Raw genomic sequence first — 127,949 nt, forward strand, 5'->3', positions numbered from 1 at the left:
ATTGGTCCGGGTAAAAGAGAACTTCTGGTAACCCTAAAAGACTTGCGTAGCTGCACCGGTTACAGCGAGCCCACATGTGTTTTTCACTCAGGGTGCACACCCCCGACACTAGTGGAGTCACCTGCTGCTACGTCACTTCACTTCCGTCAGGGATCTTCTCCTGAGAGGTCAGCTGTACGCTACAGTGAAGGCTGAGTGAAGGTCACATGCTAGCAGAAAGAGGAGGGGAGAGTGCAATGGATTTGAGTGCTGATTCGGGGCTAATTCCGTTGCGTCGCGTTCAATCTCGCGTGATGTTCTGTAGTGTTTTGGTGGCTTTCATTCGCTATGTTTGAGTGAGTTTGGCAGGATTGATGTTCGAAAACAAATTGATGAAGGACATAGGCTGTCAATTACAAGACACAATGAATTTGTCCGAAAAAATAGGCATATATTAAATAGAATTATCGATTGCTTAAAATTCTGTGGTCGACATGAACTTCCTCTAGGAGGACATAATGAAAAAGAACAATCTTTAAACAGAGGCATCTTCCCAGATTTATTATCCCTTCATAGAAGAGGGAAAACTAAAGAGGGAACTTCGTGTTCTTTATTGTAGTGAAGAGTTGAAAAACATAAACTCTAGCAGTAGATTGCATTCATTTTTTATTTAAAATTATTTAGAGGGTACCTTTTCAGAAACAGTGAAAATGACAAACTATGGTTGCGTTCCGAAAGTCTTAACGAAACGAACGCATTCAACGAAAATAACTGGGCTCGTGAATCTGGTGAAACCAGTTATTTTACGGACTTATGGGACACTCTAGGCGATAGCGCAGGCGCAGCGTTTTGTTTAGAGAAAGTTTCCGCATGGCGTCAGCGGAAGGAATGTCCTTATGGCAAAAATAAACTCTATTATGGCCACTGTTACTCATTTTAATCACATTCTAAGAACGGTCAAGGCATACTTATCTTGTGCATGTTGCTTCATATCGCTATCTGTTAAAATTATAATACATTTTCCGAACTAAAGTAAGAATCACGAACCTTCCGACCCTCTGTAAACAACCGTCTCACTTCAAGTAACGTATCACTCCGCGCCAGCTGTTCGTGAATGGTGCTCACTCGCAACCTTTAATTTTACGTAACATGGAAGAACGTATTCTTATTTTAACTGATAATCTACACATTGAAGTATAATAAATTTTCTACAAGTGATTAAATACGTGTTCTTTTTCAAGAATGAACATATTTTTCTACGCCAAAAGTTCAATTTATCTGACACTGGGTTAACAGATCCCCCTTCCCCCCTCCTCTCTCAGTAAGACAGCGTCAAAGTTATACAAGAGAGAGAGAGATTCGTTTCAGTAAATTCAAGCCTTTTGGTTTTATTGCTTCCTCTTCCACCAAATTATTGCACAACATTGTTGACATGTAGAGTATTGTTTTCTCCTTTGTGCAACAAATATACCGCCAGTTTGAGCAGAAGCTAAACAAAGATAAGCCGGGGAATAAAAAAACATTGTTTATCTTTCTTTCGGTTTCTCGTGCAGTAGAAAACAAGACGACGATAATAAGCACATTATTTACGCACGTCTCATGCAAGTAATGTATTTTCTTACCTTGATTCAGCAGTTCCTTTTTGAACTTGAGGCATTTTCGGTGCTAGACATCATCCTGTCAGACTACGGTCTGTCAAATTTACTTCCCAAAAAGGAACTCAACGTGGCACAAAAGGCGATTTAACGTCGACTGCTAAAATTGGGGAGATCGTCATCAATCATCACTATCAACATCTTCCCCACAGTGGACAGGACGGTTCACTGATTGAAAGAATACGAAAGCACCTCGCGTTGTATTGAGCTTATCTCAAAATCGGTGTACTTGTTTATACGAGCAACAACGTGTTGTTTTTCGCGGGACTCGCAACTTGACCGGTCGTTTTACTTTCATTCACCACACCGAAAACACAAAGACGGAGACACACAATTACACTTGGACACCAACTTCACTGCTTGCTCAGGATAGCACCGACACAACCTGCTTCTTGCCACTTTTCAAACGGCTGTATTTCCGAACGACTCTGAAAACACGGGAGACCTTCCTGCTCGCATGGAAGTCGTCATGTTCGAAACTGGCGCTATTTTCTCCCTGTTCACGTGATCGATTGTAATTTATACAATAACCATGTATTATTATCATAAACAGAAACCTTTAATGAAAATATATTTTAAAATGTATAATCCAATGTAATTTACACGCTTTTCTTCCATTAGCGTACTTTCATAGAACGGACTACATGATGCGGAAGAAATCCGTTATTAGGCTGTTGCCAACCTCAATACTTCTCACTAAGTCAAGTACAGAAACGGAAGTGGTATGTCGAATGTGGCATATGACAGTGTGATTTCACGTTGTCAGTGACGATCCTCCGGAGATGGGGGAGGGGGTGGAACGCAGGAGTCGATCTATAATCCAGAGGTGTTCATTATCCGGATGGTGACATCCTCACACTCCGGAATACTTTTGCGGGTGAAGGAGGGCAGGCCGTAGGGTGAGGGAGGTTGATTTAAAATGAACACCTCTCCACAAGAGAGAAGAAAAATGTGACAATATTTAAAAAATCAGACCCAAATATGCATTTTATTTTATATGTAGCGTACAATAAAATGTGACTGCCTCAAAATATTTCTGTATTCTACAGCCTTCTTTCCCCACTTTTATGCTTCTCTAAGTTGCCGTGTTAGTTTCCCTTGGTGTCTTTGCTGCATAATCCAGCATTTTTGAACGGGATGAAAAGGACATACGAGTGTGTTTTTGGATGAAGTAACTTTAGAGATGATGAAGTACACTCTGGAAGGTACTGGAATGTGTGACATTGAGGTGTAGATCGACCACGTTGTGACACACACATTTGTCATTAGTTGGGAGACGATGAGGGATAGGTGATATTTGAATTCCAAATTAGTTAGCCGCCCCGGTGACGGAGTGGTTAGCACATCACGATACGACGCCAGGGGTCCCGGATTCGAATCGTGGCCTAGGCATGGATGTTTGTGAATGTCCATTCATCGATTTCATCATATCATCATCATTCATCCCCATCTTCGCAAATTAGCCATAAGTTTCACAAGAGGGGAAGTAAAATAAAGCATATCAATCAAACGAAATGAGTTATTTCCATTATTTTTATCTAATTAATAATTATTAATTTAGTCAATCAAATCATGTGTATTAGCTTACTTTCATTATCTATAATAATAGATCATAACACTTTCAAACATCAAATATATTTAATGAAGAAACCCCGGTTTCAAAACTTAATTTATCTCAATGTGTCACATTTTTCTAGCAAGTTTTTTTTTTTTAGTAAAAGATGAGAGAAAATTAATCCTTTGGTACGAACCGTCTTACTCCTGGGGGGTAAAATGTAAATTTTGTATTTGATTTTTTTAATTAGCGTTGCTTTTCTTCCACTTTTGGCTAATCCCGACGATGAGAATGAGCGATCGCCAGATGAAATTGATGAAGGGACACTCACAAATAACACCCATGCCGGGATTCGAGCCAGGGAACTTCGGTGATGAGTCTGAAAGTCGGCCACCAAGCAAGATGTACATTTTTTTTTTTGCATACATTCAATAACTTTCAACACGTCATCAGTGATACGCTGCTTATTCCGCATCTGTTGACAAATGGAATGTTTTTACACCTTGTAGGCTATGTGGATGATTTTTTTTTCATAAGTTTGCAACACTGTTAGGGTACACGTGCTTTTGTTTACAGAAGGTCTTAACTCTTAAGTTCTATGATTCTCACTTTAGTGCAGTTTGAATCCATCAGCACGCGCTTTGTCTGCAAGGAGCAAAGAGAATGGCAAGGAGCAGACGATTTTCACGGAACAAACCAGCATTCTGGTCCGTGCGTTTGGTGAATCTCGTTCTTGCACGAAACGCACGGAATGCGACTTTGGGGACAGCATAATGAAACTCACGAAACGCACGGAAGCACTTATGGAACGGTCAGTTACCATAACTCGACTTTCGGAACGGGCCCATAGCATAGAGGAGTCCCCCATAGTTTTAATAACTCCAGTGGCAACAGCTGAATCTGAACGATGTTTCAGCACATTGAAACGTATTAAAACCTGCTTAAGAAATGCAATGGGACAAGACAGACCAAATGCCTTGGCACTTGCTTACAATAGAGATAGAATACATTTCAAACACAGGGCTTCAACGAAAAAGAAATAACAAAATTTGCTGAGTAGAACAGGAGTCAACGTTCGTAGAAAGGTATGTTTCACAACAATACCTGTTTCTTTTGTAATCATGTGAATTGTCATTATATTTTAAATTCTTAAAAAAAATAAGTCCAGTTTTGTAGTTTAGAAGAAGATAAATACCCGTTTTTTTTTGTAATTCATGTAATTTGTCATTACATTTTAAATTCTTTCAAAAAAGTAAGTCCAGTTTTGTAGTCTAGAAGAAAGAAATACCTATTTTTTGTAATTCATGTGAATTGTCATTGTATTTTAAATTCTTTAAAAAATAAACCCCGGCCACCTGATGCGGGTCAATATGCTACACCCGTCATGTGTTGAGTAGAGTTGTGTCAAATATTCCATGATTGAGCCTTAGTTTCACTTTCTGCTAGACATCTGGTTCGATTTTACGCATACGATTAATTCGATTGAGTTTGTTATGTGTGTTTTGGTACGAAAATAATAATAAAAAAAATGTTTGATAGCCTCCGGGATAGAATTCAAACTGTACAAGAAGGAATAACTGCAAGGTGAGTAACGTGAAGGTAATTGACATTAAAAGTGGATTTTGTTTAGTAACTACGCAGAGTAGTTTATTGGCTTAGCCGTGGTATTTCCATTTTTGAGAAATCTTGGAAGACCTCTTATATAAAATCTACGTATGTAAGCGTTAATACTAAAGGCCCCAGTACTTTTTTATGTCTTTTTAGTGGACTTAAAACAGCAAGTCAATCAATCAAAACAATCAAAAAACTATCTGCCGCACCCCCCTCCCAGGCTAAAAGTTGCAACAAAAATGCAAGAGTGGTGGTACAGAAATCAAGAGAAATTCCTCTTGGCCATTCTTCAGATATCACTGTGATTACTCCCTATAAAAAATTCTGGAAGTGCATCATTTGCAAGAACTTTTGTGTAAAAATAACTAGTAAATTGACAGCTTGGTTATCATGTAGCACAAACCAATCTCATGTCACTGACTAATGGCATTAGTTGAGAAATCGAACCAATATATCCTGTTTGTTCATTTCATGTATCCTCTGGTCTTATAGTGTTAACTTTTTCCCACATTTACCAATAAAACATAAAATTGCTGACCAAGGGAAAATTTGTTGCATAAAAGAATCTAACCTAACCCTCTAACATGGTCTTCTTCAGACGATGATTCCCAGTAAAATAGAAAAATAAATTTATTGTGAATCTTTGTCTGAAGAGGCAAGATGTTATTTATTTTTATTCCATAACATTCAATAACTTTCAACAGGTCATCAGTGATATACTGCTTATTCCGCATTGGTTGACAAATGGAATGTTTTTACACCTTGTAGGCTATGTGGATTATTTTTTTTCATAAGTTTGCAACACTGTTAGGGTACACGTGCTTTTGTTTACAGAAGGTCTTATGTTCTATGATTCTCACTTTAGTTGGTGATTGAAGATGCCAAGTGCATTAAATTGAAAAGGTGTGTTTGTTCGCAACTTTCACATTACAAACTTTAGATTTTCTGTTCAAATTAGTCTAGAACGAGGTCTAGAGCTTTCTATGTTTCTGAATTGTTAAAAGTTGAATTTTGTACCCCCTCCAAAACTTTGAGTCATATTAACAGTAATTGTGCAGGAATTTCATATCAAAAAAGTAGGTTACAGAAGTTGTTGCACTCATGAATTTGAACTGCATTTTTGGTTTATGAGATGAACAATTTATGTAGGATAAGGTGGGGTAAGTGGATCACTCACATTGTATTTTCCCCAAATGTTTCATTGTGAAATGTGGCATGCTACATCTACATTATGGTACTATTTTAATTGTCAGAAGTTGCAACAGATTTTTTTTTAACAAATCTGAAAAAAGTAATAGGAGCATAATTCATTCTTTGACATTAATTTTTTTTACAGAAATCAATGTCTAGTACTCAAAAATGGTTTACATATTTATAAAGAACATACTGCAGAGCATGTATTAAGAAGGTCATGAAATCTGTGATGTTAGTAATGTTTGATAGGAGACGGGATGGTCCTCTTGCCCCAGGAATGGGGCAAGAGTAACTAAGAGTCTATGGTGATGTAGACATTGAAATTGTATTTGGTTTGTTTTGCTAGTTATAGGCTAATAATTTAATTTTTTATATTACATAGAGTGACATTTTTTTTCTAGTTTTAAAATGCTACATTTAGTCCATTTTTATCATAAACATTAGTTGCTTGTTATATTTACTTTATGTTTCTCCATTTGGCATATTGCCGACTGAATACTATTTTGTCATCTTGTCCATCTGCACTAACTAACTCTTCAAGAGAGCTGATGAAGTTCGACTTATGTTGATATGGAATACATTACATGATTTACGCAAACATTTTATTATTCCCACCACACACATATATTTTAAAATTTTCATCCCTGTACTTCGAATAGTAATTCCATATATTCTCATATCCAAACCTACACACCTATACACTATTCCTTTCTTCTAAATTTGTATAACTCTCAAACTTTCTTTATTTCATTGCTACTATACAACACTCATGTAAATTCATCACATTTTCCTTAGATGTAGCTTTTTTATATTTTTTACTACATAGGGCATCAAGTCATTATTTGTATTAATATTGTTCAAAATGAAATGTTATATGGCTTAATTGTAACCCTATTGAGATAATAAATAATAATAATAATAATTCATACCACATTATATTCATTCATTCATTCCTTTATTTGGAACCTAACAGCTTTTATGCCATTTTTTTGTCCATAACAATACACATATAAAATGTACACAATTGTTTCACATTAAAATTATCAGGTCCTTCCCCCCTATTTTACAGATATTAGATTTTTTTTTCTTTTTAAAAAAAGAACACTTTGCCTTTTACAATTGTATGTTACACTTCCTTAAAAATGATAACAAACTAACCAATCCGCACATCTGGATTAACAACTAAACTTAACAAATTTGTTGGAAACTGAACCTTTAGATTATTTAAAGTTTTATACAAGATATTTCTCTCTCTATTATATTTTGAGCATTCCAGTATTATATGTTGTGCATCTGCACTTTCCCAGCCACATTCACATTTCTTATTGTTCGTTATTCCAATTTTGGATAAATGTTGCCTAGTACACAAATGGCCTGTTCTCTATTAATTAATACAATTACATTTCTTGTAGCACTTACATGATGAAACCATGGTTTTTTTCTGTTTTGAATTCAGCAAATGTTCTGTATGATTCTCCAACTGTTGTAAGTTCATTTCGACACCAATCAAACCATCCATTCAAAATTTTCTTCTTTACTCTAGGGAGAAGATCCGAATAGTATAATGATAAGTTCGTAATATTTGGAAGACGCACTGCTTTCTTTGCACATTCATCTACATGAGAATTTCCTGTAATATTGCTATGAGCTTTAACCCAAGAAAACTCAATGGTTTTTCCAGATTTTTGTATTGATTGAACTAATTGTATGCAATTTATAATATAAGGGGATAATTTGTAAAGACTCTTGTAAGAAGATTTAAGAGCCTGTAATACATTTTGCGAGTCAGTAAGTATTAAGAACTTTCGTAAATTTAATTTTTGGACATATATTAAAGCTTGGTAATTTTCGTAAGATTCTGCTGTAAATATTGAACAGTCTTGTGGAAGCCGAAATAATAGATCTGTTTTATGTTGTGGATCGTACACTGCACATCCAACTCCTGACTCACTTTTAGATCCATCTGTGTATATGAAATAAAAACTTGGCCATTGAGTAAAATATTCCGATATGTGCGAATAACGAGGGAAATGAATATTATCCAGACTGTTGAGGATAATCTAATGAAAAAACAGGCCGTGAACGCATCTGTAGAACATCCTGGTATTCTTGACAAAACGAATTATACAATTCTATCCACATAGCAGCTTTTCTGTTTGTTATTTTTCTTGTTTCATGTGAGTGTATCATATTTGTTAGTACATTGTTGAAAGGGTGCTCACAATATGATTTCACTTTGAAGAGCATATTTGCTGCTAACATCTTCTGTCTACATCAAATGGAACATTCACCCACTTCCATGTATACTACTACATTTGGAGTGCTGTTCATAACGCCTAAACATCGTCTCAAGAATTTCCTTTGTATGACATCAATGGAATTCAATTTTCCTTCTGTCAAGTTACACATTGCCAATAGAGAATAATCTATCATAAGCCGAAAATAATTCTTGTAAAATAAAAGCATAACTCGAGGATGACATCCCCACTGAGTATTTGCTATTGCTTTGAACAATTTAAACACTTTTTCTGATTTGACTTGCTTTAATTTGGTCCTTCCAAGTTAGTTTTTCATCCAAGATGAGACCTAAATATTTTACTCTTGATGTAATGGGAATTCTTGTTTTTCGAGACATTGAGTGAACTATTGGAGGTGTTCCCTTTTTACTAAAAATTGTAATATTAGATTTTTCCATTGAAGTCGAGAGTTTTTTACTTCCAAGCCACTTTTGCACTTCCAATATTTGTTCCTCTAAAACAGGAAAATCCGTATGAATTTGTGTCGTGGACATATAGATACAGATATCATCTGCATGTTGAAGATAATTGACTGTTGGAATTAATTTCCTTTTCATCCCAATCATATATATGTTGAATAACAAAGGACTTAAAGGATTTCCTTGAGGTAACCCTTTGCAGGCTGAATACGGTCCTCTACTTTCACTGAAAAAGTGGAACTATACAGATCTCTTACTCAGTAACTTCCATAATATCAAAACATAGTTGTGAGGTATTTTTAGCTGTTGTATTGTTTGGATTAGGATATTAATATCTACATTATCATAAGCTGCACTTACATCTAAGAATGCAGCTAATACAATTCTGTTTCTTTTCAGTGAGTCAAAAATATACGAGGAAAGAGTGATTAATCCGTCTTGGCATCCTAATCCCTTTCGAAATCCTATTTGTTCGAACTGAAATATGTTTTGGCTTTCTAAAAACCTTTCTATTTTTTTTTGTATCAGTTTCTCAAATATCTTTCCTATAACTGACATCAAAGCTATAGGTCTATATGATTTACCTACTTCAGGGTCCTTGCCTGTTTTTAAAATTGGAATACTCAACTGTTTGGACCAATCTTCTGGTACTTTTCCATTATTTAAGAATTTATTAAAAATTCTGCACATCGCCGTTAACGCTACATCTGGATTAATCTGATTAATCACCTATTAAGTAATTCCATCCATCCTTGGAGCAGATTCTTTACTGTTGCATTTGATTTCATAGATTTCCTCTTTTGAAATTGGAGTTGCAAAACCTTTCGCCGAACGTAGTTTTGATGTGTAACTACATAATTCATTTGGTATTTCAATTACTCCGTCTGGCACTGTAGGTATGAGTTTCTGAATAAATTCAGTCTTCCAATGTGATTTCAAAGGGACTACATTTGCTGCACGAGGATTTTTGAGCGACCTAAACTTTTTCCACACATATACTAATTTCATGCCTGGGTGTAAATTTTCACAAAATAATTTCCATGATTTTCTTTTTGCATTTATGCATAATCTCTTTGATTTGGCCACAGAGCGTCTAAATGCTATCCAGTTCTCCGGATTTGGTTGACGTGAGTATATTCTTGCTAATTCGACTCTATGTAGTTTTGCTTCAGCACACTCTTCTGTCCACCAGTATATCTTTGGGAAGTGTTGCTGACTACTTTTTATCACCCTGGGACAGCTCAAGTCCATCGCAGCTGAAATGATTTTTACAAACTCCTCATATGTAATATTATCAGGTTTTAATCCATCATTCTCTGAGAAATAAATATTTAAAAGTTTAGTATAATTAGACCAATTAGCTTACTCTACTTACTTTACGAATAGTTAATATTCTTTCGTTTTTTGCATGGCAATAAGCCAGATAAAAATAACATGGATAATGATCGCTTGTTCTCAAGTCCATATCGGCCTCCCATGTAAAGTCTGCACAATACTTTTCTGAATTAATGTTAAGTCTATAGATGATGGATTACTTCCAGTTCTAGGCATATGAGTAGGTGAACCATCATTTATTATAGTTAACTGCTCTGCCTCTATCCATTCAACAACAGTTCGACCCAACTTATCTGCTGCCTGTCGACCCCACAGTGGGTAGTGGCAATTGAAATCTCCAGTTATGATTAATGGAGTCTTGAATAAACTAATCATAGACCTTAAATGCTTCACTGCAATTTTTTGCGATGTATAGGAAAATGGTATATAGATCGAGATAACGGTAAATATTTTATTCAAAATTTGCACTTGTATTCCCACTACTTCCACCCGATATTCTCGAAGAATCACTAAATTGGGATTAAATGATACGGGTTTGAATGCCAGACTTTCATGTACAAATATACCCACTCCTTTTCCGCCTTTTTGATTATTAAGTACTGCGTGATAATTTTTTATTTCACTTGAAACTCTTCCATCCCCCCATACGTCACACACACATAATGAGAGGATGATGCTCTTCTATCAGTTTCATGAGTTCAAGTTTTCTTGAAGGAAACAAGCATACATTCCATTGCACAAACAAAAACATATTTTGCATGTGATAACTTACTGATTATTATATTTAATGTTGAGCATCTTCATATGATTCAAGCTCTTCAATTACTGTGAAGTAATATTTGCACAATCAACTAGAATATTTTTAATTCTCTGAAGATTATCATTCACAGTTATGTTCGACGTTAGTTTCGCCATAACTTGTAATAAACTAATCATTATTTGCTTTTGAGATTCATATTGTGGGATGCTAGTCCGTAATTTTCGTTTTTCCGTTGTTGTCACTGACGTTGGAGTGCTTTGGGAATTTAGTGAAATATAATCTGGTCTTTCTTGTTCGTTTTGGGTTTGTCACACGACTTTAGATTTTGCATACCTTTATTTATCATAACTTCTTTACTTTTAAATATCTTCCCAAGTCTTCGATCAGCATAATTATTGTTCATGTTGTAAAGTTGAGGTTGAGAAGATTTCCAAGAATATAAGTTCTTGATGTCCCTGATTCCTCATCTCTTAGAGTGGCCTGTACCTCATATCTGTTACCTGTTGTAATTGCTGAATTTGGAGCTTGTACAAAGAAAGACTCTGCTTTAGTTGATTTTAACACTGGGAAATCTTGTAGTATGTTTGCATAAGAATAATCGTCTCTTTTGGTCATAAATGAACTACTAGAACTAACTTTTCTCTTTGCTTCTTGATATGAACAACCCTCATATGCTATCACCTTCTGAATTTCTCTCTCCTCTTCCCACTTACTGCACGACCTCTCAGTTGCAATATGATTTCCTGAGCAATTTATGCATTTAGATGCTGCAGCACATATATCATCATGTTCATAATCACCGCACCTTGGACATATCGCTTTGAACTTACAAACATCCTTTGTATGAGAGAAACTGAAACAATTCCTGCACTGCATCACAGATTTTATTTTAGGTTGTACCTGAAATATGTTACTGAGTAGCTTTACATGCGAGGGCAACCTTTGTGATTGAAACGTTAAGCGGATCAATTTGGTCGGTTTAAACACAAATTCCCCATTTTCTTGATAAATCTTCTTCTTCATTCTTTCCATTTTGATTATTGGAATATTTCTCTCAGCCTCTGCTTCATCTTGTACTTCTTCTGAATTTATATGTAATGGTAACCCATATATTAATCCCACTCTTCGGGATTTTGACATTTACCTTATACCTCTTCTGAAACTCTTTGTTCAAGTAAAAGTCATTTGCATCATTGGATGTTAAAAAGTAAACCTTTGCACGATTAGGACCCGATGCCTTAACATAATTTACCTTAATTCTAGCTTCTCTTGAGTGACTACCTAACATAATAGCACTAAAGCTACCAACATTGTGTTCCACGCCTTCAACAAGAACAATGTATGGGCCATCGTGCCCAGGATAGTATAAGTTATTTTTATTTATATTATCCTTTGATTGCATTGTACGCTCTAATACGTTTGCTTTGAAAATTTTTGGTGTGTTCTGACTTTTTGGTTGCTTAGCAACCGATTCAACATCCGTATTTTCTCCGTCTTTATTTGAAGACTTATCCTTTTTTACTTCCACTATTTCATTCATCTCCATTTGGACGTCCTCTCTGTTTTGATTAATAATTTCCTCGCTAGACATTTCCCTCACTTGACTGAAATTTGTTGAATTTCTTACAATCAGGAAACTTTATCTGGATGGCCCAGAGCCTTCCATGCTATCTAGATTTTAACACTGATTTATCTTCTAAATCACAAGATTATTTAATATTAACTTACGTTTCAATAAATTTACTGTCTTGTAATGACACAGAACACTTTTACAATAAAAACGATGATTAAATCCACAATTTAAGCTTGAATTTGTCTGTAACTATATATTATGCAACTAGCTAATATTTCACTACAGACTATTCTCCTACCACATGATATTCAGATACATGGCTTCAGAATGTGGCACATTGACATGTGCAGAACATGATAATGTCATTAACTTATTTCAGATGTAAAGTGGAGATATGGCAAAGCAGCATTTAGCCAGTTATATACTTGACATAACATTGATATGATCCATATTTTTGTGCCGTCACAACTTTAAAATATGTCACTAATATATGAAAGAAAGCTTAATTTTTGTGTTATTAGGATTGCACCTTGTTTGTAATGTATATATTTTGTTTAATATTTATTGTACTTTATGCTCTATTATGAGTAGTTCAATGTATCTTTATATTTGCGAGAGTGCACTATGTGAATTTGTATGTCTAAACATGTGTAGATGTCAGTTTTGTTGGTAGCATCTTTTTGTAGATAGTAAGTGATTCATCTGTATTTGAATCTGTGTTCTTGAAATAGTATGAAAACGAGGTATCGCTTAAGAAATAACACACATTCGCCACAGACCGTGGAAGATTTTTAACTTAAAAATAACTCCTCGGTGTTGTGTATACATCTTGGTATGTAGTTCAGGCCGCAAGCTAAGCCTATGTGACCATAGGTATGCCGATGGCCATGCATTGATGCTATGCACAATACTCCAATCATTCAACGTTAAGAAATAAAGCTAGCCTAAGGATTAATTTGGAATAAAAGGCTAAAGAGCAAACATTGGCTCAGTTATTATTGCATATCTCTTGGTGTGGTAGTTCGGGATGCAAGCTAAACCTATGTGACCATAGGCATGCCGATAGCCACGCATTGGGTTTATGCATTTTAGTTGAGTCAAGTCATCGTCAAAGCAAAATTCTCCCCTTTGTACTAATCCTGTTTGCATTATAATCGCAATAAATAAAGAATAAATCCTTTCGTTTTGTCTACTGCAATAATGAGGTTTTAATCCTCTGTGCTGTGAAGCATCCTCTTTGCCTAACACTATCCCTGTACCTGAGAGCAGTTTGTGTATTTTGCCGAGTTTCATCGTACAGAATTGCACAAGCTGCATTTTAAACAAAGGGCTGAATTATTTGTAAAAAGTGACTGGCAACAGTGTGATCAGATTATGCCTGCACAGTATCATCAACTGGTCTATTGGCGATCCAGCAATCATATTTTCTATAGTCATACACAATACCGCCAGTTGAGAAGTACAGTCTGTGATTTGATTTCATAATGCAAAGGTCACAATACAGTCGGAAATCACTGAGAATTTTGTGAAGTGTGTGGTCCGAGTGGAATGTGTGGAGGAAGAGTACAGAGTCATGCGTTCACATCCAGCAAAAGCAAGAAAGTTCAAGCAAATGGAATTTGCTTGAAAAGACATGGCAGTTGTTTCCTGGGACCAACAAGGTGTGCTTTTGATTGATTTGATGGAGCCGGAAAAAAACAATCACATCACAGACGTGCCGTACAAAACAGACGACGTGGAACATGGAGCTCAGGAACTGTTCTTATCCATGACCTGGACCACACACTGTTGCCCTCACCGTCCTGGTGATTCAGAGGTTTGGATGGGAACTTTTTGATCACTCCTTGTATAGTCTAGACTTTGCACCTAGACACTATTGGCTTGCATCTCAAGGATTTGAAGAAACTGGGTGTTGAAAATGGCAGTGCTGAATTGACCGAACTCCAACGTGGTTAACTTCTATGCAGAGGGTGTAAAGAAGCATGTTCCACATTAGCAAAAGTGCAAAAGTGATATGATGTACATGTTTGTAACCAATAATAGAGTGTTGCTACACTTCTTTTCTGGTTCGATATAATTGATTGGCCTCTTTTTTTTTTTTTTTTTTTTAAAGCATCTTGTATTATGGTCACTAATATTTCATCTGTATTTGTACCATGCTGTCATTTAAATATCCTTCATATCTTTTTTCATATTTTTAGTAATGGCATTATTTTGTGTTTAGTTTTAGGGGCTTATCGGTCAATGATGTTCCAAGACGCTCCAGATTTCAGAGTGGCAAAGTGAATTATAATGCTGGAGCAGACTTGTTGCACAAATTCCAATCAGAATGGAAAGAACTCCATCAGCTTGCTGAAGAAAATGCAAATAAAGCAGAGGCAAGTGTTGTTAATGTAATTGTTAGTGTATGGAATCTTAGTACCTGTATTTACTGCTTCGTGTGTCCTACCAAGATATTGAGCTCCCACAGAGCCTAATTGTTACCACTAGGGTGTGTTTGAGATATTTTTTTTTGGTCAAGAAGGGAATATTTTTACATTCTGATTTTCGGAATGGGAAAAAAATGGCAATTTCCCAACCAAATAAGAATTTTTTTGAAACTGGAAATGTTCAAAATTTCCTGACGCTGTGAAAATCTCAAATTCTACATGCCTTTTTTTTTTTTTTTAATTCATTTCTGGAATAAACACTAACACTTTCTGAGAGGTTTCAGACGTTTACAATGCAGAAAACATCGAGAATTAACCACTTTTAAACATAACCATTTGGAATTTCCCGACTGTTCAGGATCGCACCATGCCTTGTTAGCACTCTCACCTTTGATGTGAGTGGTCTCTGGTTCTATTTCTGGTGGCAGCTCTAAATTTTCAGTGTTGACCTAGCATTGTGAGGACAACTGGGGAGCTATTTGAACATAACAGTAGTGGACCCTGAGTCCTGGTCTGGGCATAAATGTCCTGCACATAGTCTTCATTAGACATGGTGCATGCATATGACAAACTATGAACAAGGTTCACACACACCTGTAAAATGCAAAGAACCTGGAAATCTAAGGGAACTTGATAAAATTTAAAATATCTGGTAAAATAGTCTTATTTGATCACGGAGTCCGAATGAAGCACATGCGGACACTAGAATATGCTCCTGCTTCCTTGGAATAATTATTACATCTAATAAGTACTATTAATTACAACTTCAAATACTTTTTTTGCCTTTCAGATTGATTTTATGTGTCCATTAGTAAACTTCTGTTTGTCAAATTAGTTCTATATATATATATATGATGTGTCCAGAAGTTTATTTTGTGCAGTGTAATACAGTTTGAATACCCACACAAGATCCTGTAATCTTAGTCCTTAAGTATTTGCACGATGATGTCATTTTTATTCTTCAATTGGTTTTGTTTTTGGTATCAGAAAGTGACCTGATATGCATTTTTTGCTAATACCAATAAATTACTGATCAAAAGTTTACTGATACAAATAACCGATGTTCCACTAATCCATTATAAAACTGGGAGTGTTCCTTGGGAGACATGAATGGTTCTCTCACATCCTTAATTAATGTATGTGACCAGGTGATTGTAATGCTTTTGAAAAATATACAGGGGATGCCAAAAAAATGTGTACATACTTTGAATTACTATGTTAAGATACAGTTCGTTTTCAAAATTTAAAAAAAACCTACAGACATGAATAATTTCCCCTTGTCAATATCTGTTTTCAAACTGATGACCGTTCTGTTCCAGGCACTGCTGGAAACGCAAAGAAATGGAATCGCCAACATCAAGAATTATTTCGTTCGGAATTTTTACGTTTTCTCGTTTAATCGCTGCCTTCAATTGGTCATCTTTTGTCTGTTTTCAGAGGCAGAGAGTATTCTTCTGCAGCCCTTCCTCCAATCCATCCATCTGTGTGGCATATCTTGCCAAGTATCACTCACAAAACAGCACATTCAAAGTTTAGTTTGAGCTCACCAATTATTTCAAATTGATTAAACATAAAATGGTCAGAGAATTATGTAAGTTATCAACTTTTAAAGTGTGTATATATTTTTTTGGCACCCCCGTATACTGTGTATTTAGACATTTACTTTATAAAAACCATGACGCATGAATTAATTGTAGTGGAGACTGGCCTCCAAAGCTGGAGAGCAGCGATGATGGAATTCAGTTTGCTGACCTCAGGTCACCCAATGGAAAGCTCCTTGGCATGCCCAGAACCCTAGAGGGCTGTCAGAGTTTAATATATCTACTGTACTTTGTATTATAAAACATATATTGTACTGATGAATAAGTGGTACTACTTTACTATAGGGGTGACACCTATAAATCATTTATTTTGCACTTTTTTACATTGCTAACATACTATTCTGCATTGCAGAAAATTTCTTTAGGTGAAATAATGAATTTCTAACGAAAATAATGTCTATTTCTTACATTTACGAGTACTTACTGTTGATGGTTATTTCGATTCTGTAACACACATTATGGCGATAGCGTACTGGTTCATCATGCATTGTGTGAGTGTTTTGTCGATTTATGCAGTGTTGCAACCTTGTTCACCAGAAAATACCTACTTTCGTGCCCAGATTTGAAATTATGCTAATACCTAGCAAATCATTGATGTTAGCCCTACAAACCATTCACGTTAGCCCCACAAAACATTTTCCGTAAGGTTAGGTTAGGTTAGATAAGCATAGTTAATAAAATGTAAAAAAAAATTAAAAATACTCGACATGTGATGTTATAGTGAAAACACTGCGAGTTTGAAACACTGTCTGCGGGGTTTACGTCATCTAACACACAGAACATTGTGCTCTCGTGCAGAAAGCAAATGGCGGCAGCAGAAACAGCGTGTCGGACAGAGATTTTCGCAGAAAACAACATTAAAATGGATCAAAACTACATTCACGAACTTCCACAACGCTACAGAAAATGATTTGCGTAAGTACTTTCTCCTGTAAAAAGTAAGAAATCCGTCACCCCTATAGTAAAGTGTTACCGAATAAGTTTTGAATTTTATGTGACCATGTTTTAGGAATATTTCATGTCATTTTGGGTGTCTCATGGTGTGATCTGCTAAAATGTACTTTGACATGCTCTTTTCTGTGGTCTCAAATTTTGTGCATTTAATAGGAAGTGGACGATAGGATAGGACACCTACACCAAAGTTTTGAAAAGCAGTGGAGAGATATTGGTAATATATGCCAGTCCCTCGCATCCGTTCCTCAGCTGTTGGCAAGTGTGCAAGAGCTGATGGAGGAAATTGGTAAGCAGATAATTGAGTGTGTGCAGAAACATACTCTGTATGTAATTTATAGTAAAGTATGGTGTGGGGCAATAGGTATAACTCTACGAGATTCTCACTACTCACATGGATGTTATTGCCGAAGCGCTCATGCCTTCTGCTTCACCACAGAAGTTCTTTCCACATTGCAAAAATTCTTCACACGGTACTTTATTTACTTTTGAACGTTAACCACCGTGTTCGTCTTCCATGCTGAAAAACTCCTGCAAGCGGTACACACCCTAACACAACAACAGACAAACCTTCCATGCATTTAATTTTGAACCACATTAACGCAGTGTTGTTAGCATCTGGAAAACAGGGAAATGTCAGGGTATTTGGCTTGTCAGGGAAAAATCAGGGAATTTGGAGATTGTGTGGAATTTACATGCATTTTGGAGTCTGCATGAGAAAAAGTTGCAAAATGAACAAGCGGTTCATTTCCACTTCTCGATTCAGTTGTTGTGATTCCACTCCCAAAAAAGATTCAGTTCAGAAACTTGTTCCTTTCATTCTTATGATTATCAATCTTGTGCAAAATTATGTTGTTGAGTTGGTGTTTTAAGTCCACTTTGTGCACAGTAAGGCTAATTGGGACTGGACCTACAGTTTAAGTTTATAGTGGGATCCAAACCACTATGTTCCTCCACCGGGTATCGAACTTGTGCAAAACTATGGCTCCTTCAAATATCGGTAATAAATTTTTACTTTTATACTAGATTTTAGAAAGAATTTCGAAGTAAAACTTGTAGTCCAGATATGTGATTGATAACTAAAGTACATTGAAAATGTGATCATAATTTCGGAATGGTTGGTGAAAAAGAGTTTATCATCGTTTATTATTTTATGGATCTTAGTCTTGTTGGCATTTCCTATAGAATTCCTATATGCAACAAAAATTTCTACTAATGCTGTGTACTCATAAATGTAAACAAAAAGCAGCATTTACTACGACACTATAAATCTGCTGGAACTCTTTCTGTTGTTTTTAGATCCTGGAAATGTTATGGTGAAATAATGTACCTCTGTTACCTTAGCCTGAAGGCTAGATGCAAGTGATTATAGCCCCCAACACATTTGATGCCGATGGTAATTTTACATTATTTTTGAATTTTCAGGTGTTTTTGTGCATGTAGAAAGAAATTTGCTTTAAAAGAAGTTGTGAAAATGAATATTCATAATAATGAATGGATTTATATATTTACTTGAAAAACACAAGGTTCAAAAGCAAAAATCATGATGATTAACATGTCTGGAAAAATTCATTTTTGAACTGGAAAACCTGGAAATGTCAGGGAATTTCATAATCAAAAAATCGTAGCAACCCTGCATAAGATATAAAGGCCATTGACCCTTTCAACAGGGGTGCTACGAGCTTTGGTAACAGAGGTGACTGGCTCGCTGACGTGATTGGTTTCCGCTGACCACAGTCCCTACTGTCACCCGCTTTCTTGGCAGGATGCTCGTACAGTGACACCTTTCACCCCATAGTGTATGCTGCATTCTAATCAGATGAAGTTCGTAGAAGATGAACAGGTATTTGGCAATATGGCTCCAACATTAGTGTTTGTGTTCCATGTGTCGTGACTTGTGAGTGGCGATATTTGTGTGGTGTGGTGGTATGTCAGAAATAATTGTGTGTAACAAGGAGTTATGATAATTGGGTGGTTATATTAATTGATTGAATGTGGTTTATTTTACAAGAACTTGAGACTATATTTTATGTCATCTTTTTTCAATAATATTTTTTTCTTGTATGTATGCATTGCTAAAAATAAATGTCTGATGAAGGGAGCGTGTGTTCTCCTGAAACGTCACAACGAAAAACTGTGTTTTTATGCTTGTAATAACCGTAGACTACAAGAGAAATATTTTTTTGAATAAACCTGTACATGAAAATATCCATTGTGAATTGTGAAAAATAAATACTATAGGCATGCTCCCTATTCCAGTGGAAGAGGTATCTGTTGATTGGGGGAATTGGTGTGTTACAGCTCCCCAGAAGTAGTTGTTAAATACGTTGTTTGGTTGTTGGTATTGGATGCTATATTAACTTGCTACATATATACATATTATAAAGGGTGTTTCATAATGTGCGCAGTTTTTAAATCGCTTGTAATTTTTTTTGTTTTAAGGTTGGCAACACTGTTTTTATCATTTTCGTAATCTCTGATCACTCCGATTATTACTTGAGCAATTTGTTGGCATTTGTTCAGTTCAGTTGCCATGGAGCGGTTCACTATCGAGCAACGCGTTGTTATCTTGAAAACACATTACAGAAACGGGGAGGTGCACAGACAGTTCGTAATCTTCGCGCGATCTTCGGATGTAACAATGCCCACCTGCAACAACAGTTAGGAGGTTGGTGAAGAAATTCGAGATATCCGGGTTAGTTGCAACCATAAATTCTCCTGGGCGAAAACGTAGTCGTCGCACAGATGAAAACATTGCAGTAGTGCAAGACAGTGTGAATGTTAGCCCTGCGAAGTCAACTGAACCTTGAGGGTGCATATGAAGGTCTTCTTTCATTATTTGTTGCACTGAGGATACCGATATTCCAATGGGTAATTAGTTCAATCAACAGAGACGTCTGCACAAGAATCATGGTGAACTTCACAGATCGAGTTACTGCCTGCTTACAAAACAGAGGTGGACATATGCCAGACATCATTTTTCACTTTTAAATCGCATACGGGCAAATGCCGGACACTTTTCACTTTTCAATTATTAAATCGTAGTGAATGTGTAAAATAATAAAAATAAAAATGTCAACTTTCATGCAATTTTGGCTGAGTTATTGCATTTTTAAGAACTGCGCACTTTATGAAACACCCTTTACAATTACAACATGTTTCAGAAATGTTGCTCTGTCGGTCTGGCTCTGGGGCTGCACATGTTAAGTGGTTAACTTCAGATCTTGCCACCAAAGTTTCCAATTTCAAGTACTGTTGTGATCATGGGTGTTCTTGGTGAGTGCCCAGTCCGTTCATTGGGCCCTTCCCGAAGGTGCAGTGGTAGCATTGTCACCTTGTAATCAAGGGGTCCTGGGTTCGATACCTGGTGGAGTCACATAGTGGTTCGGATTCCACTTTAAACTATAGGTCCAGTCCCGATTAGCCTTACTGTGCATAAAGTGGACTTAAAACACCAAATCAATCAATCCAGTCTGTTCATCATATCATCACTCATCCTCATCCTCACAATAAAAAGATAGGCTATTTTAATGTTTTTTTAAAAAAATAAGAATGTGTCTGTGAGCTCATTCCAGTAATTATTTATTTTCTTATGGAAACTGCCGCAGTGTTAAATTTCAATTAATAACTTTCGTTGTAGGCAAATTGGAAGAGCTATTTGATGATGTAGAAATAGCACTAGTCAATCTGGAAGACCTGATCGAAACACAAGAGCTTCAGGAGAGACAGTTGGATCATCGTTTCCAGCTAGCGTTGTACAAGGAGAAGAAATTAGGAGAATTAGAGCATGTTAGAGGTGAGATTCAATATTTTTTTTTGTATTCTATCTTTCTGTAATAAGAAAATACTACAAATGCGGTTGTTCAGTCATTAGGGTGTCTTGACTACCATGCGAGAAACCTGGGTTCGATCCCCGGTCGGGGAGAACCAGGATTTTTTCCACCTGTTTGAGCATGGTAGAATGTGGATACCTGGAGGAAACTCTGGGGAGGGGGTGTAAAGGCAGCCATGAGCGTGGTGCTGATCACATAACCTTCACCTTCGACCGTGATCAAGAAAGTGTGGGGCCCTAACTTCACACCCCCTGTACACCTTCATGGCATGGTTAGGGTTACCAGACGTCCGGATTTTCCCGGACATGTCCTACATTTTAGCCTTATGTCCGGCGTCCGGGAGGAATTTAAACAATATCATAAATGTCCTACATTTTGAGCGTCACATAATATTAATTAGGAAAATACGTAACAGAAAAAAGTCATGCAAATTACAAGTCTATGGACTGCGCTTCCAAACTAAATAGTGACATTTATTTTGATTCAGTCATTGCACAAAAAGAATAAAGTTTGTCCTGCTATTAAAGAAACGGGAAAATGGAAGCAATTAATGAACAAAGTCTTGGGACCACTTTCTGATAACATAGCTGTTCAATGCCTGAGAAGGATTTCGTGCCTTAGGGTTTATACTGATGGAACAAGGTGTTGCCCATTCTTATTCAATATGCAATATAATTTAATTGTAAAGCAGGAGTATAGAGAACAAAGTTATTCAGGGTGTCTGCCAGTCAAGAAAGTCATGGAATCAAGAAAAAGTAAAAATCAACAAGTAGGTCAAGAAGTCATTAAAGAGGCAATAAATTATTCTTGTGGTCAAGAAATTTTTGCTACTGATTGGTTGATTTAGTTTATTTTACTTCACTTCTTTCTGTCCCATTGGCTAATCGCGAAGATGTGGATGAATGATGGTAAGATAAGATGGATGAATGGATAGTCATAAACATATAAGGACAACCGACACAAACCCCACATAAGATTATACTGGTTGTGAGTCCAGGCGCCAAAGCCTCGCTTGTCTGTCAAACACAGTTCAGGATGCATTAATACAAAATAGCAGATCTAATTCTCTTCTTAAATTCAGCTTCAGTTTTCATCTTAACTGGCCCTTTGGTAGGGATTTTCATTAAATAAATATTTATTTTCTTAATTATTAATTTCCAACTTTACCTAAGTAGGATCTAGAAAAGTCCAGAAAAAGTCAAGATTTCTGGATGTATTATTTTGGTAGACACCCTGTTATTGAACTAAAAACTACCCAAGATGAAACCATTTTAAATTACAGTAATTGCTGAATATTTGTTTGCCATTACAGGTCATAATTCAAATGTTGAGAGAGTACTTTCAGCACAACAGACTCACGAGAGAATTATTTTTTCATAAAGTCTGAAAAATGTTTGGTTTTGATCCCTATAATTTCAACGAGTTTGACTGTCCACTCTAACATCAATATATAGTTTGACTAAACCTGAAAATTGTCTCCTCTGAGAAGTACCACTTAAATCAAGTAGGAAGAGGTACATTGATTAGTATGATTGCAAGTTTTGAAATTTTGCATTTAAACATTCGTTGGGAAATATTTTTTTACTGAAAAGTGTCATTTTTCAACTACTTCCTAACGTGTTATATAGAAATATGTATTATTTATTTAGAATGTGTTGTGTCCTACATTTTGACGTAATGTCCTACATTTTGGGACAGCATGTCCTACATTTCCCTTACAGCCATCTGGTAACCCTAGGCATGGTGCAATACACAGGGGAGCACTTTACTTTACATTTTTTTACTACATTAACAGGGTAAAGACATTAATCCTCTGTTAGGCGCATGGGGTACAGGTGTCCCCCATCGATATTCACTGCGAGATTGCAAGACTGTGAACTATATTGCACATGGGTTAATGTTATGCAGCTAAATGTTATTTCTATATCTTTGTTCTAAGCTCAACTTTGTTGTTATGTTGCACTTCTAAGCCACGTACTATTATAAAATTAACGTCAGTCTTAGGGGACTAAACGCATAACAAGAAAAATATCAAAGCGAGAAAAATAGAGCATACAGCAGATACGGATATTGTATGGAAGTGGGTTAGTGAGGAAGGGTAGGACACGTGGGTATGTGTTACTAACAAAAGTGACCACGTGACCGAAAGTGAAGATGACACTACTTCAGTTGTTACATATTTAGGTCCGTGGAAGATGAATGACTTTAACTTATTAATAAATATGTAATTTGGAAATTGCAGCTGATCTCAGAAATAAGACGAAGGAATAATGTTCGGCATGGATGCACAGTATAATTCAAGATGTGTTTCATACCTTAAATATAGTTAAAGGGTTGGGAGACAGGTTTACACCACGCACCTATGCAAGTTGCAGAAAATGACGTCCCTAAAGCAGGTTAATTGCCCCAATGATTTGGTATGGAAAATTAGGAATTTTTCTGATTAAACACACAAGGATGTGTTCATATTCATTTTCAAAGGTACTCTCATAACACTATCTCTTCCTTACGGTGTACCTGGGCTTCCACGATGGTGCAGTGGTAGCGTCGCCGCCTTGTAATCAAGGGGTCCCGGGTTCGATACCCGGTGGAGGCACAAGTGGTTCGGATCCCACTTTAAACTGCAGGTCCAGTTCCGATTAGCCTTACTGTGCATAAAGTGGACTTAAAACACCAACTCAACTCAACCTTACGGTGTACCCTGGAGTTAGACGAGTAAATTGTCCGTCATCATTTTCCAATTGCTTTGTGTTTTCAGGAATTGAGATGTACTCACGCTGATGTAGAAGTTTACTGATTAGCGGATGTTTTTGTTTCAATTCGTGAGCATCACACTTGTGTGATTGTTTATTGTCTCTAACTTGTCGGGTTTCATTTTTATAGCCCCAATGTATCCAAGTTCATTTTAAAAATACTTCTGTTGCAGAGGCGAAGCATCCGGTCATCAGCAGATGCAGCGATGACTTAGCAAAATAATAAAAATACTGCATTTTAAATATTTTAGAGAAGTAGTAAAAAATAAGTCAGAATATTCTCATATTTGTGCAAAATAAGCCCAGCGACACCATAAAATGGCTAGAAATATGCAAGAGATTCGCTAAGGTTAGCGCATCGGAATGAGAGCCCGTGTCCAACACTCGCACTACGGTTCCTATTGAAGGCAATGGTGTTTGCTGGCCCAAGTCATCGCAAAAGATGTGTGAATCTCTCCCACCTGCTCGGAAGACACCCGATGACCATTTGAAATTCTGGTCATAAAAGGCTGATATGTTTACGGCAGGGTTTCTCTGACGTCATCAGGATTAAAATTTTTCCGAGTGCTATTTCCATCATTGTAACGTGATCTAATACACGCAATTAGTGATATCGTGAGTGAATTTTTTTAAATAAACTGAAAAATCATACTTTCTTTCAATTATGTTAGACGAACCATCTAATGTTAACAGTAGGTCTCAATTGTTAACTGTCTTAAGATCTGTGCATAAGGTGGAGGGTTTATTGATTTTACTGATGTGAGTGCCGATTGTATATCTGACGGGTTATTTGTTCATGTAAAAATTGTCAATAAGTAGAAACTGGAGGATAAATGTATTATTGTTCAAACTTATGATGGGTCGGCAGTTATGTCGGGGCATTTAGCAGATTTGCAAAACAAGGTCCAGGATGAGTACCCGAAGGCGTTAGTTATGCATTGCTACGCTCAAGTATAGATTTAGTGCTGTCCTAGGAAATTAATGAAATACCATGTATTCTTATCCACTTTGCCACACAAGAAAGTTAAAATGTCATTGCCTTGTAACCAAGGGGTCCCAGGTTTGATACCCGGTGGAGGCACAAGTGGTTCGGGTCCCACTTTAAACTGTAGGTCCAGTCCCGATTAGCCTTACTGTGCATAAAGTGGACTTAAAACACCAACTCAAACCAATCAAACCAAGAAAGTTAAAAGAAAACCATCCCATCCTCCTATAAACCCAGGTGGTGTTATAAATCACGGTTACAACACAGTTGAACAGTACAGGGAGCTAATAATTGAATTTTTTCTAATATTTGATGACATCTGAAATGGACCGGGCAGATGTGGCACAGCGTATGGATTTGTGCACTTTTTTGCAATGCTTTCAAACAATAATTTTGCTGAAGACATTTTCTCCTTTGATGAAAAGTTTCTGTCGGGTTATCCACCAGGTGAAGATTCCAAGCTTTCGAGAGCTAACATCACTCTCATCTTCAGGGTAGAAGTGAGAGCGACTTTAGCTAGCGAAAGCTTGGAATATTTTTGGCGTTTACCGAGGAGAAATATTGTGCCCCCTTCCTTTCCAGGTTGGAAAGATCGACCCTGAAGTTTGACAAGTCTTGTGATGACTACGTAAAAATGTCATGCTTTGCACTCTTGTGTTGGTATTGCACTTTTTCCTTGCAATGATAATTCAAACTTTAGTAAACCTTGAACTCAACTAAAAAAAATATATATTTTATTAATTTATTGGTGTACTAAAATATGAATATGACATGCTGTTATATATTTTTGTGAAATCCTTATTGTTTTGTTAAGATTGTTGTGAAATTTCAAAGAAACTGAATATTTTAAAAGGAAGTTAGAATTTTTTTTCTAAGACAGTCCAGCTTACACATGGAGGCTTTAGGAATGGAAGAAAAGCAGAATCACTGAAAGTTTGAGGGGCTATAAAAATTAAACCAAACAAGTTAGAGACAAAGACATTTATGTGGTTTCTGGTCACCATGGAAGGATTTAATGTGGCAAGTTTTATCAAAATTTGAGGTGATGGATACCCAAACCCCTTTTTTTGGTTGAACTGTCATGGAATGACCCAAAATTATTATGTCGAATTAATATGGATAAGAGTCATGGACACTTTACTATCAGTGAAATTATGATGCATGTAGTAATTATTGAAAATGGCAAAAGAAAAAAATCAGGCTGAGCTAATACCGATGTTAATGTATCGGTATCGACTGATATCAGTGGTATCAAGATCAGAAAGTATAGGAATTTATGAAAGCTCTTGTAAATTGGTGCATATAATTGAAGAGGAATATTCACTCAGTAATATATTTTTGAACAACTTTTAATTGTACAATTTTCAAGCATTGGAATTGGTAAGAATCAGTGAGAGTATCTTCATCGGGACGGGTATTGGTTCAAAGTAGTATCAGTTCGGTCCTGAAAAAAATTATTGTAGGTAAATAAATTTGTTTAATAATATATTGAAGTGTGACTCGATGAACAGCTTGGGAATCATTTGAGTCACAAGGGAACCTAGCAAATTACGTAAAGCGAGAGGTTTTCATTGTATAACTTAATTGGCCTACTCTGTCAAGAAGAGGGATGCCAGAGCGAAGCTCTCTCCACACTTAACCGTAACCCGATCATGATGATGCTCCTTGTCCTGGTTTCGAGGTGCAACTTACTGAGGCATCTCGCGCCTTAAGTTATACACCTCCTCGAACTGCCATGCCGTAGTGCCCACTACACGCAATGAATTCTGATTCAAAACTGAGAGCATGTTTTACTTTTCTTACGATCCCCTGCCCCTGACCCCTCATCGAGAGGTTAAAGCCTTTAACCTTCACGGAAAGTCCCCAGCGGATGTGAGGCCAGGATTACGTACTCAGCGGTATGCAGCTTTGTCGTTGAATGGTCGTTGGTCAGCGTGAAGAGGTGGAAAAGTAGAGCTTTTCCAGAATTCGCTCGGTATCACTCTTCAATATATACAAGTCTTGAAGCCTTGTCATTTAGTAGATTTTTAGGATGATCTTTGGGGCCACGGGAATCTATCCCAAGACCCATGAATTGTCTTGTGGACATGTAATGTCTTGAAATTATCCATGTACACTGCAGTTCACATAAAGTGGCACAGTTTATAAGTTTAATCGGTTGAAATATGTGCCACTTTATATGAACGGAAGGGTACAAAGAAAATTATCCTGCAAACTATTTTAATCTGTAAGTGATAATCTAAACAGAAGAGTGTCACCCACAAGTAAACTTTATGGCTTTTTAAATAACTTGATACTAATCACGTGATTAAATCTGAAGCATTGTTGGTATGTTATGAGTTGATATCCACAGGAGACTCCACACAGGTAAAAACAGTGAAAGCGATAAATAGAACTGGCTCTGTAGATTGGTTGATAGAGGAATGGAGTGGGATACATTGCTGACGTTTTGGCAATAAATAATTTGCATTATGCATTTTTATCAAGAGACTCATGTCATTTGAAAGGCTCTGGAGTAAAACATGGTGACATTTTCGTCATATCAAAAAGAGCCATTCTTCAATCCTCACTTGTAAATGTCATGCAATATGAATTGGACCCTTCCAAAATTAGTTAACACAACAGCAAAACAATTTATCTGCAATATAGCTTCTAATAACCTTTCAACTTAAGAAAGTCAATAATGACCAAAATGTCACTTACCATGTTTTACTTCTGAGCCCTTCATTTATTTAAGGAACCAGTGAATGAATCAAACCAGTGAGTATGCGTTCCCTATAAAATTCCTTTGTGAATGAATTGACTGGCTATAATCACACCGCATCTCTTGTGTGCATGTGTTGTAACCACCTCTTTCATATTTCAACTGCTAGGTGCCACTTTTTCTTTGTTGCTGAAGTTTACTTGTACTTGTGTTGCACTTTTGTTTATACTCCTGAGAATAGCATTTAATAATTTATATCCACATTGTGGAGATTTGTTAAGATGATTCCACTTCAGATTTTACCGTTAGTGATGATTACAATCCGAATAAAAAGTTTTTTATGTTTTATGAATTTTTTTTATTTACTTTCAGAAAATTGTTACAGAAAAAATCATAAATGTGAGAAATTGTTTATAAAATGTAACACATTACATATCTGTGGAAAGAGGAAGTGTTGTAAATTTTTAGAAAGAAATGTTTAACAGTAACACACTTAACATATTTTTTATGATTTTTGGGGGGGGGGGAAACCTGGAGAAAACTCGATATTCTAAGTCCCATCTGAAAAGGTTAAAAAAAAAGCAACAAAGTGGATTCTACCAGGTTTCTCAATAGATAACTTTGGATTATTGTAATACAATATATAAAAATTCATCATTTGTTGCTAATGCAGTTCTAAGGCTTGTACATTATAATAAGATATTATATAGCAAAGTTGTGATTACACATCCATTATTCTAGTAATTTATATTTACAGAACATTTAGCTTCTAGTCATGCAGAGAAAGTCCGTGAGCATGAATTAAGGCAACAGCAATTGCTTAAGGAAAGGCAGGAGACGTTCAGCAAGGCATTTGAAGAAGAAATGGAGCAATACAAGTCTTCTGGCAAAATTTCAAGTGAGTATTGAACTATAATAGATGATAAGGTTTGTCCTGTCCAAAAATTGGTCACATGCTGGTCTCAGTGGCGGAGTGATTAGGATAGTGTACTACAATGCCAGGGGTCTCAGGTTTACATCCCAGCCTGGGCATGGTTTGCTTTAGGAAGATTTCAGACCGAAGTAATAAGCGGCACGCAACTGAGAATTGCTTGGGAATGAACCTATCAACAGCAATATTTCGCACTGTAGTGGCATGACAGCTTTACACAAGCCTGCGTTTGATTGGTTAAATCCTCAAGCAACATGTGTCGCTTAAATGTGAAATCTCCCTTAGACTGAAAGGAACCAATGTCACTCGTTGCTTGCACCTTCAGTGTGAAAGCTCCCTTTACTGTATGTCCAGTCCCTATAACCTGTGTGTGGGCCTCCTCGATGGCACAGTGGTAGCATCGTCACCGTGTAATCAAGGGGTCCTAGGTTCGATACCCCGTGGAGGCACATAGTGGCTCGGATCCCACTTTAAACTGTAGGCCCAGTCCCGATTAGTCTTATTGTGCACAAAGTGGACTTAAAAACAAACTCAAACAAACTGAGGAATACATTCATGATGGATGCGGTAAACGTGGTTTAAAATTACTTACGTGAAATTTTGAAACTTTGTATTTCCATGTTGCACAATTTAATGGTTAAAGCCTATTAATTTCATTCACTAACGGTACGGCATCTGGAGCGAAGATGGTACTGCGTCACTGCTTTGTTTGTTCCTGGGCGATGGTAGTTGCAATTTCTCCCGTTCTCCTCCAGCCACGTGGGGAACAGGAACTGCACCGCACTGAGCAGCACGACCCAGCCCCCTACCACCAAGTGACAACAGGAAGCAGACGACGCAAACCAGGATACACACGCCAGTGCCGCCGAACGGGAGAAATTGCAACTACCGCTGCCCAGGAACAAACAAAGCAGTGACGTGGTACCATCTCTGCTCCAGATGCTGTACCCTTATGCCCGTTTGCACCAACGTCAATTTACTCGCAAGTAAGAGTAAACTCCGAGTTAACCCACGAATCGGCTAATTATCTGTTGCACCAACAGAAACGCCGGGTAATCTGGGAGTAAAAAGAGAGTCAACTTTACCCTTCGAGATCAGCGAGTAAAAGTGGAGTTAACCCACGTGCAGCAGAGTAATGACTGCCATCTGCAACCAGCAATGTATCACTTCTGAATTTCAAAACTAAATAAATGTTAAATAGGAAGTAATAGAATCAATCTGTGTATCTTAAAAGCAAGAATTATATAGTATGTTAATATGTATATACTTTGGGAGATGTTTACATATTCTGCAGTACATAGTTTGCAAAATTGCACGTGCAATACAAGCATACACATACATGCAGTAACCAGTAGCAATGTAACCATTAGCTGTAAAAAAACGATCGTGAATGCTACGTTGAGATAGATACATATATATAAAAATCTACTACAAATATAAATTTAACACTACTTACTATGATTGAAAGCTGCACTAATATATCAAAATTTATTCACGTAAATATGTTTTTCCCCATCTTTATTTCGTGCTTGAAATTTTCTCATGCTCGTTGTTTGTCACTGTTTTGGGTACCAATGTCCAGGTACTGTTACTTACATTTTTTGCTTGTTTCCTATGACACCACGTGTAGAACCTGAACCCCGCCAACCACGCCTTCTCGAAAGGAGTAGCCAATCACACACTTCCATTTGTATGACGTTTAGGCACTTGCTTTGAGGCTAGCTACCCTCCTACGGTTAATCCAGAGTTTCGCGACTCGCTATGTTCATCGCACCTTACACGTTGGTGCAACAGAAGATGATCGTTACTCGAGGATTACCCTGACCCACGGATCTTTTTACTCGCGAGTTAGTACAACGTTGATGCAAACGGGCATAAGTGAAAAAAGACAGAGGGTCTTCAAAATGAATATAATTTAATCATTAAATTGTGCAATGCGGAAATACGAAGTTTCAAAATTTGACGTAAGTAATTATGAATACATATTAAAATATTAATAATCTGAGCAGTGGCAGCGATTGGGTTCCAAAATTGGGAGGGCAAAGACAGTTTATTTCCCTTTGTAGATAAGGTTTAGCATAGTGCGGGGGCAAAAGTGGCGAAAAGTGAGGGGGGAGGTCATGTGCCCCCTAATCGCCACCACTGATTCTTAGCAGAAACTTGATTGCTACAAAGTTGAAGTGTTGATATCAGTGTGTCTTATATCAGTATTGAATCAACCCTAGTTTTTATGTCTAATTACTAGGGTTAAGCCGATACCACTTTGAACCGATATATATATATATGAAGTGAAAGAGGAGAGAGGAAACACTCACCGGACAAAGAAAAAATTCGAATTTTCGTGATGGTATATCACATCTTCAGGAGTAGAGAGACGTTGTATAATTAAGTGACTAGAGGGAAGAGTAAGCATGACCTGCAGTGTTGCCAGGTCCCGAAGGGGAAAAAAAAGTGTTGACAGTACCACAAAAATTTTTTTTTAGTTCTTTCGCCTGGCTTGTCGAAAACTGTGAGTTGTGGGGGGTTGGTTGGGAAAAGGTGGTGGTGAGGGTGAGGATAGGGGATGAGGGGCGTTACTGGGTGGCCTTGTTCAGGCCTGGAGGTGTGGTTGCATTCATGGTCGATATGTAGGCCCTCTCCCATCTTCTACGTATTGAGGTGTTGGTGGATTGCGGAACTCTTTTTCCTGGAGACCCAATCTCTCAAACCTCTCCTCTGGCTACGTTTCATCGATGACATCTTCATGCTTTGGACACATGGAGAACCTTCCTAGACAAACTTAACCACTTCAGCTCCATCAATTTCACCTGGACTCACTCCACCAACCAAATCACCTTCCTGGATGTGGATGTACACGTGAAGGAAGGACATTTGGAAACCTCCATCCACATCAAACCTACCAACCATATGCAATACCTACACTTCTCCAGCTCCCATCCGTTCCACACCAAGAAAGCCATCCCATTCTCCCTGGCCCTAAGAGATCAATGCCTCAACACCTCAGACCTCCCGACAGAACTATAACCTCCGCTTACACCAAGTCTTGACCAACCGTGGATATCCTTCCACCCTGGTCACCAAACAAATATCCCGAGCTGCTTCATACACTCCCACCAAGAAACCTGCCACCAATCCCCCTGCACTTGTCACCCAATATCACCCCCACCTCAACAAAACACACACACTCTACGTTCCCTCCTTCCCATCCTGCACAGTGATCCTGACACCAAAAATATCTTCCCCGACAAGCCCAGAGTTGTCTTCAAACGCCCTCCCAATCTCCAAAACATCCTGGTCCACCACAATCCACCTACTCACAACCAACTCGCACCTGCCCACAAATGCAACCGCCCAAGGTGCAAAACCTGCCCCATATTTGTCACTTCCCGCACCCTCCAGATCCACACTGCCACCGGCAAATTCACCATCTACCCCAAAGGAACCTGCAACAGCTCTAACCTAATTTATATCCTCACGTGCAACATCTGCGGGAGCTTCTACCTGGGGGAAACATTCACAGCCCTGAACCTCCGCATCAACAACCACCGCTCCTCTATCCAAACCCTGGACTTTGCTGTTGCCATTCACACCAATCACCACAATATTCCTTTTAATGACTGCTTCCAGGTAGCGATCGTCCACTCCTTGCCCCAATCCAACAACACCTCAATACGTAGAAGATGGGAGAGGGCCTACATATCGACCATGAATGCAACCACACCTCCAGGCCTGAACAAGGCCACCCAGTAATGCCCCTCATCCCCTATCCTCACCCTCACCACCACCTTTTCCCAACCAACCCCCCCACCACTCACAGTTTTCGACAAGCCAGGCGAAAGAACTAAAATCAACCCACCAATCGATGCTCTGTTGCAATGATGCATCTCAACTTTACATTTATTTCTTTTTAAGTGACAATCAATTAGATGTTTAAAATATGTGAGAATATTAAGTGATGGTAATAGCAAGGCAATCATGTGGTCGTCGTCCTCATCTCCCCCAATGTTGAAGAATGAGATCATGCCTCTTCAACCTCCTCTAAAACTAAAGGATCACTCTTCCCAAACTAACATTAAATCATCCTTGACACACAAGAATAATTTGCGTTTTACCAGCCCTGGACATGACGTCTAAAGCTAACGGTAAATCTGTAATGTGAAACCAATCTCATCTCTTTGTCCTTTAACAAAGAGAATAATAATTAGTAAACGAATTGTAAGGGGAGAATGAAAACTTACCAGTCTCTTGCTTTGATATCAGGCAATTGACTTCAGTACAATGACATTCCGAAGTGACTTTGCTTTCGATATACTTTCGGCAAATGATTTCTAAGAAAAATTAAATGCATGGTTCTATCGCTTGGCGTGGGAGGAAATCCAAACCCATCACTACATTTTCCAGAAACTAACTGCCGTCATCTGTCATTCAAAGAAAATTATTCCCCTGCCGCGTTCCTTGTGCTGAAACATGCCTGCTGAAACAGTCGGGACAAACAAAAGTCTAAAGTTGGAAAGGAAAAGGGGGATTAACCCAGGTATTTGAAATTCCAGGAGAATGCTATGTACTATTTCTGAGACACATTCACCACTTTCATGGGCAATGACCTCTTTGACTGCGGGAGGTCACTAAAGAGAGGGATGTCCGCAAATACCAAAGAAAATGAATGGATTACCAACCAACAGGTGCATCGTTGGCTTTCTGGACCTCATTGGGGTTATTGTTACATGAGACCGAATCTTTACGAACAAAGCCAGGTAGACTTCGAAGAGAACTAAACAGAAGCAGCGAACTTCTATGGGGATAATTTCACGTTACGCTTGATTTGCAAGATACTTGACTGCAAGACTTATCTGCGTACAGATGTTTGTGTCAAGCACTTGCTGTTCCTGAAAACTTGAGTACAGGTTCATTTAACAAATGCACAACTATTTCATTTTTTCAAAATCAAAGGTTAGTTGGAAAATGTGAACAAAACTTTGAAATGGAAAAAGACAATTGGTTTTGGCCGCGGCTCTAGAGACTCAAAAACAATGGTATCAGCTAGTATCGGTGCAAAAATATCAACCGATACTTACCGATATGGAACCCCTCGGTATCGGCTCAGCCCTACTAATTACAGTGTAAGTTGTATTTAAAATTGAAAAAAAGAATGTATATTGTATTAGAGGGAGAAATGAAATCTGCGTAACAAACAATGTGAGGACATCGAGAAATTTTGTGGAAAAAAAATCCCAACAAAAAGAAACATAGAAAACTTTTTTTTCAACTAAAAAACTAGTTTTTCCAGACTTGCAATTCTAATGACCACATACATTTTTGTAAAATGTGATTGGAGAGATGTGCTGTGATATTCATGTATTCAAGTATTGCTTGGCAAATTGTCCATGTCTGTTTTCTAATTTTTCTCTTACATCCTACATGTTTTTTAAGAAATAGAGTTGTATGTATGCTGGATCGAATGTTGTCAGCAGCTTGTTTGTCATTTTATTTCAACTCTTGAAGCTCTCATTGGGTAAAATAAAGTGCGTGAACAGGGTGCTTGGTAATACTTGTGCATCCTACTGTACATTTTCAAGATTTCATTGTGACTGGTCTCCATGGGCATCGTGAGGAGGGGTTGAACAGGTCCGTCGACAAAAATATTAGAAATTTTTATTGTCCATAACATAAATAAAGTTCCCTTAATTAGTACTCGAGCTGAAGAACAAAAGTTAAAACTGCATTAGATAAAAAAAAAAAAAGTAGTGTAAAATGCAGGAACCAGTGTAGATTTTCATTTTCTTTCATTTAATCCAGAGAATAAATGGTTCCACAGTTCCTACAATTCCAAAACATATAGTTTTGTGTTGGAGATCACGCAACATAAACTTTATGAATAAAATTTCCCCTAACTTTCAAACTCTCTTTTTAACAAGGTGTGTTAAGTTAATAACAAAGTACAATAACTATGAATTTCATTACAGTAACTGTATGAAATATAAAAAATAATGGAATACAGTTGTGCTGAAAATTCATGAGGCTGAGTAGTAAAGACTTCCCATTTAGATAATAATAATAATAATAATGATAAATTTGGAACATAATCGGTGAATTTTATTATTTTGTAATAGTTATTATTGTAAAAGAACAATCAAAACTGTGGTAATTGTTATTATTGTTATTAGTAGTAGTAATAGTAGTTGTAGTATTTCTACTAATCAAGTTTTGAATCCCCTACAAAAATTTCTGCTGATGCCCATGCTGGTCTAACCTTTTTGAAGTTCCGGAAAATCAACATCAGCATGTGTTATCTCATTTTTGGTGTTTGTACCAAATCATAATTTGCATGCACCTATTAATGTAATTAATACTTTTCCCCTTATTCCTCAGAGGTATCCAAAAAGAAGCTAGAGTCCGGACCATCATTGGAAGAGGTGACATTGGATGAAGATCCTTCTGTTTTGGATGACTTTCTGAAGGATACTTCAGTGGATGAACAAAGTGGAAGCAACAAGAAAGGCGATACTTCAATGCAGGATGTATCTTTAGATAACAGTGGCAAGAGTGGTGACGATTCATACACTTCTGTATCGTTACAAGCACAAGACACATGATCAACATATTAACTGCATATTAATTATATTTGTAAATAGTGTACTGTACTGGTTCCTATCAAATATGGACTTAATCATTTTATTTGAGTGATTTGCATAAAATGAAGTATATGAGGTTCAAATTAATTTTTGTATATATGTTTATACATATGTGGTCATATGAAGTTCATATGCATTTGCTAGTCTGAAGCATATAAGTGTAAAATGTTTATCTTCTGTTAACTTGAACATACAATGAAACAAAAAATTCAGAGTAAAAGCATGATTATGCTTGTTCCAATATGATTTATTTCAAATAACAAATGCATAATAACACTTACCTAGTGTTTCTGGAATATAACCTTTTCTTTTTGCACAATATTTTTGCACTCATTCATGATTTGGGAATGAGAATGTAGTTAATTGTACTCATATACTCCAAAGTAATATTTACTTTTCTACAAAACTCATTCTTGACATTCTACCAGCTTAGTGTCTGATCGTGTCAAGAGGTCGGATTTTGATATGGCCACTTAAGCTCTCAGGTTGAAGTCCCAGCCTGGGCAGGCATGTTGTTTGTGAGTGTCCCTTAGCCTGGTCCAAAATTACAAAAATTCCCTTTGTATAGAAGGTAAAGCTCTCACCACGAAAACAGTCCAGTCAAGGTCGGAGCTTCCCCTTGCCTCCTCCACACCCCTGGCCCTCCAGGGTTGCCACACTTCTTTTAAGCTGCTCAGTCGACACTTTGCACGTTGTAGCGGTTGATTTCGTTGGTTGAAATTGTTGCTTCTTTGCAACACTGTAGGTGGGTGGTGTGAGCTTAACTGGACAATTTTTGTGGCGAAAGCTCTAGTGGGTGGCAATGGGCCTAGATACACCCCACATGAAGTTTGCGACCTGAAAAAATTTTGTGGTCTCGCTGCATGCATTTTATTTTTCTCCATAAGGATTACTTGCCTGCTACGTGAGCTCAAAGGTATGCACAGCCTCTCCGATTGCAAAGTGGTCACGTTGTTGCCTTGTAATCAAGGGATCCCAGGTTTGATATCTGGTGGAGGCAAATAGTGGTTCGGATCTAACCTTGAACAATAGGTCCATTCCCGATTAGCCTAACTGTGCATAAAGTGGACTCAAAAACAACAAGCCAATCAATCAAAGGTATGCAGAAGGCTATGAAAAGGTTACATATTCACTTCAGAAACAGATTTGAAAGCAGTGACTAAGTTTTTATATGTTCTTCTTAAAGGTTCGCATAACCACTTTTTATAGATGGAAAATAATCTTCCAGTTATTTTTAGTGGTTATTATTTTATTTTTATCAAGTGCAAGTCTCTATGGCAGACTGTAAAGGAAGCCCCGCGAGGTCATGTAACACTGTACGAATATAAACAATTGTTCCTCGAAGAAACGAATGTAAACGTTTTGAATGCCAACAATTGAAAGTCAAGTGGGGGGGATATTAACCTAACCGTTGAAAACAACATCCTTGTTTCTCAGTTTGCGGGCAGTGTGGCTACTGTAATGTAATGTCGGTTTCTTTTCCTTTGATGGGTATGTGGTATTAGTGTTGCGTGGCATAATGCAAGTGGCACTTATCAAGGAAAAGTGAAAAAATAATCGTTGTTTTAAGTCCACTTTATGCAATACTTTCGAGTATTTATGTAACATAAATATATACTCTATCCACTTGCTTACCTGTGATTTTAGTTTTGGGGAGGCTGAACCTGAAGACTACAGGGTGGCCCAAAAGTCCTAAGTTATTTTGGAAAGGTTCGTAAAATTTTCAGGTATATTGCATACATACACAAGCCTACCTGATAATTTGGCGGCTCAATCTAATGCCTTGTAAACAAGTTGTCCCAGGTTGGATCCCTACTGAAATAGTGTAGTCATTTTCATGATACATTTATTCTTACAAATTTCCCACAATTCTTTTCTCAATGTGTTTGCTTATGCAGAGGTTTTGGAGACGGCAGCCTCCCTTTGGTATGCCCTTGACTTTATTAACATTGGCAGATATCAGCTTATTAGTGTTTCTGTACCGATCTGATATTTAGTGTAAAATTTTGCCATTTTGTTGTTATTTTTATGAATATAAAGGTATAATTAGGTTTCCCCGATAACGTCATCACCTTGTAATCAAGGGTTTCCGAGTTCGATACCCGGAGGAGGCACATAGTGGTTCAGATTCCACTTTAAACTGTAGGTCCAGTCCCGATTAACCTGTCTGTGCATAAAGTGGACTTAAAACAAACTCAATAAAGGTATAATTAATATTCCTTGGTTTTTGTAAAAGTCTATATATGCAGTTTGATTTCAAAGCAAAACTCATTTGGAGTCACCTGCTGTCGTATGGAAATTAAAGAGGTGAGTAACCCATTCATATTCTTCGTGGAACATTTCCAAATTTATATCAGATTAGTATAATATTGATATTAACAAAAAATTCATATCGATCCATCCCTAATGTGCAATATTTCTTCTGTTTCAAAATCCTTCATTGGGTGTCTATCAACTGTGGGACAACAAACTTCCTGTCTTGGTTACCATGCACATTGTATTCTTGATTCACAGTCTTGCCGAAGACGGTTCCAGGTTCAAATCCTGGCATGGGCATGATTATTCCTTTGCAAGTATCCCTTCATCAAATATCATGTATCCCCATTGTCAGGATTAACCTAAAGAGCTTGAAGAGTGTTGTAAAGCAGGAAGAAAAATAAAAGAAGCATCTGACAGCATTATTGTTACATGATGTGGCGTGAAACAAAATATTGTGTTAAAAGAAATGTTATACCTGTCAGAAAAAAAAAAAAAAAAAATTCAGTCTCTCACTTGACTTGTAATTAATCCTGAATACAACACAGATAGATAAAATCTTAGATTTTTCTTGAGTCTATTTATCTTTCAGAAGATATACATATATATACACATAACAAATCTATATATAGTGGTAGTATTAAGAGATCACTTCTGCATTTCTTAATGTAAGACTTGCCATTCTAAATTAGAGGTATGTACATATTCAAAAATGCATTATAGGTAATAAATGTTGAGAATTGATGGGTCAGGGGAAAATAACAGGTACGTAAGTTGCTGTCGTAGTGAGGTAGTGATGTCATTTCCTCCCATGTTGATGCTGCGCTGAACTTTACAACATGCTCTCTTCCGTTTTATACATTTTACACTTCCATTTCGCAAAGCATGTGGTTTTTTGTACCTTTTCATTTACATGTCCAATTTTGCAATTGAAATTTAATTAGACAAGCATTGCCTTACCTGTTTTTTTGTGTTTTTTTTCCCCTGACCCTTCAATTGTAGCTAGACATTCCTTGGATTTTAATGTATATTGACTTGTAGATAGAAGAATGTGAGCATAATACTCGTACATATGTTTGAAGCCAATGAACAAGCACACTTAAGTTTAGTTCTGACACAACCTAATCGATAATGGTGGTTATGGGTTTGCTCCTGGTGAGGATCTAGATATTTGTAGTAGATGCAGCATTTTGAGGAAAACGGGAAACTAATTTGAAGGGGGAGGTAATGGGTTCTAGTCTGTAAAGTAAGGTGATTTCAAGGGTGGGGGGGTAATGGGTTCTAGTATGTAAAGTAAGGTGAGTGTATGGTCAGGGGTTAAAGCGCAGACCATACATCTCTAGTAGATCTTTTTACTCAAGGGACCTTGATATTTCAATATTCTTACCCTTATCTTCACTTTTTAAAACATTTTCTGTGAAAAAAAGATTAACGCTTTTGAACATAACAGATCGGACCATACCCTTTCCCCTAATTTTCCAAAATGTTTTCGTAATTTTACTTAGAGTGATTCGTGACTGAAAAGTTCAGCACCAAGATATGATACCATTACATAAGACACACGCATATTTAGTTTTTAACGGAAGAAACACGAAATAATGCATTGTAATGTTTATTTTTTCATGTGTGTGAAAGATGTGAGGTGCATTTTCCTACCATGTTTTGTCATGAAATGTGAAATAAACTCTTAAACACGAAATTAATAGTTTATGTACTAACACGGCACTTTCTGAAGTCTGAATTATCCTGTGAGTTATGGAAATCACGGAAAATTGATTAATTCTGTAAATATTTGAGAACCAGAAATGGACTCCTTTACACAGAAATAAATTTAATACTCTGACAACTACATAAATGTGCCATTAGATGGAAAAGTTTTTTTTTTTTTGTAATAAGTATAGTTTCAAAGTCATATTTAGGGTTATATTCACTATTTTAAAACTGAAATGCCATTTTATATTACTGATTTTGATCCTGAAATATGCCTAGTGATTTTTGTAATCTTGATCTTTATTCAGCAAATATATGCGGGTCTACCAATATATATACATAGTATATATAATCCCTACTGAAGTAAGCCCGACCCTGTGGCCGAGTGGTTAGCACATCGTGCTGCGACGCCAAGGGTCCCAGGTTCGAATCCTGGTCGGGCTTGGTTGTTTGTGAATGTCCATTCATCGATTTCATCATTTTATCACTCATCCCCATCTTCGCAAATTAGCCAAGAGGCACAAAACGCAAAGTAAAATAAACTAAATCAATCAATCAACCCTACTGAAGTAAAGGGTGTATTCTATATTTTAAATATAGATAAGTCCACCAAGACATAAGTTGGCAAAATTACATATCTCATACTTTGGTGGTTCCTGTTCATGAATACCTAAATAACGGAAAGTAAGTCTTAAAGAATGGCATCCTGAAAAATTAAAGTTGGCAATTTGATTAATCTCATAGACACATTTCTTTTTTTCCATGGGCTTCCTCGATGGCATAGTGCTAATGTTGTCGCCTTGTAATCAAGGGGTTTCAGGTTTGATACCCGATGGATGCACATGGTTTGGATCCTACTTTAAACTATATGTCCAGTCCCAATTAGTCTATCTGTGCATAAAGTAGACTTAAAAACAACAAATCAATCAATCTTTCTTTCCATATTTTGAACACTGAAAAAAAAATAGGGTCTGTATTTTTGTTTTCATGATGAAAACAAGAAAAAATGAGGATTTTTAATTTATGTAAATGAAGATTTTTAATTTATGTAAATGAAGATATTTTTTGTATATCTCATGATATTCTGAAAATGTTTATATTTTGTGTGTATTTTTGTCTCAATTTTACCCTATTTCTTTTTTTTTGTATAGTTTTGGTTGCAGATTCATCGAAGAGACAACTCGAATTCTTAACAATTGTCTTCCTATGGGTGCAAATCATTCATCACAATTTTCATTTACACATTACAAATATGGTTTTGTGTCGTCCTCCGTGGCCGTGTGGTCTACAGTGCTGTGCTTTGGACCGACTGCGAGACTGCATGCATTCAGTCTGGATTTACGGCCTGTGTATAGGACTAGTGGCAACCCACCATTGTGAGGAAATTGGGGAGCTATGAGTGAGTAGCATAACCCAGTCTGGGAAATCTCCTGTAACGGCTGAGGTTTCGATGTGCTGACCGTACATCTCCACACCTCTAGGTAGGTTTGTGGGAGGGAGACTGGCAGTTGGGAGATAGGCCAGCATTTATTGTTAATTTGCAGCTTGCAAATGTAACTGTTGAGTACTTATTTGCTTAATCAAGAGTTACTGGCAATGCATTTCGTTCTTTATATAACTCTTGAAAAAAACACATGAGAAATGGGTCAAATCAAAAGAAAATCTGTTTTTTATTAATTATTTATACTTAAATCTAGACTCATTTTCAATATTCTAAATGCCATTAATCATGTAAGAAAATTTATTACATAATCAGAACTTGGAATTTATTTTGAAACCTTGCATTCCACAATTCAAATTGAATGAATTGAGTGATAACACAGTTCGGGTACACATACATTTGACTTTGACAGTACCTTCCGACAACAATGTGCACATTGTTAAAACAAATAGGATTTCAGTTTAAACTTGTGCTACGGCATATCCATGATGGTTTCTATATATGTATTCTGCTCCTTAAATGTGCAATGTGATAAAATTCATCACAAATCTATAGAAATCTAGAAATCATGTATTGTGCTTCATTCATATTATTTCACAATTTCATAAGGGGAAACATGATTGAAATGTGTCATTGCACATATATAAAAACTTCCTTGCAGCAAGTATATTTTTACATTAATTGTGTTTGTGAAAAATCAAGGTCCTTAATTGTTATTAGTTTTATTAATTACTTCTTCAGTAACTGACCACAGATTCATAAATTACACTCATATTTTTAATATAACACCAAGAAGCTCGTAACCTATAATGTGAAAATAAAATGACAAATGAACCTGTCTGTTTGTACATTGGATGTATAAAGGTTCAATGTAAATATAGAATTGGTAGAAACAAATTTATTTGTATTGTACAAAGTATGCTTTGCTAAACAAATATTACAAATAAAATATCAAAATTTACTGGAAACAGTGTCTAATTCTTGCCAAGAACTGTTTTTTTTTCAAATGGCTATGATAACTTAATAAATGCACTACTAATCTTTATGATAAATAATGACATGCATACAAATACTAACTACAAGGTAACCATAAAAGTTCTTGCCATTCTAGAGCAGTGATAAACAAAGAGCAATACAGTGGACGGTACGTACCTTTAGGTTTCGAAGTAATCTCCATCAGCATCCAACACCTTTTGCCAACGTTCCTGCAGCTGCACAATACCCTGGTGATAAAACTCAGCGGGATTAGATGCAAAGAAGTCCGTGAGTGCGTTCCGCAGGCCTCCCTCATTTGCGAAGGATCTCCCACGGAGGTGGTTGTCGAGGGAATGAAACAGGTGGTAATCTGTTGGTGCAAGGTCTAGTGAATATGGTGGATGGCACAGTGTCTCCCAGCCAATTTGCTGAAGGGCCTCCCGGGCCCTCTTTGCCACATGTGGCTTGGCATTGTCGTGCAGGAACAGCACACCCTTGCGATTCACCACCCTTGCGTAGGTGTAACTCGGAGTTCAACATGGGGGTGCCCAATTGAAATATCAGTGAGAATGCATTGCATGGGTGTGCGTGCACTTGCCTGTCTGAAGGTGTAGTTATAAATACAGATGCAATATGACTTAAATAAATTATGACACTGCCAGCGAAGCGAGCAAGAAAATTTTTAGAACTATTTCTTTGCAAACTGATTATGCATATTATTAGTTAAACATAGCGACAGTATCCCATGATGTTTACTCTTTACAATCTTGCTTTGCTCGTTCGTTGAAGACTTCAATATGAAATTCCTTGACCGATTTCGTTCAAAAGCAATATCAGGTATCAAACGTGCATCCCAACTTCCCACTATATTTTAACGTCTTCATGGCCATGCTCTAAATATATCGAGTTTCATTACTTTATTTCAGTTTGTGAATTATCGTTTAAACAGAGATTTGAAAACACCAGCAGAATTTGGAACTCACTCGCTACATAGAACTATTAAAATTATACATGCATATTTTCTAACTGTTAGAACAGGAGGGGGCAGGGGGCATGTGGTGAGGTAAAGAGGACGCCAAACGAGCAAAGCGAGATTGTAAAGAGTAAACATCATGGGATACTGTCGCTATGTTTAATTAATAATATGCATATGCATCATACCCTTACAAAACTTTGTAAAATACGCTTGGTGCTTTTGAGAGTTTATCTTTCAAATACTAAATGAGAAACTCTAGGGAATTAGGAGTCACGTGCCTCTTTGCCTTAAAAGAAAACGAAACAACATGTGCAAATAAACGCATGTCATGTTAACTGCAAAAGGAAGGCAAGGAATTTTCACTTCTAAATTGAGACAATGCTTTATTTTCAATTATGTAAAAATTGAATAGCATTTATTTCACTATCCAACACAAAGAGGACAATGAACCAACCACCAGCAGGCAGTGGCAAGCGCCGTCGTGTCCTCACTGGTGCGCCTATGGTCAGATATAAATTTGGGACTTGCCCGTAGCCAGGAATTCTTTGTAGGGGGGAGGGGCAGTCAAGCCTAGAGGGGGCAAATTTTTAATATATTGTGTCGCATTGGCAGATATAGCAGGGTACACAGAGGCACTTGACACCTCCCCCAAAAGAGACAAGTAACAGAAGAGGGATGATATCTTGAAACTGCAATGGACAAAAAAAATAAAATGAAATAAAAAAACAACTTCGAGCAACATCAAATGGCATTTTGTCGATAATGACCTTTCCAGATTGCCAAAGAATATAAAGTTTAACATAAATAGGCTAATAGGGACTGTATCTACTTGATATTTACAGGTTGATAATGTTAATAGACGATTAATGGGCCTCTCTGCAGAACTGATTAAGGGAGCCCTTTATAAATCAAACTTCATAATGATTCCCTCTAGTTTCCAGTATGCAAGATTTTTCCGCACAAAGGAATCTAACGAGAATCCAACAACACCATTGTGTTGTGTTATGCAAGAAAAATCGAATTAATTAAATAATAATGGTTACATATTATCTACACTTTGATGAATTGTGTAAAAATTTGTAATACATTTTCTTGTACTTGCTAAAACATGGGTCCCTTAGTCCACCACGGACTCTATTTCCTCCAAAAGGGAGACTCTTGCATCGCTACAGACGATGTTTGCCTACTGGTTACGTTAACCATTTCGCAAAATATTGTGTGAATTGTATTATATTATGTTGAAATACACGTTTTGACACTTGACAAATAAATAGGAACACCTTGATTGATCAATGACTTCTTGGATTACAGTGTCGTCATTAATATTTCATATTAAGTTTCATAGAAAGAAATTGTTTTAATAGGGCGCAAATACTTTTACGGGGCGCCATGGCATTTTCTTTAACATTTTTTTTTTTCATATAGATCGTTTGACTCCCAGAGCCGACTCCCACCGCCCCATGGCTCTGAACTTTGACTATAAGAACAGAAGAAACTGCGAGCTAAGGGATCAAGAAAATTTTACGAAATGTATTCTTATTTGTATAAAATTTGAAATCGAGAGGGGGGCAATTGCCCCTTGCAAGTGCCCTTGGCCGTCTCGAAGAAAAATACAAGGAACTCGTAAAAACTAATTCCATCATGAGTATCCAATTGTCCTGTTATTCTTAGATTCTCCTAGTGTTGTTTTTTTTTTTTACTTCAATGTTTGCTTCCCTTAGAATGGACTTCCGTCAAAGGTCGGGAGGGTGGGTGGGATGATGCCCCCTGCCGCCCTGTGGTTGCGGCACTGCTTATGAGTGTCTCTTCATCAATTTCACGTCATCATTCATTGTTGCCATTAGCTATAAGTGGCAGAAAAGCAACGCTAAGTAACAAAAATCAAATATCCACTCCCTCTCTCTACCACATGAATCACTATTACCAAAAAGGGAATTCCTCCCCCCCCCCCCAATCCTGATACGACATTATACTGAATCCCACACACCTTGATAAATCACAAAATCAGTAAGTGTCTTTGTTATGTTGCTAGAGTAATTGTAAAGATTAGTGAGAATTCCAGGTGTTTTGTATTTTTCACAGGGGGGGCAAAGCAGGCTCTCAGGGGGGCAGATGCCCCCTGCCCCCCTCTAGCTACGAGCCGCTTACACTTCCTTTGCTTCCTCTGAAAAGTTGAATAAAATTAAACATATCATTATGTCAGGGAACCAACTAGATACAAAGAGAAAGACAATTTTTACTAAAGCTATATCTTTGTAAACTGACAATAACTTTAATTTAATAGGGTGCCAGTAATTTCACAGGGCACCACGACGTTAACGCTTTTCTATTTTTATCTGTTTTGCTTGTTCGGCACCCCATTTGACTTAGCGCCCAGGCAAGCACCCCAAGTGGACCCTCTCCCTTTTACAACTCTCTTTCTAATAGTATATAATTTATTTTACAAAGGTAAGAACTCTTGGAGCCACAAAAATGGTCATCAACTATAGACGTTAATGAATCACTTAGGTTCTTCATGAAATACTTCAAATACTTGCCATTTTATATCGAATACTTGGTCAGTAAGTTTCATATTGGTACTTTATGAATATCGGTTGGAAGAAATTATACCTACATATAGCGTCACTGATTTTCTACTCACCACTTTCGGTTTCTTTCTGTCTGGTTTCTCATTTTCTCTATCTTCTTCAGACAGTTTTGCAGTCAAGTTTCAGACATTGTTATACACTAAACAGAACGGCAACACACGAACGGAGATGCTACACTGAGACTGACCTAAGGCATTTGACTGTTCTTTTCTCTACCACTCCAAAATCATTCATCTCGCCAAGTTACATAAAATTGTGTTGCTAACCATAGTAACATTATTCACTACAAGGAGTCAAACCTGTATCTTTGAATTTCTTCCCTTACTCTTATCGTACATTTTTCACATGAAAGAATCGAAAGGAAAATGCAAGAAAATGTAAATTTCATTGACTCAGGGGTTGAATAATTGAATTTACGAATCTGTAACGTATTTAAAAAATATAAGGTATTCAAACACTGAACTGTCAACACTGTGCGCGGAATGTGCTCCCTGGAAGAAGGCGAGAGGTCAGTTTGACATTTTCCAGATGGCAGTATCCCTTCCCTAGAACTGACCGAAGCCTTGTCAAGTGAGCTAGTGTTTCCAGGAAATGGCCATGCTGCACATTCCACCCTCCTTCCTTGACACTTTGGTTTTAGTTGATCGAAAGGTCCATTGGACTACGCTTCTTCAGCTACAAATGATTCCTTTCTGTTAATGTTGAAGTATTGTCATTCTATTGTTCATATAAACATCCATATTTACACCCCCCCCCCCATAGGGGGGTGTTTCACTTTTCTGCTTGGGGGGGGGTGTTCACCAAAATTTGGGAGGGTGTTGGGGGGTGTGGATAAATCACTGATCCGCAGCATGAAAAGCAAACTGAAACAAGATACAAATATAGAAAATCTCACCCATGAGGCAGAGTAATGAAAACAAGTATGTGAAATAAATTTTGTTTGTGTGTGTGTGTTTACTGTTTACACATATAGTATGTATACACACACACACAGACTCGTATTTGTATTTTTCTTATTTTGTGCCGCTTTTCTTCAAATTTTAAGTAATCGCGACGATGAGGATGATGCGTGATCATATAGATGAAGGGACACTCGTAAAGAATATCCTTGCCCAGACCGGGACTAGAACCCGGGAACTTCTGTGGCAAGATCAAATGTCGATTACTTCAGAATCTTGGCCATCTTACTAAAGTGCAAGCTATCTTGACAGTGACGTCAGCTGGGACCGCACTACAGGTTGATGCGAAACCATTGTATCACTCCGCGCAAAGCATGAAAGATTCTCTCCGTCACAGTTGTATCTCAGAGTCCGCAGAGAAAACACACAGGAGGAACGGAACCACAGTTTTTGTGTACAGCTGATCGAGGGTTGGGTCGGGTGGGAGGTGGGGGTTAGTAAACTGCTCGACTTCTGACACCCTTTCAGTATTGCCAAACTTACATGGACGAAAGGTCATAGAGTTCGAGTGCGTCTGTTGTGTATGTTGTTTGTACCAAAATGAAGGGCAAAACCGTACATAGTGAGAGCCGAGAGGTGATTTCCAATGTTGTTAATTTTTTTGACAACGAAGCAAGAGAAGGATGTTACACGTTTCCGGTCAATCAAGCTACAAAGCGTGCGGCGGCTGCAGTTCAAATGTCAGACACTTTCACTAAGAAAATTAGAAAGGAAGGAAATTCCAGGGGGAAATTTACGACACCAGGTAATCACAGGTCTGCCGAAAAGAGTAGAATTGTTGTAGACGACTTTGACAAGTGTTTGATTAGAAGAACTATTGGTAATTTTTATATGGTTGAACATGAAGTGCTTTCGAAATTAAAGAAAGAAATTAATTTTCGGGGTAGTCGTGAAACTCTTCGCAACATTATTTGCAATGACTTAGGATTATATATATATATATATATATATATATATATATATATATATATATATATATATATATATATATATATATTATATCAGCTAATCAAACCCAACAAAAAGCCCCCCAAATATCGGGTCGACACTCTTGCAGCAGAAAACGGCCACACCGTACTTCGTCTTCCACCTTATCATTGCGATCTAAACCCTACCCAGATAGCATGTAAGTTAACTGCAAGTTATATCTAATGTCGATTTAACTTGCAGTTAACTTACGTGCTATCTGGGTATTGAGTATGTTTGGGGTATCATAAAGGGTCGTATTGCATCACAAAATGTGGATCGTAATTTAGGCAGAGTACTGCAAGTTGCAAGAGAAGAATTTCAGAACTTTCCCAAATAAGACTGGAATCACAACCATGACAATAGATTTTATTGTCATTAATTATTTAAATCGGGAATCGTCACGAACGCTTTACATACTTATTCAACCACTGACCGCGCCACCCTGAACGTCGCGTTTTGCGACAAGTCCACCAGAATTTCATCTGTCAGAGAACAGCTGTGAGGCATCGTGGCAACAGCGTGCCATTTGAGAGCAAAGAAAAAGAAAAATTTCCCCCATATTCTCGTCTGCTGCCGTTCACCGCGACAGAAACAGGTGGGGGTGGATTTTAGTTCGCATATTTTCCGGGTGTTTTCTCTTCTTTGCTGAGCAGTATATATAATTTTAACTTTGACTTGTAACAAAATAATCGTGCCGAATACTCTACATTTCAACAAGTTTTTAAGTATCTAATATTTTTAACACATTTATATGCTCTGTATACGCTGTAACGTGTTTTCATTAAGGAACTATATTTTTGTGCTCAAGCCTCGCGAACTTTCCGTTCAAAGACGCGTTGCCATCTCGTAGTCATTATCCGATTCCGTTCATTTTCTTGTATTTATACATCGTGCTCGTTTTAATTGCTCTTTATTTTACATGATTCCATTCTAAAAGAAACCTCGCATTGCGACATGTTGGACTTCCTTCCCTTGTTTGTCTTTTTTCTTAGTGCATACAGTGAAAGTATCAACGATGGAAGTTTGCAATGCTGTTACTACGTCACTGTCAAGATAGGTTGCACCAGAGTTATAGTCGGCTACACGCACACACATACACAAAAATGCAATATTAATCTTCAAGGACAGAGGCTGATATGTTCCATTGTGTTAGTTTATTTAAATACATGCATCTGGTTCAACACCTCCTGCCCCCTTCAGGCATGTGTTTCGAGAAAAAGAAGCTTGACGACTCTTCTCAGTGAGCGTGCGCTCATGAGTCGACTCTCACAAATGAACGGCTTGAACCCATCACTAGTTGAAAAGAATGAAGAAATTAACATTTACAGAAAATTGTATTTTTCCCTAAATATTTACTCCCTGCACCTTTGGCAGGGACTCCCAAAAAGTGTAGATGAAAGGATGATTAACATAGGTTAATCGCGACAAAAGAAAATCACTTCCCAGGGTTCTTCAGGAAATTTCTCAACAATCTAATTGTGAGAAATCAAATTTTCTCATAAATTGTAAATTACATGCACAATCTATCTTCAATTATTTCAACTTATATATTTCCTTCCTTTAAGATGTAATAATACTAAAATTTCATAGCGAAAAGTTTGTTGATTAGGACAACAAAATATAAATATGCCAAGATTATCTTTATGCTGCCATCTATTGTCAAAATTTACATTCTAATATATTGCCTGCTATATCTTGCCTTTTCAAAATATATACATGTTTTTTTAATTTTTATAGTGTTCAAATACAATAATGAATTGATCAAAGAACATGATGGAACCTAATAGTCATGGCAGAAATTTCGGATAGTTACTTTTTACTTATAGCACAGCTTATAGTGTTGCTCATAGATGGCAGCACACATAATACATGTTGAATTGAATTTCCCCCCAGAAGAGTTATTAACCATGAATTGAAAAATAATGGGAAATAACTAAGTATAGTATTAATAAATTCACTATAATCATTAAGGTGTAAATGATTTGTAGAAGCAGACTTCTAATAACCTTGAGCAGACCGACATAACATTATAGAATATGATAATATAACGATATAATCTGTGAAATGCTGATCGAGTAAGAAAAGAAGGAAGTGATATGTTTGTGATGAAGTTTGGCAGCTGTAAGATTGTAAACAAATATCGGAATAAGAACTATGTGTATGAAAGTGACGTGTAAGAATGTTTGTTACATTTTACCCATTTTATTACTATAAAATTAATATGATCATTAATTGGACTGTTTGTATGAGATCGATTGGAGCAAATGTACAATACCTATCGGGCACAACTTTACTATACCGGAGACACCTATCGATGATTTATTTCTCAATTTTTTATATTGCTAACGTACTATTCTGCATTCTGAAACATTTCTTTAGGTGAAATAATGAATTTCTAACGAAATTAATTTCTATTTCTTACATTAACGAGTACTTACTGTTGTTCCTTATTTCCCACAAACCATCCACGGGTAGCCCCAAAAACCATTGACATTAGCCCAAAAATTCACGATAGCCCTACGAACCATCACGGGGACGAGGTATGCCTACCAGGTTAGGTTAGGCCTGTTAGGTTAGCGGTAACACTTTACTATCCCGGAGACGGATTTTTTCAAATTTACAGGAGAAAGTACTTACGCAAATCATTTTCCCGCGAAGCAGATACGTAAGTACGAATGTCAAAAATTGACGAAATGAAAAAATTAGAGGTGTCCGAAGGATAGTTTGGTACCAGTTTCATAGATTAGACACACATTAAAATCAGATATTTTGTGTTTCGCATGGTTCGTGCTTACCAATTGTGTATTGCGGAACATAGTTCAAGGTGCCATTATGCTTTTTACATGAAAACAAACACTTTTTCTACTAAAATAAAGTATTTTTCTAAGTGCTACCGAACGCACGTAACAGTGCGATATTGCTTGCTTTGCAAATGATATTGCTTCTTTTGTTTTCTAATATCAGTGTTTCCAACCTTCTTCACCGAAAAATACCTACTATCGTGTTCGTCACGTGTGCAAATTGTACATTATGCACATGTAGCTGAAGGATAGCCTCTCGAACCATTCCGATAAGGTTAGGTTAGGCAAGCATAGTTTAAAAAACAAAAATGGGTTTGGAAAAAGCTGACATGATTTCCCGGTCAAATAGATACCACGATGAAAGAAAATACCTCGACTAACATTGGAAACCTTAGAGAAACTCATTTCCGTAAGTAGTTTCTTCTGTAAAAATGAAGAAATGTGTCTCCGATGTATGAAACTGTTACCGGATATTTATGTACTATCAAATGGGAAAACATGTCGTTCCACCTCTCACAAATGTACAAGTAACTCTAAGTGTGTGCTTGTATGCTTGGAGGATCTCTTCAACAACTTGTCACATCATAACATGGTAAAAATGCCAGAGAATAAGTGTAACAACACAATAAATGAAATCACTTGTTCTACTTATACACCGTCAAGAGGCTAAATTCATGAATTTCTCGCCAGGAACTCTAATGAAATTGAGTCCCGACAAAGTAATATGTATGTACACCATAATTACTATGGATTATACACTGAAACTGCTGTCGGGTTCCAAAGATCGTAAGGTATTTCAGAAAAGTTTTTCAAGGATGCGGAGGAAAATGAAAACCCTGCCTTGTAGCCTAATTTTAGAAGACAACAAAAGTCACAAAAATTCAAGACTTAATAAGAATTCTAATAAAATTATTTTGTATCTTACATAATAGATTAATGCAAAGGAATGGAATTAATAAATAACGAAAGTTAACTGAAATTCGGCACTGCAAACATAAGGAAGTAAAAGTAGCATTATCACTAATTATTGTCGGCAAGTACATTGAAAGAATGCCATCGTGAAGTTGAAGATCCCTGCAGCACATTCTTGTGTATTGTTTTGTAAAATGAGCATTTTAAAATTATGTGCACATATTTATATAAGAATAATATGAAAGTACCTAGCCTTATTAATTTTTTCTTTCCAACCCGATTCCGGGACATTAGTACATCCCAAAGAAACTTTTTAGGACACCAGAAGAAGTATGCCATTCCGGGACTGTCCCTGAAAATCTAGGACATATAACACTTATTTTTATAGAAATTCGTGTAAATTAAGACAAGGCAGAATAACCCTGCATTCAATATATTAACCCTGGGAGAACATGCACAGTGACATTATGTGAGGAGTCGGGTGCAGTCAAAAGGACCATGCTTGAAAATTTAGATCTATTGGTTTTGTTTCCCATTTTTCAAAGTTAGTTTTCTTGTATTTTTTTGTTTGCTTCTTTCTTTTGCATTTTTTAATATTTTTAATACAATAAATAAAACTGGTGAGAGTTTTCAAAAGTTCAACACACTTTTTAAAGAAAATATTTTGTTTACTATTTTTGTAAGAATATAAAAAGAAACACGATTTTACAAAAGTTTAATAGGTAATTGTTCTTGTTCTTGTTCATTTTTATTATTGTAAGAATACAGTGTAATTATGAAAAAACATAAGTTTGATGCAAAGGTTTTAGACAGAACAAAATTATGATACTAAGAGGTATTTACAATTGTAGTATATTTTCTACGTTTACTACTCCAGTTTTTTAAAAATGTATCTATTTCATCTCTTTACTCCACATCTACTACATCGCCATCAAGATTTCCATTTGCACAATCCACACATTAAAAAAAAACTATGTGTTCACGGCAGACATAGATTGAACAGTGGATGCATTTTCTTTCTTTTTTCTGATTTACATTCTTCATCGCCAAAGAGGTGTCATTTTACTCTCTCAAATTGCCTTCCAAGCTCTTTAACACGTTGTTCCTTCTTCTTGAAGCCTATGAATTGGATCCTCTTTTCCAGGGTTCATAATTATAGGGGAAAATCCAATAAGAATCTACTGTTAAATCTATAGCACGAGAAAGCGCACGTGGTCTAAAGCACTGCAGATGAAACTGAACTGTGCCTTTTAAATGGTAGAAGGCCACTGGGCATGTGGTGTAAGTTGTGCCTTATTTAAAATAATGAAAAAAAGTTTAGAAGTTTTTCTTAACACACTTCAAGAAAATTATGATGAACAGAAATGCAGTTTCATCGAAAGTGTAAAGGACTTATGGTGACTATCATAAATATGTAATATGCTTGGACTAAATTTTAAAATATTTTATTATTATAATTTACCCAGTTAATTGCTATAAGGTGGGAGAAAATGGAATAGAGATGTTAGCTGTAAATAAAACTTCAGCCCATGGAAAGATCCTGACATAATTTCTTGATGGTGAGTGTTGGATACAGGTGAAAGCATTGTGTAAATAAATAAAGGGCTCGGGTGTAAAACATGGTAACTGACATTTTGGTCATTTCTAAGTTTATTAAGAAAGAGGTTATTAGAAGCTATCCTGTAGATAAATTGTTTTCGTGTTGTGTTTACCAATTTCAGAAGGCTTCACTGAGTCCAGTGCAAATTCTATGACATGGCAATTTCACTCGAAAATTGAAGGGTGGCACATTTTGGTTTGTAATTAAAGAAATATCAAAATGTCACTTACCATGTTTTACACCCGAGCCCTTCAAATAATATGTGCCAGATGAATAGATAGAATATAGTAAGTCTTTATATATTCATTTTAATAATAATGTCGAGGCAAGGAATAAACTTTGTAATATTAATTATTTGTTTGTATTTTGTAGAACCTCGTATAAAATCACATAATGGAAGATGACACTCCTGTTATATATGGACTGGAATTCCAGGTATGTTAATGTGCTGTTTAGAGACATGTAGACTTTAGGTTATGTACAGCACAAACACCCCCCCCCCACCCAAAGTAAGTTTTACGCACATCTGATTTATGATTGTTCAAGTATTAAATTTTTCAATATAGCTACCCATTTCTCCCAAACTGAAAACCTCCGACTTAACAGACTTTGGAAAGTTAATTTGCTAAAAAACAAATGCAATATCAATTAATCATTCTTGAAATGTGACTTGTTCATAATTACCTTTAATGTAAAAAAGTAACTTAAAGTGTGCACCTGCATGCTATGGACTGTTGTTATCTTTCACTGAGGCTAATCTAAAATGAATATTAATTTATTATAACAGAATGGCATAGTGCTTAGCACATCGTGGTTAGCACCAGTGGGTGGATTAAGCTTTTTGCTTTGGGCCGCTCAGTGGTGTATTCTTGATTTCTTTTTGTGGGGTAGGTTTTTGGGGGAATGTACAGGGTGTTCATAAAGTCCCGGTACCATCACAATGTACATCACATTTGTAATGGTACCGGGACTTTTTGAACACCCTGTATATTTGTATATGCTACCTGTCAGTGAAGTAAACTATTGCCTTTCAGTTCAAAGTGCCTTAGAACAGTGCTTCTAACCTAGGACATTAAATCTATATTGTATCGTAAGATATCCATTTGGTGGTTATGTGGAGAGAAGTAATTCCCTCTAATAAGTTCAATGTTCATTTTTCCACGCAGAAAAATGAACCATGAACTTATTAGAGGGAATTAAGTCTATAACAATTGCCCGTAATTTAAAACCAGTATATTTACATTCTAAGGAAATGCAAACTCATACACAGAACAGTTATAAAACTAGTAACACTGAGAAAACGTGACCAAACGTCTTTGCCCGTTCAACTCACTGGCGGTGTACGGTGAGAAATGCAATCTACCTCCAACGGATAAAGCTGACTAAATCAACTTGACTTGCCATGGCAGCAGATTTTCACAGTTTATTTAACAATGGATAGAGCAACGGTGCTAGTCTGAAACCTCTGATGTGAAGTAGGATGCAATTGTTTTAAATGTTAAATAACTGTTTTCAGTAGTGTTTTTTTTTTTTTTGTTGTTAAGAAGATTATGCTTTAATTCCATATGCCTTGAGGCAGGGTATAAACATCCCTGGCAGGGATTAAAAAAAAAATTATTCTGCGTGGGTCAAAAAAAAAAATTCTGGGGAGGAAATCATCAGCATCTACTGATGTGTTATAGAATTGCAAATGCTCCTTGAAAACATTCACCTTCTGTAATGGTCGGATTGATCATTACTGGTTTTGTATTATTGTATTAATTAATTGCTGGCCAGCTACAAGGTGTAGGCTTAAGTAATATGTTTTCATGTGTGTACTTTTCTGTTAGTATTGCATGTAAGTGTATGTACTTAACGAATTGTGATTTTTGCTGGATATTAGATTCCTCTGTTTTTTAGCTTCCTGGTTTGGGGGAGCTAGCTGTCTTTCAAAAGACTGTTGCAGTGGAATTTTCCGCTGCTACAGGGTACATGTTCACGGACGTTTACCTCGACTATAAAAAAGGCCAGTAGGGCTTTAGGCAAAAACAGTTTTTTACTACCTTCACAACGACGAAGACCCTTTGAAATTCTTGTCCGCTCAGGGTGGCTAGACTGAAAGATTGAGAAGTAAATGTAATACTTGGCAACTGAACATCTTCGAGAGTCTTGTCCACTTATGTTGTCTAGACTGATGTCTGAAAATAATGTATCATTTGGCCAAGGAACCCTCTTCGAAAGAGTTGTCCACTTATGGTGGCTAAAATAATGATGGAAAAGCCAACCCCTGTTTGAAATCCCCAAGTTTCCCAATTAGCAAAAGATTTGCATTTGTACGATATTGCCGAGTTGCATCATAATGCCTTGCGGGCTGAGTGAGGATGCTGCGTATGGAAACGCAAGACTAGTCGGAATATCAAGTAAGTCGAGGGTAGGCCGCAGAGATAGTTAGGCTAACTCTGTGTTAATGAAAGTACCAATGGTTAGGCCATAGGCAAGCCTTTGCTTGAATTAAGGAAATTGGTTGATTATGTAAATGCACATATGGAAACACTTTGTAAATATGTAAATAATAGCAACATATAATAAACCCATATAATCCTACTAGAAATGTTATGATTTGTTGAATTAACTCCAGAACTACGGTAATGTCCATTTGAAACCAAATATTTATTCACTTTCTGTACATGTGTAATGAACCAGGGACTAAAAATATAAATGGTATGTGAAAACACCCCTTTTATAATTCCAGCGTTAATCTAAATCTGCTCGCTTGGCACCCAGGGTGAGGTGGAAGGAGAGATTGAAAGGATAATGCAAGGGTAATAATCCAGAGGGCCGGAGTTAAACCAGGGAGTTGGGGGCCGCACCTTTCACACTTCTTAATTGATGTACGTAACAAGTGATTCCAATGTGTTTTAAATGGTATCTACTCACTGGGAATACTGGGAATTCTCTGTGAAGGGGAGAAAAATTTCCACTTTTATTATTCCAAATCCAATTGAATTTGTACATATTTATTAATGCCCTGAGGCAAGTTTTTGTATTTTTGTCAAGGAAAGAAAAGAAAGATTCATGGAAAATAAAGCAATTCTTTCAATCCGTTTACTTTGTTAGTGTTAATTGCAAAACAATCTGTCTGACAGACGGAAGATTATTGCAAGATAAGATATCTTGACGTTGTTTAGTTAAATTTTAGTTTGAAATTCTTAGACAATTAACAATTTTTCGTAGATTAGTATATCCCATAACATTTGTGACTTGTGTTTGTAGATGTATTTCGAGTCTGAGTATGTGAAATGGCAAAGTTATGCTCCGCACCTTAAATTAAATATTTTAAATATGTACCTTTTAATTAAATTGAATTAGAATTTTTGGATACATTGGTATCACACGGACCCTTTATATCGCTAATGTATGTGCGTAGGTGGTGAGAGACTGTAACATGGAAGGTTGAAATAGAGAAAACACCTGCTTAATCTGTATTATCTAAAATTGTCTATTCGATATATTTATAATTATCTTACAGTTTAGTGCAATATTTTGTCATTTTGTTATATTTTTTTGTTTATATAAACATAATCTCCAGTCTGTACTTTTTTAAAATGCTTAAATATACAGCTTTTTTTGTATTACAAAAACTTGGTTTGTCTGTAATTAACTCTGATACACTTACTATTCATTTTTCCGCGTAAGTTATTTTCAGCAATCGATTTCGCCACTCGTCTGGTGGCTTCGTCAGGTGTTCACGCGTTCACCAGATGAGTGGCAAAATCAATCGCTGAAAAAACTTACACGGAAAAATGAATAGTAAGTGTATCAGAGTTAATTACCTATCTCCGTGTAATCGCCAAACTGATATCTTTAGAAACAATTGGTTCATCTGGTAACATACATTCATCAAAGAGGTCAGTGAACCATTTAGAATGTTATATCGGATTGGTAGAATATCGATAACAGCAAATTTTATATCGGTGTTGGCCAAAATTTCACATCAGCCCATACCTAATTTCTGGCAAAACATAATTTTGTTGTTCTTGTAATTTCAGGCCAGAGCCCTCTGTTCCCAGGCTGCCGAGACAGATGCAATTCGCTTCTTTGTGGGGACCCAGTCGCTGAAGTTTGACAACCAGATTCACCAGGTGGAGTTTGATGAGGAGACAGGGGCAATCCACAAGAATGTCTTCCTTCACAAGGAAGGTGAAATATGGCACTTGGCAACCTCCCCTACGGACCTTCACATCATCTCCACATGCTATAACAAGGTTGAAGGTATGAAATATTCTTGAAACAGACCCAGGTCACTTCAGTGTCCGAGTACATTGGGTGATCAACTCCTTCTCTCATCACCATACAGTGTCCCAGGTTAGGGTTCCCAGATTTCTAAAAAAAAAAAAAAAAAAAAAAAACAGGACATACAGATTATATAGACATGGATATAGTTAAATTTATTTTTTATAACATTTTTAAACATTACAAAATCAATTGGGGTTTAAAGCATTGTTAATCCCTAATTTTTAACGTTTTGACAAAATATATTAATATTTGAGTGAACTGGAGGTGTCCTTTAACACATTCGGGTCTGGCCTCATAATACAGCATTTTTACCTCTGGACTGCAGTTTTTCGTTGTTTTTCAAAAAATCATAGAAAAAATATTTTTAATTTGTTTTTATCTAACACTAATTTTGTTAAATCTACAAAACTTCCTCTTTTCAATGAACAAAAATTTGTTAAATTTTATTTTCATTTTCAGGCATTTTTGAATATTTTTTTCAGCAATGTTTTGTGAAGAAAAAAAAGTACAACATTGTATCAAATGTTAATATAGAGATATTTTAAGTTCATAATCTGGAAATTTCAATAATTAACTACATAAACTATCAATACATCTTTTGAATCTTGCATAAGAATACTTCTTATGTGCACATAACAAAAAATAATTACAAATTACAGGTAATTATCTTTTGTATGAAAAAGTGGCTGCAAGACAGGACCAGATGATGTATCAGTTGGTTCTGCATCATCTGTAAAAATTAAACAAATAAATAAACTAAATAAATAAAATAAAGTTTCATTTGACATACACTATGCAAAATAATAAATGGAAAAAACTAAAAATAGATCAGTGCATGTAAGAGTATCAAGCAAGAGCCAAGATGAATAGACCCAAAAAAACTTACCTCTTCTCACTTCATTCATAAAATACTAGAGTTTGCAACACTGTTTATATTGTCAACAATTAATTATTACGAATATAACCTACCTTCCAAATCTTCAAATTCATCTGCATCATCAAAATCGTCGCTAACTTCAAACTCTGAGGCGGAATTTCCGCTATGCAGTCTGGATCTAACGATGCCATTCTAAACAATGCAACATACATCAACCCGAACACAAACAGTCCCAGGTGCAAGATAAAAATAGCACATGAGTCACCTAGCAGTCAGAATTTCAACAGAGCGGCTTGAATGAACATGCACATGAGACGAAGTACGAACATAGCCCGTAGTTAATCGGCAAAGCGATTGCATACTGCAGGACAAGCTATGCCCGTCGTGAGACCCCAATGCGTTAAGAGGACCTTTGTTTAGAATAATCACTACTATAAAGACACTTTCTTTTTGGCATGATGAAATAAAAGAAAACTTTTTACAGCACCTAAGCCCTGAATATTATCCACTCCACTCTGATTCCGTTGACCAACAAAGGAAACAAGTGATAGCTGCATTAGAACCAATGATTAGAACCAGAACTGCCTTTGCCAGTCGTGAGTCTCTTTTTATTGGACATACCGACTATCGACAATGAGCAGTTCTACGTCAATGTTAATATGAGGATTGAGTGGTAAATGGTAATTGGTATCCAATTAGGTTAGTTATAAATTGTTATTAGTTTCTTGTTGTATAAAATGATTTTGAAATTTGAATTCGTTATTTCTTTAGCTAAATACGGGATAAATGGGCATCCCGAGAACATTTTCCGGGATACCGGGACATTTCTTTAAAAAAAAGGGGACAATCCGGTATATACGTGTATATATATAGGATGTCTAGCAACCCTATCCCAGGTTCATATTCTGGCTTGAGTATGGGTGTTTCTTTGTGTGTACCTTCATCAATTTAATCTAATTATCGTTCATTCTCAGTGTCTTGATTAGACCAAATTGACACAAAAGCGACGCCAAATAGCAAAAATGCCATACAACAAGAAAAAAGCTTAAAACAGGGTGTCTGCCAGTCAAGAAATCAGCGGGTAGGTCAAGAAAGTCAAGAAATTATGCTTGTGGTCAAGAATTTTTTATTTTTTTTCTCAGTATAGTGAATTTACATTGTTTTACATGGTGGGTCACCTAAAATTACCACCGGAAATATTTCGTGAACAATAAATATTGAAAAACTGCTCTCACAGATATAAAGGTATGAGAGGGGCTCATGAAATTAGTGGATGCAATACGTTCAACTACGTAAGGAAGTACGGTTTTCAACACAAATGGAAACCCCATTTTATTTTTATCTCATTTGAGGTACTGAAAAAATCATTAAGAATGGTGTTTGTTACATTGTAATACGTCAAGTAGTAATTGTAACATTAAATTGACGCTTGAAACAAACATTCTCACAAGTTGATTCATGTGTCGTAACATGCATATCCCCCTTTTTACGCCATTCGTGCATTATAACAAACATGTTATTATTCTGCCTACTATGCATTGTGCTTAGGAAAGATGTTAAGTTCCAACAACTGCAGATTACAATAAAATGTGTAGTTTATACATAAGTAGGATTTGACAAATTATCTAAAAGTTTCTGATACATCTCTCTTGAGTTAACAAATATTTGCACAGTAAAAAAAGGAAGTATAAATTTTCAACATTCTGCCATCAGTTACATACATAAAGGTTAGTACATTAACATCGTTCTAATTTTTAATTGGCGTTCATTCATTTACGTCATAATTTTTAAAGAAACACTAAGTTGCTGACCAAGGCAGTTTATTAAGATATAAAAATAGGGTTGAAACGCTACATGTTAAGTGTTTTTATATCTTAATAAACTGCCTTGGTCAGCAACTTAGTGTTTTTTAATATGAAAACAAGGCTTAATTATATTACATAATTTTTAGTACATCGGAACAATCAACTCTTCTACATGACAAAATCTTTAAGTTTTCAACTTTTAAACTTTGCACCTTATACATTTTTTCTTTCAAATTGTTTTATACAGCAAGGGTGTAACAAAGTACACTGATTAACCAGACATTAGTGATAGTGTACTCACGTGAGAATTGTTGCTGAGAAAATAGTATTTTCGAACTGAAAAGGCTGAGATGATACTCATTATGTCGAGTGTAGAAAAAATGCGCTCGGCTCTGCCGACTGCCATAGTGGGGGATGCACCTTCACGCTCAGCTTCACGTTACAATTGAGAACTACTTGACGTATTACAATGTAACAAACACCATCCTTAATGATTTTTTCCATACTTTCAAGTGAGATAAAAATAAAAGGGGGTTTCCATAAAAAAAAACTGAGTTTGTGTTGAAAATCTTACTTCCTTACGTATTGTGTCCAGATTTTATGAGCCCCTCTCATACCTTTATATCTGCAAAAGCAGTTTTTCAATATTTATTGTTGTTCACGAAATATTTCAGGTGATAATTATAGGTGACTCATGCTTTATACCTGTGTTGGGATTTAACCCATTTTTCGCTAACTTTGCAGATCTGCAACACCCAAAAAAATATTTTTAAAATTGGATTTAAAATGGTACCTTTTTCTGAAGTCTGTGTTATTAACATTAAAGAAGTCCCATTCTTCATTAATTTACTTAAAACAGTATAATAAGTGTTCATGTGCTGGTATTATTACATTACAGATACACTAGACTCTTGCTAATCCGGCCATTCCTTGCACATATGGGTGCCGGAGTCGCGGAAGTCCGAATTATTGACAGGGTCGTAAATTATATACTACTATGTAGTTTAAACACATAAGGACTATACAGGCTGTACTTTACGTGTTTCCTTTTAGAAGCCATAGTATGTACTGAACTTTACTGTAAGAAAGTCACAATTTCAAATACTTTACAGGCCTCCCCGATGGCGCAGTGGTAGCGTCGTCACCTTGTAATCAAGGGGTCCTGGGTTCGATTCCTGTTGGAGGCACATAGTGGTTTGGATCCCAGTTTAAACTGTAGGTCCAGTCCCAATTAGCCTTACTGTGCATAAAGTGGACTTAAAACAACAAATCAATCAAATACTGTACGTATGTATAGCATTGTTTAACATTTTTAACTAACTACATTGTTGAACACGATAATTCATTGTTGTGCCCATCATTTCTACTTGAGTGACTACAGGCCAGATGTGGGCCGGACTACTGAGAGGGTGGACTATTGAGGGCCGGATTAGCGAGAGTCTAGTGTAGTAGTATTTTTTTCTGATGGTGTCATGTTTTCTGTAATTTGTTTACCTGGCAACACTGTCATATGTGAAACCGTGTTTTTCATGTGATTGTGTTCGTCACATATCCTGATAGAAACCACGCTGCAAGGAATTCACCTGTGGTTTGATTTGTTGGAGTAATTATGATATATTTATTAGTGTACCAAATATGCAACGTCAGAGTAAAAGGCTATAAAAAATTATTTACAACTTTCTATCTAGGAATCTGTCATAACACATTCATGTTGCGTTTCAGATATAAGTAACTACGATACACAACAACTATGCATGCTGAAAAGTTGATCACACTTGATGAATCGTTAGCCGACATCCATGATGAAGTGGTTAGCACAGCATGATATGATGCCAGGAGTCCTGGGTTCGAATCCTGGCCTGGCCATGTGTGCTTGATTGATTTATTGCTTTATTTTACTTCACCCTCTGTGTCACTTTTGGCTAATTTGCGAAGATAGGGATGAGTGATGATATGATGAAATTGATGAATGGACACTCACAAACATCCGTGCCCAGGCCAGATTCGAACCCGGGGGCTTGGGCATGTGTGTTATTTGTGAGTGTCTCTTCATCGATGCCCCAAAAACCAAACCAACCACTCAAGCATTACAGATGCTTGCAAATTCATCCCATGTGGAAGCTAATATGTATTGGCGTTCTTCCTCTAGAGACAGCAGAAGTTTACAGATAAAGAAGAAATCCGATTTAGCTAGGTCCATGTAAGAATCACGTTAACACAAAAAGTAACAGTAACAACACACCTGGGTTCTGGGGACCCAATGTTAGTTGATTTTGTCACATTTAGTACCTTCACAACATTAACCACTCAAAAAGAACACTAGGAGACTACTGTGTCAGTCACATCATTGTGGCCAACCATTTCTTAGTGCAAGGCAAAACAAAATCTGTTGGGTCCCCAAGTCCCAGGAGTGTCGGTTAAGTGATAAGTTTTCACTTACTTGTATTCTGTAGGCAAACAGCATATCAATAATACATATGATCCGAAGAAGACTGTTTACACAGTTGAAGTATTGTGTAAAGAATGGAATATGTGCCAAAACCAAGAATAAAAGTAAGTGAAACACTGGATTCCTAAACTTTATTTGCTCAATGTTTTGATGTACTTCACACGTCCAAACAACTAAGAATGCAATGAAAGTTAATTGCAAAGTTGCTCTGTCAATCTGGAGAAATTAGTCTTATTATCATTGTTATGTGCAATTAACCCTTCGATTGTTGTACTAATTATTATTATTTTTAGCTGAAAGTATGTGCTCGATGCAGAGTGCTTTGTGGAGAATTCCTGACTGGATGAACGATTCATCCATGAATGAAGATGCAAGTTCATCGCTTTCGTCGGTTGAGTTGTTGTGCAAGTTTGATACAGAGGATTATGGGCAGGATATAAAAAGCACCGTGTTCCACCCAACGGAAGGAAATAAGGTTGTAACTATTGTTGATAATCACTTCTTGCTCTGGGATATTACTGAGAGTTCTACAGTATGCAAGGTATGTATGGGATTGTTCTCTTTCATTTTGGTAGTCTCTCTGCTTTGGAGGACATGAGTTAGTTTTTTTGCTCTGGAAGCATATATCAAGCCTTTTGTTTACTTTCATTTCCTGCCACTGTCTAATTGTCACAGCGGGGATGAGTATTGATTAGATGCAATTGATGAAGACACACTCACATAGAAAACCCATAACCAGGCTGGGCTTGAACCCAAGACCTTTGCTGATGATATTAAAGATCAACTGCTGTGTGTGTATGGTCTTCAAAGTGGCTCTGTCTCTTGTGATCAGGAGCGTATATTCTAGGCTAGCTAAGCTATCTGCGAAGCCTGAAGTCTAGAGAATAAAATACAGGAGAAAAATCGATCAGAAATTGTAAATAATATTATTCATATCAGTGAGATGATGATGCTGATTTTGGAGTTGGCAACCTGATTTCTTATGAGTTGGCAACCTGATTTCTTATGGGTTGGCAACCTGATTTCTCATGAGTTTGCAACCTGATTTCCTACGAGTTGGCAATCTGATTTGCTACGAGTTGGCAACCTGATTTCCTACGAGTTGGCAACCTGATTTCTTACGAGTTGACAACCTGATTTCTTATGAGTTGGCAACCTGATTTCTTATGAGTTGGCAACCTGATTTCCTATGAGTTGGCAACCTGATTTCTTATGAGTTGGCAACCTGATTTCTTATGAGTTGGCAACTTGATTTCTTAGGAGTTGGTAAACATATTTCTATTCATAGCCTACGACCACGTGACATTGTGAGATAGCCCAGATCTTGGACTCAGTACACGCCACTGCTTGTGATCTTCCGGGGTGTAAGGGATAACCTTCCACGTAGTACACCTAATTGTAAACCTCATTTCCACATAGTACATCCTGGACTGCATTTTGCAGACGAACGAACCTCTGGCGACGCACTATGGCCAGTATAAATTTGTGTGTGTTGTCCTGTTTTTTGTCCTTGTGTGTGCTGAGTGCCCCTTAATGAAAGTCAGAATATTTTAATATTTTAGTAACACGACATTGAAATTATGCTATTTTAGTTATGATAAGGGGCTGGACCCCGTATAATGTGATGGGTGCAAAATAGCCTAAGTGCTGATGAACCCAAAATTTAAAATTCAAATTCATATTCATGAGATCTTCCCAAGTGTACTCCTTAGGAATGTCATCTCCATTGCCTGCATCCTGCTTACAGCCCTCTCCTTTGTAGTGTGAGATTCTGGTTCATACATACGTGTGGGTACAGCTCACCGCTCAGGAGATGATCCCAAACGGAAGTGCAGTGAAATAGCAACAGGCAACTCCACTATTAGGGTTGGGGGAGTGCACCCTGAATGAGAAAAACATGTGGGCTCGCTGAATCAGTGCAGCGATGCAAGTCTTCTATGGTTACCAGATGTCCCCTTATACCCAGACAAAATCTCTTTTTCGGTTCCTACAAATGGTCCGAGCAGGTTTTTAGGAAAATTTGGAAATATCCTCTTTTCGGGGATAAAGACAACTGCTTAACTTCAAGATTAGTGACAAAATGTTATTTGTAAATAATTGTTAATATTGTTTCCGTTTTCAATTTCATAGTAAAGAAATACAACACTCTCAGTTGCAAGCGCAAAGACAAGAAATTTTTCTTCCAACAAAGAAAAGTTGTTGAACTTTTGCGTCTCTTCTGTTGTCGACACTCGCAGTGTGAGGTTTTGATTTCAAAGCATTTACGATATCTACCGTGGCTTGTGGTGAGCACTAGTTTCTAACAATAGGTAAGAATTTGCGATACGCCGTGGCTTACTTTGATTTGAGTTTCATAACAGAATTCAGAAATAAACAGTAATTTTTAACTGCTGTACTCTTGGTTGTTACATGGTAGTAGTGAAGTGAAGATCAGCGATCTGAACCATTCCAAAATTCAAACGTGTGTTTTTAGTGACAACTTACAAAAATGGTTTCCTGACTTTAGGCCTGGAAGAAAAACTCCGAGGCATAATGCCAATTTATGTTACTCATTTAAAGTAGGAGACCAAGTTTCACAACCATATTATATTACGGGAACAGTGAATAAATATTAAAATATTCAAACATTTGCCTATAATGAGGCCTGTTATTAGTTATACGAAAACAGTGTAAAATTGTGTTACAGGGGTGTGTGATCTGTAAGCTCACCAAAACACCAGAAAGCACAAAACATGTGTTCGAAGTGCTGCATCTTCATTAAAAGTTAATTTTTTGCAATCTAATAATGTCCTCTTTTGTAAAGTTTGTCATCTGGTAAACCTAAAGTCGTTGCCGTATATGATTTTTTAAATTCTTTGTACACAGGATGAGAAATACAAAAGAGCAGCAACCTGTTGCCGCAGACACATGCTCTGTGTGATTGACACAAATCAACTCCCACGCACTTCCAAAAGGACACTAAACCGCAGCGGAAACTTTCTCCTACCCCTAAAATGTGCAAATGGACCGGTCCTTGCCTTTGCACCCCGTCTCCCCTCGTTTTGGGATCTTCTCGTGAGCTGACTGCTGTAAACTTTTCTTGACAGGTTTGAATCCTGGTCTGTGCAGTATTCTTTGCAAGTGTCCATTTATCAATTTCATTACTCATCCTCATCTTCGCAATGAGCCAAATGTGGCAGAAAAGTGAAGTAAAATAAACCAAGTCATTATTTTCTTGAATTTGATATGACCTTGTTCCAAATCAATCTCCTCACACTTTGCCACTTTGCCAGAATCCATTTGCCTTTGCTGTTAATCTCTTCCTCTATTCGCCGGACCCTGTGCCTGAGTGGTTAGCACATTGTGCTGCGATGCCAGGTGTCCCGGGCTCTAATCCCGCTCGGTCTTGGTTGTTTGTGAATGTCCATTCATCAATTTCATCACTCATCCCCATCTTCGCAAATTAGCCAAGAGGCACAAAATGTGAAGTAATATAAAATAAAATCAATCAATCAAATCTTCCTCTATTCCTTTGTTGTGTGTGTGTCACATATTTATATTGTTTTCATGTATTTTTGTTCATCTATAAACATTTAATTTGTGTCATTAAAGTATGTATTGTTGCTTTTAGGGATGGGACCGATTAATCGGTACTCTATCGGTATCGGCCGATATAGGCATATCGGTGTATCGGTTTATCGGTAAAATTACCGATTATTTTACCGATCCGATTTATCGATTATTATCTGATAATTTAGTGCAAAATTCTGCCATTTTGTTGTAATTTTTATGGATAATATCCATGCCCTACTTTCTAAAAAAGTAAATGTCTAAATATGCAATTTATCTTGCACTGCAGTCACCTTGAAACACACATTTATTAAAGAGGTCAGTGAACCTTTCAGGTTCTTCAAGGGCCATTTCTAATTTTATATCGGATCGGTAGAATATCGGTTATCGGTATCGGTAAATTTTATATCGGTACTTTATCGGTATCACCCAAAATTTCATATCGACCCATCCCTAGTTGCTTTGTTTTCAATTGTCCACAATTCAAAAGTTTGTCAAAGTCCACTTTATGCTTACGGAGGCAAATCAAAAAGTCTTTGCGCCTATCTATTTATTGCCAGATTACAAAGCATAAAAGAAAAACAAGATATACACAATCTTCTATGTACTTTTTGCTATTTTTCCACATAATCACCACACCTGTTGAGGCACTTGTCCCACCGTACCACAAGTTTCGATATGCCCATTGCATAGAAGATGGCCGGCTGATCACGGAACCAACGATGAACAACGTTCTGCACTTCAGTGTCGTTCGTGAACCTCTGTCCTGCCAGGAACTTCTTCAATGGACTAAAAAAAAGATGGTAATCACTGGGGGCTAGTCTGGGCTGTGTGGGGGATGCTCCATAATCTCCTACCCCCATGACTGAAATTTGGCGATTGTTTTTTTCGCCACGTGTGGTTTCGCGTTGTCATGGAGGTAGAACACATTGCTCACTTCACGAATACCCTGATGCTTTTTCCTAATGGCTGCTCACAGATGGGAGAGTGTGCAACAGTAGCTTTTACCCATACACTGGCACCATTTCTCTGTGGATATCTGTGGCTGTTTGTCCTTTGCACCATAAAAACTAACAACACTTTGCTGCTCATATGGCGTGGACTATCTTTGCCGTGCCATGGAAGAAATCAGAAGTTACAATAGGGCCGTTCCAAGAAAAGCCTACTGCACCGTTCGTATATCTTCTTTTTGTAATAACACTTATAACAAGCTAGGAAAAAGTTAGGTGCAAAGACTTTTCGATTTGCCCTTGTAGATAGACTGGATCTACAGTTTAAAGTGAGTTCTGAGCCATTGTGTAATGTGCCTCCACCAAGATGACATTGCTTGAATTGGAAGTGAGGATGATACGATTCCCCCAATTAAAAAAAAAATAGCAAAGTAACATAAACCCAGCTAGGTTAATTTGCATAAGAAACTCCCCCCTCCTCCCTACTGCATTTTTTCCATGTTCATCCCTACAAGCTATCCCCTCAGCTAAGAATTTCCACTTGGAATACTAATGACATTGTTACCACTATGCCATTGGGGAGTCGCATTGTCCACAAGTAAGTGGTTGAGTAGACCAAGATTGAAAATCACTGTAGGAAATACGAAGATTTCTTTTAAAATTTTGATTTGCTTTATTTTAGTTTGCTGTTTGTGCCACTTTTGGTTAATTTGTGAAGATGGGGATGAGTGATGATATAATGAAATTGATGAATGGACACTCGCAAACATCCATGCCCAGGCCAGGATTCGAACCCAGGACCCTGGCATCGTAGCACAATGTGCTAACCACTCTGCCACAGGGGCTGGTGCAAATACGAAGACTATTCTATTTTGTTCTAAATATGAATGTTGTTAAATTCTAGTAGGAAATATAATATCTTTACATAGGTATTATTTCATTCTAACATTCATAACTGTTTTTGAACAAATTTAAATTGTTACAATGTTCATGTATCTGTGTTGGTTCAAACTGGTGGCACCTCATCCATAATTTATGATTTATAGATGTAACGAAGTGACAGAATTATGGAAGTTAGACAGAATATTATAGAAATATTGGATCAGTAAAATTTCAGGAAGATTTACCAAACATGACATTAAATGCTGATTAGGATGTCTGTCCACAAAAAAAGGTTCTAAGTAGTTTTTTTTAAAGATTCGTTTTGTAATAAAGATGCACACTGATGATTCCAGATGGTGTCTTCTGGTGTATTAGAAGGAAAAGGACAACCAAAATTCACAACTGGCAAATGGAATCCACATCAAAACTGTACGCAGTTTGTTACAGCCAATGACACGCATGTGCGAAGCTGGGATCTACGGACATCACGACAGGCATGGTGTATAGAGGGAGCACATTGCCAACTAGTCAGGTGAATGTTGCATACATATATGTATTTGGTAATACTTTCACAGTGTATTTTTATAATCAGGCTAATCATTGAAGTACAAGGTAAGATCCTGTTTTCTGTTTTTTTGTATACAGCAGTGGTTTCCAAAGTGTGCACCGTGGTGCCTTGGGGTGCCACGAAATGTTCCAATATTTTCACTGAAATGACACTTACTTGTTAGTCTGCGCATGGTTTTAGATACGATTGTTCCAAACATGTGCTTATTTAGTACTTTTTACATATAAAATGTTTCTGAATTTGAGACATGTTTATTTTTTAACAGGCAAGTGACCTAACCACACTAACTGAGGATTGCAAGTGTTGAATAGGTCTACATTCTGTCTTAGGCACCGTAGAAAAATATTTGAACACTAAAGGCACCGTGAAATGAAAAAAGTTTGGGAAACTCTGATATACAGTCTTTAAATATTCACAGCATATAGTAGTTGAGATTTCATTTATAAAAATATTACATTAAATTCCATAATGGTTCCTGTTTTTAACTTCCGTGAAATCAAATTTTTCACAAGTGATGCAGTATGTAACATTTAATCACACAAGCAATGAAGCTATACCGTATAAGTCTTAGAACTATCAATATTATGAAAATATTATACTCCTAGTGATGTTAAAGTTCCTTCAACATAAATTGTAGGATATACGAACTCCAGAAGAGTATTTTTGCCAATGTGAGAGATGAAATTTGAAAGAACTGATATCAAAGTATATCATTATACAGAAGGTTGTTTCACGTTGATGGTAACGATTTCGATCACAAGGGAGCAGCACGTAGGCACAGCACAGAGCAGCCAGAGCCAGTAGGATGAAAGTACTGTGTGTTGACTTGCAAAGACGATGGTTGGTGTGTGAGTGTTTATATGGCACCAAAAATTCCAGTCTTTTGGGAGGGGTACATCTGTGCCCTTTCCAACGTTGGTTATAGTTATAAAGGTAAAGAGTAAAGTGTTCCCCTGTGCATAGCACCACGCCATGAAGGCGTATAGGGGTGTGGGGTTAACGCCCCACACTTTCTTGATCCGGTCGTGAGTGGGGGTGATGTGATCAGCATCACGCCCCTGACCACCTTTACCCCCCAGGGTTTCCCCCAGGTACCCATGTTATTCGACGCTGGGTGGGCGCCGGGGCCGCTTCCACCGTTAGAAAAGTTCCCGGATTTGAACCGGCCGGGGATCGAACCCGGGACCTTGAGCATGGTAGTCAGACGCGTTACCGACTGAGCCTGCGCGGCCACAGGTTATAGTTATAGCCAGATAATTAAACAGTGCCACATGAAAGCATTCCATGTGTCAAAGAAGGGCATCAATGCAGTGTTGAATCGCCATAGAGCTTGCACTGTACCTGTTGCTGGAACCAGTCAAAGTGAGCCTCGGACATATCGGAAGCCCAAGCGTTCCTGCAATGTTGTGCGGAAAGTGAGATCCTTGGTGCGATGTGCAACACAAAGCCTGATTGCACAGGCAGTGCAGTGTTTCCCTGCAACTGTGAATCGCATCATAGCCCAAGATTTATAACTTGTGCGGAAGCACAAGGCTCAAGTTCATAAGTTACGTGCCTCACATGTCCAGGAGAGGAAGACCAACAGTCGGAAGCTCTACGAACGCCATCTGGCAGGAGACCGCTGGAAGTATTAAGATGGTCCAGAACCCAATTAATGTCTCCGTAATCAGAGGTGAGGGCCACCTGCACCAATCACGTCATGAGAGCATCCAAACAATCCTCTCAACACCAAAATTACAGCAACTTCAAATTTATGTTTCAGATAGCTCCCACGAATCTTACCTAGTAATGCCGGCAGCGCTGATTTGTTATATACTGTGGAGGACAACTGACCTCGAAAGGGATTCCTTTTATGTGAACAATATAAGTTTACTCAATAAGATCAATATTCAAATAAGAGTATGCCCGTCAGCCACCATATAACTCAGTCTTGGATATCAAATTCAGAGCTAGTACAAATGTATGTGATGCAGTTTACATGTTTTATCCAGCCTACTTCCATACCGTTCAAACCTGTCTAACGGAATACCAAATTTTGTAGTAACCCAACAACCTGACCTTTCCCTAGCTGATTGCCATACCAATTACAAGCATGAAATAATATGAGTTACTTTGGCAAGACACACAAAGTTCTTCCCTCTGAAAGAAAACACACACTATTAAAATATGTTAACATGCAATTATCACATACCGATTTTTGTAAGCATATATAGAATGAAATAGAAGTTTCGAAATAATTAAACATTTATTCACATGAGAAATTACACCTCTCCCTGATCATTAACAGGAGCTGTTTATATATTCACTTGCACTCAGCTCGTAACTTAATTTAGTACGAACAACTGAATTAGAATTAAATATCTTCACCGTGTGTCTGATTTGGCAACATTGCCTCATTCATGGTTATAATTCGTCAAGTTTATATAATTAACTCAGATAATTATACACAGACAATTCCATGCGATTGCACATCTCTTACTAACCATGCAAAATTTTCACTAATTCGTCTTTCTGCCGACGACATGCCTGCATTACGACATGTGACCTTCAAAAATTAAGATGCTATAAAATACTTTTTGTCTCTGATTATTACCCAGATTTAAAATTATAAGGATAAGCACTTATTCAAGGTTCTCTGGATGTATTGTATCAGATCATGTTCAAATTATTGGAGAAAACTCCATTTTTACATGTAACGGCATCGCCCGCCATTAGCTGTCAACCACGAGATACGGAACGCTAAATTTTCGATTTATTTTCCACACTAGATACACACGCTAGCATGCTTTATTTGAAACGTACTTTAGGTAGATCTACCTTTGAAGTATATAAACATGAGCTCATTAAAGTGATTAAACTGCTGCAGCTTACCTCCTGAAACGGTGGGTCACGTGATCCTTTTCACACCCTACCTTTGTCATGGAACTGCCTAATCGCATCACCTTACTTCCATCAATTACTCGATCCAACGGCCGATCTCCTGTTGTACAAAGTGCAGTACATTCCTTCACTGTCGGACACTTATCTTCCGTAAGTTAATCAGTGAGGATTCCTTCCCACATGGTTCCGTTATTTCTCTCCTTCCTTCATCGTTCCATTCTCCCGTCCCTCTCTTTTCCTTTATACATCACGTTTTCCGCGTGACACAAGAAGTTTTACTGAACATAATATTAAGTACAAATATTCATATATGTATGTATTAATAATCTTAATGTAATAAAGACTTAATTGATTATAGTTATTTTATTCAAGCACAATAATGGAGAATATTACGCTGTAAATTTTATAGGTTTTCGCCATCACTGCAAATTGTCCTTGCGTGCAGCCGCCGACACATCAAAATGTCCTTGTGCATAGCGAAAGCAAACTGTTTTTGGCGGTAAATTTTATGATAATCAGATCTTCAACAACCAGAAATTAAAACTTGTTATAAAGGCACTTGCAATACCATGACTTTGAATTTAACTTCGAAATAACATTTACGTACAATGTGATTTAAGAATTTTGCAATTTATAATGAATTACAAATAGTGCCATCTAGCGTTATTATCTGAACTTCGTAATATACCGGTTTACGGACGTAAGTAAAATATTTAAATGTTCTCAGCATTCATTACATTCTTGTAATATTATGATACCATATGACAATAACCGTCATATTTGGCGCCCAACAAGGGGCTCGACCCTTTTCGACAATTGTACATCATCAAATATATATATTTTACATTTACACCAGATGACCTAACCATTCGTCAGGACATATTCACCTAAAACATACACTCGCATGATTACATTATAAAATCTTGATATAAATACAATATGTACAATACAATTGTTCCTTACCGGAAGGAAGAACTCCATGCGTGCCCCAGATGTAACCCTTCTTTGCCATTTATGCCCAAAATTTTAAGATCAGGAAATCCCTTGCAAACCCAAGAAAGAAAATTTCAGGCCCACATCTCCTGTGCTGGTGCGCCGCAGAACTGCACCTACTTGGTTCCTTACCCGCCGCAGGTACAAATTTCACTTCACCCACAGGAGAATGTTCCAAACCTCAGTCCTCACTACCCCCAACCTCATCTTGATTGCCCTTAATGGCAACACCTTGGGTGATGCTATCTCTCATCATCTGCAACCATTTTTCCGTATCCTCTAAACCCAAATCTGATAACTTTTTCATCCATACCATCAACTTGTCCTCGGAACAAATCCATATTTTACAATTTTCAATAGATTGGTTCTCTATTTTCTCCCCATTAATACAATCTACCAAAGACAGTGTAGAATCTTTGTTGTTTTTTACGCAAAGGTAAGGACTGACAAAGAGCTCGCAATATTTTCGTATAACTTTATCCCCTATACCACTCTGCGCTTGATTTTTAACAAAGACCAATTTACCTTCGTCAACTACAGGATTAGTGACATGTCTTGCGTTAAGTACTTTCAACCTTTCCCGCCTTTTGCTGATACTGCCTAAACTTGCCATAACCAATTTTTCATCCCACGTGAGCTTATTAGTTTCTACTCCCAACAACGGTATTTTTGTCAAACTCTTTTGTATGTTTAGCCTCAACTCAGCTGGTGAATAACCCGTTTGAGAGGAGATTGAACCATTGAGGAAGTTAAGGGCTTCTGGAATCCTTTCTGGCCATTTGGCATGGTTGGACATACATAGTACCCTCATCAGCCGATTTAATTCCAAGTGATACCGTTCCACTAAATTTGAGCACGGGTGGTACACAGGAGTGTACAGGAGTTGTACTCCCCAGCTTTTCATGACATCCTGAAAATTTTTAGATTTGAACTGTGGTCCGTTATCAGACATTATCTTTTGTGGTACACCTAAATGAACAAAGTATACTTTGGTTAATCTATTTACAATTGTGGCCGCATTACTGTTAACGACCGGATATGTTACTAAATATCTCGTGGCCGCATCCAACATGGTAAAAAGAAATCTTTCACGCCTTGGTCCTAGTGCAAAGGGACCTTGCAAATCGATAAATAACAACTGGCCTGGTTTGTCTGTGACCTAGCAACGAACTTGGCCGGATGCTTATTAGGTTTGGTGCGTTGGCAGATATCACAATCTTTAATGTACGACTTAATATCAGATTTCATGCCTTTCCAATAAAATGTCTGATAGATCATTGCAAGAGTCTTGGCAACTCCAAAGTGCCCCATGTCATCATGACAAGCTATTAAGACCTTTCCTATCAAGTTTACGGGAATGCAAATTCTGTGACGTGAATTGTCATGGAAGTCTTTGATGTAGAGTACGCCACCATTCAAACAGTAAGTTTGTTTCCAGGACCTAGAACGAGCTTTTATCTTTTGAACCACTCCTTGTAGGTGATTGATTATTTCCAGCAAACCTATATCCTTGTGCTTCAAAGTTATCAATTCTTCTTTGGTAAACAACTCTCGAGCAGCTTTCATAACCGTAGATACGTTCACCAAGAACTGAGAATCCGGAATGTTTGGAAAATTTCGACTAAGTGTGTCCGCTAAAACATTATCCGCCCCCTTGCAATAATGCACACTGAATGAGTATTGCTGAATTTGTATGAACCATCTCGTTAAACGCAGTAGCGTACGCAGGATTTCATCAAGGGGGGTGTTATTTCGAAAACTTTCTACAAATTCACATTACATTGTTTTATTATACTTTATTTAATTATTAATAATAATAATTAATAATTCTTATAATTAACTAATTAATTAGTTTAATTACTACTAATAATTACTACTAATGCAGCTGCTATTTATGGAAGAAATAGAACAAAATTACATTTCTTTTGTTTCTTTGTAACAAAATAATTGTCTAGTCAACGGTTATTTGTATATGATAAGTCAGACATTTTAAGTGTGAAGAAAATCCATAAAAAGAAGCAAATATATTAAATTTATTGAAATAATTGAAATATGAAACTCATTCAAGGAGCCGCGCTGATCTAGTCTGACAACTTCGTGGGAGATCCGGGTTCGATTCACAGAATTGGTTGGAATTTATCCAGCCTTGTCTCCGCACCCAGCCTCATAGCAATGGGTACCTGAGAGCAACCCTGGGGGATGAAGGCTGCCGGAGAATGGTGCTGATCACATCACCTGCAAAATAGTTCGAGATCGATAATCTTTGGGGCCCACCACACCACTACGTGTGCCTTCATGGCTCGGTGCTATATGCACGGGGGAATTTACATTACCTTTACCTATGGAACTCGCCCAGGATGATGATGAAGCGCGAAAATACATGTTGCTAAATTCCACTGAGTCTATGTTTTCGTTGGAAAGTAAGTTTATAGACATTCCAACACATTGATCACTTCTAGGTGATTCACAAAGCACTTCTTCAACATTATTTAATGATGTGGATGTAGACTCAGCATCACTTGAGAGTTCACAAGGGGATGTGAAATCACTGCGCGACTTCTTGCAAAAAAGAATTTCAAATTTGAACTTTGCGGCCGCTTAGATTGTGTTTGGAATGTTGTGTTTTTCTTCATGCTGCATGGGAATAATAATTCAAATTATTATTATTATTATTACTGTCGCAGATCTTTGACTGTGATAAATTAGCCATTTTTATTTTTTTCTACAGCATTTTCCATAATATTTCAAAAGCTCAAGGGGGGGGTTTAAACCCGGTAACCCCCCCCCCTTGCGTACGCCACTGGTTAAACGAGAGTTCCAAGAGTGAGCCGATTCGAGCCACGTGAGCGACTTGTGGTCTGACACCACGACAAATTGTCTGCCTTTGAGAAACGTAGAAAATTTCTCTTATCGTAAACAATATGGCAAGAACCTCTATTTCTGTGGACGTGTAAGACTTCTCGTACGTCTTCAACAATCTACTAACAAATCCTAACGGCTTGATGTTACCATCCACAATTTGGTAACAATAACCACCAATTCCAATTAAAGATGCATCCGTTTGGATATATAATTTGTGGTCAAAATCCGGATAATTCAACGTTACTTCTTGAACGACTAAAGTCTTGAGGAGCTTAAAAGCTTCCTCCGCTTCCCCTGACCAATGCCATTTAGACTTATGCTTCAATAATTCATAGAGAGGTTGTGCTGCAAGTGCGTAATTGGGAATATATTTGGATAGCCAGTTGAAACACCCTAAAACTCTTTGAAGCTGTTTCAAATTTTCCGGTCTACGCAAATTAACGATGCTCTCAACATACGAGGGATCCTTTTTAAACCCTTTTGTCGTGACCACATGCCCCAAGAACTTAAATTCCGTAACCGCAAACTTGCATTTCTCTAATTTTAAAGTGAAACCTGCACGTTTCAATCTCTCAAGCACCAGACTAACATGCCTGAGGTGAGGTTCAAAATCTTTTGACTTAATAATGATGTCATCCACGTACACCACTACGAATTCTAGGAATGACCCAAGCACCCGATTCATAACGTCGACGAACACTGCCGTACCATTGACCGACCCAAATACAACCCTTTTAAATTGGTAGAGGATCCCCTCGAATGCGAATGCTGTATATTTTCTGCTATCTTTATGCAACGGAACCTGCCAGTACACATTTCCCAAATCTAGCGATGTGAAAAATTGACAACCAATGAAAGACGTCAGCAAATCATTGATTTTCATTGGCGTGAGTTGCATAGGTTTGACGTGTTGATGTATTTTTTTCAAATCCACACACAGTCTAATATCCCCATTTGGCTTCGGGACGACTAGCAGGGGCGAACGATACTCAGAAACTGAGAGTTCAATTACTCCCCATGCTAACATTTGACTTAAATGTTCCCTGACCTTATCCCTATATGCAAAAGGTATTGAGTAATTCCTAGCAACTATTGGCACGCTGGTATCCAATTCCATTCGATGAACATACTCACCACATAAACCCGGTTTCTCTGAGAACATCGGTTCAAAATTAAGGATCATATCAATGAAACGTGAACTTAGGTTAACCTTCAAATTCAGAGAGTCCTTCACCTTTTCAGCAAAATTAGTCCCATCGTTCCCTGAAATTACATCTTTTAATACCAACTTAGAAACTGACACATCCTGCTCCATGCTGCCTGTTTCAATAAGCGGAGTAAATTTTTGGAGTGCCCTACCATTGGGAGTTCGATAGAGGAACGCATCATTGTTAAAATTTAATTCCCCTTGAATACCATAAATGACATCTAAACCTAAAATTATAGGTACACTTAACCTTTTTACGACAACTAATTGAACATAGAATTCATAACCCCCCAAATTAATATACAACTTAGTGATACCCTCAACTGATTTTGATTTTGTGTCAGAGTAGTCCACTAGCTTGATGTTGGCGGCAGACTCCAACCTGGGCCTAGAACTTAAAGACGAAACCGATCTCCACGTATTGTATTCAAGGAGACTGACCTCAGCACCGCTATCACAGAGGGCTACATATGGCCTTCCTAAAATAGTAACGTCAATCAAAGCTGATGCACCACTTTGCGGACCAGCATTGATTGGGGTAACTAATTTCATGGCATCATCTAAATCACACTCCTCACTGCTGTCAACAATATTTACAAATAATATGGCAGGCTGAAACCTTACGCCCTCACCCCCTGCCCATTGGTAAGGGACCTCTGACGGTTTTCCGTCTTAAATATTTGTCGACTATCACTAGGATACTCCTCAATGGCGTGAACCTCCGCCTCTACCACGAACTGAGTACCACAGATGGAGTTCACCTTACCTAGACTTTTGAACACTCCCTTTCTTTGAAGGAAATTCATAACTTGTGTTATCCCATCCTTATTCCAATGTACCTTGTCTACCTTACCACGAGAAGGATTACCCAAATATTCTTCATACAAATTCCCCTTAATTGCTCCCTGATCATTAAAGAACAGAGAAGCAATATCATGAACCTTTACGTTTTCACCATTATGAAACGACATTATAAATTCATTGACTCCCTGCCATTTCCGCCAGATGCCTGAGTCTTTGTCCCGCATGATACGTGCCAAGGGTGGCAAAGTCAACCAGTTAATTTCTTTTGTACGCTCCCCCAACAGTTTCAAAATTTCCAACAAGTTCTCTGTGATGGCCTCTACCGATTTGAATTGAAGAATATCATTTGTTCCTATCAAAACAATCACTGCGTCCGGCAACCTCGGACATGAACGAAGCCTGTCAATCAATTGCCCAGTGGTTTGCCCACTTACCGCCCAACCTATTTTTCGGCAGCCTCTTTCGTCAAACGTGATTTTGTAATTTCCAATTGTTTGCGCTAACCTGACTGACAAGCTGTCTCCTATCAATAGCTTGTCTTCAAACATCGGATCCATTCCTCGATAACTGTCTTCTACTTCCCTACAAACTCGCGTATATGTCGAAGGCCTGTGATCCTTGGGAGGATTACCCGCAAACAAACCCACATCACCTCCTACGATGTGAGTTCCTCCTCGTTTCCCAATGAAGATTCGCTAGACATATTACCCCTGCCTGAAACGTGCCGTTTTGTCTTCGGACTATTCTGAGAATCTTTCCATGCACCCCTGGATGAACTCTTTGGGAAGCGAGAGTCAAGATTAGCCTTATTTTCAGGACTCGGCGACTTAACCCTTACTTTGTTTATTCCCCCTTTTATCCCTTTACTTTTGGAGGGAAGAACCCATTCCTTTTTGACAACTGCATCCTTAAGTGATTCAAAATTTTCGATAACATGGACAGCCTCTGTAAAAGACGATATGTCTTTCATTACGAAATGTTCCCTTAACTTGTACGGCAAAAGCGCGCCAAGCTGAGCCACAATATGGGACTCCTCAGCCTTAGGTTGGATGGAACGCAATAACTTGAAGTTCCTGGAGAAGTAAAGCAACACGCTCTCCTCAGATGTTTTCTGATACGGTGAGCTCAGAACCTTAGCTAGACAGGAACTTCGCCACCTTGAGCTTTCATAATGACCGATAAACTCAGTTTTGAATAGGTCATAAGAAATCAGTTGCGACTTCTTTTCTGAAAACCAAAGTTTTGCACTTTCTGTTAGGAGTTTTGGAACATAATTTATATATTGAGCTTGGTCAACTCCATACAACTCCAAGAGTTCCTCTACCTTTTCAAGGAACTCAGTGGGAGTTATATCAGTGATCAAGCCGTTAAATTTGGGAAATTTTAATAAGTCCTGAGGCTTGATACTAAATTGTTTCCCTCGAGCTAAACCAAGACTAATGCTAGGATCAACTTGATCCACCTTCCCTAACTTCGACTTTTCCTGATCCTTTCCTGTTCCCTGAAACCTACTGATCTTAGCCCTTTTATGCCTGGTTTTAATATAACCTCTCCTGTTTGAAACGAAACTCTTTTTGCACGGTCTGTCAGTGTCAGATGCAGATTCTGCACAGGAATCGCTGATGCCCGCCAGTGGCTTCACTGTACTACTCAACCTACCAGGTACGGTATCGGAATCATCTGTGGACGTAGCCTTCTCTACAAATTTCCTTCCCACAAAATCCGGCACTTCCCGATCAATTACCTGAACTTTACTCTGCTTTTCGCCAAAGTCACGACCATTACCGGTATTTCGCCGTTCCCATCTGGCCAGAACCTGATCAACCCTATCCATCGACTCCTCAAGAGATCGCAACGTAACCATAACTTCTACGGGCACATTATTTACCACCGAACCTTACTACTCTGATGTTCAGAAGAAATATTAACCACCGGCCGTGAGGTTGAAGGGGACTCCCTTTTTATTTCCAACAACTCACTTTCACTGACAGCTTTTACCACCTGAGACACCCTAGGGATCTGGACTGATGGAACTTTCCTATCTACAACTTTATCCACAATCCGTCCTTCTAAAGATCTAATACTAGCTTCACTATAAGACTTCAGTTGGTCAATGGAAACTTGCATACCCTGTACTTCTAAGTCTAACCTCTTTGCGATGGCATCACATTTCTTCTCCAATCCCTCTGCCCTACTCATGCACTCAATTCTATATTGAGACACACACAGTGTCAGGTCATGCAATCCCTCACTTGTCTTTAACGTGTCCAGTTTCAACTCTGCCATAGATCGGTTAGTTTCGTTTAAGTCAGTATGAAGCCTGCCCACCAGTTCACTAGTGTGAGCCAACAGCTCTGCTTTCATTAACTCAGTCCCTTCCTTTGACGCTTGACTACTTTCCCTGATAAAGGCAAGTACGGTATGCAAAGTAACGGGTTCCTCTTCAGTTCCCACTTTTTTTTTTTTTTAAACTTATTGTTCAAACTTATTATTCAGATTTATTTGTTCCCCACCGCAACAACTAAATCATTGAGTCTCATAATCTTTTAAGATGGTCCAGAACCCAATTAATGTCTCCGTAATCAGAGGCGAGGGCCACCTGCACCAATCACGTCATGAGAGCATCCAAACAATCCTCTCAACACCAAAATTACAGCAACTTCAAATTTATGTTTCAGATAGCTCCCACGAATCTTACCTAGTAACGCCGGCAGCGCTGATTTGTTATATACTGTGGAGGACAACTGACCTCGAAAGGGATTCCTTTTATGTGAACAATATAAGTTTACTCAATAAGATCAATATACAAATAAGAGTATGCTCGTCAGCCACCTTATAACTCAGTCTTGGATATCAAATTCAGAGCTAGTACAAATGTATGTGATGCAGTTTACATGTTTTATCCAGCCTACTTCCATACCGTTCAAACCTGTCTAACGGAATACCAAATTTTGTAGTAACCCAACAACCTGACCTTTCCCTAGCTGATTGCCATACCAATTACAAGCATGAAATAATATGAGTTACTTTGGCAAGACACACAAAGTTCTTCCCTCTGAAAGAAAACACACACTATTAAAATATGTTAACATGCAATTATCACATACCGATTTTTGTAAGCATATATAGAATGAAATAGAAGTTTCGAAATAATTAAACATTTATTCACATGAGAAATTACACCTCTCCCTGATCATTAAGAGGAGCTGTTTATATATTCACTTGCACTCAGCTCGTAACTTAATTTAGTACGAACAGCTGAATTAGAATTAAATATCTTCACCGTGTGTCTGATTTGGCAACATTGCCTCATTCATGGTTATAATTCGTCAAGTTTATATAATTAACTCAGATAATTATACACAGACAATTCCATGCGATTGCACATCTCTTACTAACCATGCAAAATTTTCACTAATTCGTCTTTCTGCCGACGACATGCCTGCATTACGACATGTGACCTTCAAAAATTAAGACGCAATAAAATACCTTTTGTCTCTGATTATTACCCAGATTTAAAATTATAAGGATAAGCACTTATTCAAGGTTCTCTGGATGTATTGTATCAGATCATGTTCAAATTATTGGAGAAAACTCCATTTTTACATGTAACGGCATCACCCGCCATTAGCTGTCAACCACGAGATACGGAACGCTAAATTTTCGATTTATTTTCCACACTAGATACACACGCTAGCATGCTTTATTTGAAACGTACTTTAGGTAGATCTACCTTTGAAGTATATAAACATGAGCTCATTAAAGTGATTAAACTGCTGCAGCTTACCTCCTGAAACGGTGGGTCACGTGATCCTTTTCACACCCTACCTTTGTCATGGAACTGCCTAATCGCATCACCTTACTTCCATTCATTGCTCGATCCAACGGCCGATCTCCTGTTGTACAAAGTGCAGTACATTCCTTCACTGTCGGACACTTATCTTCCGTAAGTTAATCAGTGAGGATTCCTTCCCACATGGTTCCGTTATTTCTCTCCTTCCTTCATCGTTCCATTCTCCCGTCCCTCTCTTTTCCTTTATACATCACGTTTTCCGCGTGACACAAGAAGTTTTACTGAACATAATATTAAGTACAAATATTCATATATGTATGTATTAATAATCTTAATGTAATAAAGACTTAATTGATTATAGTTATTTTATTCAAGCACAATAATGGAGAATATTACGCTGTAAATTTTATAGGTTTTCGCCATCACTGCAAATTGTCCTTGCGTGCAGCCGCCGACACATCAAAATGTCCTTGTGCATAGCGAAAGCAAACTGTTTTTGGCGGTAAATTTTATGACAATCAGATCTTCAACAACCAGAAATTAAAACTTGTTATAAAGGCACTTGCAATACCATGACTTTGAATTTAACTTCGAAATAACATTTACGTACAATGTGATTTAAGAATTTTGCAATTTATAATGAATTACAAATAGTGCCATCTAGCGTTATTATCTGAACTTCGTAATATACCGGTTTACGGACGTAAGTAAAATATTTAAATGTTCTCAGCATTCATTACATTCTTGTAATATTATGATACCATATGACAATAACCGTCATAGTATGTAGTGTCCCTGGATGAAGCATGGGTGTATCTGTCAGGATGTGTTAAAAAAAGGACCATCTACTATTGTCCACGTGATGCAATAGGTCGATCTGAGTGGGTACGTGAATGTGCTGAAAGTTTTCCACGCGGGTTCATGGTTGTTGGTGGTTACTGCCTTAACGGCAAACTTCCACTGCGCAGAGTGGAAAAAAGGGCTAAAATAAATTAAGCCTATTACCAAATGAATATTTTGGAGCCACTGTACAGACATGATATTCCTTCTCTCTATGGCAGCGATACATCTCGTGTTGTCATCCACCAGGACAAGGCTTCCAGTCATACGGCAAAGTCCACGCAGGCATACATGGATAGGATGGCACGTGAAACAGGCATTCGTGTCATCCCCTTTACAGACATCCCTGTGAAATCCCCCGATGCCTCTTCCATGGATTTTTGTGGGTTTCCGTTGTTGAAACGAGCCTTGGGAAGCAGACGGCCCTGCTCAATTGAGGGTCTTTGGAAAGCTTGTCAGGAGGAATATGATTGTTTGGACCAATGTGTTCTTCAACGCAGTATCTTCCAATGGAAACTTCGCGGCAGGGCCATTGCTGCAAGACAGGGGTATCTCGTGGAGCACCACCGCTTGTGACGTCACGGTATTTCTTAAGGTGAGGTGGGTTCTAACTTTGTTACCATGGACGTGAAATTACCTTCTGTACTGGTATTAATATCTGGTCAAGCCTCGTTGAAACAAACTTTTTTATATATATGCCATCCGCAATGTGCTGTTGTTATATTCTTTGTGTTTTCTTGGACTAGATTTTACTGTAGGTGGTGGCGTATATATACGCCCAGACATTGAAAACGTAACAATCACATTAGGTGAGATTATGCTAGCTTTAGTAAAGAGTAAAAAGAAGGGGAAGTAGATTGAGAAGAAGAAAGATAATATAAGTTGGACATAAGAAAAGTTGCCTGCTCTTGTGTGGTGTAGTTCATGCATATTAGAAAATCGAAATATGGCTCAAAAATGAAATCGTACAAAGTCTGATTGTTTTTAAATTAAGGGATCGTAGATAGGCTATGTGAAGCCTGATATTCGAGGTTATTTGGCTGCGAGAGGTGTTATCGTAAGAGGGGGGTATAACTCTGAAAAGCTACGTCTACACTTAACCAAGCAAGGGGGCTAGCCCCGTGAAATAAGAACACTCACGATTAACTTTAAACACTACAATTGACTGGTCTGGCAAGGGTGTGAGAGAATGAAAGACAAGGATAGAGGAACGTTCGTTACCTGTAGATCTGGAAGTGACGATCGACTCGCTGGTTCGTTGATGAAACTCTCCTGAAATAAATCTCCTTTCCGATATTGTACTACTCCTCGCTGTAACTCCTTTTGTAACGTTCGGTAACAACTATTCACGCCATATCTTTCTTAGTTCAACAACTCTTATAATTCCGAGGCACTAACTGTGCACGCGATAGATTTCAGATACCGACTGGCGGGGGAAATATTCTCTCAAGCTATTTAAACGAAATTCGAACTTCGGCCGTTGAGAGACCGCGTCTCTCAATAACGGTGCTTTCAGCGTGAAGCTGAGTTTGCAGTATCTTTCCTGCGATTCCGGAAGAATTCGTATCAGCGGATTTTTACATCCTCTGAAGATCGCAGGTGGCATTTGCTTGAAAGAAGCTCTTTCCAGCTTCTTTCATACTCGGGCCCATTTTATGAAATGATTGGACTATGACGCCCGGAGTCCCGGATTCGAGTCATGCCTTGGGCATGATACGACACACCTGCCTGGGGCAAAAAATTAAATTCACGTAGGGAAGTTAATTTTTTGTAACGCTCGCCCGTACTGGGACCTACAATCGGTTACATTCTCGAAATAAATCGTCGCTTGAACCGATACCTTTGCCTAATCGCAACGCCTGTTATTACCATAGCATTCACGCTGTCGTGAAGGAACATATAGATGACTTTATTGCCCTTGTGGTTTTGATTCATTTTCGAACCCCCAGTTTATTCGTATTTACGCCATGTTTGTTTTTTTTAGTCAATTTATTACCCATTGTACACTAAAGTAATTACTTCCCCCCCTCCTCCAATGCCGTCAACGTTGACTACAGAGGACGGGACATTTCATTTGTTGCAAGATCGTCACCACCCGCGGGAAGATAACGTCCTTTATCAATTTATTATTTTTATTATTATTATTATTATTATCGTTCTCGCCACGGTAACCCGTCCCCAACTTAACGAATAACCTTTGGGCTAGTGCTTTGCTTTTGAAATTGCTTATTTTAAAGACTAACTTTTAAACTTAACCCCCCTCCATATACCTTGCGTTTTATTGCAATTTTTTTTTTACATTTTCTAGATTTTCGCTTCACTCGCGATATTTTGGATGTATTATTCAAGAAGCAACGTTTCAGTTTGCACCCCTACCTTTTTTTTTAAACGATCTGGTCTGGTTTTCCTGTTCATTTTTCAGCTGCCCCTTACCCTACCTTTTCACACCGTTCGTCTCAGCCCAGCAAGGACTGTTGCTGCAGTTTGAAGCAGAGATCACAACAGATGCATCCAGCATCCCCAGGATTCATCATGTTCCGGATCAGCATCTTCCAGAGGTTCATCCCCTCCAGGACAAAAGTGCACCCCCTCCCTACTGGAGCTACCATTCTTGCGACGCGTGATCACCAGACGTTGTTCGCGTCCAGCAGTGCACTCCACCCCCCAAACTTTTCATCTTTGTGATCAGCACCTTTCAGAAGTGCATCATCCCCCCGGCACTTTTCATCTTCGTGATCATCACGTTCCTGAGACGCAAGCACCAGTTATGCTTGCGACCCGCGATCACCATAAGTGGTTCGTCTACAGCAGTGCGCCCCAACCCCCAACGACTCATAATAATTAGTGATCAGCGCCTTATAGAAGTCATCAGTGTTGATAGACAGCTATCACCAGCACCCCCATCAGAATTCATCAGTTTGGAGAGCAGAGTTCCTCCGACCCCCCGTCAGCTTTTATCATGGGGATGACCATTACTTACCAAGTGCCCCCCCAGTCATCAGTTTCGGGACCAGCAACGCCCCAGTGCCTTCGTCACACTTCAGAATTCACGTTGCCGCCGCTGTTCGTCTGTCCACTCTAGGTTCTTCACGACGCCCCCCTCCCTATTCGAGTCTTCACTATTTGGCCTCAGTGCCCATCTCCGCAACACATCTCACCTCCAAGTGCGTCGTCCAGTGCTCACCTTCGAACCCCGAGGACAGTACCCAGTCTGCAGTCGCCAGTATCACCCCCCTCCCCGCCCCTCCAGATGGCAAGGATTCTTCACACATGTTCGTGGGTTCGACACCGGTTCCAGGCTTGCCCAACATACATCGCGTGCGTCGTGTGTTTGGGTCCAACCACCGTAATACGTTAAAATGGACGCTCTACCAGTGCCGTTTTCGCGTGTCTATTCCTTCTGGACTTCCACTGTTCGCGAGCCAGAACTTTTTGCCTCGCACAAACTGCCAGTGTGTTCTCCTTCGTCCAGGAATAGCCTTTCGGTGACGTTTTTCGGACTCATTGGATAAACTTGTTTCCAGTTTCCGGTATATCTCCTCTGTGCGTGTGTCGCGTCGCGTATACAAATGCGTGTGTCCGCATCGATGCGTGTGCTCCGTGTGTACAGTGATAAACACCGCTACGGTGACACCATGAGAAATGGCGAGTCAGCATCAGCTGACCCCGCGAAGTACGCGTGCCATCAATGTTGTTTATAACCTAGCATGTTTAGATATTTAAGTGCATGATTTTTGGCTGTGTGTAAAATTTATTTTTCCTTACACCCACCCTTGTATAATAGTAATTTTTTTTGGGTTGGTGTAAATAAATTGTCTTCTAGAATTGACTGGTATGGCCGGGCTCGCGTTACAAAAAATTAACTTCCCTACGTGAATTTAATTTTTTGCCCCAGGCAGGTGTGTCGTATCATGCCCAAGGCATGACTCGAATCCGGGACCCCGGGCGTCATAGTCCAATAGTCTAATCATTTCATAAAATGATGCAAACATTGAGTTGCACTTGTTTGAAGTTTTAAGTTCACTTTCAATGGTAGGTTCAGTCTCGATTAGCGTATATGTGCATAATGTGAACTTAAAACTCCAAACCACTGTGCTTCCACTGGATATCAAACCTGTAACCCCTTCATTACAAGGTGACAACATTTCCACTATGCCATTGGGAGCCGAGTTGCACTTGTTTTTGACCTCTGAAAGCAGTGAAAATGAAGATTAAGAAGGAGGAGGGGATGAAACGGAATTTTTCTCAACTCAATTTTTCAGTAGTGACTTGGCCGGAAAATTCCATACTTAACGGGTTAAGTAGTGCAAGTACATAGTATGCATTAATATTTTCTTGATCTGAATATGTATACATGGATAATTTGCAAACATTTGTCCTATACTGTACTGTCAGAAACATAAAGGCCATTCTTAGGTTTTAGCCATTAGTAGTTCAAGTTTTGATATGGTCTGCTAAAAGCTGCATTACATATCATTGCACTCAAACTTTCAACTAAATTTCTAGAATTGTGCTTCGAGTTTTAATTTGCAAAATGTATAATCAGTGTTTTTTTTTTGATTGGATTGAGTTGGTGTTTGAATTCCACTTTATGCACAGTAAGGCTAATCAGGACTGGACCTACAGTTTAAAGTGGGATCCGAACCACTATGTGCCTCCACCGGGTATCGAACCCGGAACCCCTTGATTACAAGGCAAGGACGCTACCACTGCACCATCGGGGAGGCCCTATAAACAGTGGTGAACACCCCCTTTGAAAGAGGGGTACTGGAAGCTACAAAACATCCACTCACTCCTTCATATTTCAAGTATGTATGACACTTTATCTTTCTTTTCACACATATACGTTGACAAAAATGTTCAATCCCAATGGACCACCTACCTTTTACCCTTGGGTATATGGAGTGTTCACCACTGTGTATAATGTGTAATAGAATTACAAATTAACCCATTAATGCCCAAATTTTTTTTCTCTGATTTTTTTAATCAGAAGTGTTGCATATGATCGATCACCTGACAATGAATGTGATTATGGGAGAACAGAAAATGTCATAGTTTGTTCATAAAAGCTTTTTATTGGCTGATCCCCATTTGGGGATAGTGGGCAATAGCGTGTAAATTAGTAGCATATTGCAATTTTCATATATGCAACTAATTCTCGGTCTGGTATTGCATTTACATGCATGAATAACATAGATATATAGCATTGATGTATGGCAAAGATATACAACATACAGTGGCGGGGATTAGGGGGGGGGGGCACTGTTTTCTGCACATTATGGTAAACCTTATCTACTAAGGGAAAGTAATCTGTCCTTGCTCTCCCACAGTTTTGGAACCTAATCTCTGCCACTGACAGCACAGATGTATTATTATGATCATGGAGTAATATTTTCTGTGTTCACAGAAGGGTTTATTCCTTCCACATTTTAAAACAGTGAACATGCTAAACAAAATATCACTTATTGCACCCTTTGAGAACATTTTTCTTGCAAAGTGCACATTTTCTTTGTGCTAATGGTTCTTTTCGAATATCCTGCAGAACAAATTTACACCTTTGGGATAGGATGGTCTCCATGGGCATTTACTGCCAGATAAAGAGTTGAAGATATGCTCGAGCAATCATCTGACGGAATATGAGAAGTGGGATGATTTGAAGTGAACTAATGAATACAGTACATTGCTACGTCAATCACAATTCTTATCAAAGGGAAATATTACTTTTTCCCTTGAGTTTTTATCCGATTTTTTAAACACACCAATCAAGCATGTTGAGGCCCCCCCCACCCCCCAATGCTTATATTCAGAAATTGCCTTTGATTGTGGTATGGCCATATATTTATTTTCTGTCTTTGACCACTTGCGAAAGTGAATACATCGTCTGATGATTTGACACCACTTTCACTGCATTGTGTCTTTCCATGTGATAGCGAGGACCTCATTGTTAGTGTTAATTCTAAAGTTTTGCGTGCCACGAAGTTCTTTCTTTACTGCTTAGTCGGCTTTTACTGGGAATTTACTCATTTGATAGATGCGAACAGTTTCTGTAGCACAAATTCCCATTTGTTTCAGTTGAAATAATGTCCACTTCTTATGGTGGATTATCCGCAATATCTGTTGTACCACAATGTCCTTCATCTTATTCACTGCCACTAACATCAACATCAGACATGCGTCTAACACGACTCAGCATTTGTTGATTACCAGTGTCATTGTGAAATTCCTTGCAAATATACTCCGTCCTAGTTAACTCTGGAGCAAGTGAACAAAAACATGTCTCTGAGCAAGTAGTTACACGAGACAGCCTCACCAATGAACACGTTAGAGAGATTGAGATTGCATGGAGGGGAGGAGAGCGACTGCAGTTACCAACCTTCAGAGCAATGTTTACTGCATCGCTCTGCCCACTCGATTCCCTCCCCCCCTCCCCTGTCGCTGTGTGCAGCCTTGCTCCATAGATAGTAGGGACAGGGTATAGCTGATTTTCTGGAAAAGTCCACTATTAGTACTGTGGGGGGAAATGTTCATGTTGCTGACATTTTCTTTCTTGTTTGAATTAAATTACCAAACTCGAATTGTTACACAAAAGTGAACTTTCCATCTACTGAAAAGTTACTTTTCTTACATGGTAATGCCCATGATCCCCAATTGGGGATCATGACAAATTATGCTTCAGAACAAAATGGCATTTCATATACATGTATATCTTGATTAAGGTGATAAATAGAAAGAATAAACATGCTTTGTTTAGAAAATCAAAACCAAAATCTTTATACAACTACAATTTAAAAATATTTTATAATGTGAAAATTTGATGGATGTATTACATTTTTAAACATAACTGTATCTATAAATCTATCTAAAATGTCTGTGTTAACTGTTTCTTTCTGTCATCATGCAACAAGAACCTTAATGATGTGTTCATGCATGTAGAACAAAAAATGTGTTGATCTACACTATCTACCAAAAAGTAATTGGGCACGTGTACAAAATGGTTGTCTGGTGGTGCAAATCCTGTTAGAACCTCGTGGAGACACCTCTTGCTGCTATGACAGCAGCCACTCTGTCAGGTATGCTCTCGACTAGTTTGTGGAGGACGTCCATTGGAATGTGTCGTCATTCCTCTTGCAAGATCTCACTCAGTTGGACAATGGAATTTGGCCGCATCTCCCGAGACCTCACCCGCCAGTCCAATGCCTCCCAAAGGTGTTCTATGGGATTGAGATGAGGACTCTGTGCAAGCCAGACCAATCGGTGAACATTGTTGTCGGCATACCACTGCATAGTAGCCTCCGAAACATGCCACTTAACATTGTCATCCTGGAAGTAACAGGGGTCCATTCCGTAAAAATGCCACAAGGTGGGGAGCATTTCAATGTCGAGTATTGTACAGTATGCCTGTGAGTTCATTGTGCCACGAACAACCACCAGTGGTCCCACTAAATGATACTAAATGATTCAAATTAGATACTAAATTAACCACCATCATAGGTGCCCAATTACTTTTTGGTAGATAGTGTAGTATGCTCAGTAAAGCAATATGTGTGATCCCCAAATGGGGATCATGGGCGTTAATGGGTTAAAACTCTACAACACATACTTTACTTCAAATATTTTCAGTGTTCCTTGAAAGTTTGGATTTTTATCCTCAGTGTTCCAGAATTATATATGAATTTTTGCTTGTTTCTGGAGTAGCCAGTGCTATCGAAAGTAAGACTTAATTACTTTAGTCTTTAACGAGATAGTGTGGAGTGTCACATTTTTGCCACTATATTGCAGTCAACCAACTTGTTAATGTAGCTAGTTGTGAAGTGTGTAACTTGTACCTTTCTACTTCCACAGAGATATGGATTTTAATCCAAACAGGCAATATTACATGGCAAGCTGTGGTGATGATGGGTGCAGTAAATTTTGGGATATTCGTAAAACCACTGAACCTGTGATGATGCTGTCTGATCATTCCCATTGGTTAGTACCTTGCTTCTGAACTTGTTAATTTTATTAATGATCTAATATATCAGGTTTTGCTGATATAGGTAGGGGTATAGTGGAACTACAAGGAAAGAAACCTGGGCAGAATCTCATCTTGCTGGCGGGTGGGGGAAAAAAGGACAGGGAGAAGGAGCCTTCAGCACGGCCAATGTCAGTGTTGCCAGACCTATTGATTTCTCGGGAGAATTCCATAATAAACTATTGCTATGGCACCTCCAACGGCTCAAACGTTTCCTGCTCATCTTACTTGAACATGGAGGGGAGAGATATAGTGAAACTCCACTCAGCCATGAAAGTGCTGTTTGAACTGTGAAATTATGCCAAACGATACTCAATTGTGCTAGAACATTATTATTATTTTATTTATATTTTTAGATGGTTGTATTTTATCCCACCCGAAAATCTATTTCTATTTTAGTTATTTTACGTCGCTTTTGTGTCTCTTCGGGTAAGTACGACAATATGGATGAATGAAAAACTGATGAAATGGATGAAGTGACACAAACACATTATATATATATATATAAAATCAAAGAAGGTAAAAGGAAACACTCACCGGACAGTAGAAAAATTCAAAATTTTCGCTAATTTCATAGCATCATCAGTGTGAGGAGCAACATAGAGGCAGCATAACTGACGAATAAAGCATGTGAGTGTTAATAACAAGAAATTTGCTAGAGAAACTTTCATCGGCTTGAAAATACTAATTTTATATCCTTAATATACTATTCTTAAATACTTAATTTTCTACAAAATTATATAGCGGCATGGCCGTCCAGAAGGAAGTGCAAGGATGGTCGCCACCCTCTCCCCTTCTGGAAAATGAATGTTGACATAAAAGTACCTATTATTTCAGATGTATGAGTTGATTTCAGTCACAGTAAATTACATCCATTATTATAATAGGGATGTAGGAACGTGATAATTTCAAACTCAAGTGGCGTTTTCTGAGAGGGCAACATTATTACGGGGTAATATGCCTAGTTTACCCGCCTGATAAAAATACATTGTTTCCCCTTCTCTGGACGTCTCATTGCCCCCCAGTGCGCATGTTGATGCTGCTCCCCCGCCCCCGACAACGTCGTTCATCTGCTACTATTATATATCGGATTTTGTAGCAGATCTTCTGATTTCCTAAGGAACAATTTCCCAATTTTTTCAAGTCTGACCTGGCAACACTGCCCCGAGCACAGATAACGGCAGGGAAGATGCGCGGACGCTTTTAATGGAAGTTTTTTTTTTTTTCCTTGCGGTCGAGCTATAGAAATAACTAATTCAGGCGCCAGCCCCTTTTTCTCAGGAGCCAGCTTTATTTTTGGCAAATATGGTCTAAGAAAGCCATTAATCCAACTAAGACAAAGCTACACATTTTGAAATAAGATTTTAAAGCATTTAATTTATTAATTAAAACAAGATTAGATTAGAAGTAATTAATTCTTGCATAGGAGTGGCCTTCCTAAAGAAAGTTCAACTGGTAACAGCAGGGATAATTATTTATTTATTTATTCTATGCAATGCATTCTAATACATGGCCAACTCTAGCACATTGTCGCAGATTTTAAAATTCAGCGAGCAACAGTGAAAAAAAATATAATGGCATGCTTATTATTCTGATTTAATTATATGTGTGACATGAAACACACAAACATTAAAAAACATACAATCTACTCGTGCTTTTAAACAAAAGGTAATGGAAATTTCCGTAGGCGAACTCGAAATATTAAAAATATATATATTTTTTTTACCACTGCTACCTCCTTCGGGTGCAAGTCCTTATACCACGGCTAAATCTCAATGGTAACACTGTTAAGCCTTGTTTCCATGTTACCAAGGCAAAATTTATAGTATAAAAATATACACTAAAAACATAACGTTTCCACCCTCTAACAGGGTCTTCTTCAGATTTTGCTTTGGTCAGCATTGTAATGTTTTACTAAATCTCAAGATGAATGGGTTCTTTTTTGGCAATAAGACCAGACGGTGAATCTTCCAATGGAGACACCTAGAGGATTGTATTATCTCGTTTCTTTTACATCACTTGGTTAAATTAACATTCTCTTGTCATATCTATATGTATAACAATATCTATATAAGTTCAATATTTGTAACACTTGCTTTAAAATATTTATATGTCCAATAATTATATCACTTTCTTTGAAATATTCACATAGGTCGAATATTCTTCTCGCTACACTATCGTTTAATTTCAATTTCCTAATTATTATTCCTTCTCTGGAACGAACTTCCTTCTACTGACGAACTTCCCTCTCTGGAATGCACTTGTATGCATGCAGATCCATTGCATTACTTATTGACAGGTCCTCTTATATACAAGGTAACCAAAAAAGTTCTTGCCGTTTTTGACGTTCCATTAATCATGCGCTCACAGAGAGGAAACCAAATGACGCACGTGCCTGCCAAGCGATCGGGAATTAGTCTGACCATCGACTGTCAGTAATACAGGCACGTTGCGCACACACAGCAGTCATAGCTCATTCAGTGTCGAAGAGAAATGGAGGTATCGAAGCAGCTTGTTCGCGTGTGTTTGTTGTGTGACTTTAAAGTGGGCCTGTCAGCTGCCGAATCAAGTCGCTGCATTTGGAAGGCATTTGGGGAGAATGCCGTGAACAAATGCACTGCCAGGCATTGGTTCCAGAAATTCCATTTGGGAGATGTGGGCCTTTTGGATGAACCACGCAGTGGACGATCACGTGTGTTGGATGACGAGGCCCTGAAAGCATCCATCGAGGAGGACAGTTGTTTAACGTGTGATTAACTTGCAGAAAGGTTCCATGTTTCCGCTGAAACAGTCAGACTGCACCTGCATGGGATAGGGAAGTCATACAAGTTAAGCAAGTGGGTACCCCACACATTGTCAGCAGCCAACAAGGAACAACGAGAGACAGCCTGTTTGTCCTTGCTCACTCGGCACCTGAACACACCCACATTTGATTGTTTGCTCACTGGTGACGAAAAATGGGTCCTCTACGACACTCCCAAGCGTACCAGACGTTGGTTGTTGCCACGTGACCCTGTTCCTCACACTTCAAGACCACCTCTGCACCCACGAAAGGTTATGCTCTCTGTATGGTGGAATTGTCGGCAAGTGGTGCATTACGAGCTCCTTCCACCTGGTCAGACCATCACTGCTGACCTCTACTCTCAGCAGTTGCAAAGGGTGCACCGTGCATTGAGGCAGAAGGAGCCGGCATTGGTGAATCACAAGGGTGTGCTGTTCCTGCACCACAATGCCAAGCCACATGTGGCAAAGAGGACCCGGGAGACCCTTCAGCAACTTGACTGGGAGAGACTGTGCCATCCACCATATTCATCGGACCTTGCACCAACAGATTACCACCTGTTTCATTTCCTCGACAACCACCTCCATGGGAGATCCTTCGCAAATGAGGCAGTCCTGCGGAACGCACTCACGGACTTCTTTGCATCCAAGCCCGCCGAGTTTTATCACCAGGGTATTGTGCAGCTGCAGGAACGTTGGCAAAAGGTGTTGGATGCTGATGGAGATTACTTCGAAACCTAAAGGTACGTACCGTCCACTGTATTGCTCTTTGTTTATCACTGCTCTAGAACGGCAAGAACTTTTTTGGTTATCTTGTACTTTCCTTGTCGTTAATTAATTCCAAATGCTGCAGTCTGTATTTAGGTCTATTCTTGACCTCTATGTATGAACCTTCAGATTCTTCATTACAAGCAAGTTCCAATGTGTCTGTGAGCAAAACTAGCAGCCTTATTTTCAATTCTCCTTAATGTTGTGGATTCCTTTACTTTCCTTCAAGATTGCACTGAACTAACTTTCCCAAACCTTGGGCCATTGGCTGGAACGTGCCACCAACTATACTGTTGTCGACCACAAGTGGAAACTTGGTGCTGCAGTTGACGAAGTGCTCCTAAGTTGGTGTAGTGGTAGTGTTGCCCAACCAAAGTGCTGTGGGATCGTGGCTGGAACGTGCAACCACTGATATAAGTCAAAATTTCCACAAAGAGGTTGGAGTCCCAAATTTTTATCAGCCTTCTAACTTCTTATAATTTTATATATCTTTGTGTATGATGACTTTAGGTTAAGTTATAATATTCATATATACATATATTATTCTATTCATTCTTTCTTTTTTATGTTAACATGTTTTCGTGTTGTGCGAGTTACTCACTGTATAATACAATCTATACAAAATTTGTATAAAATGGTCTTACTTACGTGAGTGAGTATTGAATTTCGAAACTACGTTTCGGTGTTCGACTGCCCCCTTCTTCAGGTTCCTTTTCTTCTAGGCACAAATTATTTTATGCTGCGTCAAGAGTGTTAAAAGGATTAGGTTAAAAGGTTTGGTTAAAAACACTTGTTAAAAATCAGGTCACAATTCCATTAAAAACCCCAGCTAAATATTCTGCTTCAAGGTGTACCCCATTTTCTGTAAAACCTCTTTTCCCGGGATCCTATTAAACTGACTAGACACCTCCCGTTGCAAGCTGAACAAGCTCTCAGGTATTGGGTAATAATATCTCTGTTCACTCGGTGAAATAAAAATCAAATTCAAGTTTCACTAAGAGAAAAGAAGTATATTTTACTTCTTAGCAAAATAAATACTTATGTGCATAAAATCCATTTTACTCAATGAAATAACAGCTTCTTACAATTCAACTTCACCACTCTTTAAAACTCAAAGCCCGAACTAAAAGTAAAGACAAAACACAATTGAAATTCCCATGGCAACAGCTCACACAAGTTATGTACATAAAGGTAGTCACTATCCTGACATTATCAGTGATAGGTTTAAATATTAAAAACCACAAGATTCACAAAATGAATAACAGAAATTAAGATTAATAACAATAATCGTTTGTACAACAAGATAGGTAATTAGGAAAGAACAATAAACATTTGTACAACGAGAAAGGTAATTAATAACAATAAATATTAGTGCAATGGGAGAGGACGTGTCAGATGCCAGGAAAATATCGGTAAGGTATTAGTAGATAAAATCTAGCCGATATTTTCTGATATCGATACCAACGGTGTGGATCAACACCAATACATCAGCATTGATATCAGCTCAGCCTTGATCTAATTGAAAATCCTTGTTTTGTTGTTTGCAGTGAATGTATAACTTCTTCAGATTGCTCTTCTTGGTTTCAGGGTGTGGAGCATCAGGTACAACCATTTCCACGATCAGCTTGTTTTGACATCCAGCAGCGATTCTCGTGTCATCCTAACAAGTGTTGCCTCCATTTCTTCAGAGCCCTATGGCCATCTGGTGGATGATGAGGTGAATGATGAGGAAGAAGGAGAAAAGGACAAGTTTGTATTCTTTTGATTTCAAGTTTCAGTTTTCATTATTTTATTTACCTGGGTGTTGGATATGTGCATCAAAAGTGTAATTTTATCCTTCTGTCTCCCCATTTTTGTCTGTCAAGGGTTCTGAACTTTTCTCAAACAGTCTTATATCTCCCCCATTTACAGTCTCCCTTCACTGGCTTCTAATCTTCATTATCTTCAAATTCTCAGCTCCTTCATTATTGAAATAATTTTATATTTTTAAATTTGCTTTTTCATTATTCTTGTGTGCACAATGTGCTTGCATTATACTATTTTTTCTACACAACTACAGTTTCACAAGCATTTGTGGAGAGTATTCACAGTATAAAAAGTATAAAAAACTTATGTGAGTGAGTATAATAGTTGTAACACTCTTGGCAAACAACGTTTCGCGAAGCTAGGCTTCGCTTCTTCAGGTTTTCTTATCAGTAAATAAAATACTTCGTCATATATATATAAATAAATCCAGGATTAGGTAAAAAAGGGTATTGGGATATAGAATTTAAAATTACATGATGTTTAAAGTGCTATATAGGCTAGGAGATAATTCTAAAAGAACGGTGTACCCATACTACCATATCTCCTAGCCTATATGGCACTTTTAACGTCATGTAATTTTATATTCTATATCCCAATACCCTTTTTTACATAATCCTGGATTTATTTATATATATGACAAAGTATTTTATTTACTGATAAGAAAACCTGAAGAAGTGAAGCATAGCTTCGGGAAACGTCGTTTGTAAGGAGTGTTACGACTATTACACTTGCTCACGTAAGTTTTTTATATTTTTTATTTTTTTTAAATACTTTTTATACTGTGAATATATTTAGTGAGTAAACGCACAAAGTTCAGAATGTATATTTGTGGAGAGTCTTATTGAGACTTCAAAACTGGAAATATAGAATTCTTTATTTCAGTTGACCCATAGTTGTGGGTATGGAATGTCTCATACAATACAGGATTACAATGCTAAATTTGTAAAAAGAAAAAATGCAATAATTCAGTTTACTGTTTGATTTCATTAAGGTTATATAGTTGTGTCTTAAGTACTGTCATTATTTAAACAATACAGTATTACAATGCTAAATTTGCAAAGAAAGAATACAATCCCTGCTGGAAATTTTAGTTGTAAAATTATGAGTTTTATTTTATAGTTACAACTGGTGTTTTTGTATTCCTGGTTTTTGAAAAGCAATAGTAGATCTGAAGAGTGGAGCATATCTCCATAAATTTAGCTGAAAAGGTGCTTCTGAAACAGTGGGTACAAGATGATAATTTATTTCATATTTTCTATACCTTTAAACAAAAGGTAGTAATGCATTTTAAAATAAAGTATAGTATTTTAAGCCTGCCAAGTGGCTTTTTCATTGTGTGATATGTAGTCAGCACATCGAGTCCAATTGCTGTTGTTTTCTGGCTTGCGAGACCAAAGCCCAATATTTATTTTTTAATTTTGCTCCCCAATTGTACTCACAATGCTAGGTCAACACTGAAATTTTGGGTTCTCCTCACCGGGAGTCAATCCTAGAACCCCTTGACAAGAGGAGAGAGTTCTAACTGCAGTATTTGTTTAGGTTAGGGACTCTCCTAATAAAAAAGCTGTGAGAAATATTTTCTTTTGTTGATATACGAAGTGATCCTTCAAAATCTTCCAAGTTTTATATTAGTACTTCATTGGAGTCTGTGTAAGAAATTAGTGCTCAATTTATTTGTAGCAAATCTACAGAACAACATCGATTTTAAGATAATGTACTGAATACATTATTCACTTGCAAATTAAGAACTTTTTAGAAATTTGTAGAATTCAAAATAATTTAACATACAGATAATACAGAAAAGAATGCACACAGTTTGTTATGTGATGCACAAAAAATTACTTAGAAGACCACAGGATGTGAAAAGACATACCTTCAATGTTTATTGTAGTGTTCAATAGGTTTCAGTATGTGCAGATGTCCAGGATTATGGTTTGTCTTTCTACTTTCATGCTAGTGTGTCAGCTATGATGGTTGAAAGTTCTTTCATGCCAACTCCATCATATCTGAAATAGGAACTTCCTGCAGTAGATGTTTTGGAAAACTCCATCATATCTGAAATAGGAAGTTCCTGCAGTAGATGTTTTAGAGAACTCCATCACGTCTGAAACAGGAAGTTCCTGTGGTAGATGTTTTAGAGAACTCCATCATATCTGAAATAGGAAGTTCCTGCAGTAGATGTTTTAGAAAATGCCATCACATCTGAAATAGGGAGTTCCTGCAGTAGATGTTTTAGAAAACTCCATCACATCTGAAATAGGAAGTTCCTGCAGTAGATGTTTTAGAAAACTCCATCACATCTGAAATAGGAAGTTCCTGCAGTAGATGTTTTAGAAAACTCCATCACATCTGAAATAGGGAGTTCCTGCAGTAGATGTTTTAGAAAACTCCATCACATCTGAAATAGGAAGTTCCTGCAGTAGATGTTTTAGAAAACTCCATCACATCTGAAATAGGAAGTTCCTGCAGTAGATGTTTTAGAGAACTCCATCACATCTGAAACAGGAAGTTCCTGCGGTAGATGTTTTAGAGAACTCCATCATATCTGAAATAGGAAGTTCCTGCAGTAGATGTTTTAGAAAACTCCATCACATCTGAAATAGGGAGTTCCTGCAGTAGATGTTTTAGAGAACTCCATCACGTCTGAAACAGGAAGTTCCTGCGGTACATGTTTATTAGAAAACTCCATCATATCTGAAATAGGAAGTTCCTGCAGTAGATGTTTTAGAAAACTCCATCACATCTGAAATAGGGAGTTCCTGCAGTAGATGTTTTAGAAAACTCCATCACATCTCAAATAGGAAGTTCCTGCAGTACATGTTTATTAGAAAACTCCATCATATCTGAAATAGGAAGTTCCTGCAGTAGATGTTTTAGAAAACTCCATCACTTCTGGAATAGGAAGTTCCTGCAGTATATGTTTTAGAAAACTCCATCATATCTGAAATATGAAGTTCCTGCAGTAGATGTTGCAGAAACTCCATCATATCTGAAATAGGAAGTTCCTGCAGTAGATGTTGCAGAAAACTCCATCATATCTGAAATAGGAAGTTCCTGCAGTAGATGTTTTAGAATTCTCTAGCATATCTGAAATAGGAAGTTCCTGCAGTAGATGTTGCAAAAAACTCCATCATATCTGAAATAGCAAGTTCGTGCAGTAGATGTTGCAGAAAACTCCATCATATCTGAAATAGGAAGTTCCTGCAGTAGATGTTTTAGAAGTGTGAAAATTTTGTAATTTTCTGTTGTTGTTCTTTACAGACAAGCCAAGTTAGAGGATGGTGTTCTTGGAACATACGATGAACACGAAGATTCTGTGTATGCCGTAGAGTGGTCCTCTGCTGACCCTTGGACTTTTGCTTCACTAAGTTACGATGGTAGGCTTGTAGTTAACAGGGTACCAAGAGCAGAAAAGTATAAAATACTATTGTAAATATATGTCTTCCTTAATAAATAAAAACTGAAAACAATGCAAATTTTTTTTTTAAACTTGTGTAATTTGTATGTAAACTTCCTTTTTAATTTTAGTTTCATTGATACCAAAATATTTTTTTTATAATTTGCTTTTAAAATGCATTAATCAAATTAACATATGGGCCTCCCCGATGGCGCAGGGATAGCGTCGTTGCCTTGTAATCAAGGGATCCCAGGTTCGATACCCGGTGGAAGAACATAGTGGTTCGGATTCCACTTTAAACTGTAGGTCCTGTCCCGATTAGTCTTACTGTGCACAAAGTGGACTTAAAACACCAACTCAAACCAACCCTATTCTTATTTTGGAAGAGAATCAAAATGGATGAGGAAATAAGTAAATATTATTAACTTGTTTTATCATGTTTATGAACATGGAGGTGTGAAGTAGCCAAAATTTAGATGTGTAAAGTTATCCACCTCTACACGGCCTTCAATTTTCTCTAAATTTTGATACTGTAAGAATACATATCACTAACACATGCACACAAGGAAACCCCATTTTATTACATTTTTTCTAAAATTTGCTAAAATACTATTTGTTTTGTGGTTTGGAATATAAAGTATCCAAAACCAAAAAAGGTGTGTGTGGTCATTTACTGTTGTTGCATGAAAACATGCTAGGAATGAATATTTGATTGATTGATTTGCTTTATTTTACTTTGCTCTTTGTGCCATTTTTGGCTAATTAAGATGGGAATGAGTGATGATTTGATGAAATTGATGAATGGACACTCACAAACATCCATGCCCAGGCTGGGATTTGAACCCGAGACCCCTGGCATCGTAGCACAATGTGCTAACCATTCTGCCAAGGGGACCGGCGAATGAATATTTGACATTGAAACTTGTATCTGGGGTAAGTGTGTATGAATATGTATAACTTTAGTACTCTTTGTATTTGTATTTTATTTTACTTGAATCACAAGTCTGAGTGTTAAATGAAGTTGATGGACACCCACAAGTAACACCCAGACCAGGATTCAAATCCAGAAGTTTGAATAGCATGGCCATCAGCAACTATTGGAAAGAAGTGTTTTGGAATATTACTGCATTTCTGTAATAATTTGAACTCTATTGTTGAAGTGCTTCCCTGATGGCGTAGTGGTAACATCGTCGCCTTGTAATCAAGGGGTCACGGGTTCCATACCTGATGGAACCACATTGCACAATATGTTTGGTTCTCACTTTAAACTGTACGTCCAGTCCTGAACTGTGCATAAAGTGGACTCAAAACAACAATCCAGTTCTATTGTTGAGAAAAAGATAATGGAAAGTATATTTTGATTGGGCAGTTATTGTAGATTAGGGCATGTTTTTTCTCACTAATATTATAACGGATAGAGTGAGACAGTAGAGAGAGATAGAACACATTCACAAAAATATTATGAGAATGGTGGAATTTTTGCACTGGCTTAAATTTTGACAATTTAAAACCCAACCTTGTCGAGATCCTGAAACTACAGAACTGGATTTCAGAAAAGAAAATCTTGTCCTGAGCCAGACTTCAAAATGAGTTTCTGATTCTTAGTATTTCAACAACCAAACTTCAAATAATTATGAAATCAAAACTGTAAGGGTGGAGATTTTCAAGAAACCAGTTTATTTTCCAGAAATAAAAAAAAAGCAATTGAGTACAGAATGTTGTGATTTCTCCATGATGTAATTGTTGTTTCTACAGAGCATTCCCTGCCATTCGCTACGAGACTCGGCGGCAAGTGGCCCGGCATCAGCACTTGTCTTTCCCGGTGAACGGGTCTGCGACAGTCTCTTATATTCAACCTCGTAAAAAAGTTTGGAGTAACAGGGTCAGTTCTGAATAAAAGTGGAAAGAAAATTGGGGAAATGAAGTATACAAAGACAATATGCACACCATCTGTGAGTGAGTATTGTACGAAAAATCGGGAGAATTACAGTAGAAGAACTTGCACGTGTAAATGCCAATTTCCTTGGGAGATGCCAGGAATGTGTTGCATCAGAGGGACATCATTTTCAACACCTTCTGTAGTCAAGGTTAGTACACAATATGAAAACTGTAATTTTAATAACCGACTCTAGCGACTGTCGCTGACCCGTTCACCGGGAAAGACAAGTGCTGATGCCGGGCAGCTTGCCTCCGAGTCTTGTGGCGAATGTCATGGAATGCTCTGTAGAATTCTATATACTATTTCTCCCTGAAATGATTGCTTTTTCCATATTTGGTATGAAATAACTGAGAAACCAGGATTCTGCACACAGCAGACACCACTTCTCTTTTGTTTCATGCGATAGTTTTGAATTGCGACATTGACCACTGATTTTAAAAAGTGATAAATGTACTAGATGAAAGCATAATTTAATAGATTAATCACAATATCACAACATATTGCACTATGTTGTGTAAATTTCAGGTTGTGAGATTGAGTGCTGGACTTGTTGCCCTTGGCATAATGAAAACTGTGTCGTTTGAAGTGTATTAGTAAGTGATGTGGTTATAAATGTGTCATGTGTCTGCAACTGTTGTATCGCAAACAAATTTTACTGCTCGGATGATTCATTCGGCCTATCGACCAGGTGAGTTGTGGAAAGGATTCCAAGCTTTGACTTTCATCTTCATTTCTATCTTCAGGGAAGAAATGAAGATGAAAGTCATGTTAGCTCTCGAAAGCTTGGAATCCTTTCCACAACTCACCTGGTCGATAGCCCCAGAGAATCCATTCATCGCCAGGAAAGTTTCAATATTTACTTGAGTTTTTATTGCGTCTACATTGGAGTTTTGTTTTCAAGCAAGGGTAATGCATTTGATATGTTTGTCATATCATTGTGGCCATGCTTTGTATGTTTTTGGTTTTTTTCAACCAGGGAAAGGGTTGCCAGAATTGGTTAGGAGTTTCTCTTAATTGTTGTATTACTGTTGTCAGTTCCAGATCCTACAGTAGTTTTGTATGCTACAGGTGTACATGTCATGGCCTGAGATGATACGGTTTGCCTTGCTTTGGGTTAAAGTCATCTTAGATGTGTGTAGACAGCATGTTGGCAGCTGTTAGTGTTTGATTTGTGTAAATCTTCAGTAGATGTAGCTTGGTTTGCAAAGTAAGTTCAGAGCATTTGAACATGATGAATGGGGTAAACAACTTTCCTTAGACCTCTGTCAGCTACATCTTGGATGTGAGAGTCAAACATATGAGTCCTTGATATAAGGTGGTCCTAATTATTTAAAGTTTTTCTTGTCTGTTGTACCAAAGTTGACTGGTTTTGTACTTTCTCCATTTAGAGTGAATGCTTTTTGTGGTATTAACCTTCAGGTGCCATTTGGAACTTGTTTAGTTGTAGTTCAAGATATTGGCAGCAGATATCTTTACGACAACTAGCTACAAAGAATGCTGTGTCATCTGCATGCGTGGCGTGGAAACACCTTTGATGAAGACGGACATCTGTAGTATGAAGGTTGTTTAAAAGTGAAGATAGTATTGCTGCCTGTGATACACCTGTTGAAGGCCAAGGTTCCGAGCATACACCAAGGAGGCGATAAGATTGCACGATTTGTACATAGTCTGTAAAACCTTGCTGTGGAAGTTTACATGCCAGACCAAGTCAAATGCTTTTACACCAGATAGATCCTTATAGGCTATCGTGTGGTAGTCTACTACACTGGCCAGTTGAGAGGTTGTGCTATGGTTGGCCTGAAAGCCAAACTGGTGGTATAGTAGAAACAAGAAGGGTTCTGCATGTGTCATTTATCTGGTGAGTAGTATTCTTTCGAATAGTCTCCAAAGGTGTGATATGATCTTTATTGGCCTATAATATTTGGCTTTTATCCTAGCTTGGGTAATGTTGTTATCAATTTGCTTCCATGCGGTAACATGGGCGTTGCCAGAAATGTTTGTAGCGAGTCAGGCCATTGATAAAATCTGATTAGTAGAAATAATAACAATAATAAGTATTAAAAACTAATAGACAATTTTATTTCAAATGCCCATTATTATTATTATTATTATTATTATTATTATTATTATTATTATTATTATTATTATTATTATTATTATCATCATGTCCTTGGGGAGACTTTGAGTGACTATCTAGCACAACTGTTTTTCCAGTATCTTTATAGTTTATTCTACTTTGTTATTTATTTTTACATTCCTAGTTCAAGAAAAAATTAGAAAAATATTTAAGTTATAAAGTTTGTTATTTGTTCTCTCACATAAAATTCTAATTTTGGAAACAGTGGAACCATTTATTTTGAGTACTGAATGGTAGAATATGAACAATATAACCTGGTTGCTGTAGTGCACTCTCTTAATTTTTTTTTTTTATCTAACTACTTTCATTTGGCTATTTGAACATAATATATATTGTTAATTATGAAAATAACAAGGATTCTGCTTTTTTCCAACTTTAATTGAATTATGCCAGTTTCCAATGGGGGTTAATGGACCTGTTCAATCCCCCTCCTGATGCTCGTGTGTCGTTTACCCTAGTTGGAGGATGGAATTGAATATATATGTAATATGTACAAGTAGTTTGTGAGTAGCAGTTCTGGTACTATTTTACCTGGAGCCTCGATTGTATGCAATTTTTGAATTGGACAATGGCTAATTCTTCAGTGTTGTGTTCTCTGTCTACCAATGAACGTGCAATGACATGTTCATCTGAAATATTTTCGTTTGAGGCAGGGCTATAGAACTGGGCCTCCGCTGGAGAAAAATTGCTTTGAAAATGGCTACAATTTAAAATATTTGACCAAAAGTTACAACAGAAATTCCACATAAGGAGTCCTCACAATGTTAGCCTGGGACTGCTCTTCTTTGACAGCATTTGCAAAGGCTTCAACCTGATCCTGTGGACCACATTTGGCTCTGGTGTGTCCTTAAGCTGATATGAAGATGCCAAGAAGTGTATCACTCCAATGTTGTGCACTCTTTTTGGATTACTGTGTTTACTTGTGAGGCAGAAACTGTCCCCACAATGTGTGTGTAGGGGGGGGGGGGGAGACAAAGGATTAGATCCTAATTTTTACCTCTACCTGGGATAGAACCGAGAATCGCTCACATCATTTGGCTAATTGGGGTTCTTGGTAAACTTCATACCCAGGAAAATTATAAAGTTTCAATGAAAATTGAAGATCTTAAACACTGAATATTGAAATAATAAGTTTGCTTGAATAATTACTTAAGAGTCATTCCATGCCAAATCAACAAAGATATGTGCAATTTTTAACCTGACCATCTCCGATTTTCATGAAATTTGGAGAGTTGAAACTATGCATAGAACTTAGTAACTATGAAAATTTTTAGTCTCGTGCGTCTCGTACTTGTTAAATTATTCAAGGTCAAAGTTTGCAGAAATTGCCCTTTTTGAGCCCGCTTAGCTCTGCTAAGTGTGCTGTAACTCCGCCCCTATTTCGCCTAGGAAGCTCAAATAAAGCTTATTGTACAGAGAATTGAATAAGCTTTCCGGTGATATATAACAAGCCTACCTTTGGATAAAAATATAATTTTGTCACGTGACCTTGACTTTTGACCTTGAATATCTCAAAACATGTCATCACCAAAAATCGTGAAAAAAATATATTTGGTCCCTCATACCATACTCTAAAACATACCAAAAAATCATTCTGGGACTGCAATGGGATCAGAAGATACAAAATAATATGTGTAACTATGTGACTGATAAAAGCCCCATTACATGAACTATGAAGAGTCAAATGTCCCTTAACACCCCCTACAAAATGTGAAGGAGTTATCCTGGGTATAATTGATCATAAAATAAATAGGTTAGGCACAGGGAGATCCCTAGCCGTCTGTGTCAAGTGCAGATCCGGCATATTGTTGACCGCCATATTGAATTCAACGCAAACATTTCAAAGGAAAGGGGGTTATGTGATATATCAAATCAGGCTAGAATTTCACGAGAAATGAAGTGACGAAGGTTTATCCAACATATATTTAACCAGCAAAAATTTATTACTGCATGCTTGTAACCATTTTCTTCTTTTCGAGGTGTTAAAAACAAAGCATTGGAATGCTCCTAACGTGTTAGGAACTCATCGAGATCACGCTGACATCTTGGGAGAGAAAGAAGTATACGCACCATTGCATATGATTTTAATCAGCTACATTCACCAAATAGTTGAAAGGTGAAGAATATTGGGAAAAGTATCTCAAACAATTACGTGACACTTTCTTTGGAATGCAAAATTCTTCAGTGACGAGGCAAATTTTTATGTTCACGGTGAAGTTAATAAAAATAATATGCAATACTTGTGATTTGCTCAGTCGAATGGTTGTTGCTGGTAAGTTAATTATGTGGTATAATGTATGGCGAACGGAAATGGTTGGTCCATATTCAACAACGGAACCTTAAATGGTGAGGGCTTCTTGGATTTGTTAAGTGAACAGGTTTTTTCACCCTTGCTTACGGGATATGGCACTTTTCTATAGTTTTGAAACAGGACAGAGTGTGACCACACTATGTGAACATTTTCGCAATTTCTTCATGGTAATTTTCTAGGTAGATTGATGGGCACACGGGGATCTATTAAAAGGCCTGCACATTCCTCAGATCTAACATCTTAGGAGGACTTTTACCTTCAGAAACATTTGAAGAGAATGGTGCATGCACTAAAAGTCCCTGATATTGACCATCTGAGAAGGCATAGTTGCTGCTTGCGATGTTGCACATGCTACATTACCAAATGTTCTATGCGAGTGTGAGAGACGTCAACGAGTGTGCTCACAGGAACATTGACAACATTATAATGTGCATATATCGTAAGTGAAAGATATGTGTATAACTTTTTGCTGGTGTAAGATACGTTGGAAAATCCTTCGTCACTTCATTTCTCGAGAAATTCTAGCCTCATTTGATATATCACATCACCCCCTTTCCTTTGAAATTTTTGCGTTGAATTCACTATGGCGGTCAACAATATGCCGGATCTGCGCTTGACACACACGGCTAGGGATCTCCCTGTGCCTAACCTATTTCTTTTATGATCAATTATACCCAGGATAACTCCTTCACATTTTGTAGGGGGTGTTAAGGGACATTTGACTCTTCATAGTTCATGTAATGGGGCTTTTATCAGTCACATAGTTACACATATTATTTTGTATCTTCTGATCCCATTGCAGTCCCAGAATGTTTTTTTGGTATGTTTTAGAGTATGGTATGAGGGACCAAATATATTTTTTTCACGATTTTTGGTGATGACATGTTTTGAGATATTCAAGGTCAAACAAAAGTCAAACAAAAGTCAAGGTCACGTGACAAAATTATATTTTTATCCAAAGGTAGGCTTGTTATATATCACTGGAAAGCTTATTCAATTCCCTGTACAATAAGCTTTATTTGAGCTTCCTAGGCGAAATAGGGGCGGAGTTACAGCAGATTTAGTATAGCTAAGCTGGCTCAAAAAGGGCAATTTATGCTAACTTTGACCTTGAATAATTTAACAATTACAAGACGCACGAAATTAAAAACTTTTATACTTACTAAGTTCCATGCATAGTTTCAATTCCCCAAATTTCATGAAAATCGGAGATGGTCAGGTCAAAGGCTGTGTTGATTTCGCATGGAATGACTCTTAAGTTGAACTAACAGCAGCCAAGGGGGAGGGAGGCTTTTGGGACTGAAGCCCACCACCCCAAGTGCAAATGAGAGATGTTTACTATCCCAGAATTTAGGACTTTTACATGTCCTTGTATGTTATATACGTATGTAACCTAATTGTTTAAAGCTGGGAAGATGTACCACAAATCATACACCAAATATTGGCCACACAGAGACCTCACCCCAGCCCCTGGCTGTACTACATTTCTGAAGTAGCTATTTCCAACTACGAGGGTCACTATTTATATTTTGAGCCTTGGCAACACTGATTGAAGTTAGGCGCGATTTGACGTTTGCACGGAATCGTCTGGCATTATTGACCATAACGTACTTCAAATGTTTTGTCAATAGCTTCATTTGTGTTGTTTATGTTGCCTTGGAGATTGCGCGACAACAATAAAATGGAATTAACTCGTGAACATTTTCGTGCGATGATTTTTTACGATTTTCGACGTGGATTATCAAGACAAGAGTGCATCGGTCAACTTACTTCCACATTTGGCGATGAAGCCCCATCCTTTGCCTCTGTGAAACGCTGGTATAACGAATTTAATCGTGGCCGCCATTCGCTCACCGACGAGATTCGCGAAGGCCGTCTAAAATCAGTTGTTGTTCAAGAAAACATTGATGCTGTGCAAAACCTAATACTGCAAGATCGTTATGTGACATACTGCGAGATTGAGGCAACCATAGGCATATATAACCACCACCAGCATATATAAAATATTACATGATCATTTAGCTGTGAGAAAGGTTAGTTCTCGTTGGATCCCACACAATTTGACAACAACTGAAAAAGACGCTCGCGTCAATTGGTGCAAACAAATGCTCAATAAATACAATCGTGGTGCTTCAAAATACGTATATAAGATTTTAACAGGTGACGAATCATGGATATATGCATATGAGCCGGAACGTAAACAGCAGTCGACTGTATGGGTGTTTCAAGATGAACCCAATCCAACAAAAGTTGTTTGCGCTCGAAGCACATCGAAACAAATGGTCGCCTGTTTTTCGGGAAAACTGGTCATGTGGCAACTGTGCCTTTAGAGGAACGTAGAACGGTCAACTCTGAATGGTACACAACAATTTGTTTGCCAGAGGTCTTCGGTCAAATACGGAAAACAAACAAACGCCGTCGGATCATTCTTCATCAAGACAATGCCAGCTGTCACACATCTCGTCTAACAACCGACTTTATGAACAGTCAAAAAATCGAATTGATGGGTCATCCGCCGTACAGTCCTGATTTGGCACCCAATGTCTTCTTATTGTTCCCGATTGTCAAGAATAAATTGCGTGGACAACGATTTTCGTCGGTGGAAGACGCCGTTGATGCGTTCAAAAACCATATTATGGAGGTGTCTCAAGAAGATTGTAAAAACTGCTTTGACAAATGGTTCGAACGAATGCAAAAGTGTATTGACCATAAAGGAGAATACTTCGAAAAACAATAAAGCAGTTTTCAATGCCAAATTCCTGTTTTTTCATTGTTAGGCTCAAAATATAAATAGTGACCCTCGTATTTATGGAGAAATTCATATACCGGTTTGATCCCAGAAGCTACTTCCCTGATACATTCATATCGATAGATAATGTAATTGAGAAAGCAGGGGAGCCATGAACGTCTTTTCTTTTCCAGGGAGGTGCAAGTCGGGTATATTTTTCCTGGGGCAGTTGAGCAAAGAAACCATATCTCTTCCATAATAGCATTACAGTCACCAGGAAGGGGGATTTTCCATTAAGGTATTCTAGGCTATAGTTTGATGGCCGCAAGTCCAGGGGGACAGCACAAAAATGAGACACTGAAGGGGCTGACCATAAGCGTAACTTAGTGGGGGCACTTGCCCCCCAATATTTTCAGATTTATTAAAAGCTACACGTTAGGGGAGCAAAGTAATAAAGAGTAATATTTGTGATTTCGCTAATGTCACAGTTATTTAGCATATAATTCTGGACGCTACTTTTATAATGGAAAACTTTTTGATCCTCTTCCCTCCCAAAGCAAAACCCCCAGATTTAATTCTTTCCCCTCAAAATTTAGTCCCGACTCTGATTCAGCCCCCTTAAAATTAGGCCCCAAGTTACGCCCATGCCAGTGACTAATACAATTCCTTAAAATTGTGGTAATAGCAAAATAAACAACATGTCAAAACCTTTTACTTGCTTATTTCATGAAGGAGGAAGGAGTTTCTGGCGACTAAAACTTATTCATGAAAAACATTTAACAGTGCTTTCCTCAAATCTTGACATTGCTCTGAGAATTTTTGTGAGCATTTTACCGACAAATGCTAATGGAGAGTTGTCATTTAATGTTCTGTAAAGATTTAAAATTGCCATCAGAAATTTGGCGTCAGAGAGCTGACTTTCTATGCTCTGTCCCAGGAATCTGCAGAGCAAGCAAACACAAACGACTCCTTTGTGCAAGTAGTGACTCAAGATTGCTCGACCAATGAACCCATGAGAGGAAAGGGGATTGCCTGACTGCAGCTCCACCCATTCGCTTTTTCTCTTTTTCTACCGTTATGTATGGTCTTGCTCCACAGATTCCTGGGACAGGGTAAAGATTGGCATCCTTCACAGCAAATGCTAATGTTCAGCAAGAAATTGACTCTCAGTCATTAGTTTGCTGTCATGAAAGCCAGAAGAAAGCTGTGAGTGCTCTCTTGTTATAAACAGTGGCAGCGAGGCTGGCAGTTGCCCCCCCCCCCACTTTTCGCCACTTTTGCCCCCGTACTATGCGAAACCTTATTTACAAAGGGAAATATACTGTGTTTGCCCCCCCCCCCCCGTTTATGGAACCCAATCGCCGCCACTGGTTATAAATATAAGTGCTTTATCGAAGTTTCGTGAATAATTTTAAATGATGTGTCTATATTTTAACGTTTATAAGTGTTATTAATGCAGAACAGGCTATTAGTGGAAGACGAGTACCATGATAACAAAAACTGATAATAATAATAATGTCGGCATGGTCCAAAACCAAAGGTAGCCTAGGCGCCCAAGTTGTATAAATTCCCCCTGACTCACCCTATGCTCTCACCCTGCAGATCTTACTGGGGAGGACTTTACAACTTACCCTTTCCTAGCACTACAACTGTTTTTTGCCTTTGGTTTGAGTCGAGGTTGTGCGATACGCTACCGATGGATCAATTTGATGTGTGGATGGATTTCGGTTTATCATGATGGAGAGCTAGTACACTAGCAAGAGTTGATATTCTCTCTCTACGAATGAATACATCCCAGTATTATGTAATATGTATCAAGATTTCTCGTATTCGTATGCAGTAGTCAAGGAATAGGAAGAGACACGGAGCTCTCCCATTGGCCAGAAGCCGCAACGAGCTCTGACGTGACCAAGGGGATCTGTCAAGGGGCGAAGCTCGCGTAGCAATGGAAGCTTACGGGAAATATTTTCATTTTTAATTGTCCATATCTTGGTTCTATTAACCATTTGCAGCAGAATAATAAGCAAAACGCAAGGAATAAGACCTGGGCAATAATATGAAGAAGTTTACAGCACGCAATTACAATAAATGGCGTTATACAAATCAAACAAAAAAGTAATCACGACTATCCTCTTATATCGCCCCTACATTGAAATCTGAAGTTGCGTATGGGTAAATAAATACAATTTTACGTCAGTAGCGAAGCGTAGTCTTACGAAGGAGGCAAGCAATGTTTCAGTACAACAAAACATGTAGTACAATGGCACGCCAAGAGGGGGATTAAAGGTTTATAGCCTCATTGGCCCGGTCGCTGGATTTGTCAAAATATCATAATAAAATGACGGTTCTAAAAATAAACCATATGATCCTCAAACGTCACATTTACTTTCGAAATTCCAGGTAACGTTATTCGTATGGTAGTAAACGTCTTACATATGCGAACTTTCCGCATACGACTAAAGGGGTACGTAATTTCTTATTTATTTATTAGTACTTTTATTTGTTCATTATTTTTTAATGTGGGCAAACGGTGACCAAACGGATTTAGGTAAAATAACTCATTTATTTAATTTACACTGCGTGATTTAATTTAGGATTTGTGGACACCCTAAAAATCGCATTCGGAGTCAAACATTAAAATAAAAAGTTAAACACAAACTTTAAAAATTTCATTTCAAACCAAAGAAACACATGCATAGACGATGTACTCACCACAATAAATTCCAAACTCCTTTACATATATAGGAAATTTCCCGCTATCGAACAATTCAACAAATCTTAGGTCCTCAAGGTTCTCAAAACGTGAAGACACTCCCACGCTCTTTCCACAACTGGAAAGCATCCACGCAAGATCACTTTGGAAATCTCTGAAACGACCGAAAGTGATACCAACCTATTTCCTTATTTTTATTCATCATGGGAAGGAAAGATATATCAGTTTGGAGATAGAAATTAAGCGATGGAATCAGAATCATTACAGCAGAAAGAGTATATACATAATATTTAATAAATAAAGTGAAATACAGAGGCGTGTCCGGGGCCGGGGGAGGGTTGGCCCCCCCTTTGGCCCAGTATTCCTATGGAAAGGAAAGTCAAAGGCAGGAAAAGATGACAAAATGAGGAGACTACTACAAAAAATCCTGGGAGCACCACTTGTGTCATAATAATAAAACTTAAAACATGTTCTTGTGTTCATAATATGTACAATTAGTGTTGCCCACGAGACGAGATTTTGGCCTGTCTCGTCTCGTGGAGTCTCGTGGAATAGCTGTCTCGTCTCGAAAATATTCGTTTGTCTTATGACACATGGTCAATCTCGTCTCGTCTCGAATTTTTAAAAGCCTGTCCCGTCTCGTCCCGTGGTCAACACTATGTACAATGTATACGATTTAATTGTGCTGTGTAAATATAAGTAGAGAGTTCTTTTTAGATAGCTTTATTTTCACCCCAAGTTTTATTCAAAAGCAGTCAATTTATTGAATGTGGTTGTAAAATTTGTGAAACAGCTCACTTGAATTACTGTGTAAATAATTTGGCAGTTGCAAACACTGGAGAGGTCAACACTTTTGACGTAATTTGAGCTGGACCGAGCTGGACACAGGGTGCAGACCAAGGTCCGTCGAATCTTCCCTCCCTCCCTGGGGAAACTCTTCACGGGGGTGCAGACATTTCACTTGCTGGAAACACAAACCCCCGCCCTTTACCATCTCGCCCGAACTCCCAATATCCATTTTTTTTACGCGTTTTACAATTCGCGAAATCTAAAATAAATTGTAATATAAAATTATATATATATATGGAATTTAGAACAATGATAATAACTTATTTTAGTTATTTTATGACTAAGAATTATTTTTATATTCGCGATCTTGTTTACGTGTTCATGAAGACAAATATTCTTTACTCGTAGTTTTTGGTGGCAATATATCCTTCTGCTTTCGGTTGAGCTCGGCTATATTCGGGAATAACGCAAGCTCAGCAAGCAGAGCTTTTGGTGTAAGCGTTGTGGACGGGTTCCACTCGAATTTCATGCTTCGCCATGTGACTCCTTCGGGTGCGTTATTTTCCCGCAGAGCAGCCGCAAGCATTGAGGCTGGTGCTTGCTACAGAGCTGCTGAGGGAGTTTGCGGCCGTAATTTTTCGCGAATTCGAGTGCGATGGAAACGAAATAAGGCTAAAACATTAAGTACATTAAATGATATTCGAATAATGCAAGCAGTGCTTGCATTGCTTGTACTATATCTTCGCCTCTGATCGGTTACGTCACTGGCAGACTGCTGAACTTCGCACACTTTTTCTCCTTATGATATACGATTTGAGCTAGATCGCAAGGCAGGGCCGGCTTTAGGGCGATGCAAACGGTGCCACCGCATCAAGGCGCTGTAGCTGTGGTGGCGCGTCAGTTAAGATTAATTTGATTGTTGTGTTGCCTCTGCACTAAAACCACCCTTTCTGATATATTTCGCGATATGACGGAATACTTCCTAATTTCGCATGTCATATTTGTAAGAGACAGATGCAAGGGGCTGATGGGATTACAGCATCCCCAAATCCATGAACGAAAAATAAAAATGTGGGAAATGTTTGAGAGATCATATTTTTTTTTTTTTTGCTCACTACACTCGCAATACAAATGTTTTGAAAAGGGTCATACCAAGTTTATACTTAGGCCTATTACTTTAAAAATATTGGTGCATTATCAAACTAATGTTGTTTTTGGTTTGCAAATAAACATATTTGCCAAAAAAAATCTTGCTCGCACTCTAAAACATTTTAGGCATCATCAAATGTTTCTGCCTTGGGTCTCGTGTTTGATACGCGGTGGAGGCGCAAAATGGCTCGAATCCCACTTTAAGCTGTAGGCCCAGTCCCGATTAGCCATATTGGCATAAAGTGGACTTAAAACACCAACTCAATAAATCAATCAAATGTTTCTTCTCTTAAAACTAATTCCGACAGAACTAAAAGATTTTTCTTCCTAAAATTGATGTGTGGCGCCGAATTCTTTTCTTGATCGGGGCCCAGGAGTGCTCACAAGGGGGATTCATGGCGTGCCTGAGTCATGGGAATATTTAGGGGGGACAACAGTTTATAGTTTAGCAACCAATTATACATATCTTCACACAAAAATGTGGGGATCGTTTCGTTTGATTCACTTGTTATTGATTTTTAGTTATGATTGTTATTATGTACAGTTTATCTACCTACCTGTGGTTGATCACGGCGATGGGATAGAAATTAAACACCCCCTCTCATGCCTTTAGAATCGGTTTGGATGGGTGGGGGACATGCTGTTCTCATTAATACAAGCTTAGTCAAGCAAACAAACTGATAATAATAAGGTTCAGTACACTAACAATGGCAGTGAGACTCAGCAGTTTTGTACGTTTTATGTTAGCAAAGATGAAAGTGAGCCGTGCCTTTTCTATCTTGTGTCTTTTAATTTCAACTGCAATGAAAGGTTTCGAATGCCATGCGCCTTTCGATTGCTGGCATCTCGACCAGTGGCAAACATTGTCTCTATGCACAACTCCTTAAAAGAGAGTGAAAGTTCAGTTCAGGCACAGGCGACATGAAGGGTTCTGAAGATTATGTACGATCAGCAGAAATGCATTAACCCTTAAGAATCGCTTTTTTAGACCATACGTTGTTGTTGTCCAGTTTTCGACCTTTCCAAATGTGCAGGTATTGTATAAAATTCTGATCACCATACCAGTGACAAGTTGCTCTGCAAAATGCACAAGGAGTGTCATAAGAATCATTAAAAGCAGACTACGTTCGTGAATTGCTGATGAGTGGTTAAAGTCTACCATAATTCCATCCTGTGTGTCCGATATTTCAAAGTGGTACAAAATGAGGAAATTATCGATAGTTTTGCTGCAACAACTTTGTAACGTCAGAAGTTATTATAATTTATCTAATTATTATTTCACTCAACGTCAAATAGATTGATTGATTTGCTTTATCTTACTTCGCATTTTGTGCCACTTTTGGCTAATTTGTGAAGATGGGATCATGATGAAATTGATGAATGAACACTAACAAACATCCATTCCCAGGCCAGGATTCGAACCCGGGACCCCCAATCAATGTCAAAGTAACATATAATAAACATATAAATGTATATATTGAAAACAATACCTAAAGTAAACATGTAGTGCTTACATTTGTTTATATTGTATTGTTCCGCAAACTTTTTGTGACCAAAATAATTTCAGTAAATAATTCGGCATAAAGGTGGGAGTGGGGGAAATATTATATCTTTATGGGGGAAGGAGTGCGTCAAAGGCCTTGGGGAATGGGCATCCCTGCCGGGATGTAGAGATATTTAGCTAAGACTTTCCTTCAAGTTTAGGTTTCCTCAAAAAGGAATGAATATTCCTACAAAATGAACTTACATGTTTTTGAAATGGTACATGCATTTTTCTTTATATTCTCAAGACACAAAAACAGATTTCGTGACATTGAATCAGAGGAATGAATTTAACGAAAATGTACTCCCATGTAATTCACAAGATAATCCTTGAAAATGAAGAGGTGGGCGCCAGCTTGTTTCCTCGAACAGGGCGCAGCCAACCCTGAGGCCGGATCTATCGCAAGGAAAGGAACTAGCGTTTGGGATGGCTAGATCTGGAACTCGGGTGATACTGGATCCTGATATCCGGTTCTGATTTTCGGTTCCGGATACCCGATTTTTATTTTCATACAAGATCCGAATCTACAGTTCTAGATTCAGATGTAGATAATTAAGCATGTCACAATTTTTGTTGTATTATCTTTATACTACATTACTACTTACGATACTCGTACGTCATGCTTCTAAATTGAGCATAGAAATGAAAAGGTACTGACTGTATCGTATTTTCGTCGATATCTGGTTACTCCAGATTCCCGGAGACACAAGCAATCATAAAGAGAGTTGTCATGTTTTCTCTTTCGTCCTATTGTTCGCAAAGTTAGCATATAATTACCGGGAAAAGTAACTTTAGAAGTAACTAAAAAAACTGTTACATTTACCTAAAAGTAACAGAGTTGCAGTTATTCCCTTTCGAAGGTAACTGCGTTACAGTTAGGTACTCGATGAATTTAAGTATTAGTTGCAAACGGCAGCATCATAAGTAACGAATTACTTCGAAGCACTGACCCATCTCCACTATTTACTTAAGTACATAGTCTAATCTTCACCTTCCCTTTGCAAATTTCAAACACTCGAGGAACTTTAAAATTCTATTTTGACTTATACACCACCAGAACCTGCCATCTCTACTTTGCTCTGCTATAATATTTGGGGATTTGTTGAGAGCATTCTGATTTTCATTACTTCTCAAGTTTGCAACACTGCTGCAAGGTTTCGGTCCGAATTTTATAGTTTCGAATGTGGATATAATCGAGTTGAAATATAGCGACATTGTATGTCTAATTGTGTGTGCTCCTCTTGTGTGTTTCTGTCAACAACACCAGACCAAAATCTTGATTCATTTTCAAACATTTCTTCATTGAAGAGTAAATATATACATTCAGTATATTGCTTTATATTTGTATATTTTATAAACAAAATGTTCATATAACTTTAAAAAACGTGTGCCACATCTGTGTTAGTTTAGTAGAATTGTTTAAACTTGTTGTTCAAAATAGGAAATTGTGTACAAGTGTTAGACCAGGTAATTGGCATCAGAATTAACTTACCTGCAGAAAAATGGTAATTTTTGCAACAACAAAAAAAATGCATGCAGTTTGGGCATTAATACACTTCTCGTTTGCTCCTGAATGCGGAAAAAGGGTGAAACCACTCCTTTCCACATTCACTACAAAATAACATTGTTAAAGCCGGACTCGAACTGGACCGTAGAGGATCGGAACGGTGTTCCGGTTTTGCTATATTATTTATTATTATTATATGTCCTGTCTTGTGGATTCGATTGTTCTGACAGAGATATCCTCCTGCACAAGATCTTTACACAAATTCTGGTTCTCTTTTTATGGGCACTTGCTTTTTTCTTAAGCTGAGCAGATATGTTGTTGATGTCCTGAAGAATACATCCAATCCTTGATCTTCTAGTGTCAGTAGAGTGCCAAAGCAGGTGTTGGTTGGGCCATACCCCTCATCCCTCTGCCACAGCATTCCTTTAAAGTGAAGGCATCAGCCTCCCTTATGAAAATCCTTGACATACCACTGTATGGGGTACAGAAAAATTTGGACAAGCAAACCCGTGAATTGCTTTAAAGAAAATTGGGGGTGGGGGGTTATCGAGATACATGTACATCCGATTCCAAAGTGAAGTTATTTATATTCAGACAGAAACACGTATATTGCTGGGTGGTTTATGCTTGATTGTTGTAATTTGTATTCTTCCGAGTGGCTGTTTTCCCTTTTTTAGTTTAATAGCGATGATTGGATGGAATTTATGATGAGGCATGCCGGAATTAGTACTAGACTCCTGTGTAATAGGTCGTGAGTTGATTACTGAAAATACTTCTCCACCAGAAGCGGTAAATCTACTATTGGAAAAGTTGACGTGTCTTCATAAAAATAAATTCGCAGTACCATTTATATGCGATTTGCATGTTATGAAACGAGTGAATTATGGAAAAATAATGATTGCGTATTTAAATCATAGCTTAATCTTATGTACCCGTGGTGGATCTATCGGGAGTGTGTTACGCTGCCACGCGGCGAACACGGATTTGATTTGCCAGGTGGGCGATCTCCAAGTCAATATTTGAGTCCGCTATATCCTCAAATAGGTTATTCGAGATGGGGTTACAGTTTAAAGTGCTATCCCAATCACTGTGTGCCTCTATGGAGAATCGAGACGTATTTATTCTGCTTGCAAGTTGTTTTCTTGCAATTGTTAACCTGGCAGGACGCACGCTGTGTAATTTTAATTGTTTTAAAGCTTGTACTTAGTAATACCTTTATTGATTAATTTAATTTTATTAATTTCGAACATTTGAATGGAATCACACAATTGATAAAAACGAGAAAAAAATAGCATGTTGAAACACCAAACTGAAACGTGTGAGCACGCGTTGGGTTAAATTTATCCAGGCAGTTTCTAAGATCCTGCTAACTAACGAACTAAATCAATGGGCCATATTATCGGTTACAGTAGCGAAGCGTAGTCTTACGAAGGAGGCAAGCAATGTTTCAGTACAACAAAACATGTAGTACAATGGCACGCCAAGAGGGGGATTAAAGGTTTATAGCCTCATTGGCCCGGTCGCTGGATTTGTCAAAATATCATAATAAAATGACGGTTCTAAAAATAAACCATATGATCCTCAAACGTCACATTTACTTTCGAAATTCCAGGTAACGTTATTCGTATGGTAGTAAACGTCTTACATATGCGAACTTTCCGCATACGACTAAAGGGGTACGTAATTTCTTATTTATTTATTAGTACTTTTATTTGTTCATTATTTTTTAATGTGGGCAAACGGTGACCAAACGGATTTAGGTAAAATAACTCATTTATTTAATTTACACTGCGTGATTTAATTTAGGATTTGTGGACACCCTAAAAATCGCATTCGGAGTCAAACATTAAAATAAAAAGTTAAACACAAACTTTAAAAATTTCATTTCAAACCAAAGAAACACATGCATAGACGATGTACTCACCACAATAAATTCCAAACTCCTTTACATATATAGGAAATTTCCCGCTATCGAACAATTCAACAAATCTTAGGTCCTCAAGGTTCTCAAAACGTGAAGACACTCCCACGCTCTTTCCACAACTGGAAAGCATCCACGCAAGATCACTTTGGAAATCTCTGAAACGACCGAAAGTGATACCAACCTATTTCCTTATTTTTATTCATCATGGGAAGGAAAGATATATCAGTTTGGAGATAGAAATTAAGCGATGGAATCAGAATCATTACAGCAGAAAGAGTATATACATAATATTTAATAAATAAAGTGAAATACAGAGGCGTGTCCGGGGCCGGGGGAGGGTTGGCCCCCCCTTTGGCCCAGTATTCCTATGGAAAGGAAAGTCAAAGGCAGGAAAAGATGACAAAATGAGGAGACTACTACAAAAAATCCTGGGAGCACCACTTGTGTCATAATAATAAAACTTAAAACATGTTCTTGTGTTCATAATATGTACAATTAGTGTTGCCCACGAGACGAGATTTTGGCCTGTCTCGTCTCGTGGAGTCTCGTGGAATAGCTGTCTCGTCTCGAAAATATTCGTTTGTCTTATGACACATGGTCAATCTCGTCTCGTCTCGAATTTTTAAAAGCCTGTCCCGTCTCGTCCCGTGGTCAACACTATGTACAATGTATACGATTTAATTGTGCTGTGTAAATATAAGTAGAGAGTTCTTTTTAGATAGCTTTATTTTCACCCCAAGTTTTATTCAAAAGCAGTCAATTTATTGAATGTGGTTGTAAAATTTGTGAAACAGCTCACTTGAATTACTGTGTAAATAATTTGGCAGTTGCAAACACTGGAGAGGTCAACACTTTTGACGTAATTTGAGCTGGACCGAGCTGGACACAGGGTGCAGACCAAGGTCCGTCGAATCTTCCCTCCCTCCCTGGGGAAACTCTTCACGGGGGTGCAGACATTTCACTTGCTGGAAACACAAACCCCCGCCCTTTACCATCTCGCCCGAACTCCCAATATCCATTTTTTTTACGCGTTTTACAATTCGCGAAATCTAAAATAAATTGTAATATAAAATTATATATATATATGGAATTTAGAACAATGATAATAACTTATTTTAGTTATTTTATGACTAAGAATTATTTTTATATTCGCGATCTTGTTTACGTGTTCATGAAGACAAATATTCTTTACTCGTAGTTTTTGGTGGCAATATATCCTTCTGCTTTCGGTTGAGCTCGGCTATATTCGGGAATAACGCAAGCTCAGCAAGCAGAGCTTTTGGTGTAAGCGTTGTGGACGGGTTCCACTCGAATTTCATGCTTCGCCATGTGACTCCTTCGGGTGCGTTATTTTCCCGCAGAGCAGCCGCAAGCATTGAGGCTGGTGCTTGCTACAGAGCTGCTGAGGGAGTTTGCGGCCGTAATTTTTCGCGAATTCGAGTGCGATGGAAACGAAATAAGGCTAAAACATTAAGTACATTAAATGATATTCGAATAATGCAAGCAGTGCTTGCATTGCTTGTACTATATCTTCGCCTCTGTTTTACGTATTAAATATTTCGTTAGCACACCAATACTTATTATCCTTCATACCTTCAAATTTTCACAGATGTTTGTTATTAATAATTTGTTCATTATAATTTATATATCTAGTATACATAGGATGTCGCTGTCGCTGTTGTTATATGACGTCGCTTTTCTACGTATTTAGGGTAACCGCAACAATAAAAATGAATGATGAAATGATAAATTTGATGGGCTAGATGAGTGTGGCAAGCACTGGTGTACGCAGGGGGGGACTTAAGGGGCTGCAGCCCGCCGAAATTCTTAGAAAATCAAAAAATCAAATGAAGACAGTAATGAAGTAAAAAAACAACTTTAAAATGACCCCCAATAACTATTTTTGTGTTTGAATAACTTTTAAAACGAAGGATTAAAATGATAATTGGAGCTCGTATCTAATGAAAATAGAACAGCGACAACGGGATATCAGCGAAATTGATTTTCGGCGATACATTCTATGAACCAATCTCATTCTGTTCAGTAAAGGTTACATTCATGGCACTGAACCCGCGTACAATTTGAATTGAATTAACATAATCCTTGAGTGAGGTGGAAATGGGTTTTGGATATTTTTTTTGTAGATGTGAAAATCTATAACTAGTAATGCAAACATGCTTTCGCTTACATTAAAGTTTACACTATGGTAAAATTGCAGAAATATTCTACCTAATCTTATTTGTGTTTAAAAAACCGTAACATCAAAATATGTTTTTTAGAAATTAATAAATAAATAATAAATGGATAAAATGCAATGTCGTGGGAAAGCGTAATCCCTTAATAAATTCAAGAAAACTCGTGCCAGCTCGATGGCGAATCTGGTCAACCACGTGTTCGACTTTGAATCCCATCACTGAAGTTCCCGACTTGGAGTCACGTCGTGGGCATTGATGTTCTTTGTGCCTGCCCTTTCATCAATTTTATGCGATCAACACTCATCGCCGCGATTAACCAAAAGTGGTAAAAAAGCGACGTCAAATAACAAATACATGAACAATAGGCCTGGCCTCTGTCTTCGTTTAGCAATGTGATTTGTTAATCACTATACGGTGGAGGCCGAGGCGGAAATAAATATCAGTAAGAATAAAAATTCATTACAACTTACCCTTCCTGGAGACTTATGATTTTGAAGACGATGCAACCCACTGTCGTCTTTTTCTCGCTGCACTTGCTTCAATGGACTTGAGTTTCATTAGTTTATTCAAATGTCGAATTCTAATAAAAGTTCTTGTTCTGACATACAGGGAAATAATCTTTTCGTTAACTTCAGGAAATTTTGACTGAAGTACTGTCTTTAGTACTGCTTGGAAACAGTTGACCCATGGAAGGATGCAAACACAATCTCATATTGAATAACTTTTTCCATATCCGAACCACTACGTGCCTCCACCGGGTACCGAACCGGAATCCCTCGATTATAAGGCGATGACCAGGGACGGCGACAGGGGTGGGCACGGGTGGGCAAGCGCCCACCCAAAAATTCCTGTGCCCACCCGATTGCCTACCCAATCAAATTCAATAAGTACATATACTCGGGGATATATGAATGATTAAATATTTAAGTGTAACCTGGTGTTCATAACATGTATATTTTACTTGTAAATGTTATCTATGCTGAAAATGTTCACATATTATCAACCCATAAAAAGCCACTTTTGTCATTGTTGAAACAAAAACTGTGATCAAATTAATACTTCCATGTTTAAAAGCAGCTAGTAGGATTAGGAGGCTCAAAATTATGCAGGGTATGATCAAGATTAAATCAGAATTGAGGGTGAACTTGAGGACTGCAGCTCCGGGCCTCCACTACGTATATATATTCCGGCCTGGCTATGGTTAAAATAATCTCCAAATAAACAAATCTAAACATCATCTTAGCGTTACTTCCTCCAGCAACACATTAAATTATTTCGACTTTTTAATTAATATTAGAATAATTTAATCAAGAACACTTAGTTAGATGGGCAGGCCATGTGACGTGAATGGCAGAGGAAAGAATAGTTTACAGGATTCTTGTTGGGAAACCTGATGGTAAGGGAACAGTAGGAAGGCTAAGACGAGGATGGAGGGATAACGTTGAGATGGACCTAAAATAAATCGGAAAGGATGGGAAAGATTGGATTGATCTTGCCCAGGATAGGGACAGATGGAAGGCTTTTGTTGCTGCAGCCATAAACCTTCTGGTTTAAGTATGCTATAGAGCAGGCATGTCCAACGCGTCGATCGCGAATGACCGGTCGATCGCAGTTATCTATTGTAATTATACGAATATACGTTATTTGAATTCAACTTCTATAATGTATAATGGCTTAGTAGGTACAATTTTTTGCAAAGATTAACGATTCATAGTAGCTCACTGCCTGTTGTGACAATAAAAAGTAGATCACTGCTTGATTGAAGTTGGACATGTCTGCTATAGAGTATAATATAATTTTAATTAGCTCTGCTTTGAAATTCCAGAAGTGTCCCTTTTTTTTCATTACAATTTTTATATACCTGTCATCTTCAAATATCAATATGGTATACGAAATATCAACTTTATATTCGTTCTACTAATAAGAAGGATTACTACAATCACTACAATACCGAAGTGAATAAATTTTAATAAATGAGTTATATATAGAAAAAGCTACAGAATTATTCAATTGCTAACGAGTGGCTTATCCTATTTAGAAATCCTCGTTCCACACATAAATTTTGTCACATGAATCAGCCGAAAATGTAAACAGAATCTGTAGATGCAGCTGAAGTAAAGAAAAAAGTTATGTCACGAAGTATATAGAAGACGATTTTGTTAGTTTGTTTCTAAGCCCACTTTCATGCTCAGATAGGCTAATCGGGACTAAACCTACAGTTTAACGTGTAGTCCGAACCTGTGTGCATTGTGCTTCCACCAGAGGATGGGGGAGTCGAACACAGGACCTCTTCATTATAATGCGACAGCGTTATGCCATTGGGGGGGGGGGATATACAGAAAGAACTCGCACCAAACGTGGCATTTTATCACCACAGAAGATGCGTCTATTTTAAGAGGGTGATTGCCTGAGACAAATATTTGAGACTTTCGGAAAACAACGTCATTGTTCACGGAATTAGCTGCCTTGATCCACTAATGAAACGCTGTGCGATTGAAATTACCACCTCAACTTTCTAAGAGGTACGAGTTAATGAAGCTTCATTTTTGGAGGAGTAAGTTCTGGTTGATTTGTTTTATTGTAAGTCATTTGTCTGCTAATTTTAATAATGACGATGTTATAAGTTTCAATGGTGATTAGATGAAATTAACGAAGGGGCGAAAACAAACACATGATGACACTCAAAATACAAACCCTCATAAATTATTACTTTGACAGTGATTCTAGGCGCCAGGGACTCGTTGCTCTGAAAGAATAAAGTTTCCAAGGTACTCGTATGCTGCACAGGATAGAGGTTGACATTCTAGTGTGTTCGAAATGGTAACGCCATACAACCCAATGAAAAATAGATGAAGTATTACTGGTACGATGATCAACTTCGATGAATTCCTTGTGTCCTAAATCATTTTGTTACCTCAAAAAATATGTCCATGTAACCATACGTGTATTCCTTCTCCCGCATTAGTAATGTGACAGTTCTTCAGAAAACGAAGAGCAACTTAGCTAATAATATCTTAAATTCTGAACAGATTTCTCAATCTTACTTGTTTATTACTTATGACGAGTGATATTTTGTCAAAATAGCCTTTCATTAGCCTAGGAATACTTAATGGACAATGAACAAATAATTTGTTTTCCGTGTGTGTTTTAAATAAGTGGGGGATGCAGTTACCCAGCCACATTTTGCCCACTTTTTGCCCCCGCACTATGGCCTCTTTATGCTAAGCCTTTTATACCAAGAAAACGTATATTCAGGGGTGCCCACGTGGGGGGGGGATTATCACACATTCTGCGCCATCGAGATTCTTTGGGGGATTTTTTCCCTTCAAATAATGTAAAATTGAACAATTATATATTTTTCCAAAATACAGGTAAAAAATTTTCACCTTAAATTCACCATATTTAATCCATTAGATGAAGAAAAGAAAGCTTTTAAGGTCATTATTGAAGGTGCGATGGGGGATAAATATCCAACTCTTATATGTTAGGCCTTAATTGACACGTGGGTTCTGGGGGGAATTCTGAATTAAACGTTGGCGGGGACAGTATTCAACTCTAAGTCTTAGATTATGGCGGGTATTTTAGTTAGAGGGGCATTGAGCATTAAGGTATCCAATTCTTGTGCATTACTATTGTCTTAGAATGTTGCAGAAATTCTGGTGTGGAGACTGAGAATTAAATTTTTGGAGGAGGCAATATCCACTCTTCAATATCAACAGTAAGTCTAAAATTGGCATGGACATTTTTGTGGTAGGATTGAGTATGAAATTTAAAGGGGGGAGATAGAAAGCTCTTGATAAAGTGTTAGATCTTAGATTGTCAAGGGATTTCTGTAGTGAAGAGAGAGTTTGATCATTAAATTTTGGAGACTGTATTTAGCGATATGGTATCCACACGTTTTCGACCCTGAACGTGCCAAACCAGAAGTTGGAAAAGACTAAATATCCCGGGATCCTACGAAAGTATTGACACCCCGTTAAATTAATATTCTTGAAAGCCAGCAAAGAAATGGATGTAAAAATGCGTGTTTGGCGCTTTACTGAGGTGGATGTGAATTTTTATGCTATAGCTGCATTACAAGACATGAGCGAAATTATCCATATTCATGAGTAACATCACTTCTTAAAATATAGTGCTTAGTGGTGGTATACTGCTTATTTTAAAGCAGGTTCATCATTTGTAACAAAAAGCTAAGGGAAAAGTTACTTTCGGTGTAGGGATTACGATATAGTTTCAGGGCGCAAATGATATGATTTGGGGGGTGGGGGGACGGATGACATGGATATTATTTTTGTGGGGATGCGCCATTGGCCTTGGAGGGGATGGGCACCCCTGCGTATATTGTCCTTGCCCCTCAAATGTTGGCACCCAATCGCCGCTACTACAAACATTGAGATAGATTTCTCAGTTGTACAAACCTTGTAAGCTAAGAAAAGTAACCCCCAAGGAGTAAGAAAACTCTTTCAGTCAAAAACTTATACGATGGAAATACTATGCTCAGGAACATGCATTTAAATTACGAGAAACGTCACAATTGTCTACCATCGCAGTTTCTATCATTGCCGCCGAATACATAAAATCAAGTATGTGCCTTGTATTTGCAACACAATCTTAAACCTAATTCACATTTATTTCACTGTATTAACATGCATGAAAGAATGTGATTAGAATGTATGGCTGGGGTATGGCTGCGCATGTGTAAACACTTCCTTGAAATAATTGTGTCCATCAGAGACAAAACGAAAGGAAATGGAACAAGATGCGAGAATAGATTAGAAAAGAATAAAGAGGAAAACAAGGAACGGGAAAATTGATTGATTGATTTGGTGTTTTAAGTTCACTTTATGCACAGTAAGGCTAATCGGGACTGGACCTACAGTTTAAAGCGGAATCCGAACCCGGGACCTCTTGATTACAAGGCGACGACGCTACCACTGCGCCATCGGGGAGGCCCTAAGGAAAGGGAAAAGAAGTAAGAGGAAAATCGGGAGTGTAAGAGAGAGGGGGGATACATACGTCTTACGTACACATATATGGTCTTACATTTATACTGCCCACCCTAATCTATCACTTTGGAGCTTCTGCCCACCCGGTCGAAAATTTCTGGCGCCGCCCCTGGCGATGACGCCACCACTACGCCATCGGGGAGGCCCACAAAATAGAAATAGATGTGGTGCCAGATTCCTTAAAGCCCCAATTGGTACACTCTGCAACAGCACAAGAATGTTTACCTTTGGCACGCTTATTCATGGTACAGACACCGAATACACGTAATACGACCTAAAATTACTCACTTTAATATTCAAGACAAACAGCAAAAGCACTTCTGTAAACGAATACCTGATCGCTACTACTGGTCCTGCAGATTTTTCTGACATCTGGGAGAAATCTGTGCCTCGAAGTTGGCTTATACCGAACAATGAAAGCCATGTCGCTTTCGGAAACTGGAAGCAATTACTTTCCATTTGAATGTTCCCAACTGAAGGTATGAACCCCCTCGGTGTACGTCAAATCGTCTATCGTATATCCCTTACCTGGAGGAATCGCTAGCGTAACGCTCTATGAACTCAGAAGTGAACCTTGGTTGAGGCATGGGTGTGTATTATTGTGTGTCTTATCCAGTGGCGAAGCGTCCTATGAGGCCCGGAGGCCGGGCCTACCCTAATATATTTGTCTATAACGGATTATTTTATTACTTATAAATTTCATTAAACGACACTTAATAAAAGAAAACTGAAATTCTTGGTCTTCCGATAATTACCGCAAGTTTGCAACCCTGCCTGGAACCGTATCTGAGCATTCAGCGAGGCCCGCCCGAGAGTGCCTCAGCTGGTCCCATAACAAACAACCTATGTGATTCGTGCGGGAAAGCATAATTTCAGGGGTACGTTCGCCTGTAATGTAACCTGAGAGGCCGGCCTCTTTTCTCTCTCTCTCACCCTTTCTCCCTGACTTCCGAAGAGTGCCGATCGTGTACGAGCGCGTGACGAAGCAGGCAGTGGACGTACAGAGCTTGTTGAAGCAGTGTTTCCATGGAAGATTCAGAGCTGTGCCGGGAGCGGAGCGGAGCACACCCAGCTGCTAACATGTAGCGAAAATGTGTTGCTAACACCTCTAAGCCTGGCCTCCTAACCTATCAAAGTAGGCATTATTAGAATTCTAACTGCAAATAATGCATGCAAGTTGGTTACCAGTGTTAAGTTTGGTGCTTTCAGCTCTTTTGAGGAACCGATTTTCGCGAAGTGTTAGCTGCTGGATGTGCCCCACACCAATCTCGATTCAGAGAGGGAAAGTATTTTATTTCTTTGAGGAAAGGGATATTGAGACGAAATTTCCTTTCATGATTAGTGACATAACTGAAAACGCGCTACTTTTAAAATGGGGCAAAGTACGTACAATGCAAACGTATAGAGAAAATCCATGTTACTGAAATTTTCTGGTCGGTGTGTTACACAGTCCGTGTTCTCATTTAGCATTTCATCATTTTCTAAATTATATTATATATTTTTTTAAAAAGTCCCCTGTTGAAGAAGAATTATATGCATAAAAAAGTTAAAAAGAAATAATTGATTGATAGATTTAGTTTATTTTACTTGGCTTTCTGCCATTTTTGGCTAATTGGGAAGATGAGAATGAGCGATAATATGATGACATTGACGAAGGGACACTCACGAAGAACACCTATGCCCAGGTGGGGATTCGAACCTGAGGCCCTTGTCGTAGCACGCTGTTATAACCAATCTGCCGCGGAGGTCAGCATTAAAAAGAAATATACGCTAAGTGACGATCAAGTGAACCAACCATTTCTGTAATGCGAGAAACATTTACAATACTGTTATTGAAGTAGCAAATAATTTTTACGAGCAGCTTTAATCTAACAAATGTAAGATGGCTAGGGCCTGACAGAACGGATTTTTCATTGGGTAACGCGTGGTCAGAACATCGAGTCTCATTGTCACTTTTTTCTGACCTTCGAGACAGAAGCGCCTTTATTCTCAGATATCTAATCGAGACTAGATTAAAGTAGAATCTGAACCAATGCCTCCAGGAGGAATCGAACCTTCTACTTCTTGATTATAAGGCGAGAGCGTTAATCACTACATTATCCTTTGCAATCACTATCCCGACATAAGTAGACGAGATTCAGGCAATATGTTATCTTTTATTTTCTAGGGGCTATATTTTAACATATTATAATACTGTTAAAAAAAATCACATCTTCCCCTCCCCTCAAACCCTTCTCCGTCCTGTGCCTACCCTTCCAGAGACAGCACGCTTCGCCACTGGTCTTATCTATTTCATTTTTCATTTTCATTTCATTGCCCTAGTTTGCTCTATATGTCAAAAAGCGACGTGAAATAATAAAACAGATTGATTGAATTGGCGTTTTAAGTCCAGTTTATGTACATTGAGGCTAATTGTACCTACAGTTTAAAGTGGGACCCGAACCACTACGTGCCTCCACCGGGTACAGAACCCGGGATCCCTCGATTATAAGGCGATGACGCCACCACTACGCCATCCGGGAGGCCCTCAAAATAGAAATAGATGAGAACGTTAATTGGTTCAGTAACGATCTCGCTACCCAGCGAAGGTTTAAGGCTCGAGTCCCGCCTGGACATTGTGTCCCTTTGCGAGTGTCCATCTATTTCATCTATTCATTACTCATCCTCTCCTTCCAATTAGGTAAAAGTTACAGGAAAGCAACCCAAAAATAAGAAAAAAATATTTGCCTCGTAATGACGCAATTTGACAAGGACGACCGCAAGATTTTTTCACAGGAGAGGCAGCAGTGCTCAAAGAGGGAAAGGTTTTGGAATGTTATCTCTCAAGTTAAGAATATCCTCTTAAAGAAAATTCCCCCACTAGGATAAATTGCATAGACATCCTCCACCCACTGCATTTTGTCTATGATTTTGCAATATACTCGTACTTATTATGTTATGCAGCAGTAACTTCAATTATTTCTGGTCAACAATAAGTCCCCCCTGAAAGGAAGTTGCTGAAATTCTACTGCTGGAAATTTTTAAAATGCAACACTACCTGAATACATGTACAATATATTGACATAATTTGATGCATGTTTCTTCCGTATCAAAAAAAAAAAACACTACGTGTTAAATAAAAATTAAATAAGAAGGATACTGTTATAGACATTCGTATTATTGAAACTGATGGCAATATTTGCATTCATACGGCTTAGACGTTTATTATTGCGTAACTGTAACTTCATAATAATAATAGTTTTATTCACACGCACACAACACCGAAATTTTGGAGCTCATACCATTGCATTTTACATACTAGTGACTAGCGAGGCTCTGGCGTCTGGACTCGTGGCCATTATAATCCTTTATGGGGCTCGTATTGTGTTGTCCTTACATGTTTATGAGTGTCCCTTCATCCGCCTCATCTTATCACGATTCATCCTCATCTTCGCTATTAGCCAGAAGTAGCAGAAAAACAAAATAATAATAAATCAATACGTATGTATGTGTCGTTCATTTAAAGACGAATTTCTACTGGGTTGATCGCTACTATGAGGATGAATGATGAACTAATGAGTGGAGAATGAGACAAACATTACTATATATGCCTTGCTATGGTTCAAACTGGGCCTCTGGCTTCCTAAACCGTTATGCTGTCATGGAGACCCGTTATATATATGTAGAGGGACTTGCTTAATCCTTTCCGTTCAATCTTACTCTCTCGATCCTGTTGCAGTTATGTCCACGCTATAATTAATTAAGTTAGTAAACTATTTGCATGAAAATATGCGCACGAGACTCTACTCCCACCCCCCTCCAGCACACACAGGCATTTAAAATTGTTTCACTTTACGATTTTTCGGGTGTTCTATCTATTGTGCTCGTCTCAAGATGAGACTCTCATCTAATACTCATTTAACTTCATTGCTGTGTCTCGTAATCAAGGGGTCCCGGGGTAGATACCCGGTGAAGGCACATGGTGGTTCGGATTCCACTTTAACCTGTAGGTCCAGTCCCGATTAGCCTTACTGTGCATAAAGTGGACTTAAAACACCAAATCAACCAATCAACCAACCAACAAACTTTATTGCTGCGTGTAGAAACATACTGTTAAAGAACCAAAGACATTGATTCCCTTTTTGCTA

At 37.9% G+C, this 127,949-nt stretch overlaps 2 protein-coding genes across 3 annotated transcripts; both read left to right on the forward strand.

Moving 5' to 3' along the window:
• Positions 1–4,600: 4,600 nt before the first annotated feature.
• On the forward strand, positions 4,601–41,559 carry Dysb (dystrobrevin binding protein dysbindin). 2 transcript variants are annotated; one of them, XR_014440852.1, is made up of 7 exons: positions 4,601–4,773; positions 14,603–14,760; positions 17,520–17,648; positions 21,000–21,155; positions 28,392–28,532; positions 34,935–38,704; positions 38,752–41,559. XR_014440852.1 is itself a non-coding variant. In XM_083113537.1 (6 exons), exons 1-6 carry the CDS (start codon positions 4,718–4,720, stop codon positions 35,156–35,158), a joined length of 864 nt encoding a protein of 287 aa, XP_082969663.1. In that variant the 5' UTR covers positions 4,601–4,717; the 3' UTR covers positions 35,159–41,559. The 2 variants fall into 2 exon arrangements, 1 of the variants encoding a protein (XP_082969663.1); XM_083113537.1 differs by having other exon boundaries at positions 34,935–41,559.
• A 7,551-nt stretch (positions 41,560–49,110) lies between these two features.
• On the forward strand, positions 49,111–97,948 carry LOC145980028 (EARP-interacting protein homolog). The gene is made up of 8 exons (XM_083112998.1): positions 49,111–49,244; positions 52,757–52,819; positions 56,413–56,635; positions 62,084–62,331; positions 67,525–67,703; positions 88,961–89,086; positions 94,266–94,427; positions 97,746–97,948. The coding sequence occupies exons 2-8, from the start codon at positions 52,778–52,780 to the stop codon at positions 97,915–97,917; spliced, it is 1,152 nt and encodes a 383-aa protein (XP_082969124.1). The 5' UTR covers positions 49,111–49,244; positions 52,757–52,777; the 3' UTR covers positions 97,918–97,948.
• Positions 97,949–127,949: the final 30,001 nt, after the last annotated feature.

Source organism: Lepisma saccharinum, chromosome 27 (assembly GCF_977018435.1).
Source record: "Lepisma saccharinum chromosome 27, izLepSacc3.1, whole genome shotgun sequence".
NCBI classification, from domain to species: Eukaryota; Metazoa; Arthropoda; class Insecta; order Zygentoma; family Lepismatidae; genus Lepisma; species Lepisma saccharinum.

Excerpts from the sequence above, each read along its gene's own strand:
- Dysb (XM_083113537.1), top strand. The coding sequence starts at position 4,718 with ATGTTTGATAGCCTCCGGGATAGAATTCAAACTGTACAAGAAGGAATA. Across the intron at positions 17,649-20,999 it reads AGAGCTGATGGAGGAAATTG|GCAAATTGGAAGAGCTATTT; the intron begins GTAAGCAGATAA and ends CTTTCGTTGTAG. Across the intron at positions 21,156-28,391 it reads AGAATTAGAGCATGTTAGAG|AACATTTAGCTTCTAGTCAT; the intron begins GTGAGATTCAAT and ends TTATATTTACAG.
- LOC145980028 (XM_083112998.1), top strand. The coding sequence starts at position 52,778 with ATGGAAGATGACACTCCTGTTATATATGGACTGGAATTCCAG. Across the intron at positions 52,820-56,412 it reads TATATGGACTGGAATTCCAG|GCCAGAGCCCTCTGTTCCCA; the intron begins GTATGTTAATGT and ends TTGTAATTTCAG. Across the intron at positions 67,704-88,960 it reads GCACATTGCCAACTAGTCAG|AGATATGGATTTTAATCCAA; the intron begins GTGAATGTTGCA and ends CTACTTCCACAG.